General features: G+C 44.0%; 2 protein-coding genes across 2 annotated transcripts; one reads left to right on the forward strand and one right to left on the reverse strand.

Moving 5' to 3' along the window:
• The first annotated feature begins 10,809 nt into the window (after positions 1 to 10,809).
• Positions 10,810 to 54,661, forward strand: C2H12orf75 (chromosome 2 C12orf75 homolog). The gene is made up of 5 exons (XM_066591453.1): positions 10,810 to 10,896; positions 46,608 to 46,632; positions 49,723 to 49,758; positions 50,412 to 50,485; positions 52,921 to 54,661. The coding sequence occupies exons 1-5, from the start codon at positions 10,866 to 10,868 to the stop codon at positions 52,983 to 52,985; spliced, it is 231 nt and encodes a 76-aa protein (XP_066447550.1). The 5' UTR covers positions 10,810 to 10,865; the 3' UTR covers positions 52,986 to 54,661.
• Positions 54,662 to 62,569: 7,908 nt separating this feature from the next.
• LTA4H (leukotriene A4 hydrolase) lies at positions 62,570 to 93,178 on the reverse strand. The gene is made up of 19 exons (XM_066591454.1): positions 92,980 to 93,178; positions 89,753 to 89,883; positions 88,545 to 88,665; positions 86,842 to 86,910; positions 84,993 to 85,097; positions 84,610 to 84,662; positions 80,907 to 80,979; positions 79,832 to 79,972; positions 78,872 to 78,895; positions 74,682 to 74,752; positions 73,801 to 73,912; positions 73,083 to 73,227; positions 71,184 to 71,287; positions 70,955 to 71,025; positions 68,365 to 68,419; positions 67,114 to 67,209; positions 64,396 to 64,478; positions 63,436 to 63,540; positions 62,570 to 62,858 (listed from the first exon to the last, which is right to left on the reverse strand). The coding sequence occupies exons 1-19, from the start codon at positions 93,124 to 93,126 to the stop codon at positions 62,738 to 62,740; spliced, it is 1,827 nt and encodes a 608-aa protein (XP_066447551.1). The 5' UTR covers positions 93,127 to 93,178; the 3' UTR covers positions 62,570 to 62,737.
• Positions 93,179 to 144,179: the final 51,001 nt, after the last annotated feature.

Here is a 144,179-nt window from a genome sequence, read left to right on the forward strand (position 1 = left end):
GATGCGCGGGTGATTTATTGCAAGTGGTTCATCGCCCGTGGACAGGCAGCATTAAGAACAGTGCCTCAGCTTTAGTAAAACCTTTATATAATACAGTCACCCCGTAGTAATCAGATATCAGTTTTGTACCGTGAGAGTGATTACAGTGCAGGTACTCCCACAGAGTCTGTGAGTCCCATAGCTATTGTTGAGCTAACAAAGAAATGTAATATATACGGTAATCGTTGGACATCCTATTGACTCAGTTTTCTATTTACTGCTGTAATCGTTTATGCCAGAACATCCCTTAGTATGCAGTATTTAGTTTGTCAATTATAGAAAAAAATACAAAAACACAGATATTAGTTATGTTGCTTGATTTTTTTTAGCTTTTCACTACCAGCTATTGTAAAAATAACCTAAAAATATGAATATGAAAACCCCTTCAACCCTTTCCTGCTCCAAAGACGTACATTTACATCCTGGAGCATCGGGGTATGTATGCAGAGAGGTCTCGGGGCGGCCTCTCTGCATACAGTGCGGGCATCAGCTGTTTAGTACAGCTGACACCAGCGGGCAATAGCTGCGAATGGCCGTTCGGACGATCGCGGCTATTAACCCTTTAAATGCCACTGTCAATTCTGACAGCGGCATTTAGAGCCCCCGAACGATACGGGGGTCCCGTTCCCCCCCCCCCCCTGCGATGAGATCGGGGGAGCTGTGCAGGTGTCATGGCTGCCAAGGCCTTTCTGAAAGGCCCCAGGGCTGCCTTGAGAGACTGCCTATCAAGCCATCCCCTTGGGGTGGCTTGATAGGCTGCCTGTCAGAATGCAGTATGACGTAATGCTATAACATACTGAAGGAGCAATCAAAGAATCGCATATTGTAGTCCCCCAGGGGGACTTAAAAGTAAAGTTAAAAAAAGAGCAATAAAGTTTTTTTAATTGTAAAAAAAAAAGGAATAAAAGTTTGAATTACCCCCCTTTTGCTATATCTATAATTAAAAAGTCTAAATAATAAAATAAAAATACATATTTGGTATCGCCGCGTCCGTAAAAATCAAATCTATCAAAGAAGCACATTATTTACCCAGCACGGTGAATGTCGTCCGAAAAAAAAATAGAGAACACCAGAAATGCACTTTTTCACTCACCCAGTATCCTAGAAAAAACGCAATAAAACGCGATCAAAAAGTCATACATATTGCGAATTAGTACTAACGGAAACTACAGGACATTCCACAAAAAATGAGCCCTCGCTGAACTACGTCGATGGAAAAAAAAAAGTTATTGCGCGCACAAGATGACCGCAGAAAATAATTGAAAAAAATTAAATGTCTTTGAAAAAAAAAGAGTAGTATAGTAAAAAAAACTACAAGTTTGGTATCCTAGTAATCGTACCGACCCATAGAATAAAGTTATCATGTCGTTTTTGTTGCAGTTTGTGCGTCGCACTGAAAGATGGCGGAATGTAGTTTTTTTCATTTTACTCCACTTAGAATTTTTTAAAAGTTTTTCAGTACATTATATGGTATATTAAATAGCACCAGTGAAAAATACAGCTCATCCTGCAAAAACAAGCCCTCATACAGCTACGTCGATGGATAAATAAAGGAGTTATGATTTTTTTAAGGGGGGGGGGAGGAAAAAACGAAAATGGGGAAAAAAAGGGCCGCGTCATGAAGGGGTTAAAGAAAAAACAGTCTTCCTTTCAAATTTTGTGTTAGCTATAGAAAATATTTCCATTTGTGAGCAGTCCAAGTCGCATTTTAATTTCAACTTTTGCAAGAATTCGCAACTAAATTCTGCATCAAGGACACAGAAATTACAATAATGTCCTTTCATAAAATCTCTTATAGTTGAACTTGAACAAAATTGAAATGTTCCAAAACATAATATGCCTATTGTAGTAAGAATTCTTGTATCAAATGACAGCTGTTTACTCCTCAAACTGTATGTTCATCAGAAATGTGGCACACACAGCTTATCAAGAAGAGTTATACATAATTGTTTGCTATAACAGATACAATGCCATAATGAAGTATTTTTTCCAAGGACGAACATACAAAAGAGGCAATCATGTAGCTGCTATGGAGACCTCAGAGTAAAAAAAAGGGCCTGGCCCTGATCAGTCCCATCCTTTTTGCTACTCGGTAGCCAGAATCTGTGCAAGACCCCCCCCCCTCCAGAGGAACAACATTATTGGCAAACGAGGTGTGGCATTGACCCAAGCATCATTGAAGGGACACAAACAGGGAACAAACTAAGGCCCAATGTCCACGGGCGGATTTGATTTGCGTGGTGACCCGCTGTTCAAACCGCCCATAGAGAAGCATGGGGCATCCGCACTTCATTTAACACCTGCGGATTTGATTTCAAATGATTTGCAGATGCCACGTGCGGGTAATGAATTGCAGCATTCTCCATTTTATCTTTTTTTTCCGGTCCAGAGTGAACATGGCAGCATCTCCAAAGACGTTCAGTGTGGAAGAGCATAGGACCATAATCAAGTTCCTGCTTCTCCAAGGGAAAGGTGTAAAGCAGATCCATCAGGAAATGTCACAAACTTTGGGTGACAGTGCTCCTTCATATGCAACAGTTAAACGTTGGACTGTAAATTTTAAAACTGGCCATATTGGTGTTGAAATTGAGAAACCCAGTGGAAGGCCTGTCTCCGTCTCCTTGCCCGCAAATGTAAAAGCCATCCATGACCTAATCATGGAGGACCACCGAATATCAGCCAGAAGTATTGCTACATATCTGCGGATACCATGTGAGGGAGCCCTCTAAAGGTGTCATCCTGTTGCATGACAATGCCCCGTCACACACTGTAGGTGGCAGTATTGCAAAAATGACCTCCTTAGGCTCTCAACTGATGCCCCATTCAGCCTAATTACCTGACCTGGCTCCGTCTGACTACCATCTGCTCCCCAATCTCAAAAAACACCTAAGGCTGCCTGTCCATGGGCTTTTTTCACTGCCTTCCCTGCGGCGATAATCCGGCCGCCGGGAATGCAGTGCTTGCATTCCATAGTGTTGCTATGGAAAGCACAGCCTCCCTGTCCACAAGCGGAGAATCATAGCGATTCTCTGGTCGCGGGTGGCAAATCACAGCATGCTGCGAATTGCAGCGATTCTCCACAGTGAGTCTATCTGTCAGATAGGCTTTCTGTGGAATTCCGTTAGCTGGCTCCTGCTCCCGGGCATAGGCTGCTGCGGCGAACATCTACCGCGGGATATCGCAATGCCCATGGACAGGCAGCCTTAAGGGACAACGGTTTGGGAGTATTTTTGAGGCAACTAATGCTGCAAATGAGTGGTTTGACCAGCAGTCGGAAGAATTCTATTTGCAGGGACTTAAAAACCTGCAGTAGAGATGTTGCGAGTACATTGATATCCTGGGGGAACATGAATAGTGTTGCAGTTTAACCTTCTAGTTCAATTTTTTCTGGGTAAGGCCGCCTGCAGACGAGCGGGTCGGATCCGGCAGCGAGAATTCTCGCCGCGGGACCCGACCCGAGAGCCTGCAGGGACGAGCGCGTACTCACCCGCGCCTGGCGGCCCCGGCTCTTTCATGTGCCGGCTGCGGCGCAGCCAGCGCATGCGCAGACCGGAGCCGCCGGCCGGGTGAGTGCGTGCCCCGCAAAAAATAGGACATGCCGCGGTTTGTTTGCCGCGCGAGATTTCGCGCGGCCAAACCGAGGCCGTCTGCATAAGAGTGCGTATTGTAATGCACTCCTATGCAAACTTTCAGTGGCGGAAATCCCGCGGGAAATACCGCCGCGGGATTTCCGCCCGTGTGCAGGCGGCCTAAGGCTCAATACTTATCAGCACCCCCTCATACTTATATCTGTCAGGCTCCATGGCCACGTCCCTCCAGATAAGCGATGTCAACTGTTTTAATACTGTTGCGAAGGCCGTAAATGTCAAAAATTCTCAATGCTTGCATCACATTTGTGATCTTTTTACCTTAATTCTCCCATGAAATTCCTCCATATGTGTCTACTATTGGTCAAACAGCGATGCATCAAATACACATAAAGTCCCAAGGTATTACTGTTTGTACTATAAATGAGGATTATTTTTTGCTGTCATCTAAAGATAGCGTTTGATGGCAAATATCATAAATCGATGGAACCATGCTGCTAAAAATTAATTGTCTATGGTGTTGGGACTTGTGTAATGGTGTGAAGAGCAATTTTCCAGCATGGTAACTTCCTTGATTACAGCTACATCACATCTTACTGCTTCTTTATATCTGAGTATTTCTGCTGATCAGGCATATTCCTTTATAGCTATTCAAAGAGGTTATTTCATGAAGATACATTGAAAATGCAATCCTTTTTGCAGGCAGCATGTTAAAGAGCAGAAGGAGCTGAGCAGATTGTATAGCTATCAATCACTGCTAGGACTGACCGCCTAAGCCTAGAAGCAGCAAAGGGTTAAATTAATAAAGTAAAAGTAAGAGGCATACGGGCATTTTTAAAGTTATTCTCTGGCACAACTCGAATTGGACAGTACATGGGTGTCCTGTCCGTTTGCTGTCCGATGTGCTGAACACCTCACATTGACAAGTGATATTCTCGTCTGAAAATTGGACAAGAATGAACCTATTACAATAAATGGGTTTTATTCACTCCATTTTCGTGCAAAACACTGCACACATACGCCCGTTTGACACCAATCTAAGGGCTCCCACCCACTAGCGTTTTTTTTCACTGCGAAATTCGCACGTTTTTTTTTCTACAGGGGGTCTATGGGACTTGAAATGTTAAAATCGCGATCGCGCAAAATCGCGATTTACCGCGAAATCGCGATTTTGCGCAATCGCGATTTTAGCTTTACAACTCCCATAGCCCAAAGACCCCTGCAGAAAAAAAAAAACGCTGCGAATTTCGCAGTAAAAAAACGCTAGTGGGTGGGAGCCCTTAGGCATCTTTCACATAAACGAGAATATCGTGCAAGATTTGTGCATTGCGAGACGCACAAATCTTGAATGAATTTGCACCTTATTCTTTTGAATGCGGTGATATACATGAGCGATTTATTTGCCAACGTGCATTTTCACAGTAATGCAAAGCGTTTTTTTAAGCAAAAAATCTGTAGATTAGTGATCCTCCGTTGCGGCTTTTAGATGTATTAGAGAACAGGCAAATATTTCCCATGCAATGGGAAGCCTTGAATACACTTGTGTGCACATCACACGCTCTGCAATTTTTTCCTGAAACGCGATACGGGAAAACATCGCTCATGTATATGACTTCATTCAAAACAATGGGGTTTATATTCTTGCGAGACTTGTCTGGCCTAAAGATAAAAATTACCACAAAAGTTTTTGTAAAAATCCCTTGGGAGGTTGAAAAGAACACCAGAAAAAAGACTGTCTGAAAGAAGCCAAAAGCCTTGTTCATGCAGACATATGAAGTGTTGATGCAAGTTGGATTCTTGACTTATCAACTAGTATGTTCTGCAATCCAGTTTTCAAAATGAGCTAGAGTGCAGATTTTCATAGCATTCAATAAAATGCCAAAATATTGTGGATTTCACAACGGATTTGTTACGGCACTCTGACCCCCTGAGCGCCAGGTAGGGTGCCCTGAACTTCCCGTACCCCACTGTCCCTGCCTACGTGCCTCAACCTGGCTAAGCCCAGGCGGACAACTGGACGGCGGTCCCTACCCTGGCTAGGGACTTGGCGACTGAAAGGTAGAATCTAACTAGCGGGGGACAGAATGCCGACAGGAAAGGCAGATGGAGTAACCAAACAGAAAATACAAGCACAAGGCAAAATTGGAAGAGGCTGACAGGCAAACTAGAAGCTGACTGAGACAGGCTACAGACAGGACTTACTAGGAGCTGACAGAACCAATAACTGGCAGTGAGCTCAAGTCACTGCCAGCCTTTTAACTGCAAAACTCCGCCCAAGGGCGGAGAGTGAGAGGAGCCCCCCACTTCACAATACAAGAGAGAGGAAGTGGTGTGGGCGGTGCCCTACGGGCGGACCCGCCCACACCGCCGCACACCGGCTGTCCCATGTCGCCGGGAGAGCCCTGACGTCACAGCTCCAGGACGCCGAAGCCGGAGCGGCGCACGCTGACCGCGGGACCCCACGCCGCGCTGCATGGTAACAGGATTTAGCTGCAGAATCCATGGCAAGATTCTGCATCTAAACGAGGCTTTAGGCTTCATTCACACAGGCAAGCGCGGCATCAGGCCCGATATTACGTTTGTCAAAGTGCGTTTTACAAAACAAAAATCACCTTGCATCACTTCAGTGAAATTGCGATTCTTCGGCGCTTGTTTCACACAGGAAACATTGATTTCAATGGGAAACATCACATCGCTCTCGAGTGTGCATCGCACGGCATGCAATCTGTTTGACTGTCCCAATAAAAACAATATGTGTTCCAAGGGCTGTCAAAAAAATTGGACATGTAACAATTTTTAGTTAAAAAAGTTAAATGTTCGCTCATGAATATGACTTCATTCAAATAAATGGAGTTCACAATCATGCGGATCTTGCGCATCTTTCAACACACAACACTTTTGCGAGACCAAAGATTTGGTGCCATGTTAGCCAGTAGAGCAAAATGTGATTGTTCCCAGCAAGAGAAACCACGTAACCTTGTAGATATGATACCTTTTAATGGCTAACAAAAATACATGATGTTACAGCAAGCTTGCGAACCAACGCAGGGTTCTTCTTCAGGCTAAAAATGGATTGGATCTGAAGAGGCATGGATATTTATACACACTTATACATACTTATGACAAGGCACAGATATGGATGTGATTGGTTTGCACTTAAAAGGAATTCTGCAACAGCAAACAAACTTTTTTTGTCTAGGCACTGATAGCGGAGTGAAAGTTTTATGGTCCCTGAATTACTGTTGGGGGGGGTCGTCAAGCCAGGAATGCTACAAGAGTTACACAAACATTTTTAACAAGACACCGATAAGGGATTATAAATTTATGGTCCCTGAATTACTGTTGGTGGGGATTTTCACCAGGCCAGCAGTCTTTTTTAAATTCGTTTTGTTTATTAAATAGTAATAAGCAGTCTATGAGATACATATCAAAGAGGATTTACATGGTACATAGTGATGTAAATAAAATCAGGGTCTTGCATCGGGTTAACATCGTTTTGTTGCTGTATCACTCAGACTGTCTAGGCCAGCAGTCTTATCTGTGCAATAAAGGTCTCACACTTCCCACTCACGCATAAATCCTGGGGAATAATTTAACCCAGTATTCAGCGTGTCAAAGGTTGTTATCAATTTATATTCCCAAATTCTTCTATGGTTTTGTGACTTAAAACCACCCTTCAATATCGAAACTCTCATATCTCCTATGTCATGTCCATGGTTAGAAAAGTGTTCAGCCACAGGTAATTCTGTCTTTCCAGGTTTAATCGTGTGGCGATGAGATCTCATCCTCGCTTTCAGCCTTTGCCCTGTTTCTCTGACATAAAGACCCCCAACAGGACATTTACTGCACATGATCAGGTACACAACATTGGACGTGGAATATGTGAATGTCCCTGGGATTTTATAGTCCTGCTGGGTGTTGGGGATCCGTATCCTATCTGCAGTCAGTACATGTGAGCAGGTCTTACAGCTCCTTACATTACAGGGATACGTTCCTTTTTGTGTGTCAGAGGGTAATGCACTCCTGATTATAAAGTTCTTCAAGTTAGGAGGTTGCCTGTAACACAGAAGGGGAGGGTCTGGGAATATGGTTTTCAGACGGTCATCCTTGTGTAGGGTATGATGGAATTTCTTTGTGGTTTTTCTTAGTACCTCTAGCTGCGGATTGTAGGTCACTACTTGGGGTACACAGCCATTTCCTTCCTTGTCCTTGTATTGGAGTAGTTGATACCTGGGTATCCTGGCGGCTCTGGTGATTTGGTCATCAATTGAGGTGGGATGGTAGCCCTGATTTATAAATGTTCTTTTAAGATGGTACAAATGTTCCTCTCTGTCTGTTGGGTTGGAGCAGATCCGGTTGTATCTGATGGCCTGGCTGTAGACGATGGACTTTTTGATGTGTTTCAGATGGAAACTGTCCCATCTGAGGTATGTGGGCCGATCAATCGGTTTTCGGGATTCGGATGCCTGTATTGATTTATTTGAAATCTTTATGGTGGTGTCAAAAAAGTTGATTTCGGTATACGAGTAGCTTAATGTCAGGTTTATGGTGGGGTGGAATGCATTGAATCTTTCATGGAATTTTATTAATTCTTGTTTGGTGTGGGTCCAGATGATCATGATGTCATCAATGTAGCAGAAGTAGGCCAATGGTTTGCTGGGGCAGGAGGCCAGAAAGTCACTCTCCAGTTTTGCCATAAAAAGGTTGGCATATTGCGGTGCCATTTTACTGCCCATGGCAGTCCCCGTGAGTTGCAGGAATATCTCTTTGCCAAAGGAGAAATAATTGTGTGTGAGGATGAATCTTGTGAGTTGTAGCACTGCATCAGAGGCGACTCCATTGGCCTCAAGGTGTGCCTGGCAGGCAGTCAGTCCATCTTCGTGTGGGATGTTGGAATACAAGGATTCCACATCCATAGTGGCCAGGATGGTGCCATTGGGGAGGGGACCAACGGTTAACAGTTTGTTCAGTAGGTGCGTGGTGTCTTGCAAGTAGCTGGTTGTGTTTCTCACCAGTGGTTTGAGGATGCCTTCCACCCATCCTGAGATTCCTTCAGTGAGGGTTCCCACACCTGAAAACCATAGAAGAATTTGGGAATATAAATTGATAACTTTTGACACGCTGAATACTGGGTTAAATTATTCCCCAGGATTTATGCGTGAATGGGAAGTGTGAGACCTTTATTGCACAGATAAGACTGCTGGCCTGGTGAAAACACCCATCCACAGAATTCATGGATCATAAACTTATAATCCCTTATCAGTGTCTAGTTAAAAATGTCTGTGTCCCTTTTGTAGCATTCCTGGCTTGACGACCCCCCCCCCCCCCCCCCCCAACAGTAATTCAGGGACCATAAAACTTTCACTCCGCTATCAGTGCCTAGACAAAAAAAAGTTTGTTTTCCATTGCAGAATTCCTTTTAAGTGCGAACCAATCACATCCATGTCTGTGCCTTGTCATAAGTATGTATGTTATAAGTATGTATAAATATTCATGCCTCTTCAGATCTAATCCATTTTTAGCCTGAAGAAGAACCCTGCGTTGGTTTGCAAGCTCGCATTACATATACAGCGCTTCTAAGGAAATGTATACTTTTTCTGCAGCTGAGGCTTATTTTTGGGGTAAGGCTTATATTTCAAGCCCCCCCCCCCTAAAAATCCTCGCATGTGGTGCTACAAAGTTGCGTGACTTTGTAGCGCTACAAAATCGCGGTATCACCGCAAGAAAACCGCAGCAATATCACACGGACTAGCGATGCGATATCTCTGCAATTTTCTCACGTCTATGCCATGTCGCCCTGGGTGGGGGTGGGGCTAAGTTTCGCTAATTAGCCCCGCCCCCGCTCTCCCCATTGCAAATAATGCAGAGGGGCGGAGAGGAGGCAGAGAGGGGGCGGGAGCTCAGTTCCTGCTCCTGGCTCTTCTATCCTCCCCCCCCCCCTGCAGATGAGGAAGACGTATATCGGCTCGTCGTGAAAACAGAGCCGATATACGTTCGTGGGAATGCAGCCTAAGGGTGCTCAATGAGGAAAGGCGGGGTGGGGGTGGGGCTAATTCACAGAACTTAGCCCCACCCCCGTCCCACCTCCTGTCATTGCAAATAGTGCAGAGGGGCGGAGAGGAGGCGGGAGTTCAGTACACTGCTCCCGGCTCTTCCAGCCTCCTCCCCCTGCAGAGAGAGACGCTGTATATCGATTGGGCGTGAAAATCGAGCTGATATACGGTCGTCTGAATGCACCCTAAAGCTTAGCACCAAAAACGCAATTGCATTGCGTTGCGTTTTTAACATTAGAAAGTCCCATTGACAATTGCGTAAAAAAAACGCAGCGATATCGCAGCGTAAAAAAAACGCTAGTGGAAAGGCACCTTTATTAGGGCTCCCACACACTTGCGTTTGCGTTTTTTGGTAACGCGATTGTCAATGGGACTTTCTAATGTTAAAAATGCAACGCAATGCACTAAAACACAAGTTGCGTTTTTAACATTGACAGCCCCATTGACAATCGCGTTAACAAAAAACGCAAACGCAAGTGTGTGGGAGCCCTAAGTGAAACTAGCCTGGTATGACATGGGACTATGACTGCTGGAGCTCTGTACTCTGTAACGAGCATACTCGTTAAGGACAAATACTCGAGCGAGTATCGCCCTTTTCGAGTACCTGCTCGCTTGTCCACAAAGATTCGGGTGCAGGCGGGGGTGAGCTGTGGGTTGTGGGAGTGCACAGGGATAAGCAGGGGGGGTGGGGGGCAGAGACAGATCTCCCCCTGCTCTCCCCGGCCACCCCCCACCCGAATCTTTGCAGACAAGCAGGCAGATACTCGAAAAGGATGATACTCGCTGGAGTATTTGTCCTAAACGAGTATGCTCGCTCATCTCTATCTGTAACCATGGAGACACATAGCTGTGCACAGGACCTTCAGACTACTATTTAGAAAGTTGGCAGACTTGGCTGTATAGTCCTCAGCAGCCGCACATGGAAGTGATAGGATAATTGCTCCTTTTGGATTCCCGCCCTTGAGTTTGGGCCAATCCGGGTGATGCACTGGAGAGATCCCGAGCTGTGATTGGACGGCGGGGTGAGACAGGTCATATAGGCTGCAGCGCTGTCCTAGCTCCCGGCTCCTCTCCCATCACTTGTCCGCCCGCTGGTTAGAGGCCCCGCCCCTCTAGTAAAAGCCGTCAGCATCGCTCGCTGCTCTCCAGCTGCATCCGTGACAACGAGTGAGCGTCCGCCGGCGGCATGGGCTGCAGCAACTCGTCGTCAGCGGGAGGTAAGCGGACGTCCGCCGGCAGGGCTTCCTCTGTGTAGTGTCTTCCATTGGGAATAATGCCGGCAGCTGTGGCACAGTGTCTGCCCGCTCTGTGCGGAGTTCCCCCTGTGTGCCCTCTGTGGACTGCAGGGCGCCGTCAGTACAGCGTGGGTACGAGCGTATTCAGTAAGAGAGCCTGCAGGACGTGCCAGCCGTCAAGGGTGCGGGGGGCAGTGACTGCTGCCAGCCCTCAGGGGTGCGTGTTAGGGTAGGGGGCAGTGACTGGTGCCAGCCGTCAGGGAGGCGGAGAGGGGGCAGTCAGGCGGGCGGAGAGGGTGACAGCCGTCAGGGGTGCATGGGGGGAGGGGCAGTGACTGATGCCAGCTGTGGGGGGGGGGGGGGGGGCAGTGACTAGTGCCAGCTGTCAGGAGTGTGAGTGGGGGTGCAGTGACTGGTGCCAGCCGTGAGGGTAAGAGGGCAGTGACTGGCGCCAGCCGTCAGGGGTGCGAGTGTGGAATGGAGGGCAGTGACTGGCGCCAGCCGTCAGGGGTGCGAGTGTGGAATGGAGGGCAGTGACTGGCGCCAGCCGTCAGGGGTGCGAGTGTGGAATGGGGGGCAGTGACTGGCGCCAGCCGTCAGGGGTGCGAGTGTGGAATGGGGGGCAGTGACTGGCGCCAGCCGTCAAGGGTGCATGGGGGGGGGGGGGGTGCAGTGACTGGCGCCAGCCGTCAAGGGTGCATGAGGGGGGGGGCAGTGACTGGTGCCAGCCACCAGGGGTACGAGTGGGGAATGGGGGGCAGGGACTGGTTCCTTGGGGGAGTGACTGGCGTCAGCCATCAGGGATGCAAATTGGGGTGGGTGACTGGTGCCACCTGTCAGGGTTGGGGGGGGGGGGTGACTGGCGCCAGCCGTCAGAGATGCCATTTGGGGGGGGGGATCTGGCGCCATGCGTCAGGGTTGGGGGGGGTGGGGCAGTGACTGGCGCCAGCCATCAGGGATGCCATTTGGGGGGGGGATCTGGCGCCACGCGTCAGGGTTGGGGGGGGGGGGCAGTGACTGGTGCCAGCCATCAGGGATGCCACTTTGGGGGGGGGGGGACTGGCGCCGCGCTTCAGGGTTGGGGGGGTGGGGCAGTGACTGGTGCCAGCTGTCAGGGATGCTATTTGGGGGGGGGGGGTGACTTGGGAATCGTCAGGGTTGGGTGGGGTGGGGCAGTGACTGACAGCTGTTAGGGGTGCCTTGGGGGGCAGTGACTGGTGCTAGCCGTCAGGGGGCTGGGGGGCAGTGACTGGTACCAGCTGTCAGAGGTGAGTGGGGGGGCGCGGTGACTGGTGCCAGCTGTCAGGGGGGCTTTCGGAGGGTGGGGGGAGTGACTGAGTGACTGATGCCAGCCGTCAGGGGTGCGTGGGGAAAGAGGGCAGTGACTGGTGCCAGCTGTCAGGGGTGCGTGGAAAGGCAGTGATTGGTGCCAGTCGTCAGTGGTGTGTGGGTGGGGGAGTGACTGGTGCCATCTCCAGCAGGGTAGCCTGGTGATGGGCTATGTAGTACATGGGACACTATGGTGACTCTTGTGGGGGACTTCCTTTACTACCTATTGGGGTATCCCCCTCTGTGCCCTGTTGGGATGTATGGTGACAACAAAGCAAACCTACCAACACTGGGTCCACAGAGCAATCCTGTTGTACTTGGATGTCCACTGATATTAAAGGCGTTTTCTGAGACATTTAAAAAATTCTATATATTTTTTTAGTTGCTGGCTGAATCCTTTTGGATCCCCTGAAGAATAGTTGCTTGCTGACCTAAAGTAGTCTGGTGTAAGGCTGCTGTTACCCGGTGTAGCCTGTGATGTCTTCAGGCAGGTGATCGTCCTTGGCTCGTTCACCAAGAATCGTTAAGGATCGTTAGGTGTTTCACCTGATGGCTGCAGACTGCAGTGTTGCTCCTCCGCTGTCAGGCACTACACCATCAGCGAATAAACTGAATGAGCCAACAATTGTTATGCCTGCGTAAAATGAATGAGCGAGAAGCGAATGCTTCTCATTCATCGTTCAGACCGAACAATTACTTCTCACTTCCGCTCTTTTGAACGTATGATCATTCCATCTAAAAGCACCATAAAGTCAGTCATTTGCACCAGATCTATTGGCACACACTTGTATACGGATTCTTCCCCCTCCTTACGGGCAATATGCTGGTGAACTAATGAGCAATAAGTGCTTTGTGTAAAAGCCAACTACTGTGCGTACACGTCGGTGACTAAGCAATAGTTGCCCCGTGTAAACGTACCCTTGGGCCTTATTCAATCCCGTGTATATACGCAGCCTTGCTCAAAAGTCACAACCATGTGAAGACATTGGATTCCAATGTATTGATTCAGATGAGTGATTTCTAGGTCTTGCCCTATCTTTTGCCGAGATACACAGGAAGCTCCCATAGACTTCTATAGAAGCGGGAAAAGGTGTGTGTGTGTGTGTGTGTGTGTGTGTGTGTGTGTGTGTGTGTGTGTGTGTGTGTGTGTGTGTGTGTGTGTGTGTGTTACTTAGTGTACAACGCTGGGAAAAGACAGCTGACTCTAAGCATTAGTAGTCATTCCGAGGACTTCTACCGATCGATGGATCTCAGCACCGCAGCAGGGTTTTTTTGCCGGTACATGGCAGCTGCCAGTGTGAATGGCAGAAAATACACGGTTGAAGTTTGGGACTCCATCACGGCAATTCTTCATTTGTGTGATTTTTTTAATTTTTTTTTATTTTTTTTTCTTCTTGCGTACGTGTGAACGGCGGTTGTGTAAGAGCCCTTATACTGTATTTCGGTTCTCTGTAACCTCTCTGGAATGGTTATGTAAAAGTATATGGAGTGTGAATGAGATCTTGAACATTCCTTGATGACACACAGCATCTAGTATGATATTCCTGTGCTGGTGATGGCTGCGTTCTGGTACGATTCGGGATTGTGTGCGGTGGGAAGTCAGTATAGACTTGGACTATACGCTTCCATCTGGAGATGTATACCTGGGAAAGGAATCGAACGAGAAGGTAAGTGCAGAAGATTTGAAGGACGTCTCTGCTAAATTGCCAGAGGGCATCTTGGAACCATGAATAGTAGAAGAACTCCGTGAACCTGTGTGGAAGCATGAACGGCATGCAGTTAATGAAGCACTTCTCTAAGGTTATCATGATTGGTAATTTTGTTCCTAATGAATAAACTCGAAGCCATTCCAGAAGACCATCTCTGAAAAGAACCAGATTTCATGTTAGATTTTCAATTTTACCGTATGTTATAAATATTGTCTGTTGAGATGATCCCCTCCATAGATGCAACTTCAGGTCGTCAAGTTTCTCTGTACTTATAAACCTATTAGAGAATAACAAGTTATCAGAATGAACCTATCTAGATGGGGCGGTCTTGCAGGAGAGCTGCAGCCCCTTCTGGTTCAGTGGACCGCTCTGTTCTTCATACTCAGCCTGTTATCAGGGAGTGGGATACAGCTGAAACAATAGTATCAGCTTTATCCCACTGTGAATCCCTTATAAGGCCGCCTGCAGACGGGCGGGTCGGATCTGGCGGCGAGAATTCTCGTAGCTGGACCCGACCCGAGCGCCTGCAGAGAGCGGCGCCTACTCGTTCGCGGCTCTGGCTGTTTTTTAATTTGCTGGGTAGCCGCTGCATGCGCAGTCCGGAGCCGGCGGCTGGTGAGTGACGTTTCGGTGTGGGGCTCTGCGAGCCCCGCACAGAACTAAGACCTGCCGCGGTTTGTTTGCCGCACAAGATTTCACGCGGCTGTCTGCATAGGATTGCGTTTGTTAACGCAATCCTATGCAGGCTTCCAGCAACGGAAATCCCTCTGCGGAATTTCCGCTTTTGTGCAGGCACCCTAAGGCTCATTGTTGTCTTTCAGCATGCTGAAAGACAGCAATGAGCGACGGGGTAACGAAAACCGCATGATGTCAGTGCAGTTATACACAATTATCGCTCGAAAGATGCCTTTTGAGCGATAATCGTTATCTAAATGTGCCTTTACACGGGCCGATCGCTTAAAATACAGTTTATGCAAAATGATCGCTCAAACTGTATAAGTAGCTACTCAGCTACTTAGTAGCAATTAAGTGTGCAAATGAAGCCTTCACTGACCAGTTAATAGCCCAGGGCTCTTATCTGCATTCAGCTTCTTTGTTCTCAGATGAGCAACAATGCTATCAGCACTCCCTGCGGAGAACTGCTGATAAGGCTGACCGTTTGTTTTGTTTTTTTTTACATTGGACTAAATTTAATCAGCTAGCAGTGCAGGATGAACACGTGTTTAGATTCAACAATAATCGCTTTTTAGCGATTTTTTTTTTTTTGAGCGATCTTCGCTTTGTGTAAATGGGCCTTGGTCAGACCAGTGCTGATCATGTGTAATAAACATGTGGCTATAGAAATTCCGCACACTCCTGATAAAATGCCATGTTTTTGTCATGTTAAATTCAACAAAGATGAATCCTTTTGAAATTATTTCCACCTCCCGTGTGACCCGTTATCTGTACAATTCCACTGAAATACAAACTGGAATCATCTAGGGTGGAGAAAGCGTTTGCATAAATATACACACCCTGAAACTAATGCTTTGTTGATCTAACTTTTGACTTTATGATAGCATTCAGTGTTTTGGGTCGGTGTCTATCAGCATGGCACATCTTGACTGTGAAGTCTTTGCCCACTTTTCTTTGCAAAAGTGCCCCAAATCTGTCAGATTGGGAGGGCATCTTGTGTGCAGCGCCCTCTTCAGGTCAAACCACAGACTATTAATGGGACTCAGGTTTGGGCTCTGGCAGGGCCATTCCAAAACTTTGATTTTTCCGGTGAAGCCATAGTTTTGCTGGTGTAGAGGTCTGCTTTGGGTCGTTGTGCTGACAGGTGAAATTCATCTTCAGCTTTTTATTAGAGGTCTGAAGGTTTTGTGCCAAAATGGCTTGATATTTGGAACTATTCATAATTCCCTCCGCCTTGTCTAAAGCCCCAGTTCCAGTAGTAAAAAAACAGCTCCAAAGCATAATGCTGCCTCCACCATCTTCACTGTGGGGTATGGTGCTCTTTTGGTGATGGCAGTGTTGGCTTTGTGCCACACACAGCTTTACTACATCCATCCTGAGCCCACACATTACGCACACAGCTTTACTACATCCATCCTGAGCCCACACATTACGCACACAGCTTTACTACATCCATCCTGAGCCCACACATTACGCACACAGCTTTACTACATCCATCCTGAGCCCACACATTACGCACACAGCTTTACTACATCCATCCTGAGCCCACACATTACGCACACAGCTTTACTACATCCATCCTGAGCCCACACATTACGCACACAGCTCTACTACATCCATCCTGAGCCCACACATTACGCACACAGCTCTACTACATCCATCCTGAGCCCACACATTACGCACACAGCTCTACTACATCCATCCTGAGCCCACACATTACGCACACAGCTCTACTACATCCATCCTGAGCCCACACATTACGCACACAGCTCTACTACATCCATCCTGAGCCCACACATTACGCACACAGCTCTACTACATCCATCCTGAGCCCACACATTACGCACACAGCTCTACTACATCCATCCTGAGCCCACACATTACGCACACAGCTCTACTACATCCATCCTGAGCCCACACATTACGCACACAGCTCTACTACATCCATCCTGAGCCCACACATTACGCACACAGCTCTACTACATCCATCCTGAGCCCACACATTACGCACACAGCTCTACTACATCCATCCTGAGCCCACACATTACGCACACAGCTCTACTACATCCATCCTGAGCCCACACATTACGCACACAGCTCTACTACATCCATCCTGAGCCCACACATTACGCACACAGCTCTACTACATCCATCCTGAGCCCACACATTACGCACACAGCTCTACTACATCCATCCTGAGCCCACACATTACGCACACAGCTCTACTACATCCATCCTGAGCCCACACATTACGCACACAGCTCTACTACATCCATCCTGAGCCCACACATTACGCACACAGCTCTACTACATCCATCCTGAGCCCACACATTACGCACACAGCTCTACTACATCCATCCTGAGCCCACACATTACGCACACAGCTCTACTACATCCATCCTGAGCCCACACATCACGCACACAGCTCTACTACATCCATCCTGAGCCCACACATCACGCACACAGCTCTACTACATCCATCCTGAGCCCACACATCACGCACAGCTTTGCATCACCTGACTCCTGGATAACGTGACACCCCTGGTCATGTGATTTCTGACTCCACCTCCAACGATCACATAACTGATGTAATCACAGGTCCTGGTAGTAGCTACTGTTGGTTTATCCAGTGCACAGTTCTTTCTACCAAACTGCACAATAGCTCCTCCCAGCAGTGACATCACGGCAGGTCCTTCTGCGCCCCTGTGGTGGCGTTACATTGGTGTCTTCTGTCAGGACCGCTGAGGTGACTTTAACATGCGATGCTTTGATCGCTCCTGCAGTATGACGTAATGCTATAGCATTACGTCATACTGCTTTTTGACAGGCAGTCTATCGAGCCACCCCACAGGGATGGCTTGATAGGCAGTCTGGTAAGGCAGCCCTTTCATTAGGCCCCCGTCTGCCATGGCACCTGCATGGCTCCCTCAATCTCACCGCGGGGGGGGGTGCGTTCGGGGGATTTAAATGGTTAATAGCCTCGATCGCCCATGCCGATCGAGGCTATTGCCCGCGGGTGTCAACTGTTATAAACAGCTGACACCCGCACTGTATGAAGAGAGGTTGCCATGCAACCTCTCTTCATACATACCCCGCCGCTCCATGACGTACCGGTACGTCATGGAGCGGGAAGGTGTTAAGGGGGGATTCAGATGAGGCAGATTTGCTGTGGAATTTCCATGCAGAGGGTCCTCATAGAAATTCTGCAGCATCTACAGTAGCAGGAAAGTGGATGATATTTTGAAAAAGCTACGGTAATCTGCAGAATTCACTTCCGCAGCATGCCAATTTTCAGTTTGCGCTGCGCTCTCCTCAGTCGTAGTTGAATTTTGAACAGAAGCTATAAAAACCCGCTTCCAAATCGCCAAATGGTGCAGGTTTGGTGGTGTGCTTGCTGCGGACGTCCTGCAAATTAGCCCCTGTGTGCACTCTGCCCTAATGACTGGGAAGGGACACACGGACAATACAGCCCCGTGGACATAATTATTCCGTTCTGAGTCTCCCTGACACAAGGGTATGCGGAGAACCCTTTGTTCTTTCTCTATGAAGCCGTATCGATCCCAGACAGAAGAAATGTTGCTGGATTTGGTTACGAATATCACAATGTGGTTGCTTATTAACTCTTTGTGGCTTGTGGATATGGTTTCCAATCAGCACTTGTATTTTTGCTTTAGTTGTCCCATTATTTGAGGAAGGGCTCTTGGCAGGCTGAGCTCTGTGGATCACCACATATGCCGCTGATTGATGCTCAGCTTAGAGCAGTATTTATCCTGTACAAGAGGGAGATCAATGCTAGTTAATAGATGTAATGACAGACGAACAATGCCCTTCTCAACCGAGCAATAACCAATACCCGGGCATTGGGGTCATACCAGGACATCTACAGTAAGTGCAGCTTATTCTCAAGTGTGCTGCATCGTATACAAGCCTAGAGGGCGGTTTATGGAACGCCTAAATGCAACCATTGATAAGGTTTTAAGTGGGATGTTGGAAACAATGCAGTAAGTAGCCCATACTTAAGAGTAATGACAGATTATGTAGGAAATGCTTATAAAGAATAGTAAGTGTAAAACCACATGCAGGGGCGTAACCATAGGAGATGCGGTTGCACCCGGGCCCAGGAGCCTTAGGGGGCCTGTAAGGCCTCTTCTCTCCCTATAGGAAGCCCAGTACTATGAATAAAGCATTATAGATGGGGGGACCTGTTACAGAATTGGCATTAGGGCCCAGAAGCTTGAAGTTACGCCTCTGACTACACGCAACATCCTGGTTTGATCTGTGTGGCTGTACTGCACCAGACACTGCAACACACATGTTTTAGGGATATTACCATGTAGCGGTTGTACTGATGTGTTTGCCTAGCTTTAAAGCGAATTGTTTCACGAGCTTCACATGTGCTGGCTGTGGAACCATGGTGACTTCTATAAAACCATGTGGTGGTCTTGACAAGCCTCTGGGCCACACCGCAAGAACTGCACCATGTGAATGGACCATTATTGCAAATTGCCCCAATGCCCACTGGAAATGATTTTTCTTATTTATTTTTTGCCTGTATAGTTTATGTAGGTAAACTTTCATGTTTCATTAAAAGGATTGTGTGGTTTCAAGCTAAAGAACAGCTGGGCATGAGTTATAAAGCATACTCTCTTGTCTTTGGCTTCCTGGGACATAACTGACCCGTGCCTGCTGCCCTGGCTCTCACTGCAGTTTGTCTGCTGGAAGGGAGGTAACCACTACAGCCAACCAGACCACAATGTTGGCATCATGGTGCCCAGGAGATGAATGGTAATGGAAAGGGTTTGGTAGAGGGTACCGCAGCCTCTGTCAATTGCCTTCTGGTGGTGGGGATGGGGCAGCGGGAGACAGTCAGTTGTGCCCCGGGGAGCCAAAGACTAGGGTTTTTTTTCCCCCGCTCTTAAACCCATGCCCAACTATTAGAAAACTTTTAATCTAAAACCACGCAATCTCTTAAAGAGAACCAGTCACCTCTCAAAAGCACCAACTAAGTTTTGGTGCTGTTAAGGGAGGTGATGGGAAACCAGGTGATGCATTTTATGCTTGCCCGCACTGCCAGCCGGTGAAGTCCATGCGCTGTACAAAAATCTGACTCTTCATATTGCCATGTTCTCTCATAGAAGGCCCATAGCAGTTCGGCAGTGTTGTGTGCAGAATACAACTGTTAATAATCTCAGGCAATTGTCAATCGGGGTTGAGTATCTCACAAGCATGCAGCTGGGATGCCGGAGTTCTGCAAGCTCACAAGCTCAATCACCATCTGCCTTTACCACAACATTAATAGCTGCGCCCTGGGGAGAGATCGCTTTTCACATTGTTTTTTTTTTCCTACCGCTGGTCATCCCTATGAATTCATGATGCATTGTTCTGCAGAATGAGGGGTTAAAGGGGTTGTCCCGCGCCGAAACGGGTTTTTTTTTTTTTGAATAGGCCCCCCCCGTTCGGTGCAAGACAAACCCGATGCAGGGGTAAAAAAACCCAAAATGGATAGTACTTACCCGAATCCCCGCGCTGCGGCGACTTCTTACTTACCTTGCTAAGATGGCCGCCGGGATCTTCACCCACGGTGGACCGCAGGTCTTCTCCCATGGTGTACCGTGGGCTCTGTGCGTTCCATTGCCGATTCCAGCCTCCTGATTGGCTGGAATCCGCACATGTGACGGGGCGGAGCTACGAGGAGTAGCTCTCCGGCACGAGCGGCCCCATTCAGAAGGGAGAAGACCGGACTGCGCAAGCGCGTCTAATCGGGCGATTAGACGCTGAAATTAGACGGATCCATGGCGACGGGGACGCTAGCAACGGAGCAGGTAAGTGAATAACTTCTGTATGGCTCATATTTAATGCACGATGTACATTACAAAGTGCATTAATATGGTCATACAGAAGTGTATACCCCCACTTGCTTTCGCGGGACAACCCCTTTAATTGTCTTCTGCTGGAGGTTGCACAGCTTCTGTTTTCCAGTAAACCATTATGAACATGTAACCAAGTTTTCAAACTTGCACAAATGGTTGTTCGGTATCTGCAATACGGTACTGATGCATGTGATCTGGGTCTCGCATAATGCCAAAAAAGTGGTGTTTTTTTTGTTTGTTTTGCCAATTTAACTGTTGCTCGGCGAAATATCAGTCTGATGCAAACCCTTACAGAACTTAATGGGGATAACAGTATGCAGTATGATGTAGTGTCTTACAGGAAGCCTGCAGGATTTACTCTAGAACACACCAAGTGAAAACCTCTGTCAGGACTGCAGATGGCAACAAAAATGGTAACCATTGCAACCAAAAGTTTTCAGGTGCCACTAGAAGTTTGACTGAACTCCATTAGTAAGCAGTAGGAAGGTGCAACTGTATCTAGTTGTGCAGCTGAATAGTAAGGCTAGGTTCGAACTGGGCGGATTTGCCGTGGAAATTCCATCCGGAATGTTGCCGCAGCAAATCTGCCTGCGGCGGCTAATTGCAGGTTTAGCCAGCCATGTGGACGAGATTTCTCAGAAATCTCGTTGACACGGGACGGTGAAGCTGTCGTGCGGATTCACCGTCCGCAGCATGTTCGTTTCTTTTTCTTCCGCTGCGCTCTTCTCTATGGGTTTTGAAGCAGCAGCTTCCCAGCAGAAAATTTTGTGGTTTTTGGCTGCAGACAAACCACGAGAGCTCCGCCTGGAATCCGCCCAGTGTGAACCCCAGCCTAAGGGCGAGCACCCACTGGCGTTTGCGTTTTCCGCGGGAAAAAAACGCAGCGTTTTCGCCGCGTTTCCCGCGGTTTTTCCGCCCGCTTTCCGCTGCGTTTTTCGCGGCGTTTTCGCGGCGTTTTCGCGGCTTTTCCATTAATTTCCATGGAGAAAAATAAGGACACATATGCAACTGACAGCTCCTATGTTAAAAACGCAAACGCAACGCAAAAAAAACGCCAGTGGACAGGAACACATGTTATCTCTATGCCTGTGCAGGAAAAACGCAAAACGCAAAACGCAAAACGCAGGTAAAAAAACGCCAGTGGGTGCTCGCCCTAATGGTGGCTTTACACACGGCATCTGCTGTGAAAAAAGCTGAAGCTTGCAGCAAGAAAGGAGCAGATTCAAGAGAAATGGGAAATATAAAAAAAGGACTTGTGCTCCTTTCTGGATACACGGTTCGCTTTCACTAAAATCAGTGGTGACCTTTTTTTTTTTTTTTTGGTAATCAAAACCCTTCCTCCAGAGAATTTCTGAGGTCAATAGTAAAATGCCCTACTGTGTTGTAGTGGCACCCACTTCTACTATGTTTTGCAAATCGCAGCATGCTTTGGGTATGTTTTTTCCCACTCATGCTCTGGGTATGGCATGCCTCCAAAGAGGAGAAAAATGCGTTAGTGTGCCTGTAATGTCTAGAGTATGATGGTCTTCGGCCTCGAATCAGTAGTTGTAGATGCAGTAACGTGGGACTCGTGTCCTTTAGGCTGTATTTACACGGCCGATATCAAGTTCTGCCCAACCCATATGCAGTGGGACACTGCACATTGCAAGTCGTATTCCTACATTTGAATTGCACTAAGACTGCAGTTTTTCCAACCCGCACTGTTGGTGCAAGAGGAAAAACGCCTGTGGCGCAGTGTTAAGGCAGCAGTATGCAGTCCTAAGCTCTTGTCCTGAAGGTTGCATGTTCAATCCTCACGTGGTTTAGGTAGCCGGCTCAACGTTGACTCAGCCTTTCATTTCCGAGGTTGGTAAAATGAGTACATGCTTGCTGGGGAGTAACAAATTGCTTGAAAGCACTGCAGAATAAGTTGGTGCTATACAAGTATATATTTTTTTCTTATTTTTAATTAATCCACTGGAAACAATAGGTTAATACATCACATGAGTTCTTACACCAAACACAGAAGTGTGATTTTTCTTAGCCATGTAAATATGGGCTCATATGGAGTTTCAGAACTCATACAATCACAGCCCACAGGGATTGAACAGTAGGTGAAACCGGTCACTTCAACCTCCTGACATTGCTCAAATGGAGAAACCTCTCTGATGCTCCTTGATCCAGTTCCTGGTGGTTGTTGACTACAGATGCCTCAACTAGAGGAGTGGAGTATGCAGTGAGCTGAATTGTACTATAAGTTAACTTCTATATTATGGGAATATATATATTTGGAAACCAGATATCGGATTGGCTGTTATGCCATTATGAGACAGTGATGGACAGAATGGCCAGTTAGACCTACAGCCTTCTGGTAATTAATTATTGCCTATCTTAGACACAGGAGTATATCTATTATTGAATCTGAGCATAGAAGTTAAAGGGGTTGTCCCGCGATAGCAAGTGGGGTTATACACTTCTGTATGGCCATATTAATGCACTTTGTAATATACATCGTGCATTAAATATGTGCCATACAGAAGTTATTCACTTACCTGCTCCGTTGCTGGCGTCCCCGTCGCCATGGTGCCGTCTAATTTCAGCGTCTAATCTCCTGATTAGACGCGCTTGCGCAGAAGGGTCTTTTCCCTTCGGCTCTGTCCGGCAGCAGCGGCGTTCTGGCTCTGCCCCTTCTACGCATCGCGTAGCTCCGCCCCCTCATGTGTGCCGATTTCAGCCTCCTGATTGGCTGAAATCGGCACATGTGAGGGGCGGGGCTACGCGTTGACGTGTAGAAGGGGGCGGAGCCAGAACGCCGCTGCTGCCGGACCGAGCCGAAGGGAAAAGACCCTTCTGCGCAAGAGCGTCTAATCGGGCGATTAGACGCTGAAGTTAGACGGCACCATGGCGATGGGGACACCAGCAACAGAGCAGGTAAGTGAATAACTTCTGTATGGCATATATTTAATGCACGATGTATATTACAAAGTGCATTAATATGGCCATACAGAAGTGTATAACCCCACTTGCTATCGCGGGACAACCCCTTTAAGGCTAGAGGAAACTAACCGGCTCACCAGCAGAATGCACAGACTTGACTCAAATCAATTGCAGAAGACAGCCAGAGAAGGATCCAGCATCTGTAATATCATGGCTATATTGAGGGATATTAAAATCCCAACAAGAACCTACAGTGGCTCGGAAGAGGCTTCTCTGCAGAGCTATGGACTAAGTCCTATACTTTCACACACAAACTGTCCATCTTGAGCAAGGCACAGGAACTAAACTATAAAATAATGACGCAATGGTACAGGACCCCTGACAAGATGCATAGAATCTTCCCATCATCTTCTAGTGAGTGCTGGAGGTGTGGTTCGGGGTTGGGAGACATGTACCATATATGGTGGAGTTGTTCACTAATTACTCCACTATGGAACGACGTAGCCAGGCTGTATGAAGCGGTATGTAGGTCACCTCTGCTCCTTACCCCAGAGGTGGCTCTTCGGTCTATGTTTTCCAGGTCTCATCTCCCATGTAAAAAAGGGGCTCCTAAGACATTTTATAATGGCCATGCGCCACATTATCTCCCTACACTGGAAACTGAGGGGTGAGTTGACTAGGGCCATGTGGACCGAGGCACTAGAACACATCAGGTACATGGAGGAGCTCAGGAGTACTGACATGAAGGGAGACCGGGAGGCAGTCAACTTCTCTGAAACCTGGACGGTGTGGCTAGACTATAAAAGTTCCGATGCCTTTGGTAGTTGGCTTACTGATGGCTCAACATAGGAATCCACAGTGAGCACCTCCCTGGATTTAAGCCGGGACCTTACCACAAATCTCAAGACCCAAAATATTGGGCGTGGGGCCGAGACGGGAGCTAACCTCCACCCTTTCACCCCCACCCCATCTTCTAACTTTCTTGTTCTACTCCAAAACTGTTTTCGTAGGTCGATACAGGTTTGCGGGATATGCGGTGGGCGGACCCCCACACATACACACGTCTCTGACTCATAGCTTATCTCTCCGACCCCCTGGGCACGGGGTTAAAATTCGCAGGTTTCCTGTGAGATCGCACAGACAAATATAAACAGGGTCACCGCAAGACCACAGAACGTTGGGGGCCCGCGGGTCGCATCGTTCGCGCTTTAAGACTACCTCGCTACGTGGAATTATATTACAATGTCTAGTTTTTAAGATCGTAGGAAGTCTAATGTTTAAGGTTTGCACCCTAGGTTGAGAAGTGCCAATACCATATATCCAATGTCCACTATAACCTACCCATAGATTGGTACATGACTGCGATTTGCCATAAGATATGTAATGAGACAGGTCATTGGTTTATTACTCTGTTTGGCGAGTTTCATCTATTGTTCGACTATCTGTACGGATTATGTTTTGTCTAAGGAAAAATCAATAAATACTTTTTGAAAGAAGAACCGACAGTGGTCCAACAAACTGACGCATTTCAAGCTGTCTCTCACGACCCGACTTGAATTGCAGATTCTGGGAGTGTATGATCCTCTGTAATACCCGGATCAATCAAATGCATTGAGTTCTGCAGTCCCAACCACATTAGCTTGTCAAAATTGCGTAATCGGCAAGCAGAAAATAGAACGCAGCATGTTCTATTTTACCACGGATATCCACGACAGAGCCCGTTATTCTCTATGGCCGAGAATATGCCCACAGGAATTACACAGGAAATCTAAACAAAAGTGTACAGCGCACGACCGCCTGCGTGAGGATGCAACTATGAGCAGTACAACTTTGCGCCAGTAGGTAGGGTTACCGCTGGGCTTGCAGGTGGAATCCGTTGCAGATTGCGCATGCGTCCGTGTAAGCCCGGCTTTAATCCTAATATAACATGGCGCACCTACTCAGTTTAACCCTTTGAGGACATGGCCTATTTTGGGCATAAGGACGCAACAATTTGGGGGTGATTTTCATCTCCAGTTTTCAAAAGCCATAACTTTTTTTTTTTTTCCCCCTCGACATGGCTGTATAGGGCTTGTTTTTTTTACGTGGTGAACTGTAGGTTTTACTGGTGCCATTTTTGGGTACATAAGGCTATATTGTAGAACTTCTAGTAATTTTTTTGATAGCAGGGAGAAAACACATCAATTCTGCCATTATTTTTTGTTTTTTACAGCGTTAATTATGCAGCATAAATGATACATGTTTTTCCTGCAGGTCGGTACGATTGCAACGATAAAATAATTTTTTTAGATTTTTCCCCTTTTTCGCAATAAAAACCTCTTTTGTTTTTTCTAAATCTCTGCATTTAAAGTCCCATAACTTTTTAAAACATTTTTTTCCATGGACTGAGCTCTGAGGGCTTATTTTTTGCGAGACGAGTTAGTTTTTATGGGTACCATTTATTGCTTTTTTTTTTTTTTTTTTTGAAAGGCAAAATGAAAAAAATAAGCATTTTGCGTTCTTTTTTTTTTTGGTTTTTTTTCGTTATGCTTTTTGCTGTCCAGGATAAAAAGTGTCTTAATTTGTTGACTTCAATGGAAGCTGTTCGTGCGGGAACCGCACTTAAATAGAGCGTGCTGTGGTTTGACTTCCGCACCCAAAGATCCGCCATTCAAATCCGGATGCTTTAATTACGTTGCGGACACCCATTTTTCCCGGCTTGAACAGCAGATCATTCTGCAATTCCAATCTGCCCGTGGACATTGGACTGTTCAGAGCCATCTCTGCCTGTGTCTTTATGGATGTGAAGTGTGAGAATAGAAGACCAAGTAACAATGTGCAAAAAAATATTAAAATGAACATCCTTTTGCTCTTAGTAAACATGGTGCAAGAATGGGATATTGTAGCCTTGTCAGCAACACATGGCGAGGCAGGAGTTCAGATGTAAACTGCAAATCAGAGGTTGGATGTTGGTAAAAGCTGTTGTAGCGGCGGTAAAGTGCACTCTTGTCCCTCCAGAATATAGGTCATCGCTGACTGTAAATGTTCTAACAGGATGACTCTGCAGACAATATCGCCATTAGACGTAAATCATTTGTTCCATCGGCGCTCTCCTTTGTTGGCTCACTGTGTAATGGACAAGGCAATGTTTGTATAAAAACATACATCTGCTAATTGCTGGGTAATTTCTGTAATTGCATCTCCTGAAAAACTGCTTATACGCTACATTGGTTTTCGCAATGACTACACGAAAAACCTAACATGTTTATGATCTCGGTAACTCCAGAATCTGGAATATATATTGGTCATTGTACCGCAATTGGCACAAACTTAATGTCGCGATAAAAAGCAGGCGCTGTGAGCGGCCTTGGCGTGATGCAGATGCTCTACTGGTCCATATGCTGTAATGCCACGGGGGGGGGGGGGGGGGAGGTGGCGCAATACCTTCCTAATAGACGATGTAAAGTTGGACATATACTATGGGGACACTAGATACCTCGCTGATTTTGGTTGGGGACTGAGTGGTGGGACCCCCACCAATCCTGCAAATGGATTTCAGTAGTACTTCAAGTGAACTGAGCGCAGTCACACATGCACTCTGCATCTCCATTTATTTCAACAGGGCTGCCAGGGATATCAGTGCTTGGCCATCTTTAACAGTCCATTATACAATTAAGTTTGTATTTAGGGTAGAGAAAAGATGGCAACCTAATAACTATGTATAAATGTATCAGTCAATACACAGATCTCTCTATTTAAACAAGGGTGTATCCTGTACATCTACAGTCCTTGGTTATAGTGAAAAGTTTCTACACCAACATAGGATTCTCTACCTCTGTGAAGTCAGCACCCCATCTTTCAAAAAAGTAATTTTTTTTATAAGTTCTGGATGCACCCCAAAGAGTTCTAGAGTTCCCAATTAATTTTTAAAATAGTTCTAGCGAATTAGGCAAAAAAATCAACAACTGTATCTCTGCGGTGCTAACTTCCAAAAATGATATTACTAAATCAGCGAGAACTTTGTAAATATGGGTATTAGAGCTTTGAGCAATAAGTTTTTTTTTCAGAACTCTTGAGGTGCTACCCAGAACTCTTATAAAATCGTGGGATTTCCCCAAAATTTTTTTGCACATAACTGAAATTTTTGGATCCAGCATTTGAAAATCAGCGAGAACTTTGTAAATATTGGTTCTAGAGCTTCGAGCATTAGCCCTTTCCAATCCATTTATTTTTTCTCACCCATTCTCCCCAGCTCCAAATAAATTGGAGCTGGGGAAGATGGGTGAGAAAAAAATACATTTTCCCTGCACCCTCCTGAACTGACAGAGTTCAGAGGGTGCAGGTGCTCACTGCACTGTGGGGGGGGGGGGGGAGGACCTGCTTACCTGTCAGGCGTCTTCCGCATTCTCCTTCTGCCTCCCGGCTTGGCGATCATGTGACCGCTGGGGTCAGGTGGCACATGGTGGTCACATGATCGCCGGGCCGGAAGACAAGGAGAACGGGCAAGACGCCGGTCAGGTAAGCAGGTCCCACAGTGCAGGCTCCCGGCTCGGCGTTCATGTGACCGCCGGGGGTCAGGTAACACCGGCGGTCACATGATCGCCGGCCGGAATCTCTATGCATTGCATAGCGCTAATTGAGCGCTATGTAATGTGTAAAGGAGAAGGCAGAAAGGATTAAAAACCCTTTCTGCCTTCTCCTAGGGGGTCCTCGATGGGGACCAGTGCACAAGTGTATCTGCACCCAATGTGTCTGCCAATCGGCTGCAGATGCACTCCTGCACTGCAGTGTCGGGCCTGCCCCGACATTGGAGCTGTGGAGGAAAATGATGATGTCGGGGCAGGCCCGACATTGGACTGGAAAGGGTTAGGACTTTTCTTCAGAACTCTTGAGGTGCTACCCAGAACTCTTATAAAAATCGCAGGATTTCCCAAAAAATTATTTACACATACTAACTGAAATTTTTGGATCCGGCATCTAAAAATCAGCGAGAACTTTGTAAATATTGGTTCTAGAGCTTCGAGCATTAAGAGTTTTCTTCAGAACTCTTGAGGTGCTACTCAGAACTCTTATAAAATCGTGGGATTTCCCAAAAAAGTTTCTGAAAAAAACTCTTAATGCTCGAAGCTCTAGAACCAATATTTACAAAGTTCTCGCTGATTTTTAGATGCCGGATCCAAAAATTTCACTTATGTGTAAAAAAATTTTTGGGAAATCCCGCGATTTTTTTATAAGAGTTCTGGGTAGCACCTCAAGAGTTCTGAAGAAAACTCTTAATGCTCGAAGCTCTAGAACCAATATTTACAAAGTTCTCGGTGATTTTCAAATGCCAGATCCAAAAATTTCAACGTTATGTGTAAATAATTTTTTGGGAAATCCCGCGATTTTATAAGAGTTCTGGGTAGCACCTCAAGAGTTCTGAAGAAAACTCTTAATGCTCGAAGCTGTAGAACCAATATTTACAAAGTTCTCGCTGATTTTTAGATGCCGGATCAAAAAGTCAGTTATGTGTAAAAAAATTTGGGGAAATCCCGCGATTTTATAAGAGTTCTGGGTAGCACCTCAAGAGATCTGAAGAAAACTCTTATTGCTCAAAGCTCTAATACCCATATTTACAAAGTTCTCGCTGATTTAGTAATATCATTTTTGGAAGTTAGCACCGCAGAGATACATTTGTTGATTTTTTTGCCTAATTCACTAGAACTATTTTTAAAATTAATTGGGAACTCTAGAACTCTTTGGGGTGCATCCAGAACTTATAAAAAAATTTACTTTTTTGAAAGATGGGGTGCTGACTTCACAGAGGTCTAACCTCTACTGTAAGAGCAGTGGGACTGTAGAACTGAAGATGTGGTGATGAAATCTCTAAAAGAGATCAAAAGGGGCCTGGGCCCATTTCTTGAGTAGAATTATGTTATGGTCGTTAACTTTAGAAGGGTTGTTGATCCAAGGAGTTCTTACTGCGAGATTTGGAGTCGGAAGGAATATTTTTAACAATTCTGGTTTAGTCACTGACTGCATTTTGCATGGGATGATTATCGTTTGTGTAAAAGGGCCATTGGGCACTACAATATTCTTGGGGAATCTGTATCTCTAGTGTCTAAATATGGGAGCTTTGGCAGCATTTAACAAATAAGGTACTGTATTGAGGGGGTTGGATTATATGCGAGGTGTCCAGGTTGAACATGGTTCTGGGTGATTTCTGTTTCCTGCAGATTATTCCACATTTTTTACTTTATAACAATAATTTTCTTGAAAATAGGGGTAACTTGTACAACCTAAGGGTATGCCCAGGTTTGCCGTTAATGCTGTACGAGACTGTTGTGTTTTTTTTTTCTTCTTAGCCATACACTGGAATGAATAGAAAAGAGGAACACCTATAGCAAAAACTAACTTTCCTTATTAATTTATAGTTTTGACTCACTATATAATCTACTTGTTTCCAGCCATGGAAAAGCCACCACAAGAAATGCTTTTTGTAGTGCGCTTAATATTTTTCTAGAGCGATAAATGAAACCTTTGACAACACAATACTGAATAAAAGCCACAAATTACAGCATTTTCCAAAATGCTGTGCAGCACAAACTAACAATAGTTGAGCCCAATACAGTTGCAAGATAAGGGGAAGCCTTTGATAACATCAGATCATGTATGTAATCAATGCAGAAATCCAAGTTAAAGCCTATTTACACGGGAAGATGATCACTCAAAAGGCAGTTGAGTGACCGTTTTGAGCGATCACTTTGCATAAGCTCTTAAGTAGCTAGTTAGCTACTTAAGAGTTTATTAGCGTGTAAATTAAGGCGGCTGCTGTATGCGGGAGCGCTGGCATCTGCATACAGCTGCTTTGTTCTGAGCTATCAGTTGGTATCCCGCTGAGCTGATGGTTCCAAGAACAGCAGGAGCACTGACAGCTGCTTTGTTCTCGGAGCTGTCACTGAGAGCTCAGAGTGGGATACCAGCTGAAAGACTGGTATCAGCAGTATCCTGCTGAGAACTCTGCGTGCGGTGCTGATAAGTTATCGCTGACCTGTAGCTTGCTAAGTCAGCATAAACAAATAGTGCACGCTGGCCGCGCATTTAGACACTATTATTGCTCAAAAGATGGCTTTTGAGCGATAATCGTTGTCTAAATGGGCCTTTATTTAAAAGTCAAAATCATACAGAAATGCAAACTATAATACACGCAGTCGTACCATTCTTGTCTTTATTGAGAAAACCTCCACAGTGCATAGAGAAGCCTTGAATTTAATAATTTTTAGATCCCTTTAGCGTCAATCTCTTCCACTTATCTGTGGCTGCAAATAAGACTTGTATAACTTTGAGAAACATTTTAGACCATTCCTTCCTGCAAGTGTTTCAATTCATCAATATTTCTGTGATGCCTTGTATGCACAGCCCTCTTCAGGTCCTGTCAAAGGGGTTCTCCACTCCTATAATGACACTATTCTCAGAATTGCTCATCAATACTAGATCAGTGGATGCTAGTCACCTGGCACCTAGAATGGTGCTACAGCGCTCACATCGACTTCCTAGTGGAACCTTTTAGCATAAATGTGTAACTGTTTTGGAGGAAAAAGAACATTGCTCATCAACATCCATATCTTATCCCAGCTGTGAAACTTAGTTGAGGAAACCTCATGGTTTAGCTTGCGATCACTGAGTTATGATACATTTTAAGATATAAGGAGGCAGCAGTCCATAACATCAAGCTGAATGGGTGTTGGGTGATGCAACAAGACAATGGCACAGGCTCTATTCACATCTGCGTTGCAGGCTCCGCTCAGCCTCTGGCACAGATTCATTTGGTAAAGCAGACATGACAGGAGCTAGCGAACCTCATTAGTCAGTAGGGTTCATCTGGCACCGTGAGGTCTATCATAGAAATGGAAGAAAGCTGGATCTGTCCTATGACACAAGTAAAGAACAAAGTAAAATGGTAATCGAAGCATGGCCTAAACTGGCTGAATAGTTTAAAAAGAGGAAGATTTGCTTGAATGGCCAAGTCGCTCCTCATCTTAAGGGGGTTGTCTCACGCCGAAACGGGTTTTTTTTTTTTTATTCAATAGGCCCCCCGTTCGGCGCGAGACAAACCCAAGGGATGGGTTAAAAAAAAAAAAGTTTATTACTTACCCGAATCCCCGCGCTGCGGCGACTTCTTTCTTCCTTTACCAAGATGGCCGACGGGATCTTCACCCACGATGCACCGCAGGTCTTCTCCCATGGTGCACCGTGGGCTCTGTGCGGTCCATTGCCGATTCCAGCCTCCTGATTGGCTGGAATCGGCACACGTGACGGGGCGGAGCTACGAGGACCAGCTCTCCGGCACGAGCGGCCCCATTCACCACGGAGAAGACCGGACTGCGCAAGCGCGTCTAAAAACGCCAGAAGACAGTGAATTTAGACGGATCCATGGCGACGGGGACGCTAGCAACGGAGCAGGTAAGTGAATAACTTCTGTATGGCTCATAATTAATGCACGATGTATATTACAAAGTGCATTAATATGGCCATACAGAAGTGCTGAACCCCACTTGATTTCACGAGACAACCCCTTTAAGGCTGCCTGCAGACGGCCGGGTCGGACCCGGCAGCAAGAATTCTCGCCGCAGGACACAACCCGAGCGCCTACAGAGAGCACCGCGGACTCGCCTGCTCCCCACAGCTCCGGATCTTTCATGTGCTGGCTGCCGGGCAGCCGGCGCTTGCGCAGACCGGAGCCGGCGGCGGGTGAGTGACATTTCTGTGCGGGGCTCTGCATAGGATTGCGTATGTTAACGCAAACCTATGCAGGCTTTCAGTGGCGGAAATCCCGCCGCGGAATTACCGCCCGTCTGCAGGCGGCCTAACTGTCAAGATGCTGTGGTATAGCTGGAAATGGGCTAGTCATAGATATTTTACATCCTTGCTAGATAGAGCCAGCCATAAACTGAATATACCCTTTAGGCTAAAGCTACACTGACTTTGGCCACCCCCAAGGAACACACTATGGCCCTGCTGCATCACATCCCAATGTAAGTGAATGCAGCCACATTATAACAAAGCTGCCGCAATCCAACAATCCCAATTAATCCAAAACTTATTGCAATTGTCACGTTGCAATCTGAGAAGGTAACTCCATCAGATTGTTGGGTTGCGGCATCTTGAGTCACAATGTAACCTTATTCAGTTACATTGGGCTGTCATGTAGCAGGGCCATAATGTGATCTTTGCCTGGGTGACACGTCATAGCCAGTCACCATCTAGCCCTTGGCTTGCATCCCAAATTGCAAATGATGCAATAAAAATACATGCTTTTTGTATATACTGGATGGTTACATAGTCCCTATGTTTTATTGCATGTCTTGAAAGGTTTCTTTAAAATGCCTTTACAATTCTCATGCTTAACATTTTCAAAGTGATTGTAAAAGCATTGATGTACGGGACCTGGAAATGCCAAGCAATTTCCATGTATTGTGTATGCTTTTACAGTTAATAATCTATCCATTAGGATGGCAACATCTGTGGGGAGTATGTAATCGTGTATGTCCTGAAGGAAATGGTGGATTAATTGGGGCTTCCTTTATGGAAAACGCACTACTCGGAGACGAGTCTAGAAGCTCATTATGTCGTGTGCTGAACAATCATTGGGGCGCTACTTGTAGCTTTCAAAAGACCACTAACTAGTTGCCAAACTAACCACAGAATATTACTGTATTAGGCCTCATGCACGCAGGCACGTACAGATCCCGCAGCGGAATCCTCCCATGCCCACAGGCATGCGCATAAGACAGGTTCTTACCTCTCCGAATCTAGCGTGGGTCTCCTCCATCACAGCTGGATTCTCTTTCTTCAGCACGGCAGATGCGTCTGGGCTTGCCGGCCAATGCGCCCAACACGTTCGCAGTGCTGTTTTTTTTTGTTTTTTTTTAAATCTCCTGCTTTCCTTTGGATCTGCAGCTGCAGGAGGGACTGCTTCCATTGACTTCAATGGAAGCTGTCCCTACGGGATCCATAGGAAAATAAAGCATGCTGCGATTTCTTCTCGTGCATGCGATCCACACGCTGGGAAAAGAATCGCATTTGCATGCTTTTAGCTGCTCTATGGATGGCTTGATTTTTGGATCTCCCGTGCGGGTACCGCAAATCAAATCCGCCTGTGTGCATGAGGCCTTACAGACTGAAATATCCAAGAAGTCCAAACACCCCTGTTAAAATGACAAAGATGAATCCTTTCAGATTTATTTCTACCCATTATTTGTCTAATTCCACTGCAAAACAAACTGAAATATTTTAGGGTGGGGAAAAAAAACTTAAATGTAGTTGCATTAATATACACACCCTAAATCTTTGTCCACTCCTTTGCAAAAGCACTCGAATTCTGTCAGATTATGAGGGCATCTTGCAGGGACATAATTAGCTCAGGCCAAAGTGCAAAAGTTCAGCTCAGTAAACACCGCCAACTACCACACCCGTACCCATACCTAAACTGCTCTGCATACAGCTGCAAAACAAATTTACATACATGTTCTAGCCCCTTGGCATAAGCTTTGCAAACATGAATGACTTCCTGGACAACGTGAAAATATGTTGGTAGCCACTTAGGCTGTGTTCATGGGGTTTTTTTTTTTTGTCTTGCATTTTTCAACCCTAATTTAAGGCTGGATTCACACGAACGTATATCGGCTGTGTTTTCACGCACAGCCGGTATACGTCGTCCTCATCTGCAGGGAGGAGGGTGGAAGAGCCAGGAGCAGGAACGGAGCTCCCGCCCCCTCTCTGCCTCCTCTCTGCCCCTCTGCACTATTTGCAATGCGGAGATGGGGGAGGGGCTAATTCTCTGAACTTAGCCCCGCCCTGTCCCGCCTCCTTTCATTGTAAATAGTGGAGAGGGGGCTGGAGCTCAGTTCCTGCTTCTGGCTCTTTCATCCCCCTTCCCCCGCAGATGAGGACGACTTATATCGGCTCGGTGTGAAAACCGAGCCGATATACGTTCATGTGAATCCAGCCTAACACTCACAAAAACTGCATGCGGTGTTCAAAAACTACATGCGTTTTTGAAACTGCATATACTATTAAAAACAGCATGTGGCTTTAAACAATGCATACAGTTTGGAATTATGGCTAAAAAATTCAATCTTGGTCTCATCAGACCATAGCATGTTCTCCCAAATACTTTTTGCAGTCTTGAATTAAGTTTTGACAAAACATAGCCAGGCTTGGATATTTTTCTTAGTAAAGGCTCCCATCTTGCCCCCCACCTTACCCCCACAGCCCAGAGATATGAAGAATACTGGAGATGGTTATTACATGCACTACACAACCAGTAGTTGCCTGAAAATCCTACAGCTCCTCTAATGTTGCTGTAGGCCTCCTGTCAGTCTCACAGACCAATTTTCTTCTGGTCATCAATTTCTGAGGGACGTCCAGTTCTTGGGTTAATGTCACTGTTGTGCCAAACTTGCTCCTCTACTTGATGACCGTGTTTTCCATGGTATGTGTTCCCTTGGAAAACTTTCTTTTTTTGGTCTCCTTGTCCTGACTGCTGTAAGCTCTTTACGGCTTTTGCTGAAATACTAAGAAAATGTCAGGAAAATGCTACTAGAAGAGCTAAACTTTATATGGGGAAAATCCGAATCTCTGTAAATCATGGCAGCGGAGTGCTGGCTACTAGTTAACATGAGTTTAAATGTGATTAGTTAATTCTGGACATAACCACATCCCCAAATATAAGCGGGTGTTCACAATTGCGCAACCACATTATTTTAGTTTTTATTTATTTTATTTTCCACCCCAAAAGATTTCAGTTTGTTTTTCTGTAGAATTGCACAGATAACGGGTCCTCTTAAAGGTGAAAATAGATCTATCTAGAATGATTCATCTTTGTTGGATTTTAGCATGACCTTTTAACAGGGGTGTTTGGACTTCTTATATGCATTGTACAGCTGAAAGGAGATTGTAGAATGGTCTAAGAGCAGATTTCGATTGCTGAAGCGCCAACCCCCACTGAGTAAGTGCGCTCTTTACATACCAGTTGTTTGCCTCGTGAAGGCAAGATGTTCCTCTTGTAGACAATGAGATTTTTTTATAGCCAGCATTCATCTCCTCATGTGTTTGCATCTCTTCATTCGGGCAATCCATATGTTTTTCTAATCTTGGGTCAAGTTTAGTTGAACGAGGTCTTGTTTCTTCAGGGATTAGTTCTATGTAATCTTGCGATATTTGGGTTGATTTTTAGTAATGTTTAATAGTATAACAGCGTAAAAACATTAAATTGTTTTTATGTAAAAAGGAAACTTAACTTACGGCTACATTTACACCAGTGATTTTTTTTTTTGACCAGTTTTATTGCACAGAAGTCAGAAGGCATCGGTAAGCTTTCAGCTTTCATCCATTTAAAATGTGGTTGTACCTCTACAATGAATGTGGCTCAGTGGTTAGCACTGTCGCCTAGCTATGATGCGGTCCTAGGTTCAAACCTCATCAAAGGCAACATCACCTTAAACCTCCATGAAGCTTGGTTAGATTTTAACCTATACCTCCAGCACTGCTTAAGGGCGATAACTGTATGGAGTTGTTCAAAGTCTATGTTGCCCTGGATGAGATTTGAACCTAGGACCCCCACATTGCAAATCAACAGTGCTAACCATGAAGCCACATTCTGGAAATCAAAAACACATTGCCCCAACATTTTCTTTGAAGACTGAAAGGTGTTCTTTCCATTTTGCTGTTTCCACAACGGAACAGCAAAACGAAAATGAAAACGTGGGTGTGAACTAGCCCCAAGTCAGCCAAACAAACCACACTTTAATTACAAAAATAACAATGTAATATAAGTAAAATAATAGTATCATTGTCCGCAAGAAATCAGATCTCTCAATAGCAAGGGTCTCTTTGGTGAAATGTAAGGAACTTTTTTGAATTTGCACAAACCTGGCAAGCTTCTGGCTCGTATGATCTGGAAGCAATAGCCAGGTACATTTGTTCCTTACATCCTCTAGCTCTAGTACCCCCAAACCAGACTGCAGAAAAATTTGGAGACTAGTAGAGATCCTTATACAATCTTCACAAGCCCTTATACAATCTTCACAAGGATTCTGAAAGAACAATTGCTAAGGAAAAGCTTTATAATCTAACATCTGGAATGGGCCACTTTTCTGGAGTCTTGATCAGTACTTGAATTGCCCATCAATGATGATGCCTTTGTAGTATTATAAAAATTTATAATATTCCATGCAAACACGCTTTGTTGGCATTTAACTCTGATCTCTGGAGGTTCTATACCTTTTTTTTTTCCAACCCCTCCCCCCCCCCCCCCCCCCCACCTTAAAAAAATAAATAAATAAAAATAAATCGTAACTCCTTTATTTATCCATTGACATCGCTGTATGAAGGTTTGTTTTTCGTGGGACAAGTTCTATTTTTTAATGGTGATATTTAATGTACCATATAATGTACTGAAAAACTTTTTAAAAATTCTAGCTTTTACTGGGGCAAGAATAGTCCAAAATGAATTTGTAGAACCTCGTCACTGTTTTGGACCTTAAAACATAACTTAATAATCTAACATGAATACGAAAACTAACATAGTACAGAAACTTAAAGGGGTTGTCCCGCGAAAGCAAGTGGGGGTATACACTTCTGTATGGCCATATTAATGCACTTTGTAATATACATCGTGCATTAAATATGAGCCAAACAGAAGTTATTCACTTACCTGCTCCGTTGCTAGCGTCCCCGTCGCCATGGTGCCGTCTAATTTTCAGCGTCTAATCGCCGGATTAGACGCGCTTGCGCAGTCCGGTCTTCTTCTTTTCTGAATGGGGCCGCTCATGCCGGAGAGCGGCTCCTCGTAGCTCCGCCCCGTCACGTGCCGATTCCAGCCAATCAGGAGGCTGGAATCGGCAATGGACCGCACAGAAGCCCTGCGGTCCACTGAGGGTGAAGATCCCGGCGGCCATCTTCACCAGGTAAGTAAGAAGTCACCGGAGTGCGGGGATTCAGGTAAGCACTACCCGGTTTTATTTTTTAACCCCTGCATCGGGTTTGTCTCGTGCCGAACGGGGGGGGCTATTGAAAAAAAAAAATAGGGTCATTTGTGGGGGTATCTATCACCTATGAGCCTTTGTAATCTTGGCTTGGTGCCGGAAAATAAAGTGTTCCTTAAAATGCTGAAAATCAATGTTAAATTTGCACGTCTCTTAAATGGTTAAAAAACCTGAACTTTTTCTAATGTGCACCCAGAATAAAGTAAACAGATGGAAATATATATCTTATCAAGAATTTGTACAGTATGTTTGCACATATTTGAGATATTGCAGTTGAAAATGTGAAAAAATGCAATTTTTTTCAACATTTTCCCAATTTTGGCGCTTTTAATAAATATACACAAATTCTATCGACTATTTTCACCACCTAAATGAAGTACAATATGTGGCGAAAAAACAATGTCAGAATCACTTGGATATGCAAAGCTTTACGGAGTTATGCTATGTCAAAGTGACACATGTCAGATTTCCAAAATTTGGTCTCGTCATTAAGGCGCAAACAGGCTTGGTCACTAAGGGGTTAAATATCCTCTATCTGTTCAGCTCAATAGCTATAGCCCCATTGTATGTATTTTTGGGGGGATATTTACTGAGGCCCCTCACTGACAGACTGCTCGATTCTGAGCACTGCCTACGTGTGAAAATTTAAATATTCTTTCAGATAACTGCTCTTTTTAAGTTTCAATCTCAATAGTAGAGCTGTCAAGATGGTCAATCTACTAACTTCCCACACATGATGGGGCATTAGCAGCAAGACCAATATAATAAATAAAATTGATAGAGAGGAGCAACAGACCAACAGCCTTGATGGTAGGCTAATGGTATCCCCCCAAAAAATTCTAAGTGGAGTAAAATTTAAAAATGACATTCCGCCATCTTTCAGTGTGTCTTGTTTCTATCGCGCACAAACTGCAACAAAAACATAACTTTATTATATGGGTCAGTACGACTGCTAAGATACAAAACTTGTTGTTTTAGACATTTAATTTTTCAAAATTTTCTGCTTATCTTCTGCGCGCAATGACTTTCATTTGTCCTTCAACGTAGTCGGGATGTCGTGTAGTTTACGTTGGTACCAATTCGGAATACATGTGACTTTTTGATCGCTTTTTATTGCATTTTTTTCTGGGAGACGATAACTAAAAGTGCATTTCTGGCATTCTTTATTTACTTTATTTTGGGGGTAAATAATGCACGACTTTGATAGCTCGGACTTTTACCAATGCGGCGATACCAGATATTTTTCTCTTAGGATTTAGATTTTTTTTATTAGAATTATGGCAAGAGGGGTGATTTATACTTTTTTTTACAATTAATAAAACAAGTTATTAATCATTTACACTTATTTTCACTTTTCTTTTATGCCCCCCTGAGGACTACAACATGCGCTCCTGCAGTATGACGTAATGCTACAGCATTACATCATACTGTGATTTGACAGGCAGTCTATCAAGCCACCCCAAGAGGATGGCTTGATAGGCAGTCTCCTAAGTCAGCCCTGGGGCCTTTCAGAAGGTCCCCGGTTGCGATGACATCTGAAAGGGACCCCCGAACATCGTGTGGTCGATTGCAGCTATTGCCCATGGGTGTCGGCTGTAATACACAGCTGGCACCTGTGCTGTATGAAAAGGTCGCCCCACGACCTCTCTTCATACATGCCCCGACGCTCCAGGATGTAAATATACATCCTGGAGCAGGAAGGGGTTAAAGAACAGAAAGACCTATCATTGTGTCAAAAGTTCCGTCCCATATCCCTGTTGAATGTGGGTCTTAAACGTGTTTGAAAAAGTATTGGCTGAGATGATCCCCTTATCTTAATGAGGACATAAATGGAGATCAGGTAGGATTCATGCGTGTGGTAATACTACCAGAGCTACCAGCTTAATTTACCAAACATTTACCGAATGCCCACGGGCAGATTTGATTCGCTATAGAATTACGTCATACTGCATTCTGACAGGCAGTCTATCAAGCCACCCCAAGGGGACAGCTTGATGGGCAGTCTGCTAAGGCAGCCCTGGGGCCTTTCTAAAGGCCCCCGGCTGCCATGACACCTGCACAGCTCCCCCGATCTCACCGCGGGGGGGATTTAAATGGTTAATAGCCGCGATCGGCTGAACGGCTGATCGCGGCTATTGCCCGCGGGTGTCGGCTGTATTAAACAGCTGACGCCCACGCTGCATGCAGAGAGGTCGTCCCGTGACCTCACTGCATGCATACGCTGCTGCTCCATGACATACCTATACGTCATGGAGTGGGAAGGGGTTAATGTGGGCAGGAAAAACTGACATCATTTGGACATGATTGTGGTTTTTTTTTTTTTGGTGCACAATTAAAATACCTAGTGCGTGCGCAAAAAAATCATCTAAAACTCAAGCTCAGATTGCAAACCTCTTGTGTGTAAATGTGGTTACGCCAGTGATAACAAGGCCTTATGCTCACCTCCCCCAGTATTACTGCTGAAAGACGTCGCTCATGGCCGATATTGTCCTGCAAGTAATGTCTGTGCCCAAGACGGCGCTTGCACAGAAAACCATTTATTTGAATGGGTTCATTCACACTAGTGATTTTTCACTCAGACTAATGGTGTGAGTTTGAAAAATTTTTGCATGTCCTATTTTTGTGTGAGTCTCACGTGAGAATGGGACATGTAACAACATATGGCCTTACTGGGGAATATTTTAATTAGATGAGCAAAGATAGAAAAGCCTGTGGAGCCTTTTAAAAAATTCTGCCGGTGTCTATAAATGTAGGCCAGTGGGGCAACACACAAAGGGACCTCCATGTTGCTTTGTCCTCAGTATTTCGTGGAGTCAGAATATCTGACGCCTTTACAACTGTTCCAAATTCCACTGAATCACTTTCCTAGAGTATAGATGTAATTACTTCCTTCACTCAGAAGTCAGGCCATCTACCACTAGGCTCTGCCAGTGATGGATGGCAACCTTCATGTTGGCACCTGCTGAGGTGCCCATAACCTTTAATTTATCATAGGATAACAGTCTGCACTGAACCATCTAAGTTATTAACCCCTTGGTGACTGCCGATATGCCTTTTGACAGTCTGTATTGGCGGTCTATGTATGAAGAAAGATGGTGCAGCGAGATGAGATCACAGTGAGCTGTGCAGGTGCCATGGCAGAATGCCTATCAAGCCATGCCCGTGGGGTGGCTTGATAGAATGTCTGCCTGATAGCAGTATGATGTAATGCTATGGCATTACATCATACTGTAGAAGCGATCAAAGCATTGCAAGTTGTCCCCTGGGGGGGGGGGGCTAAAAAAAAAGGTGAAAGATCAAAGGTTTTACTAACTATTAAACATAAGTTGAAGAAAAACTTTTTGCCATATTTATAATAAATCTAAATAATAAAATAAATACATACTTGGTATCGCTGCGCCCATAAAAGAATGCACTTTTTAAATGTCTCCTAGAAAAAATGCAATAAAAAGCGATCAGTCATATTTCAAAATGGTACCAATGCAAAGTACAGGACGTCCCTTTAAAAAATGAGCCCTTGCAGAACTATGTTGATGTAAAAGTAAAGCTATTGCACGAAGATGGTAACAGAAAATGATTTTAAAAAAATTAAATATCTTTGAAAAAAAAAAAACTAGTACAGAAAAAAAGCTAGATGTTTGGTATCGTAGTAATCTTACTGACCCGTAGAATAAAGTTGTAATTTTGTTGCAGTTTTTGCGCCGTAGAAAGAAAGTTGGAATTACCTTTTCTTTTCCATTTTCTCCACTTAAAATTTTTAAAAACGTTTTCAGTACATTATATGGTACATTAAATGGCACCATTGAAAAATACAACTCGTCCTGCAAAAAACAAGCCCTCATACAGCGACGTACATGGATAAATAAAGGAGTTACAAAGCCTTTTTTTTCTTTAACCAAAATGGTTGATGCAAGATTTGTGTAAAATCCCATAACTTACAGCTGAAGGTCAGCACTTTGACCCTCTGATCCTGGACAAACAGATGGCTGCACCACTTCTCTAACTACCTGATGTACATTTTACATGGCGATCTGACTGGCCAGCACTGCTGACGTGGGCAGAATTGGTTAATCGAAAACGATGCAATAGTTTACTTCGCTCGGGCAGTCGGTTTAAATGCAAAAAAATAACCACAATTTAGCAGGATCATTCCAGTGAATGAAAACCACCGAACAATTAGTGAATAAGGCAGCTATGATTTTCCTGTTTGCATGAAATAAATTAAAGTGAGCAAAGCATTGTTTAGTCACGGTATTATTGTATCTTGACGCCACCAGGAAGTCCTGGTGGAGTCAAGATTGACAGGGAGGGGAGGGGGGCACGTTGACACCCCCTGTACCTGATTCAGGTTTGGGAAGTCCACAAAACATCTTTTGAAAAGGCATACAGCAGTGGCGGCTTGCACCCCACAAGGAGGAAGCGCAGTCATTGAAGCGCAGGGCTGCGTCGGCACCAGGGACTGCAAAAGGGCATAAAGCGGAGTGCAAAGCTGCCCTTCTACTTTAATAGCCGCAGCTTTCAGAGCTGTGAGCGGTGGTGCGGCGCCGCCACTAACCCTACAGCACCTAAGCATGGCCGGGACGGAGCCTCTAGATGCAGCGGGGGAGCTGTGGTCACACATCACTGAGGTGGCGCCCAGCACTGACCTGAAACCATAGAGGCAGCGGCTGGAACACGGCCTCCACATTGAATGGCAGTGGGGGACTGGCAGTCAGGGATTACAGAGCCGGCGGCTGCCACCTACATCACAGTACAGACAGCAGCCGTGACCGAGCCTTGACCTCCATGGGGGAATGGGTGGTGTGATCACACTCGGCAATGCAGCGTGTCTATTGCTTTTGGCAGCCCCTGTATGCTTCGGGTGAGGCTAAGCTTGCTTCTTAGCCTTACATTATTGCATGTAAATGCAGCCATGTTACAGGGCTGACATGGCAGCATTTGCAGCTAATCATGTAAGCTCCTAGGTTTAAGGCACTAAGGTCCTATCGGGAGCAAGGGGTGTGAGGGGGGCATTCCTATTGTCAAACCCCTAGCTTCCGGTGGCATCAAGGTACAATAATACCTTGACCATGTTTACCCTGAGTGACCGTTCTGTGGGGGGGGGGGTTGTAAAACCACTGATGCATATTAACTATGAACGCACAATGTGCATAAGGTAATGAAGTAGTGTCCACAACAGGGGCGGTCGCTTTAAATGACATATTGATGGCTTTGGTTCAGATCATTGTGGTGTACAGAGGCTGAATTTATGAAAACTCTTATTCAACTACCTAACCAACTGTATTATGGCGGAGGCAGTAGTAAGACTCTACTGCAGTAGTATGTAGACTTCCCGTCATTTTCTGCAGTAAGATGACTTTGCCTGACTATTTTGCCTAACCTTCCTTCACCAGGCACTGCACTCTTTGCATAGATTTTGAAGTTTACAAAAGACCACCAACTGACCACAATGTCTGCTGTATTGGTTTAGTTTTCGACTTTTCTGTTTTATTTAGGATCCGTTTAATGTTGGTTCTCCCGATAGCCCTACTTATTTTCTGTACCTTAGTTTGAGGAGTTGCTTCAGTGCATTGTAAACCTGCTGCCTTGCACTCTGCTCCCTTTCGGAGTTCACTGGGGTTCATGGACACATCTAGCAGCTGCTATCCCGTCGTGCCGATCTGTATGAAAAGGGAGCCCAGATATTTTTCTTTTGAGTTTTCCCCTTTTTGTAAGTGCTTCAGCAGCTGTAGTTTTATGCAGTTCTGTGCTCCAGTTTCTACAAAACATGATATCGTAAGGACTGCAGTCCTTTGTCTTGAAGAGTAAAAATGATTAATATCTGTTAATTGTGGACAGAAATTCCTTGCTCTTTAAAGTGCTATGGCAGCTGAAGTGGTTATGTAGAATATACCCTATCAGAAAATTGGGAGTTCAGACCTCTTGTGTTAAAAAAAGAAAAAAAAAGCACCTGTGCTTTTCTACGGTAACAGAACAGTTTTCGGCCACTACTTATATAGTATGTGACACCCCTATTTATGTAGTTCAGCCACATCCAGTGCATAAACCTATACTCGGCCATGCAGTCTCCATAGATACACTGGTAGCATAGGTTATATTGAATATCTAAATGAGCGCTCTTATGCCTGCGACGACCTGATCGGCGGTCCCCCCTCCGGTTAGTACTTCATCTTCCCACATCGCCATAGAATTCTATGGGCAGCTTGAGACAATGACCCCTTCCTGTAATGCTTTGGTGTGTTACTCGAGATGGACAAAATGTGATTGTTCTCAGTAAGAGAAAGCAAGTAATCTTGTACATGTGATACCTTTTTAATGGCTAACTAAAATATGATATAGCGAGCTTTCAAATCTCCTCGCCTGAGGAAGAACCCTAAGTAGGTTCAAAAGCTCGCTATAACATGTATTTTTGTTAGCCATTAAAAGGTATAGCTCTCTATAGCGTTCCCCCCCCCCCCCCCTTGTCCACAAGCGGAGAATCATTGTGATTCTCCGCTTACGGCAAGAAAATCTCAACATGCTGCAATTTGCCGCGATTCTCCACGGTTGGCTGACCGGCGGAGATCCGTCTGCTGGCTCCTGCTCCCGGGCGGCAGCTCCCGTGGCAGATCTCCGCAACGTCTGTTAAACCCCTTAAAGGGGTTGTCCCGCGAAAGCAAGTGGGGTTAAGCACTTCTGTATGGCCATATTAATGCACTTTGTAATATACATCGTGCATTAAATATGAGCCATACAGAAGTTATTCACTTACCTTCCCTGCGCTGGCGTCCTTGTCTCCATGGCTCCGTCTAACTTCAGCGTCTAATCGCCCGATTAGACGCGCTTGCACAGAAGGGTCTTCTCCCTTCTCTTGGCTCCCTCCTGATTGGCTGGAATCGGCACACGTGACGGGGCGGAGCTACGCGATGACGCGTAGAAGGGGACGGAGCCAGAACGCCGCTGCTGCCGAACCGAGCTGAAGGCAGAAGACCCTTCTGCGCAAGCGCATCTAATCGGGCGATTAGACGCTGAAGTTAGATGGAGCCATGGAGACGGGGACGCCAGCGCAGGGAAGGTAAGTGAATAACTTCTGTATGGCTCATATTTAATGCACGATGTACATTACAAAGAGCATTAATATCGCCATACAGAACTGCTTAACCCCACTTGCTTTCGCGAGACAACCCCTTTAATACTACAGAACGTACAGTTACAATATGCACTTTTAGGGTATGTATGGAAGGGGTTCGCAGGGAGATCTTACAGCTGACACCCACCTGCAACAGTTCCAATAAGCCGTGTCACTCATCGGAGCTGTTAACCCTTTAACCATTTAAATCCACTGACCCGTATGCCCGAAGTGTCATGGCAGCCAGGGGCCTTCTGAAAGGCCCCAGGGCTGTCATAGCTGAATGCCTATCAAGCCATCCCCGTGGGGTGGCTAGATAGAATGCCTGTTAGATCGTAGTATAATGTAACGTTATGGCATGAAATCATACTGCAGGAGCGATCAAAGCATCCTATATTCTTTCCTCTGGAGAGTAAAAAACAAAATAAAAAGTATAAAGGTTCATTAGAAAAAAAGGTGAAATTAAAAAAAACACATTTTGCCACATTTATAATATCTAGATGATAAAACAAAAATACATATTTGGTATTGCTGCGCCCGTAAAAGTCTGATCTGTCAAAGTAACACATAATTTACCACGGACGGTGAATGTCGTAAAAAAAATCAATAAAGAACCCCAGAAATGCACTTTTAAAAAAAAATATTTTTTGGTTATCCAGTCTTCAAGAAAAAATGTAATAAACAATCAGTCGTATGTATTCAAAAACCAACGCAAACTACAGGACGTCCAGCACAAAATGATCCCTCGAATAACTAGGTCGACTGAAAAATGGTTATTGCTTTCAGAAAATGGCGACAGAAAAAAAATCCTTGAAAAATAGTACAGCATAAAAAAAGTTTATTGCAGTAATCGTTCTGACCCGCAGGATAAAGTTATGTAAGTTTTGTTGCAGTGTACACATGTAGAAACACGACTCACTCAAAGATGGCGGAATTTTGTTTTTTTCCATTTCATTCCACTTACATTTTTAAAAAAGTTTTCAGTACATTATATGGTACATTAGTTAGTACCATTCAAAAATGAAACTCGTCCAGCAAAAAACAAGCCCTCAAACAGCGACGGCGATGGATAAAGAAGTTATAATTTTTTTAAAAGGGGGGAGGGGGGGATAAAAAACCGAAAATAGAAAAAATAAAAGGCCATGTCCTCAAGGGGTTCAAGCACAAGAATCTTTTTTTAAATAAAGTGACTTTGTATGTTGCTAGTTATCAAATTTGCTGTCCCATAAGCCCAAGTTCAGGGACAACTTTAAGTAACACTGTCATAGAATGTCCCTTTTGTTACAAGTCAGAATTGCCCAAGGCAGAGGAGCTTGCTTAATGCTAATATTGTGAGGTGGAAGAGTCTAGGAGTAACGGCTCAGCCATGAAGTGATACAAACGCAGAGGGGCAGCCTGAAACCCCCTGTCGTCTGTTGCTATACTTGCTCAGGAGTAAGGCTCCTCGTACGTAGCCGTTAATGCAGTAGTAGAATGTCTTGGGACTAGTTTTTAAATGTGCATTCCCTAAGGCCTCATGTCTACGGGCAGATCAGATTCCGCACGCGGGAACCTGCAGCAGAATTCGACCCTGCCCGCAGCCGAGGAGCCTGCGGGTCTTCTACTTGTCCAGGTCTTCCTTTTCTTCCCTGTGGAAGCGCCAGTCGCTGTACATGCTCAGTGAAGTTTGTTTTTTTTTTTTCGTTTTTTTTTAAACTCCTGCTTTCCAGCAAAATCTGTAACCTATCCGTGATTGAATTGCGGAAGGGCCACTGATCGGACAGCTTCTATTGACCTCAATGGAATCCGTCCGTGTGGGATCCGCACTGAGAGCATGCTGCGATCTTATTTATTTTTAAAGTTTCCCCTTTCTCCCCCCCCCCCCCCCCCCCCCTTCCCACCCGGATCAAATCTGCATGTTTTATTTCCCTTGCGGACACCCATGTATCCCTATGGGCGGCTTGCTTTGCCGATCTTCCACGTAGATTCCGAAAATCAGATCTACCCGTGGACTTTGGGGATAACAAAGTAGCAAAAATGACTGATAACTTATGCCAATAGTGATAACACAAAGCAACTAACATATTCCTTTCCCCTCTAGGTCCCAAGAGTCCCAGTAAAGCCACGTGAGTATATAATATGCATATATTATAAGGGCACTGGTTGGGCTTCACATACTGTTCTAAATGAATTTCCTATTCAGATTCTAGATTTTTCAATCACCCACAATGATTTGTAACATTTGGGGATACTTGATTCTTAAGGTAATTTCACATGGGTGAATGCGATATTGGGCTGTGAAACGCTGCCCAATATCGTGCTCGCTAACATGCGATACCCCCGCGGTTGCAAGGAGTTGTGTTTAGAAATATCTCGCAACACTTCAGGGAAGTAGTGAAGGTTTGCTGGCCCCATTGAAAACAATGGGCAATGCGAGGCATTCTGAGGGAAAGCCCAAAAATAGGACATGCTGCAGATTTTGCCGCGCTGTGGGGAAAAAAGGCTCGTGTGTGACTCTATTCAAAAAAATTGGGTTCATATTTGTGAGATTTGTTCCCAGCCCACCCCCCTTCCTCCATGGGGCGATTATTACATGAATTGCTTAAAACCGCAAACTTGGGCCACAGTCATCCCGTGTACAGGAGTCCGCTGACAGGGCACAGAGCGTGGAATCACTCATTTTGTCTGAGTCTCTCGGTTTTTAGCTCGCCTAAAAACCAAGCAACTGTCAGCCTGTGAAAAGTAAAGCCACTCAGTCTTTGCCTGTTTGCTGTGAATTAAAGGCAGGCATGGAAGACCTCTCCAACGTGCTCCATCTCCATTCACTGCATAGCTATCGCTACTGTGTAAAAGCACAGGAGCAACAGTTTGTGTAAAGGGACTTTTAGACTTATTTCCCACAACTCTTTTCAGTATACTGTAATGCAAAAAGAAAAAAACTTTTCTATTCACTGCGCTACACTCCCAACCCAAAAACGTCCTGTGGGAATAAGCTACTATGAATACGTCAATAGTAAACTATACTTTTATTCCCCATATTACACATAACAGATATATTAAAAGCAACGCGTTTCTGCGTCCACTGACGCCTTTATCAAGCTAAAAACAAATCTGTACTGACACTCATATAAATACATACAATAAATACCTTAATCACATGTGTAGATATCCATCTGTTTCCTTCTCGTCGCTCCATGCTGAACGCCGATCCGGCGTGTGCAGATAGAGGGAGGAGTTCCCCAACTCACCGGTCTGCGTCATACGGAGTATCAATGAAGGCTAGACAACAGAAGCGAGACAAGCTTCTGCATACCACGATCCTCATTAGTGAGGACGTGAGACGCAGCGCACAGGGTGGAACGCATGCCGTCCGGACCTGCTGTCAGATGACGCAGACCGGTGAGTTGGGGAACTCCTCCCTCTATCTGCACACGCCGGATCGGCGTTCAGCATGGAGCGACGAGAAGGAAACAGATGAAGGATATCTACACATGTGATTAAGGTATTTATTGTATGTATTTATATGTGTCAGTACAGATTTGTTTTTAGCTTGATAAAGGCGTCAGTGGACGCAGAAACGCGTTGCTTTTAATATATCTGTTATGTGTAATATGGGGAATAAAAGTATAGTTTACTATTGACGTATTCATAGTAGCTTATTCCCACAGGACGTTTTTGGGTTGGGAGTGTAGCGCAGTGAATAGAAAAGTTTTTTTCTTTTTGCATTATTGTTCATTTCCCAATCTGTTCATTGAAACTTTTTGGGGTACTTTTCGGGCTGCTGCTCTCTGGATCAGCTGAGGAGAACTATTGGATTCTTTAGTTTTAGCTGTTCTGGATAATACTCCACCCATCGGCAAAGAAACCCTCTAAAGGTGAACTGGGATTCCCGGTGCAGGTGGGACACAAACTTATGTTTGTTGCCCCGCCTGACACCCGGTAAGTAGAATCCAATTTAGTGCTTATTTTTTCATTTTTGTGATGGCGCTCTCCCTAACTTTTGTTTCAGTATACTGTGGGATTCTGTCTCTGGGTTTTGTCACCGATGCTGAAAACTGCATTGAAACAACCTCTGAACAGAAGCCTTCACTGTCATTAGACATCAGTCCGATGTCCATTGGATGACGGTACTTTTAGTTTCCACTATATTTGTACTACAAAATGGTGTAGAAAAAACTTCTATATGCCAAATGTGGCAAAATGAATGAACCCTTGTAGCCACACATGTAGTTAAGTGATCATTTGCTTAGATTTCCATTACTGATGATCTGATGGAACATTCTGTTCAGCACTAAAGGGGTTTGAACCCTCAATAGTCCAGGAAATTGGTGGTTCGAGATTAGAATCCACCAATGTGATCTTGCATGTATCTATGACATAATTTTGACTAGCTATCCCCATTATGTTAAAGCATACCTGTACTTTCAGGTGACTTCAGAATAAGGCAGTGATGTTCCTAATGGGTACATAATATCTGGCCATTACACGACTTGTATCCTGCATTTATCAGCAGGTCTCTCTTGTAGGCTATAGTTCTAATGGCCAGTTTTCTCTGCTCTCTACTCCAGAGTGGATGGAAACTACAGTGCCTGCCATGATGTCTTCCATACACTGCACACACAAGGAGATCCTGCTCCTTATCTTGCATATCAAGAAATACCACAGAGGGCATAAGACAGTAATGAGATGTGCTGGTGAGAGTACAGTAATAGCAGTCTCTCTGTACTCATCACTATCTGAAGCTGCATCGTCCTCCTCTCCCTGCATTCCCCATGGATTTCTATGGGCAGCAGCTGTAAACTGATCTCTCAGTAAAGGTGAAAATTCTTCACTCTCAACTCCTAAAAGAGCCTTGTGTGGCGCAGAGTGTTAAGGCAGAAGAATGCTCTTGTTCATGACCTAAAAAGTTCAATCCCCGCGTGGTTCAGGAAGCCAGCTCAAGGTTGACTCAGCCGTCCATCCTTCTGAGGTCTGTAAAATGAGTACCCAGCTTGGTGGGTAATAAAAAAATTAAAAAAATTACCTAAAAGTGCTGTGGAAGAAGTGAGATTAGTGCCAGGGTAAAATATGTTGGCTGAAAAGTGGAGAAAGAAGCATTTTTCTCAATTATAGTACATTGTTTCTTCTCTTCACTTGTCTTATTGATTTATGCAGAGTTTGGCAAAGTGACACTTTTAATGCTGTGTGAAAATTGCTGTAATCCTCTTGCTTTACAGGTCGGATGACGCCACGTCTCAAGATGACAAACACAGGTATTTGATCTAGTCATTTTAAGCTTTCCAATTCTGTTTACATAGTAATGGCAAATATGGCATAATGAACCATTCTAGTAAGGTCTCATGCCCATGGGGAAATTATATTGAATCCGCACAGTTCTCTCGCGCGTGAAATCCGCATCCCATAGGAAAGCATTGACCATTCGCAAGTAATTAAACAGCAGCAGATGGCATTTTAAGTGATTTGCAGAATTCACGCGTGGGGAAAAAAACATGGCATGCTCCTTTTTATGCAGATCTCGTGCAGGTGAGCTCAAATGTCCTCTATCTCAATGGATCTCAAAGACAAAGTGCATCCGCAGCAGAAATCCACGCGGGCCATATTTGTCCCGTGGACATGAGGCCTTACTGTGTATGTACTAAAGTTACCTTGAAAACTTAAAACCGGTAGAAGGGGGAAAAAAGTATAACAATTGACCATAAGCAACCAACCAGGTCAATTTTCAAAGAAGCAATCTGGTTACTATAACCAACAAAAGCAGTTTTTGTGTTAACCAAGGCCATAGAAATGAGTTTATCTTCTGTGAAATGCATTACATAAAGCTGCTCAGCTATGGTATAGTGTATATAATAAAGCATGGTGATATTCTGCTCTCAGTATTAAGTATGTTCCATGTATTTTCTTTGAGGAATTATGGAGGCGTATATGTTGGCCTCCCAACAGAAGCCTTTACTAAATTCAGAGATTCAAAAGGAGCAGCAGGTATGTATCTGAATATTTTTGTTTTATGGTCTCATCAATCTGACAAACACCAACTTGTATAGTATCTGTCTGCTAATATACTATTGAACTCCCATTTTTAAAGTGGTTTTCTGGAACTTTGATATTGATATAATCTAGTTATAACCTATCCTTAGGGTAGGTCTTCAATAGCAGATAAGTGGCATATATTTTATATTCCACAACACTTCCGCTCGATTCGCAACCTGATTGGTTGTTTGGGTTGGCTGATTCACAAACCTGATTGGTTGTTTGGGTTGGCTGATTCACAAACCTCATTGGTTGTTTGGGTTGGCTGATTCACAAACCTGATTGGTTGTTTGGGTTCGGTCAAGCAGAAGTGTTTTGGGATCTAAACATATGCGGAGAGCTGACGCACAGTACCCCCACCGATCAGCTGTTTGAAGAGGTCGTGCTACAGCCTCATCATTGGATACCAGGTGCGGCACCATATATTTGGTGGCAGTGGTGCCTTCACTTGAAGGGAGTTCTGCTGCTTGAAGGCCACGTGATGTCAGACTGAAGAGCCCACCGCACGTGATCCTTCAAACAGTTGATTTGCATGATGGCAGAGAGTTGGACCCCCACTGATTTGATATGGATGACCTATTCTTAGGATAGATCATTGCTATTTTAAGTCTTAGAAAACCCCTTTCATGATAAACTCACAATGGCCTACGATCTGGTCTAGTATATAGATTATTCTCCCACGTTGTCTTCAAATAATTCTCCAGAGAATGGAGCAACTGTCCACAGTATCTTCAGACTAGATTATATCAGGCACTTCTGCAATTTAGCCTTCAAAGCTAACTTTTAACCCCCCAGCAGTTTTGGACAAGCTCTATGTATCCCACTGAAAATTAAAGTAGGACTGTCTGTTTGTCGTAAACTTTAAACTGCTGTAGCTCCGGTTCTATCATGCTTTTCTTCAATATGCTAGGATTCTGGGTTTTAAAATGATACCAAAGGCATATTTGTACTTTGCTGTATCTGTAGCTGAAATACTCATTACTAAACTAGTGAATAATTTGGTTAGTATTACCATACTCTATTCAGTATTACTAAAGTATTGCAGCAATTTATCAGACAAATGCAAATTCCCTTTTAGGGTCTTTAAAATAAAAACTTAAGTGAAAAAGAAAAAAATGGTTTGTAAAATTCCAAAGTATTAAAAATGTTGCCACATATATTATATACAGTCAACGGCATAAAAAAATCTGTAATGCCAGATTGGTCACCCTGCCACTCAAAATAAATAAGTGATCAAATAGTGGTGAGTATCCCATAGCGCCATAATTGGACCAACAAAGCCTACAGCTTGCTTTGCCAAAAAAAAGCCGTCAGACAGAAAAAATAGTAATGGGGTCAGAATGTGGTCACAAAGAGCAAAAGTTTTACAGCTCTTTGGAGCATGCCAACGAAAAGAATGAAACACTGAAAAATCGACTTTAAAGGGGTTTATCTGTATGTGATAGGAGTTTGTTTTATTTTTATAAACTGCATCTCAATTTGATAGACGAAGTGATGCCTACCTCCCTTAACCCCTAGTGGTCCAGCACTACAGTCCTTTGGTTATTTTGAAATTGCTACCACCTGACCACTGCAGCCAATCAAAGATCATGGCAGTCAGGTGCCATTTTCCTGGCAGCATGGCTCCAAGCATTTAAAAATGGTGCGGTTGATAGCAGTTGCAAAACAGATCAGGATGCAGCTTAACTCCCTTTAGAGTTGTCCAGCTGTGATAATTTTTAAAGGCTATGGACACCCTTTTGATGCATATTTTTTCCCTTCTGCATGTAACTTGGGTGGTATCATTTTACAATAGTGTTTCATTGGGTTTTGCACCGCTTGGCTTCTGCATAGCACTGTAAGCTGAATTTCAATCGTTTTGTCAGTGCAGCTGGACTTGAGGTCCATTTACACGCAAAGATCACTCAAAATGTGTTAAACTGACAGTTTTGAGCGATCATTTTGCATTGGGTACTAATGGGCTAATCAGCACATTAGTAGCTAGCTTCATTTCTATGTATTTAGAGAACAGCCGGTGGTCTGCTCTCTAAATACATCTTTTGTTCTTCGCAGGCAGCAGGCTACATCTAATGCTATCAGTGCTGCCCTTGGAGAACACAGCATGCTGGTCCCTCTTATCAGGGACAAAGTCAGCAATGAATGAAAAGTGGACAATGGGGCACACATTTACACGCAACGTCTATCATTCAAAAGCAGTCGTTTAGACAAATTTTGAGCGACAATCGTTGCGTGTAAATCTGCCTTTAGTTTTTCTTTCCTAATTTATCACAACAAAATATGCCCCAAAGGTGTCCTTAGCCTCTAAGGATGGTCAAAAAACTGCTGTGGCATTAATAAATTTTTATTCCCTCTTGTGCACTATGTAACTAACCTCTTAATGGTTACAGCTCCCAGCCAATCAAGAGCATTGAATGAAACGCCTGGATCCCCTTTACCGGAGAATGTCTGCTAGCTCAATGCTGAAATAAGAACTCTTTGAAGGCATGTTCACACAGAGCAGAATATTCCTTGTCAAGTTCTGCAGTATTTCTGCAAGAATCAGTCTGTGCCACCGTTGTGGATTTTTACTGTTTCAGATCTGGAAATGCTGCAGAATTTGCCTTGGAATTTTCTGCATCATGTCTGCCCTGTGTGTACATGCCCTAATACTAAATACGGGTAACTGAGTCCACAATCCTGATGTGACGTCTCATGGATGATCCATCCTGGAGAGGACCTTCAGTCACGTCTCCACTGCCGTCCATGCTCTTTACTGAGCCAACATCACAAGCTATGTTCAAGAGAGCCTGGAAGAAAAGCATCGTGTAATCAAAGTTTTTTTTTTTTGTTTTTTTTTAGTAGATAATTACACTTTGCAGTAATGAACCGATTTGCCTGTTTGTGTGAAGATATGCTGGTTGTGGAAATGCTTGTAACTAAGGAATATACTTTCTAGGTTAAAGTACCTATCACTATAAAGGGGTTATCGAGTTTATGTAAATCTTTGTATAATAGTTTTTTGCAAATGTCTGATACACTTTCCCTGCCACCCCTGGGGTTTTCCGGTTAGGATAGGTCATCAATACCCTGTTTCCCTGAAAATAAGACCTAGCATGATTTTTTAAATTGTGTCCAGGCAGCTATACATGTAAAAAAAAAATATTTGGGAGCAAAAATTAATATAAGACCCTGTCTCATTTTCAGGGAAACACAGGGTAGTTAATTGCCCAGGATCCCAAGTGGCAGACCGCCACCAGTCAGATGAACGGGTGCCAGCTGTCAGTACCACAAATATACAGGGATTGGAGTGAAAGCCTCTGCTGCGGTGCTTGTAACTGCAGGTGTATTTCCCATTGATTTTAATGAGCTGTCCTGCAATTACAAGCATCGGCCACTACACCGGTCGGAGCAGTGGGGCTGGACTTTAGGGATATTTTAAAAGGAGAGTGGACTTTGTTGTTTCCATGGCTGAAAAATCTAGTATTTTGACAGATCTGCAGAAGACTTCACCACTTCAATTGAAAGGGTGAAATGTGCTGCGAATATACTCAAATACACTGTAAATGTGCTCTAATAGGATAGCAAAAACTATACTCCTTGTTATGTGAACAGCCCCACGCCTTTGGTCCCCTTCATCCGGCACTGCCAGTTAGTAATAAAGCCCAGTGGATGTGCTCTTTACAGACCCTAAAATAAAAAGAAAAGCTGTACTCTCCGTGCCTCTGCTCCTCCATTAACTTTCGGGTAGTGTGAATGTTACCTTCAACTCTGACGCCAGGGACTGGCCATAGTGATCATGTAATGTCATCTGTCTGCCGGGAGGCAAGCTGGGGACCAGTGGAGGCTGGGAGTGGGAGGAGAAGGGGTGGAGTACAGCTTTATTTTCTTCAGTGCACTTCCACTAGTAGTGGGTGCAGCTTGGATAGCTGAGGCCCCCTGAAACCTTGGGCCCGGGGCAGCTGCTCCTTTTTATAATTCACCATTGATTCCTACAGTCTTGAACAAGAGTATAATGACTTGTGTATTGGTGGAAGGCTTACTGCAACAAAAATCACTGGCTGTTATGAACACTATGCTTTTTGTTTTTTATATGTACACACTAAAACAACATGAATTTAATATATTTTGAATAAAGATTTCTTTTCTGTATTTGTGTGGTTCAGTGGGGGTCTCTGCAGTAAACCAGATCAGTGGTTTTTGTTTTTTTTTTCTTTCTAGCTGTGATCAAAATGAGTTGAGCAAATTAAAACATGGTGTTAAACAAGTCTTGCTCGACGTTCAAGATCAATAGGGATCTGGCCATTCTGATGGGAATCGGGACTACTTGAGCGTACACTAACTTTCACACTTTAGGCTCAACCTGTTTGGATCCTCTATTTTTAATGCACATATATTACAAGATTGTTTACCACTGAAAATCCAGTTTGAAGTTGCTGCCACTAGGGCGGGGGGGTGGGGGGTGGGGGGGCTCCGTTGCAGTACCTATCACTAGCAGTTTGGTTTTTCTGGTAATGGGTCCATTGGGACACTACTAGTTACTACATGCAATAAAAGGGTAGGCATTCAGATGCTGCCTCGCAGCTGATTGGAGCAGGGCAATAGAAGGCTTCATGGGAAGTGTGGCAGAGGAAGTCCTAGCCAGTCCAGTACTGGCAGAATGGCTGCTTGGGGCATTTCCCAGCTGTATATTAGCTTTTTACACCCCACCTCCACACCATTTGCAACCTGATTTGGTTGTTTGGATTTACTCATTCACGGTGACTGGTTGCCCGGGTTGGCTGATTCACGGTGACTGGTTGCCCGGGTTGGCTGATTCACGGTGACTGGTTGCCCGGGTTGGCTGATTCACGGTGACTGGTTGCCCGGGTTGGCTGATTCACGGTGACTGGTTGCCCGGGTTGGCTGATTCACGGTGACTGGTTGCCCGGGTTGGCTGATTCACGGTGACTGGTTGCCCGGGTTGGCTGATTCACGGTGACTGGTTGCCCGGGTTGGCTGATTCACGGTGACTGGTTGCCCGGGTTGGCTGATTCACGGTGACTGGTTGCCCGGGTTGGCTGATTCACGGTGACTGGTTGCCCGGGTTGGCTGATTCACGGTGACTGGTTGCCCGGGTTGGCTGATTCACGGTGACTGCTTGCCCGGGTTGGCTGATTCACGGTGACTGCTTGCCCGGGTTGGCTGATTCACGGTGACTGCTTGCCCGGGTTGGCTGATTCACGGTGACTGCTTGCCCGGGTTGGCTGATTCACGGTGACTGGTTGCCCGGGTTGGCTGATTCACGGTGACTGCTTGCCCGGGTTGGCTGATTCACGGTGACTGCTTGCCCGGGTTGGCTGATTCACGGTGACTGCTTGCCCGGGTTGGCTGATTCACGGTGACTGCTTGCCCGGGTTGGCTGATTCACGGTGACTGCTTGCCCGGGTTGGCTGATTCACGGTGACTGCTTGCCCGGGTTGGCTGATTCACGGTGACTGCTTGCCCGGGTTGGCTGATTCACGGTGACTGCTTGCCCGGGTTGGCTGATTCACGGTGACTGCTTGCCCGGGTTGGCTGATTCACGGTGACTGCTTGCCCGGGTTGGCTGATTCACGGTGACTGCTTGCCCGGGTTGGCTGATTCACGGTGACTGCTTGCCCGGGTTGGCTGATTCACGGTGACTGCTTGCCCGGGTTGGCTGATTCACGGTGACTGCTTGCCCGGGTTGGCTGATTCACGGTGACTGCTTGCCCGGGTTGGCTGATTCACGGTGACTGGTTGCCCGGGTTGGCTGATTCACGGTGACTGCTTGCCCGGGTTGGCTGATTCACGGTGACTGCTTGCCCGGGTTGGCTGATTCACGGTGACTGCTTGCCCGGGTTGGCTGACTCACGGTGACTGCTTGCCCGGGTTGGCTGATTCACGGTGACTGCTTGCCCGGGTTGGCTGATTCACGGTGACTGCTTGCCCGGGTTGGCTGATTCACGGTGACTGCTTGCCCGGGTTGGCTGATTCACGGTGACTGGTTGCCCGGGTTGGCTGATTCACGGTGACTGGTTGCCCGGGTTGGCTGATTCACGGTGACTGGTTGCCCGGGTTGGCTGATTCACGGTGACTGGTTGCCCGGGTTGGCTGATTCACGGTGACTGCTTGCCCGGGTTGGCTGATTCACGGTGACTGCTTGCCCGGGTTGGCTGATTCACGGTGACTGCTTGCCCGGGTTGGCTGATTCACGGTGACTGCTTGCCCGGGTTGGCTGATTCACGGTGACTGCTTGCCCGGGTTGGCTGATTCACGGTGACTGCTTGCCCGGGTTGGCTTGAGTAGAGGTGGTGTTGAATAGGGATATATGCTCCCCAGCTACCTGCCACTTTTTATAGCATTTACTAGTGTAGTTGAGATGCTCTTGGTATTCTGATGATTACTATAAAGTTGCTGTCATCATAGTTTTATTCAACTTTTCCACAACAAACTTACAATTTATTTTATTTGCATTGCCACATTCGAAGACCTGAAAGATTTCTGCCACAGTGCTCATTTTTTTTTTTTTTTTGTAGATTAATGTGGGATGAGGTAACAATACCATTTTAGTGTGCATATACCTTTTTGGCCTGCTTTTTCATTGTTTTATTTAAAGGCTCACTCAAAAGGTGTCCTATTGCTATGAGGATTGCAGAATATAAGGGTTAACATGCAGTGCCTAGATTAATCCCTTGTGACCCGGTACTGACCATCCTGTTAATGTACAAGATCAGGACACCACCCCTCTACGTCTCATCTTTTAGTCCTTCCTCCTGCCAGCTCCAGCCATTTGAGTCAGTGGACACCCACTAGCGATATTTTCTTTCTTGCACTGCGAGAGCACGCAAGATGCCGAAATAGAACCAGCATATCACTACTGCTTTTAATGGGGCCAGCGGCAGCAGCGCTACCTCCATTGAAAACATAGGGAGAATACCACAGACGTCTGCCACAGCTGTGGCAGGAGTTTCCTTCATCCCTGTGGGGACGAAAGAATCCCCTGCCACAGCTGTGGCTGAAGTGCAGAATATCCCATTGTTTTCAATGGGATTGGCACTGCTGCCAATCCCCTTGAAACCAGTGCTTTCTTGCAAGCCCCGCAGTATGATTATTGGGGAAGGGCTTGAAATATAAGCCCTTCCCTGAAAAGCATCAATAAGTGTTAAAGAAATTAAAAAAAAAAAAAATTTACTCACCTCTCCGCCACTCAGACGTGTCCTGCGTCTTGCTCCCCTGAGGGCTCAGCCAATAGCAGCTAGTGCTTAGCTATTGGGTGAGGACTCACCCAATTACAGACAATCCTTAGCTAGTCATTCATGAATAGCACTAAGGACTATCTGTAATTGGCTGAGCGCTCAGCCAATAGCTAAGCACTAGCTGCTATTGGCTGAGCCCTCAGCCAATCGGCATAGCCCTTTTTTGGAGGTGGGGATTTTTAAATTTTTAAATCCCCACCTGCTGAAAGTGCTTGACAGCAGTGCAGGGGAGCCAGCATCTGAGCAGCAGAGGGATGAGTAAAAAAAATTTAACACTTGATGATTTTCAGGGAAGGGCTTATATTTCAAGCCCTTCCCTGATAATCCTAGTGCAGGGCTTGCAAGAAGGCACTGCTTTCAAGGAGATCGGCAGCAGTGGGATAGCATGTCGTGGACTTCTGCCACAGCTGTGACAGATTCCTTCATCCCTGCGGGGATGAAGGAAACTCCTGCCACAGCTGTGGCAGAAGTCTGCGGCATTCTCAATTTCTTTTCAATGGGGCTAGCACTGCTGCCGCTGGCCCTATTGGAAAGACTGGCGATAGCCTAGCGTGATGCAGGTTTTTTCCTCGCACTGCAGGACTTTTCCTTTACTCTCGCAGCGCAGTGGAGAAAAAAACACCAGTGAGTGTCCACCCTCAGTGTGATATCCTTGGAGGTAGCTGTAGCGTAATGTCATTAGAGACTAGTCAGCTGGGAAGCCGAGTTGTGCTCCAAGCTGGACCTAGCTGCACAGACCCTGGAACAGGTGTGTCAAACACCTTTTCAGAAAAGGCCACCTTATGGGTGCCTTCAAAGATACAATTGTAAGACTAGTAATAGTGCCCCCTACTGGTGGGTCCAGTAACAATGGAGCTTTTGAATTCCCTTGAATAGTAAATGGAGGAATAGGCTAAACTTGATTCGTGCTCTCAAAATACAGGACTTCCACCTTAGTTTTGCCAACATTGTGGAAGATAAAAGTAAACTGACTCGGTATGTAGTTACATGAGATTAGGACAGTTTGGGTCAGTATGGCAGGATTTTTGCAGATAACTTGTGATCTTCCTCACTTATGACTTTTCTTCTTCTTAGATTGTACTGTACATTGCTGTGGAATTTAGGCTCACATTCTGTTAACTTGCTCTAAGTGAATGGGGAAGAATAAAAATGCTGTGTATTGCCACTTGGAGCATGCTGTTTTAGAAATGGATTTATTAGACTTCATTCACTGCAGTGTTGATTTTGCTGTAGAATTGGGGTAATCCCCACTCATAGGAGTGGAACTAGGAAATTAATGAGGCGGTGCTGGATTAAGCATACATAAGGTACTAATGGTGTCCAGCAGAACCTACCGACTATGCCTTGTATGGTAGGTTTTATTTTTCCGCTAACTTGTAGATTAATAGTTCTGAACATAACTGCACATGTAACCAACCCCTTAGCAACAGCCCTATTTTTACATCCTGCTGTTGCAGGATGTGTATAGAGGGGGATTGTGTGGCTAGCTCCCCCCATCCACTGTAGGCGCTGGCTGTTTGTTACAGCTGACACCAGCAGGCAACAGCTCTGACTAGACTCACTGCTCATTGGGGCTGTTAACACTTTAAATGCCTGTCAGTGGCATTTAAATCCCCTGACTGATGTTGGGGAGTCCTTTTACAGCCACCTGGGCGGTCATTGCAGATTGCCTATCAAGCCATCAGCATGGGGTGGCTTGATAGACTAGCATTACTGCAATCGGACAGCTATAGAATTACATCATGCTGTAGGAGCAATCCAAGCATTGCTGGTTGTGGTCCCCTAGGACAAAGTAGTATAAGTATTGCAGAAGGCATTTTTTTTAATTTTAAGTACAGCAGATACATATTTGGTATTGCTGTTTCCATAAAAAAAAGCAAGAACACATTTCTGGCTTTTTTCCTTTAAGAAAAAAAATGCAATAGAAAGTGATCAAAAAGTGCCCATACACTCAACCTGATAAATGGATAGGCTTAAGCCCAACTTAAAACGCAACGATTATCGCACACAATTTGCTCAGTGTCTTTTGAGTGATAATAGTTGTGTGTAAACAGGGCTTAAACTCTACTCAAAATTATAGTTTAGACGATAAGCACAGAGTATCACTTAAAATTTAATTAAAAGATAGGATGAGTAACAGTTTAGGCAATCATTTTGCATAAGCTTCTAATTGGCACTAATGCCAATTAGCTTAGCTTCATTTGCATGTAAAATGAGCCTCTGCTGTATCAGCTGCCCAGACGACTGACTGATTTTAAACTCCACTAAAAATTATTGTTCGGAAGAAAAGCAAAACGCTGGTAGCATTTACATGCAACGATTATTGCTCAAAAGACATTGAGCAAATTTTGAACGATGAGTGTTGCGTGTAAATGGGGCTTAAAAATCCATTGGGTGGCCAGGTAGCTAATAGGGACCTCAGTGTTTCCCCACTGGAGTGCTGATAATGTAGTATTCAGCTGCTGTCCCATGGCAGAACAAAGGGGCTTTATGCAGATAGCAGACCACCTGCTGTTTTCTTCAAAAAGGAAAGGATGCGTATTTCCAACTCAGTGGTGTTCCAAATAATATTTTCTTGGCAAAAGGCTGTTTTGCATGCAGTAAAATAACTACTTCCATATACTTCTCTCCACACCTATGCTGCCACTTGGTCCCCCATTACTCTATTTACAGGTTGCAGTCCCAGGGATGTCACAGCTGCTGTAGCCAACAGAGCTTATTGATCGTAAAGCTCTGTTGGCTGCAGCAGCCGAGATCGTAAAATAGCTGGAGAAGCCTAGAACCTTGCTGTCAAGGGGGCCAACACTGCAAGAGGTGAGCATATGCTGGTTTGTTTTACAGCATGGGGAAGAGACTACTTTAAAGGGTAGTCAGTTTTTTTTATGTGTTGCACTGTGATGGAACAATATAATTAATTCTGGAGGAAGTAATACAGAACACTTATGGTCATTTTACACAGGCAATGAGCATGTTTGTAAGTGCTCATTATCTGTATGTGAGCAGATCTGCTCTATGGAAACAATAGGGTTAATACTACCACTCATCCCACATACAACTGTTGACTGGCTGAGCATCTACTATTTTTTGCCTGACAAGCTGCGAGAAGGGTCCACTGATCAGCCGATGAGCAAGTAAACAAGCATTCAAAATAATGGGTAAACATCTTGTGAAAAAGGACGGTTGGTTAGTCAGTCTCCACTGTTAGCGGTCGAGTGACTGAGGGAGCCTGTAGGTGGTTTTAATACATTAATGTAGCGTTCTGCTTATTTTATGTATTGGGACCCTGCCTAGCACCACTATATACACTGAAACATCACTGCTTTAGGAACCGCTGGTACATGACATTGTGCCTCCACCATCACATGGTACCACATAACTGATCACAATCTGCTTTCAGATCTGACCTCTTCTCTACACAATAGAAGGCAACATTTGGCAGTCATGTGTAAATGTAGTGACTTTGACCACAGGCAGATTGTTGGTTCCCAGAAGTGTAGTGCCAGTATTTGAGACAGTAGCACTTGTTGACTGTTCCCATATTATGGTATCCAGAGTGTTCCAAGACTGGTTGAACCATGGCCAGAAAAATCACAGAAGCAGAACCACATGAATTTGATCGTACAGGCAAACAGCAGGTGGCATGTTGTATCTAGGCAACAATGTAGCCTAATATTTAGGCCTCATGTCCACTGGATAAAAATCGATTTAGGAAATCCGTGCGGGTGATCTGCGCCCATAGAGATACACTCGACACCTGCAGGTAAGTAAATACCTGCAGATGTCAGTTTTCCCTGCCGCACGGATCGCACGTGCAGGAAAACACCCACAGCATGCTCCATTTTAGTGCAGGTCTCTCGCAGGGACGGCTCCTGCAGGCTTCCATAGAAGCCGTCTGGATCCGCGGTACACCTGCAGCTGAATTTCTGCTCTTCGGCGCAGGAGTTTAAAAAAAAAAAAAAAAAAGTGCACAGCGCATGCCGGGCAGAAGCAAAGAAGATCCAGCTGCAATGGATGGGAATCTGCAGCGTCCGGACAGGTGAGTTAATTTCAATTTTCAGGCCTCATGTCCCCGGGAAAGGAGACACGCCACGCTGTGGGATTCTGCATGGAGAATCCGCACAGGCCCGAATTTCCGAGTAGACATGAGGCCTTACCGCTACAATCATTTGTGCATGGAACTTTAAGAACTGACCAAAAGCCAAGTTATCGAATGATCCATTCCATTGTCAATTTGCTAATTATTATGATCTGCTTTGATTATTCTTTGCCTACTTATTTTACTTTGTTAGTATTTATGTATTCATGCTTAGATTTATCTTTATGCTATATTGACTAAATTCACATTTTACACAGTGAATTCATAGACTAATGAATAAAAAAAAATGGCAAACTATTACAAATGTTTGACATCTAAAAAACAGTGATCGCCTAAAAAGGGGGACCAACCAGTTATTGAGTACAGGTGTTTACAAAGCAGTTAATTGTAGCATAGTTATCTATATTGTAACTGCCTTACAGCAGAAGCCCCAATATAGCCACATTCTTTTTAGCTTCTGTGTAGTAATGACAATGTACCAGACACTGGCCTTGTGTTTGATCACCCCATAGGGCCATAATTAAGAGCGAGCAATTATGTAAGTAGTTCTGTGGCTAAAATCCTGCCATTGAACTTTGAGGCAAGGGTTGCTACAACCATGGCAACTTCATTTGTTCAAGGGCAGTGTGATGTCAGTGTTACACAACGTCTGGTCACACAAACTACTTAGGAGAAGAAAAAGCATAAGAAAAAGATTCAGAAAAATCTGGCCATCCTGATTTATTATAGTATGGAGTATACAAATAGTTAGAAGCAAGTTTAAAGTATTTGTCATTGGGTATAACCCACGATTAAGGCAGTAATTCCTAAACGTTTTAAACTTCAGTAAAACTCTCAAACTGTGCAAAGACTTGAATGTGAATGCTAGATACATTAGCCATTCACATGTAGGTCTTTGGCCACCAGCATTTCAGTCACTGGATGCATGAAGGATCTGTTCTTGAGGAAAGTGCTGACTGCTTGATCCCGAGCTTTGTCAAAGTTGTACAGGTCCCTAAAAAGCATACAAAAAGTTAGGGGGAAGAAAAAAAGTTACATAGACTTAAAAACTTTTTCCATCTTTTTTAAACTTCATAGATTTCAATTGTACAATGTACAAAACACATGTCCTCACAGAAAAGGGGCTGTAAAATCTCAGTGACATTGAGATTTGTTTAACATTGGCTTTTTCATTACGCAGATTTTAGAGTTAAATTGAGCCTCAACCTTTTACTATATTTTTAGATACAAAAAAAACTCTGCACCATTTTTATATACAGAGCTCAAACCTTCTGATTAACCAATAGAAATAAAACTGGCTGCCTGCACACCACTAGAGGGCACTTTACTAGCATACTGCATACTTCTGTGTTAATGTATAACATTATGTAATACACAGTGGTATATTAGCTGGTAGCTGCTGGCAGCAATGATTTTATCCCTGCAATGCCTGGGATTTGGAGCCCTGGAACAGGAAAAACGGAGCTCCAGCCATTATAATAAATAGTAACAGCATCTAAAGCTTTCCTCATCTACTCTACCAATGCAGAACAAGCAGTGTTTATTACAAAAATCAATCTTTCGTAGCTTACCGATACAAGGGGCGAGTAAATTTCATCCGGCCCTGTTCTGTTGCCATTTTTAAAGCCAAAGGAATAACCTCTTCCCACTTAGCAAGTATGCAAAGTCTTAACCACCTATATGACAAAGGAAAAATCAAATCAAAACCCTTTAAAAGGGGATGTGCCGTCAGAAAATTAACCTAGAAATTTGATTTGAATAATGGGTAAACATGTACAATTTTTGTGCTTATTTTCTAATACAGTTCCTACCATTGAAAAGATGACACTGACCACCACAAGCCTCATAACCAACAAACTATCTTATGTAAGGTAAACCTTTCAGTGGTCTTTTCTATTATCACAGGAATAATGAAAAGTGATAACAGAGAACAGGAGCGGCCATTCACAATAGGTTTTAAAACAGCTCACCTCCTCCCTCACCCTGCACATGTAACATAATACTTAGAACAGTCTCCAATAGAAGTCAGTGGGTCCCCTTCTGTGCCTTATGTGAATAGCATGTCAAAAGTATATACATATATACCTTCCTGCTTTACACCATTGGAGCGCCGCTTTCTTTGACTACTGTCTTTTCACGTCTGCTCTAAATCATCTCTAAATACTGTTAACTGCAGCTCTGCCAGGATAGCAGCCCATAGTCATGTACAGACAATAGTAAATGGGAAAAAAAAAATGAAACATATGTTTCACTTTCTAGTTTTAAAATTTAATGTGCGTGCGAGATTCACTTTTAGTTTTTACTACTATATTGCAGAGAGGGGGAAAAGTTTGACTATGTAAGTCCAGCTAGTAGTCATAGGATATTTGTGAGATTGTCCAGGCAGATGACAGGTAAAGCTAAAGGGCAAAGGCCCATTTTCTCACCGCTGTCAGTTTATTTTTTTGAGTTGCATTTGCACACTAAACTTCATGAAGACTTTATGAACTGTAATAAAGTAGTGCCAGTCAGTAAGAAGTCTTATTACATACCTAAAGAGAATTTCAGCGTTCTTGACATCATTGAAGTTGTAGATCTCTTGCATACGCTTCACATGAGACACAGGCAATGGATCCTGCACAGAATGAAAATGAAATCAGTCCTGTCCTCACACACAAACATTGGTATACATTACCGGCTATGGCACAACTCTGAATTCTGTTACTCTTGACACAGATGTATAACATCTGTTATTTGACTCACATCCATACTACCTCTCACTCTACTTTCCAAAAGGGTCTAGAAAAAGCGTGCTGCTTGGCCAGGATTTGGAGCCATTTAGGACATGAGACTTTAAAAAGTGGCAACATTTGTTTTAATCTTACTCTAGTAGCGAGGTGACATACAAAGTGACTTCACATCTCTAGATCTATTTGAAAGATGCAACAATTTTTATTACAATTTTATTAAAAGGGAATGGGTCATCAGAAAATGAGCTCTTTTCTAAGACATTTTTGTGTTCAACACACAAAGAATGTTGATTTTTGTCACAATCTATAAAAAAAAACAAAAAAACAAAAACCTAAAATCCTGCATTTTTCACACTGACAAACTCCAATGGGCTGATACTTCTTGATCTGTAAAGAAAGCTTTGCAGAAGTAATCGCGCCAAGGGCCCTTTTACACAGGCCATTAAATTGTCCATTCAGATTCCTGCTGGATGCAGGAATTTCAACGATCATTTAGTGTAAATGCATGCCTCCACTGAATGAACAGGAACGTTTGCTTCTCATTCGTCATTCAGTTTCTGCATCTAAACAGGAAGTCGTTCACTTATGAAGATTGCCCGTTTATTGTGAATGGAGGCGAGCAGGCAGGCATGATCCATTCACTAGCAGTCATTTCTGTGTAAAAGCACAGAACCGATCCTGCTGAGACGACTTGTCTGGCATCTGCACCGACAGATCATCCCATATAAAAGGGCCCTAATATCAAGGACAGAATTCTGACAGGTAAACACCTATTTGTAGATAACACATGACCCACTATTCACAGTAAAGGATTGCTGTGGCCATCTACTCCCCCTCCTGCACAGGTGACAGAGCCTGTCTACAATAGTCTCCCATGCAAGTCAACGGGTCAGCTCCTGTTCATTGTGTGAATGGCCCATGAGATTGCTGTTAAGCACATCTTTCTAAATGCTGTTAAAAGTTACCTCAGGCAAGATGGCTACCCCCATAGTTCCATACAGACAACAGAATTAAAAAAAAAAAAAAAAAAGATTTTATAATAAATTTATATATTTTATATAATCTGAAAAGTTTTGAAAAATGGAACAGGTTTCTCAGTTTTTAATTAAAAAGAAAAAAAAATACTGGCGAAATAGTCCCTTTGACAGAATTTATCAAAGTTTTCTGGGAAAAGTGGCATTTAAAAGTAAAAAAAAAATAAATTTGTATTTGCTGAATTATTTTCATCAGGGCTGGGATTTCAGACACATCCTTTGCTAATCAATGCAGAAAATAAAATACATTCTTGGGGCTTATTCAGACGACTGTATATCGGTCGCATTTTCACGCCTGGCCGATCTACACTGCCCCTCTCTGCAAGGGTAGGAGGAGGGACGGGTTGGGAGCTAGTGCACTGAGCTCCTGCCCCCTCTCAACTGCAATTGGAGGGGTGAAATGGGGCGGAGCCAAGTTCCGCCCCACTGCAAACTGTAGTGAGGGGCAGAAGCTCCATGCACTAGCTCCCGACCCGTCCTGCCTCCTCCCCTTAGAGAGAGGCAGCATATATCGGCCGGGCGTGAAACCCGACCGATATATGCCCGTCTGTGGGGATGTTTTATTAAGGGCTTATTCAATGGGTTGTAATGAAGACAGAAAGAAAAAAATGCCTAGGTTTGTACATCCTGGCTCTAACGTCTGACTTCCTGCAGTACTGAAGGCTGCCTGACTAAATGTACACCAGATCTGGGTGGCAAAAACCATCTTCCCAGCCATCAACTTAAAAATAGCCCCCAGTTTAACGTCTCCTACTCCTCCTGATCCAGCAGCTGGTGTCCCCTGGCTCCGAATCATTGGCTGTAACACGTAGGGAGAGAAACATAACGCTATACCCCAAATGTCAAGTATTTCCTGTCTTCTTTAGTATAGCGGATATACTTTTGGAAAATCTAAAAGGTTCTAAAAACATAAAATGTATAGATTTTATGCCTCTTAGAAGTGTGAGTAAGCCTTCAGAAACCTTTTGACAAATCAGGTTTGATGGGTCTGTGTACAGAGACCCCACTGATCGCTAAACCAAAAGGGGCAGGAGCGCTAAGCTGAATATTGTGCCCCATCGGCTCAAAGAAAGTGAGTTGGTACATTGCTCGTGACCACAATCCATGGAGGACCTGCTCAGCTAAGTGGTTGATTCAATGATTCCATAACATTTTTCCAGTACTAAATCTAGAAAAATAGGACAATTAAAATAACCAACTCATTTTTTAAGGTACCATTAAGGAAACCAGAATATTCAGCTATTAAAATTGCTTTGTGTCATATCTGTGATTTGTGCTAAAAAGTAGAAGGCAGAGTTAACATCCTTTTAATTAAAAACACAAAACACATGATTAAACAGTCTGTTAATAGATTTCAGTCCTTAGATACTGGTTTGGCCTACAGTGTGCTCTCTTAACATGGAAACTTCTTTAATAGCAAAATGGAAACAGAGAACACTTTGCATAATAGCCTGACATTACCGCACAGCAAAACCAGAACAATTACCTTAAGAAGCAAGAGAGCCAGGAACTCAATTTGCTGATGGGATGATAATTCTTTCACATCTGCTGCAGTGAATGAGCTTAAATCATTCTCCTTGGCCTAAACAAATGACAAAAATGCAAATAAATTAAAATATGTGTTCATTCATAATAGCGGTGCTTAAAAAATATATATGTTAAAGGGGTTGTGCCAAGAGTTTTGCTTCCCATCCCCATCTACAAGAAAAGGGGTAGCTTTGAGTCCAACTGCTGGGACCACAACTGATCCAGAGAACATCTTTCCCAAAAGGTCCCTGCATTAATGCAGTCGCATTGGCAACCTCTGGCCATCCCATAGATATGAGTGGAACAGCAGAGGGCATGCCTTGCCACCACTCCATTCAGGGTATAACTTTCTATCCATATTTGCACTGGTTGTGTGTTCTATAAAAACACTGCATGTCCTATTCTTGTCTATTTGTACAGATGAGAATAGAACGTACAATACATCATAAATAGGAGGTTAGTGGTCCTCAATGCAATACTTTTGCCTGCGGGGTAGACAGTTTATATAGAATTACTTTCTATATTAGCTACAGACCAGGGGCGTAGCTAAAGCCTCATGGGCCTGGGTGCAAAACTTTATCTTGGGGCCCCCCCAACCCAGAGGTGTAACTTCAAGCTCCTGGGCCCCAATGCATAACCTGTAAAACAGCCCCCCCCCCCTCAACTATAATGCTTCATGCATAGCACTGGGCTCCCTATATGGAGAAGAGAGGCCTTATGGGCCCCTTAAGGCTCCTTGGCCAGGGTGCAACCACATCCCCTATAGTTATGCCAGTGCTACAGACTATAAGTATACAGTCTGGAAGCTGAGCTGTGATCTCCTCTATTATAACTGTGCAACTGGAGCTGTGAGATCATAATCAGTAACTGTTACAGGAGAGTCTGTGTTTCCCTCTAAACAGTTTCTGTAGTAGGGTACATGTAATAGCATCCCACAGACTGAGAAACTTAGAGATTTAACACATAAAACCTAAGTAAAATCAGAGCTGGTCAGAACTGAGATCACATGACCACCTGAGAAGACAGGCAAGAAGAAGTTTCAGATAGAAAAGGACTAACCAAGGTAAAACTAGGCTAGCTAGCGATATACATCTATTACATATACACACACACACACACACTAACTACTTAATGAAAAAGAAAAAAAAAAGAAAGTTCCATGTGAGTGCCCATTTAAATAAAAAGGCAAGAACAGTGTTGCACCTCTTACCTCAGTCCATTTGTTGCTAAGTTTAATGCATGCATTGGCAAGAGTCATATCGTACCTGCAAAAGATACAGGATTTGAAAAACACACAAAAACCATTTGAGCTGAACTGCATCTAGATTCTCAGAGGCTCAAGTGATAGGCAACAAAGTAGGAGTAAAAAATTTCTAAGCAGTACTGAAGGGGTGTACAATGGTCTAGGGTCATTCTATTCTAACAAAAAAAGAAACAAAAACCACACACAATCTTCTCACGTGCATCTATGACCTATCAAGAGATCTAGTTGACTAATTTTATCCTATTACAACACACAAAGCAGCCAAGTGGGGCCGTGCTACACTGTATCCGTTACTCCTATAATATCCTGTTACTAGGAGATAACATGTTTAATATAATGTACATTTTATCATTAGTTTTAATGCTAGACATATAGTTAATACATAATTTAAAGGACTGCAGTGAGCAGGTAACTACCTCTGAATACAATTAAGAAAAACAGTAGGCAGATTTATCAGTTTCAAAACCAACACTAAGCAGATGCTGAAAGCAGTTATAGGTGGCCTGACATTTTTAGTGGAGTCTTGGGCCGCCTGTAGATGGCCAGGTCGGATATGGTTGTGAGAATTCTCGCAGCAGGACCCGTCCCACGCCCCTGCAGGGACCAGGGCGTACTCACCTACTTCCATGGCTCCGGCTGTTTGATGTGTCGGCAGCCGGCGAATGCGCAGACTGGAGACGGCAGCCGGGGAGTGAGATTTCTGTGTGGGGCTCTGCGAGACCTGCACAGAAATAGAGCATGCTGCGATTTGTTTGCCACGCGGACAAATAGCGGCCGTCTGCCTAGGATTGCGTTTGCTAACGTAATCCAATGGCAGCTCCCACGGACGGAAATTCTGCAGAAAAACCCGCCGCGGAATTTCCACCTGTGTGGTGAGACCGCCAACTACAATTTGGACCTTTTAAATATCAGAGTGGCAGAGGTGTGACTTTTTGCTCATCGCTTGAGAAAACGCTCATCAGTATCTAAAAACAAAAATTTGTCATACAAATGGAGAACTTGTGGAGATTGTGCCCATTTCGGAATACTTCTTTGTACCAGGAGAAATGCATCATGAGCCAAGTGACAGTTTAAAAATATTGCAGACATTAATCAAACTAATGACAATACACACAGTGCCAAAACCTGTCTTCAAGACATTATTAATAGAGCTAGCCACTGTGTATTCAGGATTATTAGGGATACTGGGTCATACTTTTAAATGATAGATTAAAAAAAAAAAAAAAAAAAAACCCACAAAGACAAATAAATATTTGTATCTATAGCGGATATAAAAAGTCTGCACACTCCTGTTAAAAAAAAGCCATGTATTTGTCACATTAAAATAATCCGACAAAAATGAATCATTTCAGACTTATTTCCTCCTTCAATGTGACCCGTTATCTGTGCAATCCCACTGAAAAAAGTAAAGTTTAGAGTGGAAAAAAAAAACAAAAAAAAATAAATAATGTGGTTGCACATGTGTGAACACCCCCTTATATTTGGGGATGTGATTGTGTTCAGGATTAGCCAATCACATTTAAATTCATGATAAATGGTAGTCAGTGAACAGATGACCAGAAGAAAACTGGTCCAGGAGACTGCCAAGAGGCTCACAGCAACATTACAGGAGCAGCAGGAATTTCTGGCAAGTACTGGTTGTGTAGTGCATGTGACAACCATATCCGGTATTCTTCGTTATGTCTGGGCTGTGGGGTAGGGGAGCAAGGTGGACGCTTTTTCTAACAAAGATAAACATCCAAGCCTGGCTATGTTTTGCCAAAGCTTACATCAAGTCTGCCTAAAGTACGCTTAAGAACGTGTTAAGGTCCAATAAGACCAAAGGTTGAACTTTTTGACCACAATTCCAAAAAGGTATGTTTGGCGTAAAGCCAACAGAGCACCATACCCACAGTGAGGATGGTGGAGGCAGCATTATGCTTGGGGTTGTTCTGCTGCTGGATCTGGGGCTTTAGTCAGTCAAGGTGGAAAGGATTATGCCCAGTACCAAATATCAGTCCATCTTGGCACAAAACCCTCAGGCGTCAAATTTTTTTATTATTTTAACTTGACACAAATGTGGCATTTATTGAGGTGGGTAGACTTCTTATATCGTTCGTTCGCATGAATGAATGGAATGAATGAATGAATGAATGGATTCACGTTAAGTTTTTTGTTACACACTTGTAATTGCAAAAATCGGTCAAGCGTAGCAGGTTGTTAGAGCTAGTGGTACCTCATGAATAAAGTGAACTTTACCTTTAGCCCAAGCATTTGTCTACAAGCTGGGGTGCACCAACTTTTTTTGGCTTGAGAGCTACACTGTCAAATAGCACAACTTTAAGAGATAGATAGATCAGAACACAGACAAGACCTCAGCTCTGTTAGCGCCCCAGTGGTGGCCAGGACACCTACTGTGTTTATTTCACAATTGCTTCACATTCTTCAAATGGTGTACAAGAGTAGCAGAGCGGCTGTATTGTACCCGATAAGAAGAAAGTCCAAAAGGAAAACATTATGTAGCCAGGATAAAAAAAAAAAAAAAAAGGAACCTTACTTTGGTTGCACTGGTGGCATGCCAGGTGTGTGCATCCACCCTTTCCAGTCAACTTTATCAAGCAGCTCTACCTAAATAAGAATATACAAAAAAGTCAATGTCTCTTATATGTGCATTGACTAAAGTACCATATAAATACTGCAGACAATATACACTTACAGTCATGTCAAACTATGAAAATAAAATCAGGGAAAAAAACACAATAAAGAAATAAGGATTCTACTTGTACCTTGTCTTTGAAATACGAATACAGGAACGCTTTCCACTCCTCTGTAGTTACGCTCTTATAAGCAAACCTCTGAATGTACGTTTTCAAAAACCCAAGAAATACATCTAGAGAAGAAAAATATTTACAATGAAAAAAAATAAATCCAAATAAGTTGGATGAGAAATTATGTGTGACTGATACCATCACTTTACCTGTCGGAGGTACCATGTGCACACTGAAAATAAGACCCACCCTGACAATAAGACCTACTGTTTTTTCACAATTTTCAGGAAGGCTTGAAATATAGGCCCTACCTCAAAATAAGCCCAAGCTAGACAAAAGGGGAAAAAAAAACAAAAAACCATTACCTAGAAGGCGCAATCCGGGTCACTCCTGCTGCTCTCTGTAGCTCCGCTGCGCTTCTTGCGCTCCTTGGCTGCTGACAAAATAACTTTCTAGTCGCTGCATTTATAAATCCTGCCTCCTGGAAGCGATGGCTCCGATTGGCTGAGTAGCACTCACTGAACCAACATAACTGGCTGCGATTGGTTCTTCAACCAGTGCTCAGCCAATCACAGCTGCGATTGGCTGAGCACCTGTCAAAGAGCCAATCGCAGCCGTCATGTTTGTTCAGCTGAGCTACACTCGCTGAACCAATCGAAGCCATCGCTTCCTGGAGATGGGATTTACGAATGCCACAACTAGGAAGTGATCTTCTGCCGGTGGCCGAGGAGTGCAAGCAGTGCGGCGGGAGGGTCTCGGATCGCACCAGCATCCATAGCAAACATCTGAGGAGCTGGAGGAGCCCAGGATGGCATGCTGGTGTGGCACACTTTGTTAATACAGGGCAATCCACTGCTTTGTCAATGTGGGTTGTACTCCTGTGTGGTGTGGGGTACTTCTCTATAGTGGTCATCCTGATATCCGTTCATACTGTGCAGATTTTGTTTATTAGCACTCACCCCTCCACCACCTTGGATTGAGTTGAGTGGCTGATCATTAGTCGCCACACGAACACTTTTACTACTCTATATTACAATCTGGTTTGCCGCGTGCTATTAGGGCACATGGCGATTGAGCCTTCCCTGTAGTATATAATGTGTATCTGCCTTGTTTTTCTGTGAGTTGTCAATATCCCCCCCCCCCCCCCCCCTCACCGCTGCTCTTTTGGGCCACAATTAATATAAGACAGACTTATTTTCATAGAAACACTGTATATGATGGGACATCCTTCCGCCATATAACTGCAAGAAACAGCATAAAAGTACTCAAAAGTGTGTGGCTTTAATTTAGAGTTTCTAGATTGGAGTGCTTCTGAAACACTATATTATACCATAAATGTACAGCCGAAAACCCCTTTCTATCTGCAGCTTCCTTATACAATCCAGAGGAAGTGATTCTACAAGGAGAAAGCAAGAATGAACATTTCTACCCTACTGTTAAACTAAAATACTGCATCATTCTAATGAACACATCAACCAAGTGTATCCAACAAGAGCACGATGCTAGTAAAGCTATTAGGAGAAGCCTGACAAGTAGTTCTAAATAAAGGGTTCTTTGAATTTCTGCTAACTAGGAAAGCTGAGTGTTTTGTGGTTTTTCGACAAAGTCTTTTGTTCAATAGACCTGTTGACACCATGGCAACTTCCAATAAGTAAACCCTGAGGCTGCAAGATGGATTTATAGAAGCAATCACAGGAGAAGGATTCTTCTTCACGAGGAAGCCTATTTTCTGTGAGATTGAAGCACCACGATAAGGCTGCTATACAGATTCTGGTCTGTAGATAGAATCTTTGGATGTTTTAGCACCAGAAATAAAAAAAGATATTGAGCTTTTATGTTACTCATGTGAGATAAAGTTTGTCCCGCTTGCACAAAATCTTAATTCTCAAATCTGACTTAAATACAATAGTTACAGACCTGGTCCTCCAAGCAGCTGCTCCAAGTAGAACAAAAGAGCAAATCCTTTCTCATATGGTACAGAGGAGAATGCCACATCCACATCCACTTCATGTAGATTGGGGACCAGGTTTGTGAGTGGATTAGTGGCGCCAAAGGTGTTAACCTGCATCAGAGAGAAAATGTACATCGCATCAAACAACTCAATGAGCAAGTTTCACCATGATAAGGATTAAAGAAGTTAGTGAAAATATACCAAATCGCACTTAAAGATTGGAAGACTTCACTGTCTATTTATAAAATGAAAGGCCTGAAAACAACAACATTTAATAACTTATAACAGCACAGTTATTACCATTTCTGAGGGGGAAGGAAGAAGTCAATGGAAGCAGTCTGTCCCGCGATACTTCCACTGCAAGTACTGCGGAAGTACCACTAGAAACCGTGTCACCGCCCGGCGCGTCATGCTTTGCATTGCGTATGCACATCAGTTTACCGAGCAAGACACTTGCGGCGGATCCAGACAGGCAAGTATAGGATCTCTGGGGGAGGCGCCAGGTCGGATCCGGCTGCAATATTTTGTAGGTGGACTCCGACCAGGCCGTGGGCATGAGGCCTTGGAAGCCATTTATAGAGATGCCAGACTAAACAAATTAAATAACTGATTGTAGCAATTTAATGATGCAATTACCAATATACACACCTATATAGAAAAAAGATAAAGACATTTCCTATATACCGCATTTTGAAGCTCTTTCCATCCCCCCAGTGCCTTGAACTGTCGAAACTGCTCCCCGTGAAGAAGTCCATCAATTCTCCTTTCCAAGTACATGGTGTGACCTTCATTTAACCTGCAACAAAAAGCTGCAACTAAAATACGGTATATGCTTGAAGCAGTTCCAGGTCTTGCCCAATTGCCATATCTGGTATTGCAGCTCAGCCACTTTGACTTCAATGAGATGCAATAATGGACACTGCCCACAGACATATATGGTGCAGTATAAGGGGGGGGGGGGGGGGCACTTCTTCTAACCCTGGGTAGCGCCTTAAAAAAATAAGGCATCACAATAGTTCCCCTATATTTTAAATGTATCACCTTAAAATGTTATGGCCAGATAATTACTTACAACATGCTTCGCTATGTAGAATTGTCCAGCTTAAGGGCGCTGTCCGAGATCAAAGTTTTTTTTCCCAAACTACATTGCTTAGCTCTGTTAAAGTTGAATACACAGGCTGCTGCAGCCTGTAAATAATATGTGATAGGGAAGGCCCAGAACCATCAGCAACTTATTTGGCTGCCATGAGGGGGACCAGTTTTTAGAAAACCATTTTATCTTGGACAACCCCTTTTAAGTCAAAAATGCATTATTCGTGACCCACAGTGGAAGAGTAATGGAAAAAGCCTGGACAAATGTGTTTTGGGGACAGACATTTAATTTTATGAACAATTCACAATCCCAGTTTAGTTTACTACCTATAAAAACTGACCCAATACAACAGTGAAACGCAAGGTAACGTGGATTTGTTATACTTTGTCATCGCAGGGAAAATATTTTCTTCTTTTTGCTGATGAGGAGACAACCATGTAAGGAGATACATGAATCAGGGAAATGAACATACCAGAAGTTTTCCCAGGTTCTGTTTGTAACCAAGTTTCCTGTCCAGCTGTGTGAAATTTCATGTGCAATGACCTACAAATTAGATCAGCAAGACTTACATTTCTGACATCCAATGGAATAGGCATTTGAAAATATTACTGCATGAACAGAATAGTTACTCGATAAAACTTCAGTACACTGGAAAGAGTTATGTTCTGGAGGAATGGAACTATAAAAAAGTGGGAAGTGCACTTGCTCACTGCAATACATCATAATGCGTTTAAAGCAAAAAACAGTATAGTATATTTAGAAGACTTTCCTTTTTTTTTTTTTTTTATTAATGGTTGCAACAGATTATGGACGGCTTCACATGGACATATTTACATGCATATGTGCGCTTGCAATATGCAGCGAGTAGAACCTATTGATTTCAGATGGTGATGGGTTTTCATCAGTGCGAGATTCTCCATTGGTTTGATAGGATTTGGCATTGACGTAAACATGCATTGCACAATTGTGTCTTATGACTTTAAGGCCTCATGTCCACTTGAAAAATACAATCCACGCAGAATCTGCTGCGGATTTGCTTTAAATGTTTTTTTTTTTTTTTTACATGCAGATATCCGCACACATTGCTATCAATGTGATAGCAATGTTGCCGATCCGCGGCAGAATGGAGCATGCCGCGTTTTTTCTCCCGCGTGTGAAAAACGCAATTCTTTTTTGCACCCGCGGATGGCATTTTAAATCAATTTAATGGACCGCGGATGGCCAATGATTCCCTATGGGCAAAATCCGCTGCGGATTCCGCAATTCCATTTAGCTAGTGGACATTAGGCCTAAGGCTGGGTTCTCACTGGGCGGATTCCCAACGGAAATCCTGCGGTTCAGCCGCAGCCAAAAAAGACGCGGGAATTTCCGCTGGGAGAACCGCTGCTTTAAAACCCGTGGCAGTTTTCAAGCGGCCTGGCCGCTTGCTCTTCCGCTGCGGCTGGCGCTCCCATAGAGGAGAGTGCGGCCGCAGCGGAAAATAAAAAACAAACGAACATGCTGCGGTCAGCAAATTCGCGCTGCAGCGGCGGCTTCTACCGGCTTAGCCGCAGAGGATTTGCCGTCCCGTGTGGACGAGATTTCTGAGAAATCTCGTCCACATAGCTGGCTAATCTCGGGATTAGCGGCCAAATGCGGATTTGCTGCGGTGGAATTAAGCACGGAATTTCCGCGGCAAATCCGCCCCGTGTGAACCCAGCCTAAAAGTTATATTTTGCAGCTTTGACCAAAAAAAAAAATAAAAAAATGCTCAAATGACAGTTTGAGTGATCATCTTTGCATAAACTTTTAAGTAGCTAATTTGCTACTTAAGTGCAGGCGGAGCGGGACACCGCTGACGGCTCCGAGGACAGCAGCTGCATTGTTCTCGGAGCTGTCAGCTGGTATCCCGCTAAGCTCAGAGGCGAGAACAGCAGGATCTGCTTTGTTCTCAGAGCCATTGCTGAGAGCCATGCCATCAGCTGGTAAGAATGCCATCAGCTGGCATCCCGCTGAGAACTCAGCGTGCGGCGCTGATAAGGCTCATTGCTGACTTTTAGCTTGCTAAAAGTCAACAATGAATGAATAGTGCACGAACAGTGCATGATGGCCGACCATTTAGACAACGATTATCGCACAATAGATGGCTATAGACCGAATTTTGAGCAATAATCGTTGTGTCTAAATGGAATTGGCCGCATTACAAAAAACTGAAATAAAAGGATTATAAGAGGAGTTTGAGTTGCATGTTCATTGCTCGCGGGACAACAGAGGAACAAGCACAAGCTTGCATATGGAAGACAGACAAGAAAACTGAAGCACAGACCATTCACACCCACATCCGCATGCCCTCAGCACATCCCAGCCCAGGAATCAATCCAGAGGAATCAGTAGAGACAGGAGTACTAAAACCAGTCAACCAAGGTTTTTGCAAATTGCTGTGGGCATTTCTGATTCGAGTCCAGGAACTTGTAGCAGGCATGTAGGAATTAACGAGCTTAAAGGATACTTGCACTTTAACTTCTGAAAGTTCCTACTTCATTTTCACTTATATAGAGCCGTCTCGAGCTGCCAGAAGCAGCCAAAAATGGCCAACGGAGCAGGAGCTTTTCAAACTGACAGTGCAGGTACTCGTTAACAGGGAAGAGGGAAGGTCTGTAGATTCCCAAGACATGATGATGATTTTCCAAGCACAAGACTGAATGCCAAAAACAGCATTTCAAACCCAAAAGACATACCTTTTGTGACAAAACTTTGGGAAAGTCAAAATAAGTGTTCATGAAAAGGAGAACTGCCAACCAGTAGGGTGACACCATGTCACACACCCATACCACTTGTTCAGGTTGGAAGCAAAATCTTTTGACTCATTTAATAAAATTTAATTTAAGGGTCACAGACTTTTTTTCCCCCCTCAATCCTAAGGGTTCAGTCACACGAGCGAATTTCACACATGTACAGGCGCATCTTCGATTTGTATCTATTAGAACCAATGCTTTCCAATTAAAGCGGTCACATGTCCGTTTCTTAGAAGCATTTAAAATTCGCACCTGCAAAAGATAGGACATGAGTGCGAATGCACCCAGTAACGGGATTTTTCTACACTCACGCAAATTTTCTCACGTGCCTCTACATGCGTGCAAAATTCGCTCGCCGGACTGAGCCCTAAGAGGGCGATTTTTTAAATTTGGGTATTGAACTATAATGTATTGCCATACATCTATATGCTAGTACATTAGGCTGTGTAATACTACTACACAATCACAAACCTTAAGTATTCCCCAACAGCAAGCAATATGGTCATACAAGCCTGGGTTCCTACAACAGACCCCATCACACAGTTCCTCCCCTCCTGAATCTCTGCCCTTGTATACCCAATTGGAGGCAATTCTGGCAGATATAGGCTTAAACTATGGAGATCAGATCACTGCTGTCACAGTAGGACTGTAGTTATGCATTACCAACTAGTTTGTCAAGTACGCTCATCAAGATGTACTGCCTGCTTCTAGTGATGTGCATACTCATCATATGATGCCAAGGTGTTAAAATGACAGTGTTATATATGTTTAGGACATCTTTCAAAAGGAGGGACATTACAAAACATGGCAGGATAATTGAACAATACATATACATAATGGGGCACATTTATTAAGTTTGGCGTTTCAGGTGCCAGTCTTAACCCCTTAGGGACCAGGCTGGTTTGTACCTTTAGGACTAGGCACATTTTAAGGATTTTACCCATGTGGTGGTTTTACTGCCCCGTTTCTCTCTCCTCTCCTCCTCCCCCCCTCCCCCTCCCCCTCCATGTCTCCCATGAGGTCATAAAACCTCTCAGGGACATTCACATTTTTTTTTTTTTAAATTACATACGTTTTCACTGTAGCTGGGGCATCCATAACAGCAGCATCCATAGGAGCCCCAGTTACATGGAAAACATCCCCTTGTAGTGACATCAGTCACCAGCAGAGCTGATCAGGGTCTGCTAGCTCGCATAGTGGAAGAAACATTTCCACTTTCACTTTAGTACATAGCGCTCATTGAGTGCTATTGTACCTGGGAAAGGAGAAGGCAGAAGCACTAAAACAAAAAAAACCAAAACAAAAACCACTCCTCCCTTCTCCTCCGGGTTCTCAGCTGTGACCAACAGCCTACAACCCACCCTGCTTTCTCTTTCTGCCATTGTACAATGGCGCCATCTGCTGGCTAGAACCAGTACTACAATATGTGACATGTCGGGAGAGGCCCCAACAGAGTGGCCAGTAAAATACAGTAATACCACCCTGCGGGACGTCTTCTGACATCAGAGCTGTACAGGTTTCAATGAAAATGTTGGAAGATGTCAGACAGTGGATTGAAAGGGGTTAATCCCACGTTATATTTCTGCTATCGCTGGGGGTTAAAGCCCAGGAACAAGGGCCATAAATTTACAGAGCTTGGTCCTTAAGGATTTAAACAGTGTGCTGGAAGATGCTGTACTTTACTAAGAGAAGTGTGCTCTTAATAAATTAAGCCCATCTTTGTGACTGATTATGTGACACAAACTGAGTTCTACACCCGCTGCGAGCTAGCACAGATTTCCACTTTAATATACACAAATTTTAGTGAAGAGGCACGAGCCAAACATTTGTGCCCTGTTGTGCAAATTTAAACAGTTGATAATCCATTCAATAATATTAGGTTACTTACACCTGCTAGAGATCGGTCACCAGCCTGAAATATAGAAACAAACCATAAAAACAGGAATCACAAAAATGTCAGCTACCCAGAATAGTACCGAAATACGTCTAATGACCACTGCATATACCTTTATAGGACATTAGAAAAACGCTTTGCTTCTCTACCCCCAAACCTAGTATTACACCATGACTGTAATCAAGAGAATGGATTTAAGATGCAATATCTGACAGTTCATGGGCAAAAGCGGCATGGTTTGTGGAAGGGGAAAAAAAACCCAACAAAAACAAAAAAAAAAAAACACTAACAACTGATCACGATAATGTAGATATAGTGATCACTGGGTCAATTTATTCCTTGCTTTATCTACTACGAACATTTATAAAAAATTTAAGAAAAGTCAACCAAAAACTTTAAATAAGAGATAATAAAATGAAGATTTTAAAGAATGTTATTTTTCATGAACATTACCTAAACGCCAACAGCCAGATGCCCATTTTTGTGTGTGAAGTCATTTTCATATTTTAAAAGAAAATCAGGTTAGACAGTTTTGGGGAAATATTTACCATCCCAAAGTATTTTAATTACTATCAATTTCATAGAGCAGTATATCTTAAAGCACCCCCAAATTAACTGACTTTCCAGTCAGGAGCTCAAAAATGATATACAAGTCAGTTCATACAGAGGATGAAGTTACATTTTCTCAGTTTAGGTGGCTTTTTTGGCTCAGCTCCAAAAAAGGCCAAGCTGTGATCTGGGACTACAGTGAATAGAAAGTAGTCTGCAGAATTCAACCGGGTCGTGTGCAGCCGGCATTAATTGCCATACATAACCCAAGGGAAATACAGGTTAGTAAGGGGAAGCCTAGTCACTGGCACATCATAAAAAGTTTATGTAATATAAGTGGTGTCAATAATCACAACATTGTACATACATGTTACCACAAGAAATATCAGGTGTACAGACACTTACCAGCACTGTTGGAGTTACATAGGTAATGCAGGGGTTCTCCATTCCACCGTATGGGAATGATGGAGGCAAAATGAGCAAGTCATATTTCCCCCAGATATAAGGGCCTACCAGAGACTCCGCACAGGTCAGCATTTTTTCAGTCTACAAAAATATATGTAGAGAAAAAAGTTAAAAAAAAAATTTTTATAGAATTTTTATATGCAATAAGCTGAAGATTTGGAATGAGCGTTCAGCTAAACGGTATCTTACATGTATGGCCAGCCTTAGACTAAACTTTTACTTGCGTCTATCATTAACTCATTTCCACCTTACAAATAGCAAGTTGTTGCGGCAAGTTAGTTTCCATGAAGCGCTGTAATTGTATGGCAGCAGCTCAGGAGCTGTACATGCACCATCCCTTGCAGGAGCCAGCTGTATTAGTAGCTCACACAAAAGGAGGTAGCTCTCCGAGAGCTCATTGGTCACCTGCAATGAGAGGAGGACCTCATGGATTGGCATAGCAGCTGGAGGCCTACCAGTAGCATTCATGCCCATGGAAGTATAGCAGTGTATCATACCCGAGGTGAGATGATCACACGTTCAAATTCATTACTGGGACATCAAAAGTAATACTACATACATGATTGATATCATAGTATCCATAATGGCTCATACAATGAAATGAATGCATTTATCCTAAATAGGGATTAAAAAAACGCCATGAAGAAACTTTTTTGGGGGGGGAGGAGGGGAGGAGGTAGGCCGTTGAGGGGAAATGTATCATTTATATACAATATAAAATATCATTTTGAGACTATTGTAATCAAAACAACCTGCATAATGAAAGTTAAATGCGCCATTTTCTCCCTGTGCACACAATGGCAGAATTCATGTGCTTTTTCACCCATTGCATACCTCCTTCTGCAAATATAAAAATTCACAGCTCTGCTTGCAAAAAACAAGGCCCTCAAAATGACAAGATAAGCAGAAAAACAGTGTTATGGCTTTTGAAGACTGGAGATGTCCCTAGTGGTGTTAACTTTCATATGACTGAGCTTTAACCCCCATTTTTAAAAATAACTTGTAAAAGACCCACCTCAGCAAACTCATAGGCTGAGGCTTCCAGTAGTTCCTTCTCAGTCCATATTGTGGTCCTGGGACCAATCTTCCTGAAAATGAAACATTAGATTATATTAGGAATGTACAATTTGGATGTTTACATGCTTGCAAAAACACAGAATGGAGTCAGGAAGGATTTTTTTCCCTTAAAACAGAACCATAAAAAAATAAATAATCACTGCAAGTCCCATCTTTTGAGGTATTGTCGAAACACGCGGCTGATTAGAGCTGTTGCCGCCAGGTGTCAGAAACAGCCGGCACCAGCATTCTTTGAAGAGATTAGACAAGTGGGCCATTTCCTTAGATAGAAGGGACACATTCAATGCCTCCTTGCTTAAGTTTACTTTAAAGTTGCACAGGTGGTCAAGCCTTGAAAACTCTCGTATCACCGGTTAAGACACTCGAGGCTGGGATACATACATCAAAAAGTCATCAGCATATAAGACCATTTTGCAGAGTCTTAAGCCAATCTGTATACCATGCACATCGGGGCTCCCCTGGAGGGCCACCGCCAGATGCTTAGTCACTATGGCATACAACAGCAAAGACAAACGGACACCTCTGTTGAGTGCAATGTCGAATAGGAATCATCCTGGAGAGGAGACCATTCATGCATATTTGTGCAGATGGGTCGTTATAGGAGGGCCACGATTCTATTCAAGAACCTGGTACCAAATCCAAGTTGTTCCAGGGAAGACTGAAGGAAGCCCCAATGCATACGTTAAAAGCCTTCTCAGACTCAACAGAAAGAAGGCAGAACTTGTTATTTAGGATCTTAGCTTTGTCTATCATGAGGAGGGTTTTGTTGGTGTTGTCCCTCGCCTCTCTTCCCTATATGAAGCCCACCTGGTCATTATGGATGATAGAGGGTAAAAATGGGACTTTACTTTAACATCCACGTTGATAATATTCATAAAATGTCTCGGATATTAGGCTCAGGTTACTTACTTTGCGCTCAGATTTGTCATTGACATGCAGGATAAAAGGTATGTCTTTTGATATGCAAATAGCGAGCACCCACAGTTATTGGTGTGTTCACAGGAGTAGCATTTTAATGTATTGCGGAAGCAGAAATATTTTTGGTTTAAAAGGCCTCGTAACTCCTGCTTGGTGTTGACTAGTTCAAGATTGATTGTGAGCCAGAGTTCTTGTGTGATGTCTCAAGGGCCATGATGGTAGATAGTTTATTTTAAGTGTCTTTAAGCCACATCCCATTTTTGATGAGGACCCCTCTCAATACGCATTTCATTGCCTCCCATTGAACTGGTAGAGGGTTCTGGTCTGAGTAAGGGTGTACAAGAAAGTCGCATATTGTGTTGCGCAGGTTGGTATAGCAGGCAGGGTCTGTCAGAAGGTTATCATTTAAACGCCAAGTATACGGTCTTGTCAGCGTGTTAGGGATGGTTAGCGTTAAGAAAACTAGGGCGTGATCCGACCAAATTACATTTCCAAGTGAGGCCTTTGGGAACCATGTCAGCGCGTGGTGACTCAAAAGAAAAAGGACGAGTCGACTGTACGACTGGCGAGCAGGGGAGAAATAGGTATAGTCTCTGTCTCTGGGATGTAACATCGTCCATATGTTTACCAACTGAGGTCATTGGAAGGACTTGGTAAAAGATCATAATTGCGTAGAAGGGCGATTTCCATGAAATGTGGAACAGCTCACTGTTGGATCCAAAGGAAAGTTAAAGTCACCTCCTAGTACTACCACGCCTTCCACAAGGTCTAACAAGCAAGTCAAAATAGATTCTCCCCCCTCCTCCCCCCCCCCCCCCCCGAATGAAAAACGCCTCACATCTGCATGTAAGACACACGTATCAAACGCGATATCAGGTCGCGCTCGCCCATGTGAATTAAGCTTTAAAGGGCAAGTGCTTTAAAGGCTGAAAGAATATCAACTCTGGGTACACCCTCATCAACATCAAATGGGACCCTTAGCCATGTCTTTCTTAATGAAGGAAGCACTTCTTGGAGGCTACGATGACAGCACTCTGTGCAGATGATGCTGAATAGCAACTTCTCCGGATACAATCTGCCCACCGGTCCATTGGATCTTTCAGGCTTGATCCCTCTTCTACTGAGACCAACATACGATGCAATAGCTCCACAATTGCCATGTAGACTTTTGGAGGAGCGAGGGAGGGGCTAGCTGTTAATTTGCTCCTCCTTTTGGGAACAAGCCATCTTAAAAAGGATTAGACCCTTCTTCAGGTGCTTCCATTCGAAAAGCACTGCTTTATTTAAAGTAACGTCCACTTTGAAGACCCTATGTCTCCTAAAGATAGACTTCAAGGTTTCCCCCAAATAAACACTTTGGTCCCTTGACCGGATGCATCTTAGAAGTTTGTGGATATATTTTCCACTGGAAAAATATAAATTTTCCCTCAACACCCTCATCTTCCAAGGATGAAGAAGAATGCGCTTTATCCAGAGTCTAACTCCTCACATGAGGTCTAAGCAAAGGTCTTGCATCCTGGATGTTTGGAATGCTGAGTAAAGGAGTACTGGAGCTCATGCATTGATTTAAAATCCTTAACTCAGATAACCACATCTTGGATTGTGGGTTCTCCAGTTGGTTTCCGTGGGAGACACCTTCTGCATAAGCGTCTGGCAGGGGTATATCACATTGTCTGCAGCTAGAGTGTCTTTTCTGCGAGACTGCCTTTCTACCCACAGATTGACTGTCTCTAGAGCCCCCAGCCAACATATCACAGACTGTGCAAACAAAGTTGTGTCAAATCCTGTTCACAACAACTCGTCCAAGCGAGCAGAAGGTGCCTCAAGCAAGATAGCGCTGCACATACAGATGCCGGAACCTTGCCTCCTGCTATCCGAAGCGGTTAGTGAACAGAAGTTAGAAAGAAAAAAAAACACAACACTAAAGGGTTACTGCTTCTAAATAGGGGAGTGGAAGGCAGGGTCTTTCTATTAGCTCTATGTATGTCATTAAAAATTCCATCTGCCTGTCAGCTCACAGAGGCAGAATACCCCGTCATTGTTCTGCTAAGGGATGTTAGGGAAATTTATAGCCTCTCAGTGCCCTGGAAACAGACAGCCACGGGATTTTAAAGGGAACCTGTCACGCCCCCACAGCACTATAAACTAAGTTATGGCGCTGTTAGGGAATGCAATGGAGCCAGGTGATTATTTTTTATTTTCACCTGCTCCCATGATCCAGCGCTGTTTTGCTACGATTGCACAACACTGGAAAGCCTGACTCTCTTTAAAGTTGTCCATAGACTTGTATAGGAGGAGAAGCACGTGCACAGGACTCTTTAAGAGTCTGATCCTCTAGCGCAACGTGATCTTCGGAGGGAGACAATGCAGGATTGGGCAAAAATGCAAAAAAATAAATCACAATAACTTTATTGTGCTGTGGGGACAAGACAAGTTCCCCTTAAGTGGGCTTGTGTTGCCATTGTGCTTTGGCTGAGGAGATAGTCCATGAGTTGGCAGTTATGGCCAATTTATGTTAAGTTAGAGCCAGACAAGCAGATTATTGATGTTACTGTTTGAAGCAGCTGAAGGCTGTAAAGCCACACCAATTTGAAGAGAAATAAATGTCACTTGGAAGACGCATGATACCCCACAGCATGAGCTGCAGTACACATTTGCTGGTAACGAGACTGATATACATTCAACAAATAAATGCCAACAGGCTTGACCAGGGTTACACTTACCTCCCCTCCAAAACGGCAACCACTAGAGCAATTAAATAGCTTGGTATTGGGACCTAGTATTAAAAACACAAAAAAAATTGAAGTTACTCCAAAAGTGGGTTTCATGTAGGGTGAAATCAACACATTTAAATTGATCATAGCAAGTAGCTACTTTTTCCACATATGATAAAGTTATTTCTTCCATTTGGACTTTTTCTAGTATGTTTAGCCACGCAGAACATCATCTTGCAGAATTGATTATTTTATGGTTGCAGAACAGAAGACATGTCTACCTACAAAAGGAATCACTAAACTAACTCACAAAAACAATAGGTTTGATGGTAAGAGGTTTAAAATAAATAAAATAAATAAAATAAAAATGTATATATAAATGAATAACCTACATTTTGCTTGAAGCGATAGATCTTCCTACTGCAGTCTTCTGGATCAATAAAATCTCCATCACTTAGAGCGCTCATTAATGCCATCAGCTCCTTTGGAACAGACACCTAATGGGATAAATAAGATATTTCTCATGCAAAAAAAACTCAATTTTCTCTATAAATTTGTAGATCAACAATAAAAGCCGAAACCGCATATATTTTTTTTTATATTACATTTTCTAAAACTCCCTCATATCCAAAAGATTCAGTCACTAATACAATGCCGGATTTGCAATTTGATTGTCATAGCAAAATGCTTCAGGAGTAATATCACTCCATAGAAGCATAGCCTACATAAGCCTTTTTTACAGCTAAATTGTCTAAAAATGTCACACTTGTTGCAAAATCACTGCAAATTTATGGCATTTTGACACAGTTTTATGGTAGTTGCAGCCAAAAGGGAAGAGTCAAGGAATCTCCCCCACATGCTGTAGACATAAATCCAGTACAAAAATTGACCTGGAGAAAAGAAAAGAAACACAGCATGTCCTATTTAGGTGTGTATTATGCACCAATATGGGCTACGGGGTTTTAATATGCACAGAGATAGAATTGGCATGCTGCAGGTATAAATTCTGCACCACATGTCAATTTCCATATGGGTTTTGTGCAGATTTTGTCTGCAGGGCATGGACGAGAGTTTGAAAATCTCCTACTCTCTGCTGATACTGAATGCAGTGGACTTTGCGTGTGAAGGGAACGAAAGAAAATATGTGGAAAATCCACCCCGTGTGAACAGGGCCTAACAGTTTAAGGGCATTTTACAGATAACAGAGCTATTATAATGGCACTTTAATGAGAGGACAGAATGCAGTTGCAAATGGTTCTGGATAAGTTGGGGGATTGAGTAGAAGAGTGGTTTAACATAGATAAGTGGGGTTTAACACTGATAAATATAAGGTTCTGCACATGGGCAGAGGAAATACATGTCACCATTACACACTAAATGGGAAACACTGACATGGAAAAGGACTTGGGGATTTTAGTTAACTGTAAGTTTAACTGGAGCAACCGGTGTCAGACAGCTGCTGCCAAGGCAAATAGGAACATGGGGTGCATCAAAAGAGGTCTAGGGACACATGAGAGCATTGTTCTTCCTCTTCACAAGTCACTGGTCAGACCACACATGGAATATTGTGGACAGTTTTGGGCATCAGTACTCAAGGACAGATCAGAGCGTGTACAAAGGAGGGCAACGAAAGTGATAAATGGAATGGGCAGACTACAATACCCAGAGAGGTTATCCACTTTAGAAAAAAATAGCTATGTATAGATAGATCAGGGGACAATACAGAGATCTCTCCCATCATCTATTTATACCCAGGACTGACTGTAACAAGGGAGCATTCTCTACAGTTAGAGGAAAGAAGGTTTCTAGACCGACATAGAAGGGGGTAAGATGAGCGAGACTGCATAGGGACGTGGTGGGCAAATTCAAAAGAAGAGTTTAGGAGGGGCCTTATAGTCCCTGGTTATTTCAGAAAGACTTAATCCAGGAATGATTCTGGTTGCCAGGCTTCAAATTTGGAAGGAAATTTTTCCCTTAAAATGAGGAAAATAGTTTACCTCATTGGATTTTTTTTCCTTGCCTCTGGATCCACATTGGTGCGAGCTAGATGGAAATGTATTTTTTTTTTCTGCCTACCATACTATGTTACTGCGATGTAAACAGTGAAATTTTAAGTTTACAAGATACGAGCTCTAATTTCATCTAAGTAGCTCTTAAACAGAACCAGTGATGCCAATGCATTGGTTCAGGCTGGTTGGGATAAGCCCAGCTTCTACTGTATACATTCTTTTGGTAACAAACCTGACAGTAATAGGTGAATTTCACTCCTGGAGTATCTTGACAAGGAATTATAGTCCTGCAATGTGTGGCCTGGAAAACAAAATACAATTGGATATTGGTGCTCATGGTTCTTACTGTAAAACCTGCAAGTGTTAATTGATAAACTCCTAAAAAAACACCACAGCCATTTGAACAGTGCCATTTTCAGCCCCAAGGTGCATAGTCTGGTGCTAAAGTAACATCCAACACCAATAAAACATGGAGCTGAAGAGGAGAGGCACCTATGACTACTCCGCACAGCATCCACATGTATGGTGTAGACGTGAAGCCGTGCTACAAGCTCACAAGGAGCAGATCTCTTCTGTGAAGGTCTGCATGTATTCATGCAGATTTATGTTTAAACTGTTTTATTGGTATTAGGTAACCTAGTCATACAACATATGGTGCAAAGAGTTATATCGCTACACACGAATACAACGCCGAATATATTGTACACAGCACATCGGGTATCCATATATGATGAAATATCAGTCAAATAATTGTGAGCCATTTAGGACTGAAAAACTTAGGGAAGAAGCCCTTAAAGGCCCTATTAGACACAATAATTACCACTCAAAATTCGCTCAAAAGTCATCTTTTGAGCGATAATCGTTATGTGTCAAGGTGTCCATCTTTGACTTTTCTGCCGAAGGATGAATTTCAGTTCGGCATGAAATCCATCGTTCAGCAGAACAGCTGATAAGACGGAGCGCACGCTGTGTTCTGCCTGAGGAGCACCCATTACATTGTCTCAGCAGTTGGCCCCATAGCAGAACAAAGGGAGTTTATTCAGAGAACAGCAGGTGGTCTGTTCTCAGACTACAGCTCTCGAGGTCTCACACGCTACTAAGTAGTACTAATAAGCATTAGTACCAAGTAGCAGTTTATGCAAAAATGATTCCTCAAAAGGCCATCTTTTGAGCAATCATCTTTGTGTGTAAATGCACCTTAAAGGGGTTCTGTCAGCAAAAGCCCTTTTTAGCTGTGCCCTGCATCCCTGTACATTCTAACCTGTAGAAAGAAAACTGTTAAAAACAAACAAAAAACACTCACCTAATCCCATTGTATTTATTCCCTCCTTTGTTTACCTGGCGCATAAGGGGTCATCTCATTGGCACCTGCGCGCTGACCCTTCTTTCCTTATCAACCTGTCCGGGACTGCCCTGTTATATGAAGCAGAGTTGACAGCGAGTGCGCAAGCGTGCCAGGAAATAGGACACATGCCTACTTGCCGTCGACTCTGAGGATGTCACAGGTTAGACGCGGCCAGGCTAGGAGTGATGCATCATGTGTGACGCGTCGCCCACTGACCCGGGCGGCAGTACTTGCTGTGGACGTCCGCAGCTTGCTCACAAGTCCATGTGGATTTTTTCCTCTACACATAGTAGGCTTTCTGAACCCCAACCCCATTTTCAGATATTGTACTGTAATGCAAAATCCACAAGTGAATGTGACCTTCATGGAACACAGAGGATATAACTATAGTACTGGAATACACAACTACAATGGGCCTCAAACTAGTGAAAAAGAGCAGATCCCAGCTATGTAGCTGCTCTGAGCAACACAGACACCTTATTAAAACTGTTATTCTGTAGGAGTGCCAATATCATCCCAAGACGTTAGAGCATGTCATCAAATATAGCCATTTGCTGACAGAGTTGAATATAACACGTTTGTTCCATCACCTGGCACTGGCTGAACAGATAAGGATGAGTCTTCCCTGCCGTCTGCTCAGGTTTAAGCCACTGAAGTGCTGATGATTTTGGGGAGGTTTCAGAAGAGATTTCCAAAATGGCTTCTTGTCCCCTATGAAAATAAGACAAAATACACAAGGATCTTACAAATATTAGAGATTTTGCAGAGTTAATGCCTGCATATTATGCAAGCATCACCATAATGGTTTTTTAAGTACTCACACAAAATTTATAGCTAATTTCCCAAAGCTAAAAACCCCTTATTAACGATATAATACATTGTGACGAATCCCCTGCTCAGGTTTTTCTTCTATTAACCAGATTGATTAGCAACTGTCGCCAAATAGTGCAGGTTGAACACAGGGCTTTTAGCCACAATCAAGGTTTCTTAATCTGGCTTTTTCACTGTAGACAGTCATTCTTCAGTTTATTTGCAACTGCTAGTTTTGGGGGGGGTGGGGGTGTTTCTTGCATTGTTATCTATATGTTTCATAGCATTTAAAAGGACATATTGTTAAAGGGTACCGGTTACGTCCCCACAGCGCTATAAACAAAGTTATGGTGCTGATAGGGGATATGACAGGGGGACGGGCGATGTGTTTTTCATCCCCACCTGCTCCTGTGGTGTTCCCCTCTGAAGTCAGCGTGCAGCCCGAAAATCTGACTCTTCATCTTTTCAGAGGGGGACACCGCTGCATAACGAATGGGGGTAAATATATATACATATTACAGCCCCAGCCTTATATGTGTTGACGAGATCAGAGGTTACTATGAATGCATTGAACTTTGTTGCAACTACTAAGGTCCAATAATGAGAAGCACAAGTGTAAGATGAGAATCTGCCAAGCAAGCAGTGCCAGGTCCTAAATCAAGAAAGTAAACTTTGCTCAGTCATTATGTACTCGCTCCAGTCAACTACGATATGACAAGTAATAAAATAAGTAATAAAACTGGTCAAAGACTTCACAAAATGCACAAAGTTGCAAAATCTAATCATAGTTTTAAAGGCATAGTGTGAAATATCTATAAGGATTATCTGAACCCAAGCTGCTATCAGGATGTACTACTGTGCACAAAATCATTAACTAGATGCCAAGACTCAGCCATAAAATAACTTAGATTAAAGTAAATTGCAAGTTCCACGATTCCCACCACACAAAAAAAACTTCAGAATGGAGCAGGTAATAAGGCAGCTGTACCTGGTCAGGGGGAAAGGAAGAGTGATCTCCACTGGCGTGCCTTTAAAACTGTGAGCCGCACCAAGGGAAAATTTTGCATCTTGTCCATTTACAGAAACTTTCTTGATGGTCAGGTCTTTGCTGTCCAAAGTCTATGGAGAATCGAAAAGGAAGAAAGTCAGATTTTCAGCAATATAGTTGCTTTTGTGCCACCCTTTAAAAAGATTACAACTAGATATAGATTTTGCTCAATATGTGATAAGGACTTTGCTGATACTACATATTATAAAAGTTACTCAAGGATAAGCCATCTATCCTTTCCCAATCTGACACTTCACAAGGACAACATAACTTTTGTGCTCCAATGAATAGACAACACAACTAGAACGAAACAAAAATGCTAGAGTTACTTACAAGGTATTGAATTACAGAATGGTAAATTAATACAGGAGAAGACTGCTACTATTACAAAAGCCTCCGCATGAGGCCGCAATAAGAATACAGAACTCCCCAACAGTGATAACGATAACAGATTGCATAAAGTAACTGTACACTACTAACAGTCCACCACAGGTTTGTGGCACACTAAAAGGGTGTATTCACAGGGGGCAGTTTGGATGTGGGCAGAACCGCAGAGGACAAATTCTGTATTGTCATTTTTGATATTCTAGTCACCCACAAAGACTGCAAAAGGTCTTGGGGCTCACTTACATGGGCATATGTCACCCACGTATTATGTGTGTATTTTCCATATGCGTAATACATGGTGCTAAAGACACTGATTTCTATTGGACCACTCACACCTACATATTTTTTTTTTTTAGCACTTGCATTAAAAAACAAAAAAAAAAACGAACCATGTCCTACTTTGATGCAACAAAATAGGCTATGGAAATTTAACATCCGCAACAAATATACAGGCACATGCATATTTACACACACACACACAAAAAAAAATATATATATATATATATATATATATATATATATATATATATATATATATATATATATATAAAATAATTTATTTTTTTTTCCGCCCGGAATACATGGGACAGATACACCCGTATGAGTGAGCCCTCTCCATTGTATCACAGAACTTAGGAGTCCATGGTATGCATCACCACTGCACAGACCCTTTACAGGCTTCCTATAGGTAGAAAGCTAGAAATGACATGTTCTGAATCTGCATCTTTTGGGCTATCCCACTATTACAGCAGTTCAGGGGAATTTTTCATGATGGAAACTTCCCATTAGAGCAGCGGCAGAAATTCCACAGCATTTACATTAAAAGTTCCGTGGAGATTTCTAAGAGCTCCTGCACATGGAGTGCAAAGTTTCTGCAACGATTCGGCAGCGATATTTGTAAACACCGTGGATGCTAAATTCCTAATTATTTACAAACTTTAGGCTCTGGATAGCAACACTTGATACAAACACCGTGACCATATCCCTATCGCCACCATCTAGGTGCAGATTTCCAGTGCACTTGTTACAGAACTCCCACAACAAATATACTATGTATCAGAGCACTCCTCATCTTCAGCTGTGTAACTCTGTATTAGTTCTACAGACCAAAAGGGTCAAAGCACAGTTAGCCCATGAAAATGTTAGTATGTAAATAATCTTCAAAAAAAAAAATCAATAACTGTAGATGCCGTCTAAGAGAGCATTCAGTGGTAGTAATTCGGTCAGTACTTGTGAGTTAAAACCCAAGAATGGAACCCATTTTTTGGGTTGGGCTTATGAGAAATAAGGCAAAAAAATACTGATGAGCATACTATTGTGTGGAAGTGTCTGAAGGAAGATATATTTATAGGCAGGGTGTGAGCTGGCACAACTCATGCCACATACCGGACCTTGTGCCAAGACAAACAAACAGTCTGGAGAAACAGAAAGTATGTATGGTAACTTATCAAAGTATCTGGTTCTAGGTGCGATAACTTTCCCAATGGCTTAAAAATAGTCCAAAGAAGAGAAATTCTGTGACTCTTAAACAACAGTCTCACTACCTTGATGTAACCCAGCAAGAAGACTATACCCGCCAGAAAGACGATCCAGAGAGACCATTGTTGGCAGAATCTGCCCCCTATTTCCCCAATATTCCAGAACTTCTGCAATCTAATGTTATGGAATATATGTAGAATCTTCAGTGTAACTAAGATCCTCTGAGCCCAAATAAAACTCCATCAGTTGCTCCTTATAAACATATACATTGTTTCTGAGACAATCACTGACCAAATGATATAGTTACAAAGCAGCAAGACCCCAGCGCACCGACATCTCTAATCCAACCACTGGAGCAAACGGCCAGAACCAAGCAAAAACAGGCAAATTAACAAATGACCAGGATTAAGAATTGTAGTTTCCAGTTGTGTGGCTAACAATTGCCCACATATGTATGCGGGGCTTTAGGCTTCATTCATACGGGGCAGTTCGGTTGCAATGAAAACCACACCAAAAAGTGCATTTGCAAAACAGCATGCGTTTTGTTTTTTTCAGCCACATTTTACTACAAACATAGTAGAAACACGCATTTTCATCAATGCACTTTTTGGTGCATTTTTTATTGCAACTGAATTGCACCGTGTGAATGGAGCCATACAGTGCAATCACAGGGGTGCATGCATATTTTGGTCCCCGAATATGCAGCGTATTTACTCTGTTGCCTTGCGTTTTTTTGCCTATTGCAGAGATTCGCAGGCTATATGCAAACACTGTATTTACGCACGCCCATTGATTTCAATGCATAGTACACACAATGGGAAATACAAAGCAGAGAATGAACCCCTTGAAGTCAGACAAACGTGTTTGCGCATGGTTGAGTGCATGAAACTCACGCCTGCAAAACGTGATTGAGCGCGTTTCCTACGCATGAAAAAAGTTAAGACTTGCTCTCTTTTTCTACGTGTTATGCAGAAAGCTGCCATAGAAGTCTATGGCAGGTAAAAAAAATTAAAAAAAAATCAGGGCAGAAGGTTGTAACCCTGCAGACTACCCTTGTACGTGCACAAATATGCCCCATGGCAGCAAGTGTATTTGCACATGTGTTCGTAAGACGCTGCGCCTTTACACTCATGTGAATGAGCCTCAGCAGTCACCATACTGAGCTACCACCTGTGCAAGAACAGGTGTGCCAGGAGGACGCTCAGGTGTCCTAGAGGAAGCCTCTGGCTATAGACGTGCTGTCAGCTATGTAGTGCATGCTAGTAGGGGATTATACGCGGCCGCGGGGTGTGCACAGGTACCAGGCTGCCCAGGGAGTCCCGCAGGCTCTGCACAGTCAACGCGCTGGAGGCGGAGATGACGCGGGCACAGAAGTCCACTCTCAGCCGCAGATTCACATGGCGGGTGATGAACTGCTCCGGGTCACAGAACGAGCTGGGGTCACTCATGATGATGCCGCTCCGCGCACACTGACTGGAATGTGACGGCTCACCCACACAAGAGGCAGTGAAATGGCCAATCCCTGCATGCACCGGGGCCACGTGACCGCGAAAGCCCTGATGGGAGATGTAGTTTTAGTGTGTGCGCTCTGGGCAGTGCACGTGCTCTACACTTGTAGCATATGGAGAATGTACCACAGCCTGGCGGTGAAGGAGTGCTAGTCATGCATGTGCTCACTGCTTTACACACAATATATCAGGAATATTTTGAACTGTGAGACAGAGTCAAAGGGCATCTCCATCCGTCCCAGGACGTGACTAATAGAAAATGCATGGTTCTGTAATAAAAAAATAATAATAATTCTATATATTCACCTATTCCTCCCCAGGCAGTCTTCTTATCAGATCTTCCTCTTCCCAATCTTCTCCTGGCTCCTCCAGTCCCCTAGATCCTCTGCCTCCTGTGATGAAGCGTACATCCCTGGCATTCTGCTTCCGGCAGGGCAGTGCACCCAGTCACTAGTAATGTAGCGTTTATTGCCTAGCAGGGAATGCTGAATCCTCGGCAGCCTGCTTTAGCGCAATGGCACATGCACGATGCCCCGCCGCTAGTGTTTCATATACTACATGAAACACTAGCAGCGAGATATCGCACATGCATGCTAAAGCCTGGGGAGGAATAGGTAGGTATTCGGTTTTTCTTTTTTCTGCTAACGACAAAACCCTTTTAAGGGCTCATGTCTACGCGCAGGGCGGATTCCACATACGGAATCACACAGCGGAATCCGACCCTGCTGGCAGCGGTGCTCGCACATACCGGTCATGTTCTTTCATTTTCTGTACACCGGATGGTCCACATGGCTCGCCATCGGACATGCGCAGTACAGATTTTATTTGATTTTTTTAATCCTGTTTTTCCTGCGGAAGCCGCCAGTGCGGACCATCTCTTGCTCTTCAATGGAAGCCGTCTGTAAAATAGAGCATGCTGCGATTTTTTTTATTTGCGAGCGGAAACCGCAATTGGTTTCTGCTCATGGACATGAAGAATCGTTTTACCATAGCTATGGAGGGTTATTGTTATGGAATCCAGAGCAGAACGCCCACTTCGGATTCCGCAGCAAAAATCCGCCCCGTGGACATTGGGCCTAAGGGCAGAGTTCTAGTCCCAGTCCAATAGAGCCGCTCTCCACCAGTCTAAACAATTAGATGTCTAGTCCTCTTCTACTGACCCATATCTAATATAAAAAAGCCCACAGGTTTTTCTTGCACCACACTTTGACCCCTTTGCGTGATCTTTGGTGGATGATTTTGGTGTGATTAGATTTGTGACATTCTCACCACCACCGTAAAATCATAAAATGTGAGTTTCATACATTGAGTTACCTGTCAGGTCAAAGTTGTTACTTTAAGTAGCGGCGCTGCTGTGCTTCAGCCGACAGCGCCACTAGGGAGAGTCAGGGCTTCTGCACACTGGCCAGGGGGATATCAGGCAGTGAATCACACCCCAATATCACCCTCGCAATCCATGTGGAAATCCCTGGGTCTGAGGCATTTTCACATGAAGACAGCCTCGCATCCCTGCGGGGCTAAAGGAATCACCTGTCACAGCCGCGACAGGGGATCACAGAGTTCTCCCATTGTTTTCAATGGGGCTGGCACTGCTGGACCAGGACACACTAAGGTGTATATATTTATATATATATATATATATACACAGTAGAACCTCAACTAACGTCATTAATCCATCCAGTAGCAATGACTTTAATAGAAATCAATGTTAGTTGAGGACATTATTTCCATAGGAATTAATGGAAATCCAATTAATTGGTTCTAGGCATTCCTGTAAGGAAAATTTATGTGTTTATCAAAAAAAAGATGATCCCAGATCTTGTGCAGAAGTCTGGACCCAGGAGAAATACAAATCACACCAGCCTGTGTGGTATCAGATGATTTCTAATTTATTCTAAGGTGTATGTGGTTTATATACCATAAATTACATCACAGAAAAAGTACATACATACCTCCAAGATTAATAATAATACATGATAGGCTGAAACCAAAATGATTAACATAAGTTACACCTTTTGAGGTGTTACTATAACATACAATGAAACCGTTATGAATTCAGTGAAAAGGAATGCAAGAGAGGCAGTCTGGAGACTCTTATCTTGTCTGTCTACCGTGTAATGGTATAGAAAAGGTTTCGTTTAACCCCTTCACTACTTATACTAGCATCATGCCATATCCTTCTAGTCTACAATCCAATAAAAGAACAATTAACTGATACATTCATCTACAATTTTCTTAACAGTTCCAAAAAACACACCAAACCCCATTTAATAGAGAATAACTCTGGTCTTTAATACCAAAAACAATAACAATACTGAATGAATATAAAACACAACTGTAAAGAATAAATTAACATTGCAGGGACATAATTATAGCAGTACATATCACTGTGTTATCCGTGGTTTGACATAGGACTGCAGGGACATCATTAGCAGTACGTATCACTGTGTTATCTGTGCTTTGACATAGGACTGTAGTATTTATTTGCAAACGTTTCTTTACTGTACTGTACTCATCTGTACAATGCTTACATTTTGCAGTACAGTGGGGATTCAGGAGGCAGGCAGCGTTCAGCCGGCACTTTGGGGATTCAGCTGCTGTACTGTGTCAGGAGGCAGGCAGACACAGCAACGTTCAGCCGGCGCTGTGCACTGTGGAGAGGGGAGGAGTAGGCGCGCGCTGATGCAGGAGGAGCAGTAAGTGACCAGCATCAGCTGCACGCCAGCTCACTGAGCGGCGCCCAGGATCATGGAGCCGTAGGCGCCCTTATCTGAGCAATGCAACTTTATTTGAGAGACCGCCGCTGCTCTGACACATCGACTTTAGTTGAAAACAGCTTTACTTAAGAGCATTGCTACTCAAGAGTTTACTATATATATATATATATATATATATATATATATATATATATATATATATATATATATATATATATAATTAGAGGAGGCAAGATGCCCAGGTTAGGGCCGCCTTACCCAATTCCCTACACTACCAGTGTCAATTAAAAGAAGAATAATACTTGTCTCTCTCACTGTCCACTTCAGTGACTATCACTCAGGTCCTGGTAGAGGTTAGAATGAATGATCTTCTGGGAGGTGAGGGCATCACATGACCACTTTCAAGATTTCTCATGCCCGTATGGTAGGTGATCGGCACAGGTGTAAGTCACAGCAGAGCAGCAGTGGTAAAGTTGGAGGCCCTCAAGCAACCAGCCAGCATCTCTGTGCGCCCACAACACTGCAAGATGGTAAGTGAGCTGTACTTGTCTGGCCTGGTAGTGTTGGGGTCACAAGTTAATGTGTGGGATATATGGGGGGTACACAGGATAGTGATGGGGATTTTATTTTGTGGTTGGTACTGAGGATGGGGTATTTCTTGTGTCTGTACGGAGGATCGAGGCATGTTAACTCGCCCGGATTTCCTGGGTTTCACACGGTTTTCCTGCGCCTTCTCACATTCACCTCTCTTTTATACCCGCTCCCATACAGCGGCAACCAGCTTAGTGGCACCATTTTTTGTGCTGGCCGTTTTACTTTATTTTCACCGACTGCTGTGTTGGCGCCCGGATCATGTATGCAGTCAGTGAAAGCAGCGGCTGAGCTCCTCCTCAGCGAGCAGTACAGGCAGCCGCAGAGAGAGCACTGCCAGGGATAGAGCAAAGCAATGCCGCTCCCTCCCATGCCCCTCCCATGCCGCTCCTAGCACGTTAGCGCAATGAAGTGCTACAGGTATATTCTTCTGTTCCAGGTTCAAAAGGAGTTAAGATCAAACTGCTCGAAGAATCATAGACTTAGGGCTTCTGCTCACAGAAAGATATTTGCTGCGGAATCCGCGATTGACGTCCACACCGCGAATCTGCAGCAAATACTGCCCATTATTTCCTATGGAGATATGCTGCTTCCTCCACAAGAGCGGAAATCAATTGCGATCAATGCAGCATGCTCCATTTTTGTGCGGATTCCACACAGATGGCTTCCATTGAAGTCAATGGAAGCCGACTGACCCGCAGCCCGTCCGCAATAAACATTGCACATAGGTTGCGGGTTCCACGTGGTCGTCTAGTGACAGCACGGGGTAAAACATTTTTGAAAAAAAATCTGTACTGCGCATGTGCGATGGTGAGCCGTGGGGTCCATCCACAGTACAGATTCTCCGGCAACAGAGCAGGTATGCGCGGACGCCGCTGCTGGCAGAGCTGGATTCTGCATGCGTAATCTGGCTCTGCAGTGTGCAGAAGGCCATGCTTGTTCACACAGCATTTTATATATTCAACAGATTCTCTCTTTTATTAGAAAAAAACTGAAATATTTATACGGTTTTTAGACAAATACATTGAAAACGAAACTTAAGTGACGCTTTACTAATAAATATGTATAGCTTATTACAATTCATTTATTATCATTGGTTATTAAAACCAATGATTATAAAGAAATATATATATGAGTGCATTCACCCCAATGTATATATGGAGATACATCCACACAAACATATATAGAGTTTCACGTATCAAATAGAAGATACTATGTATTATCTGTACAAGCCAATTATGCAAACATATCTTTTTCTCAAAACAAAATCCAACATTTAATTATGTTTTATTCCTCCCAGTTCCCTTCTGCCTATACAGTGAATTTAGACCTGAGTTAATTGGGTTCTACAGGCAAAATGACTTTGTACTCCTCTAATTGCTCTATACCTGAGCCAACCCACCTGCGTACACATTTTAGCAGAGAGAAAGAACTAAAAGAAACTTTTACATAGAACCAAGGCAAGAATGGCGTATGAAAGAACTGTATGGCTTCTCTCACATACACAACACTGGAACTTATATTATTATAACTTATATCTGTGGGCACAGTGTATTATTTATTACTGGGGACACACTATAATATTCCAGGGGGCACAGTGATTAGCACTATTTTTAGGAGACTCATCATACGGCATTGTTTTCAAAGGAGCCAACAAGAGCTTAGGCTTCACTCACATGGCATTATCTGCATTGGAAAAAGAGCTATGTTATCGTTTTTAAGGACTACATTGTTGAAACCTTGTCCTTATACCAGTGGGCAATGAACACCCTGGAGTTGACAGAACAACTGTATAAACTCCATGTCAAAGAAGGAATTAAAGTGGGCTGCATGTTTGTCACAGTTGGTGGGTCACTACTAAAGCACCGAGATGTCAGCCCAGCCCCGAATGCTGGAAGTTTGTTGAGAACGCAAAGTCGCTTATTTTCAGTCTTCTTAGGCCGCTTTCACACAGCTGAGAAAGATTTGTGCGATGTTAGACACACGAATATTAACCCCATTCTATTAAATGGGGTCATATATTTGAGTGGTTTATTTTTTTTGCCGTATTGGCATGTCCTATCTTTGGACGTTCCCTCGGAACGCCTCACGCATTGTTTTCAATTAGGCCCCCTGCAAACGGGCGGAAATTCTGCAGCGGGATTTCCCGCAGAATTTCCGCCTCTGCCCGCCTGCGTTGAAAAATGCAATCCTACGCACGCAGCTGCAATTATCCGCGTGAAAACACACGTGGAAAACAAATTGCGGCATGTGCTATTTCTGTGCGGGTCTCCCGGGGCGCCGACTCCGCTCTGCACATGCGCCGGCTGGGCGGCAGCTGGCACATCAGAGAGCCGGAGCCGCAGGAGCAGGTGAGAGCCGCACTGGTCCCTGCAGGGACGCGGGTTGGATCCCGCAGCGGGATCCAACCCGGCTGTCTGCAGACGGCCATAGGCCAGAAAAATCGCTACTTCCCTGAAGTGATGGGAGGTGTTTTTGACACAAAAACGCTTCGCATTCGCGGGGATATTGCACATTCACGAGTGTGATGTTGGAATGAATTTCACGGCCTGATACTGCGCATGCTCGTGTGAAATTAGCCTATGGTCAGCTCATCCTATGGGCCATATGTGTTTCCTCCTCCCATACAACTAATAGCTCAGAAAATTATTCAGTGGCCCCCACCATTACCTCCCCTGTTACCAACAGTGCCGGCACCACTACCTGCTGCTGCAACATTGCCAAAGCCAGAAAGAGAGCAGCTAGTCTGGAGAGAGATGCCTTATCTACCCCAATGCCAGGACAAGGGGATTTGGTGCCCTAGGCAGATCAGGAAAATTGTGCTGCCCCCTAATCAATGCAAAATTTTCCAATGTACTAGGTCAATTTCACGTTAGTGTATTGCAAGTGCATTCGTAGTATGCTCTTGTGAAAGGGGCCTAAAGATGCAGGCAAGGCTGAATAAATAATAATTTACTCCAGTATCTTACAGGCCACATCATCTCGGAAGTCATTCACTTTTTCCTTTTCTCCCAAAGATTGCAGAGTTTGTTACTGGGACATCTTTTGCCAGGGGACCATTTTCTTCTTCATGCCTTCAGACCTTCATGACTTATTCAGCTAATTCTTACCTCGCGGAGTTTGCCACCCAGACATCTTTGGCTCTTCCTCTTCGCCTGTCATATACAGCAACCTGTAGTACCAGCACGGACTGCGGGAAGTACGCGCTCAGGAAGGCGAGGACAGTGAGCTATACGTTTGCCTAATGGGAGAAGATAGGTCACGCTGATGACATCATTTTCCTGTGCAACATTGAATTCAGCAGTGCACAAGAAGATGATTTGCTCTCCTGCACAGCATAGAAGAAGCAAAATCCTTAGCAAATAGAACATGCCCCCTGCCCCCCAGGCCTAATGCATCCCTTGCCAGGAGCAGTGAGCGTTTCTACCACTATTGGAAGCACTCATTGTCTAGGAAGACAAGCCATGCAAGAGTTATTTTTGCTTAATAAAATCACATCCCCTGCTTTGATGTAGTAAGGTGCCGCAGGCGGGCACATATCGTCTCCAACCCCTTGTCCCAGCCCTTACCTACATGGGAAGAGTCAGGAGCAGAGAAGTTAATGCAAGGTGTGCCGATTGTATGTTAGTGGACTACTACTTCCATGTTTATGCAACTGTGTTCATGCCAGGGACTACGTACCCGGAGTCTTGTTCTTTATTAGTAAATGGGCTGGAGGTTGTCCATAGTAGCCTTTTTTCCTGCCCTCTGTGGCCTGGAGGCCTGCCTACACTGACTTGACATGCCTTTTACAGTAGTTTGTTGTTATTTTGTTCCCGTGGTCAGAAGATCAGTGTTAAGTTACTGCAGTTGCTGAGGATGGCAACAGCTAAATTGTGGGGTAAACATAAGAAGCGGAGGAACCCTCATTGGTTAAAGAGTAACTGAACTTTTTATAAACTTTTGACATATCTGAGCAACATGTCTGACAGTGAGGGTGATCAATGAGTGGAACAGGTTACCATGGGAGGTGCTGAGTTCTCACTCAATGGAAGTCTTCAAACAAAGGCTGGACAGACATCTGTCTGGGATGATTTAGTGATCCTGCGCTGAGCAGGGGGTTGGACCCGATCACCCTGGGGGTCCCTTCCAACTCTACCATTCTATGATTCTATTTCAAGTATTTTGATTAGTGGTGGTCTAGGTGCTGAGACCCCTGCTGATCACTGAAATGAAGAGACTGCGCATGTGCCCCTTCAGCTGTCTCCACCACCTATCAATTGTTTTTGATATCTGAAGACAGACGCATTGATGTCTATAAAAGTTTGTGCTGCTGAGAGGAGCCAAAAGGCAACAATCACATCCAAAAGGACACAGAACTCGGGTGAGCACTGCAGACCCTTCATTTCAGCGTAGATCTCTGTAACCAGACCCCCACTGATCAAAACCTTTGACATGTCGACCTGACGTGTCAAAAGTTTTTTAAGAAGTGAATGTACTCGTCAGCTGACTGTGATTAGGTTGTGTTGCCATATTTGTCATGGTTTCTTTTGTGTATGCTTTTCCCTATGCAATGAGGCTGTCAAATATTTCTGAGAGCATCCTCAATTGTTATATGCTGTATATTCACAAGATATAATATTAATTTAAGATTTCCATTGAGATACAGAAGGCGATCTATCTCCTGTTCTTCAGATAACTATTGATTTCCTTCCCAAAAAAGACAGTTTCACAGAGAAACATTTAATATGATGTGACAATTCTTCTAGAATTTCAAGCAGACATATCATGGGGAAACAGGAAGCAAAGCTGGCCATACGCACTAGATAGAAGTAGGTTTTCATTGGACAAACAATACAATTTTTTAGTCTATATACTGGCTGTTGCAGTAATTGAAACCGACCATACATATTCAATGACACCAGGGTTTGAACAAATGATCTTTCTGGGAATGTGTTAAGAAAATTGTAGATCAATGTATCAGTTAATTGTTCTTTTATTGGATTGTAGACTAGAAAGATACAGTATAGCATGATGCTAGTATAAGTAGGGAAGGGGTTAAACGAAAGCTTTCTATAGCGAATGGTACTGGGACAGACAGGAGATAAGACAGTCTCCCAGACTCCCCCTGCATTCCTTTTCACTGAACTCATAACAGTCTCATTGTATGTTATAGTAACACCTCAAAAGGTGTAACTTATGTTAATCATTTTAGTTTCAGCCTATTTTGTATTATTATTGATCTTGGAGGTATGTATGTACTTTTTCTGTGATGTCATTTATAGTATAAAAACCAAATACACCTTAGAATAAATTAGAAATCATCTGATACCACACAGGCTGGTGTGATTTGTATTTCTCCTGGGCCCAGACTTCTGCACAAGATCTGGGATCATCTTCTTTTTGATAAACACATAAATTCTCCTTACAGAATGTTATTTGAATAAAAGATTAATGTTCATGGGCTACAATTAGTTTGTAAGAGATTTTTAGTCTATTGGGAAAAAATAGGATAGGACCAGGGTGATCAGGTATTGAGGGGGGCTTAGCAAAATTGAGGAGAGGGGAATCAAGGTAAAGCTTTTGTTTTTAATTACATTTTGTTTGTATTTGCTATAAGATCTTACATAGTGCAATTCAAAATGGATAGAATGTTACTGCGTGAACTGCCTGAATCATGCATTAAAGTGAATGTCTTTAGCCACCAGCACTTTGGACACTGGATACATGGAGGATCTGTACATGAGGAATGTGTGGACTGCTTGATCCTGAGCTTTGTCAAAGTTATACAGATTATTGAAAAGCAGTGCAGAAATTATTCAAAGAGGAAGTCATATTATTGCGAAATAGTGTTGCATAATAGTGTACTTTGTGAAATTTTCATGTAATATGAAATATATGAGGCAAGTGGGAAAGACATTAAATTGCGAAACACCATTTCTGGTTTGTATAAAGAGGAAGTGTTAGGCTTTAGAAAAAAGTTTACAGATTGAATATAAAAGACATGGGATCTTATGCTTTATTAAAACCTTGCCAAACCCTTATAAATAACCGACACAGACACCAATATTGGATAAAGAAGGCCGCGGTGTTTATTAACAGGGTTACAAACATTGGGGAGGAATGTAACCAATAATAACCATAACGCTTCCTGTAAACTCTGTTTTACAGACCCAAGTTTATTAACCAATCAGTAACCATAACAGTTCATATAAACTCTGTCTTACAGACACGCGTTTACCACCACCAAACTCTCCCCAAGTTTACCTGCCCACCCGCCTAATGCGGGCGACAATCCCCCATTAACTACACCGCGACAAACCTAAGGGAGGGAGGGCAGGATGCTGCTTCCTTTCCAGATGATGATGGCTCCACATCTCTGCACCTCCATATCTCACTGCTGCTCCTCTCAGCTTGTTCCTCTGGACCAATCACCAGCCTCTGCCAGGCCACCAGTTTCTGCCTGACTACCACAGGCATTTCCCATCATTTTTCTTCAGCCAATCATTTGCTGCTGCCAACCAGTCCATTACTGGGCAGAACTCACTCTCTACCATCCCATCTGACCCAGTAATTACCTTTGTAACATATCATAGTTAACCAGAAAACCTCCTCCATAGAAGGTGACATATCATCCTTCCATCATGTACATAAAGCTCCCAGATCCCATGAGGCTTTCCCTCCTAATTGTCCCTCAAGCCTTACAATAGGTTTTAGAAATACTTCGAAATGAAAATGTCTAAAGAATAACCTACACATTTATAATTTAATAGAAATATTCCTGGATGCCCCTTTTGATATATCTCAGATATGACGTCCGATATGTGTTTTTAAACTGCAAGGTGTGCAGCCAATATATTGAAGTTTACATGGGACACAAGTCAAATACACTACATAAGAAGTGTTATAATTAATGTATTGTTTAATATCGAATGAATTTCCAGTGAATAAAATAAATGAAATATTTTTTTTTAAACTCTGCATTACCGAACACTAAACACATCTGGAATGTCCACATATAAATGACCAAGGATGCATGAGCCAGGTAAGAGAAGGATCAACATAGTCAGAAAACAGACTGGGTGATAATAATTGACGCAAAGTTGGGGCTTTCTGTGACCATTATAAAGAATAGATCTGAAGATAGGATCAATATGCAATACGGATATATTTATTAACTATCTAGCATATTTCTTGAAATTCACAACCAAATGCAGGGGAAAATAGTACTGCGGGATGACTGGATTTTTTCTTACAGATGGAATTGTATGTAAAGGCCCATTTAGACATAACGATTATCGCTCAAAATTCGCTCAAGGGCCATCTTTTGAGCCATAATCGTTGTGTCTAAATGTGCCCATCGTTCAGTTTTCTGCCGAATGATTGTTTTCAGTTCTGCTTAAAAACCATCCTTCGGCAGAACAGCTGATAAGCAGGACCGCATGCTGTGTCTGCTGTCCATGGTGCTGAATTCTCAATGGGGAGCTAGAGATTACATAGTTTTCTTTTAGCAGTCCCTAGCTGAACAATGGAGCTAATTACAGAGCTCCTACTGAGTTCTGCAACAGCTCCCAGAAGCTCATTTGCATGCAAATGAAGCTGATAAAGTACTAATAGCTATTAGTGCCTACTAGTACTTTACGCAAAACGATCGCTGATCTTTCAATCTTTTAAAAGATCATCTGTATGTGTAAATGAACCTTAAGAAATTGGATCGATCCCTATTGTTTACAATGATTTTGGCTTTGTTTAACATCCATGATGAATATTTGCATTCTTTCAAGCTATGAATAGTTTTATCAATCTCACTAATTGATTAGCAATAGAACAATTATGTTTTATGTGAAGCACCTCCTCCACTGGAGCACTCTTGATAGTGTGAGTGGGGTGATCCGATGAAGCATGCAACACAATGTTGCCAGCAGTTTTTTTTTTCGGTATGTCGGCATATTTACTTATTTGTGATCAAGGTCAGCGCCTAACTCAGAAATGAGCCCTAACTCAGGTGTAAAAGTAGCCTCAGACCATCTACAGTATATCTCCAGAGTACTCAGATTTTTTTTATAAACAAACCAGGGACACAAACTCTCACCCTTCTCCATTTAGTCCCATCTCAAGCTGTCAAGTGTGCACAGGTGCTCTAAAACACCACATGTGCATATATGTTTCTGCAGTGTCCACTGTCAAACCAAGGATCAATTGAGAAAGATCAATATTTCTGGGATGCATTGCGTGCACAGTCCTTTAGGAGTCATGTCACAGCATCTTAAGAGGGTTAAGGTCAGGATTTTGACTTGGCTATTCCAAAACACAAGTTATCTTCTTCAACCATTCTTTTGTTGATTTATTTGTGTGATTTTGGTTTGTCTTGTTCATAGAATGGTAAAGTTGCAAGGGATCTCCAGGCTCATCAGTCCACACCCTGCTCAATGCAGGATTCACTAAATCATCCCAGACAGATGTCTGTCCAGCCTCTGTTTGAAGACTTCCATTGAAGGAGAACCTATCAACTCCCGTGGCAACCTGTTCCACTCATTGATCACCCTCACTGTCAGAAAGTTTTTTTCTAATATCTAATCTGTCTCCTCCCTTTCAGTTTCATCCCATTGCTTCTAGTCTTTCCTTGTGCAAATGAGAATAGAGCTGATCCCTCTGCACTGTGAGAGCTCTTCAGATATTTGTAAACCGCTATTGTCTCCTCTCAGCCTTTTTTGCAAGCTAAACATTCCCAGATCCTTTAACCGTTCCTCATAGGACATGACTTGCAGACTGCTCACCATCCTGGTTGCTCTTCTCTGAACTTACTCCAGTTTGTCTATGTCTTTTTTAAATTGTGGTGTCAGGACCAGCGGCTCCCGGGGCCTGTGTGCCCGCACCGCTGGTCCTGTCACCCGGGTGAGTGAGGTGTGGCGCAGGGGAGCACCGATGCTGGTGACCTCCCCTGTCCGCCGGGATCCTGGACACCAGCTCCGGGCGCTTGCTCCCATGCTCAGAGGGCGGCACCTAGGTAATCGGGTTGCTGGGGATGCGGCAGATTCCGTCCCCATTGCCATGACATCATGAGGAGTTCTGTCAGCATTTAAACGTCTCAGTTTCCTCCTAACACTACCAGTGTATGTTTGTCTCCAGGCTACACCCGCGTTATTCTGATCTCGTATTGTGACTCTCTGCTTTTGGACCCGACTTTGACCTTGCCTGATCCCTGGTACCAGGTATTCTCCCGTTGCTGACCCAGACTTCCTGACTTGCCTCTGTGTTTGTTTGTCTCTGTATCTGTTTGTAAGTCTGACCCCTTGCCCCACTTCCCTAGAGAGTATAGGGACCATCGCCCAGTTGTCGCCCTGGGGCCTAGCCCGAGTGGGCAAGTAGGTAGGGAAAGGGGTTGCGGGCAGCTTTTAGGGACTACCAGTACCCGGACCCCAGTTCCCTGACATGTGGTGCTCAGAACTGGACACAGTATTCCAGATGAGGTCTGACTAAGGAAAAGTAGAGGGGGATAATTATCTCATGTGATCTAGACTCTATGCTTCTCCTAATACATACCAGAATTGTGTTTGCTTTTTTGCTACTGCATCACACTGTTGACTCATGTTCCGTCTATGATCTATTAGTATACCTAAGTCTTTTTCACATGTGCTGCTATTTAGTCCAATTCCTTCTATTCTGTATGTGCTTCTTTCATCTTTCTTGCCCAGATGTAGGACTTTGCATTTCTCTTTGTTAAATACCATTCTGTTAGTCACCGTCCAATGTTTAAGCTTTTCTAGATCTTTTTGAATCCCCTCTCTCTCTCTTTTCTAGTGTTAGCTATCCCTCCTAGCTTTGTGTCTTTGGCAAATTTTTTATCAGTTTCCCCTCATGTTTCACACTAGTCATTCTTTCTGGAGAAGAATGGACGTGTCAGTAACCAGGTTTTGTGAGCCTTTATTTAATGGTTAAAACACCTGTGAAGTCCACACTTCTAATCTCATCTCCATAACTAAAACACTTGACTAGTGTAAGGTGAGTCAGGGAAGTTATATTTGGCCCAAACACCGCCATCCAACCAAACCACCTGCCCCAACTCCTTTCCGTTACAATTCTCTGAGACAAAAAAATGCCACGCTAGTAATGGATTTCATAGCCACAGCAATTGTTTGTTACAGGAAATAGAAACATGGTATTTACAAATATTCTTGAAGTAATATCAACCAACAATCTTTTTAGATGCAACCCCAAATACACAATTCCATACTCAACCACATAAAAGACCCATATTAGATTGAATAAAAGACTGTAAAAAGCAAGGGGAAGTCCTTAGAGCTACAAAGTAGTGATAAACTGCACAAACAGAACTTATCCCCAACCGTAATCCAGATCAGAGGCACCAAAAGAGCCCACTTGCAGCAGCCACAAAATCCAATGAAGTGACCCCTAAGGGATAACACCCTAAGGAGATGCAGCATCCAGCCAGATAATGTAGATCATCCCCAAATATCTTGAGGGGATGCAAGCCCAGGATGCATCCCCTCACCAAATCAGATCACCCAGTCCAAGTACTGCCGGGCCAACATGCACTGACCTTAAACACCCCGTAAGCCTATGTGTTATGTCCATCGGCCAAGGTCCATTCCATGCTATCTTGGAGAGCAAAACACCACACATCTATCTCTACATAATGAGACAGGCAAAGTTTACCTTACCTGTCAGAGGCTGCAAGTCCCTGAAGGTAATCTTTTAAAAATGGCACTACCACGCCACCTAATGCTTAACTACTCTTCTGGAAGTCTGTATTCCATAGCAAGAGCGGGAGCCTCAGTTTTCTCAGGAGCAAGAGGAATGCCAAAATCTGATACAACCCGCTTTACAGTATGCTACAAATTTGCACACACCAAACATTTATACACAGAAAATCATTATATCCTGAACCACCAACTCCGAAAGGAAGGAAACACGCTATAGGCCAGCAATGATTGAAGTGAAAGCACCTGTCTCAAAAACAACCCAACTGGTGGTGACTGTCTGGGTGCACCAGAAGGAAGTGCCATCAATGTGCCCTGTCCATAAGACCGAACTTGTGCCACCACCGCACCAAGCAATGTATAAAGAACCAAATAAAGTTCAGTGCCTATCCTGTCATTAACCGACGATGCTCTTGGATAAGAAAGTGGTAGATAAGATAAATATGGGAATTATGTCCTACCATTAATTCGGTTTCCACGAGTTCCATCATGACAGCATGAGTGGAGGATGCCCTTTGGCCTCAGTAGGGACAGAAAGACTAAGAGTTTAAAGGCCCCTTCCACTTATCTTAAGTGTCTTTCAATAACTACAATGGATATAGACATACCCATTTATTAAACAATAATATACTATACCATTATATCACAAGTATAGGCATCTAATATTTAAGGATAAGAACTAAAGGGTGCTGGCTGGAGATGAGCGAGCACCAAAATGCTCGGGTGCTCGTTACTCGGGACGAAATTATCGCGATGCTCGAGGGTTCGTTTCGCGTAACGAACCCCATTGAAGTCAATGGGCGACCCAAGCATTTTTGTATATCGCGGATGCTCGCTATGGTTTTCATTTGTGAAAATCTGGGCAATTCAAGAAAGTGATGGGAACGACACAGCAACGGATAGGGCAGGCGAGGGGCTACATGTTGGGCTGCATCTCAAGTTCCCAGGTCCCACTATTAAGCCACAATAGCGGCAAGAGTGGGCCCCCCCTCTCCCAACAACGTTTACTTCTGAAAAGCCCTCATTAGCAATGCATACCTTAGCTAAGCACCACACTACCTCAAACAAAGCACAATCACTGCCTGCATGACACTCTGCTGCCACTTCTCCTGTGTTACATGCTGCCCAACCCCTCCCCCCCCGCACGACGCAGTGTCCACAGCACACACCAAAGTGTCCCTGCGCAGCCTTCAGCTGCACTCATGCCACACCACCCTCATGTCTATTTATAAGTGCGTCTGCCATGAGGAGGAACCGCAGGCACACACTGCAGAGGGTTGGCACAGCTAGGCAGCGACCCTCTTTAAAAGGGGCGGGGGGATAGCCCACAATGCTGTACAGAAGCAATGAGAAATAGAATCCTGTGCCACCGCCATCAGGAGCTGCACACGTGGGCATAGCAATGGGGAACCTATGTGCCACACACTATTCATTCTGTCAAGGTGTCTGCATGCCCCAGTCAGACCGCAGTTTTTTATAAATAGTCACAGGCAGGTATAACTCCGCAATGGGAATTCTGTGTGCACCCATAGCATGGGTGGCTCCCTGGAACCCACCGGCTGTACATAAATGTATCCCATTGCAGTGCCCTGGACAGCAGAGCTAACGTCAGATTAAATGCAGGTGGGCTTCGGCCCACACTGCATGCCCCAACCTGACCGGGGTTTTTAATTCATAGACACAGGCAGGTACAACTCCGTGTGGACCCACAGCATGGGTGGGTGCCAGGAAGCCACCGGCGGTACATAAATATAGCCCATTGCATTGCCCATCACAGCTGAGGTAATGTCATGTTTAATGCAGGTGGGCTTCGGCCCACACTGCATGCCCCAGTCAGACTGGGGTTCTTTAGAAGTAGACACATGCAGTTACAACTCCCTGTGGACCCACAGCATGGGTGGCTCCCTGGAACCCACCGGCGGTACATAAATATATCCCATTGCAGTGCCCAGCACAGCTGATGTAACGTCAGCTTTAATGCAGGTGGGCAAAAAATTAATTGGATTACACTGTAGGCGAGGGCCCCAAAAAATTGGTGTACCAACGGTACTAATGTACGTCAGAAAAATTGCCCATGCCCAACCAAGAGGGCAGGTGAAACCCATTAATCGCTTTGGTTAATGTGGCTTAATTTGTAACTAGGCCTGAAGGCAGCCCAGTTAAAATAAAAATTGGTTCAGGTGAAAGTTTCAACGCTTTAATGAGCATTGAAACGTATAAAAATTGTTTACAAAAATTATATGACTGAGCCTTGTGGGCCTAAGAAAAATTGCCCGTTCGGCGTGATTACGTGAGGTTTCAGGAGGAGGAGCAGGAGGAGGAGGATGAATAGAATACACAGATTGATGAAGCAAAAAGGTCCCCGTTTTTGATGGTGATAGAGAACGATGCTTCCATCCACGGGTGCAGCCTACGTATTGCTTAGGTATCGCTGCTGTCCGCTGGTGGAGAAGAGAAGTCTGGGGAAATCCAGGCTTTGTTCATCTTGATGAGTGTAAGCCTGTCGGCACTGTCGGTTGACAGGCGAGTACGCTTATCTGTGATGATTCCCCCAGCCGCACTAAACACCCTCTCTGACAAGACGCTAGCCGCAGGACAAGCAAGCACCTCCAGGGCATACAGCGCGAGTTCAGGCCACGTGTCCAGCTTCGACACCCAGTAGTTGTAGGGGGCAGAGGCGTCACCGAGGACGGTCGTGCGATCGGCTACGTACTCCCTCACCATCCTTTTACAGTGCTCCTGCCAACTCAGCCTTGACTGGGGAGCGGTGACACAGTCTTGCTGGGGAGCCATAAAGCTGGCAAAGGCCTTGGAGAATGTTCCCCTGCCTGCGCTGTACATGCTGCCTGATCTCTGCGCCTCCCCTGCTACCTGGCCCTCGGAACTGCACCTTCTGCCACTTGCGCTGTCGGATGGGAATGTTACCATCAGTTTGTCCGCCAGGGTCCTGTGGTATAGCATCACTCTCGAACCCCTTTCCTCTTCGGGTATGAGAGTGGAAAGGTTCTCCTTATACCGTGGGTCGAGCAGTGTGTACACCCAGTAATCCGTAGTGGCCAGAATGCGTGTGACACGAGGGTCTCGAGAAAGGCATCCTAACATGAAGTCAGCCATGTGTGCCAGGGTACCTGTACGCAACACATGGCTGTCTTCACTAGGAAGATCACTTTCAGGATCCTCCTCCTCCTCCTCCTCCTCCTCCGGCCATACACGCTGAAAGGATGACAGGCAAGCAGCATGGGTACCCTCAGCAGTGGGCCAAGCTGTCTCTTCCCCCTCCTCCTCATGCTCCTCCCCCTCCTCCTCAATGCGCTGAGATATAGACATGAGGGTGCTCTGACTATCCAGCGACATACTGTCTTCCCCCGCCTCCGTTTCCAAGCGCAAAGCATCTGCCTTTATGCTTTGCAGGGAACTTCTCAAGAGGCATAGCAGAGGAATGGTGACGCTAATGATTGCAGTATCACCGCTCACCATCTGGGTAGACTCCTCAAAGTTTCCAAGGACCTGGCAGATGGCTGCCAACCAGGCCCACTCTTCTGTAAAAAATTGAGGAGGCTGACTCCCACTACGCCGCCCATGTTGGAGTTGGTATTCCACTATAGCTCTACGCTGCCCATAGAGTCTGGCCAACATGTGGAGCGTAGAGTTCCACTGTGTGGGCACGTCGCACAGCAGTCGGTGCACTGGCAGATTAAACCGATGTTGCAGGGTCCGCAGGGTGGCAGCGTCCGTGTGGGACTTGCGGAAATGTGCGCTGACCCGGCGCACCTTTCCGAGCAGGTATGACAAGTGTGGGTAGATTTTCAGAAAGTGCTGAACCACCAAATTAAAGACATGGGCCAGGCATGGCACGTGCATGAGGCTGCCGAGCTGCAGAGCCGCCACCAGGTTACGGCCGTTGTCACACACGACCATGCCCGGTTGGAGGCTCAGCGGCGAAAGCCAGCGGTCGGTCTGTTCTGTCAGACCCTGCAGCAGTTCGTGGGCCATGTGCCTCTTCTCTCCTAAGCTGAGTAGTTTCAGCACGGCCTGCTGACGCTTGCCCACCGCTGTGCTGCCACGCCACGCGACACCGACTGCTGGCGACGTGCTGCTGCTGCTGACACATCTTGATTGCGAGACAGAGGTTGCGTTGGAGGAGGAGGAGGGTGGTTTAGTGGAGGAAGCATACACCGCCGCAGATACCAGCACCGAGCTGGGGCCCGCAATTCTGGGGGTGGGTAGGACGTGAGCGGTCCCAGGCTCTGACTCTGTCCCAGCCTCCACTAAATTCACCCAATGTGCCGTCAGGGAGATATAGTGGCCCTGCCCGCCTGTGCTTGTCCACGTGTCCGTTGTTAAGTGGACCTTGGCAGTAACCGCGTTGGTGAGGGCGCGTACAATGTTGCGGGAGACGTGGTCGTGCAGGGCTGGGACGGCACATCGGGAAAAGTAGTGGCGACTGGGAACCGAGTAGCGCGGGGCCGCCGCCGCCATCATGCTTTTGAAAGCCTCCGTTTCCACAAGCCTATACGGCAGCATCTCCAGGCTGATCAATTTGGCTATGTGCACGTTTAACGCTTGAGCGTGCGGGTGCGTGCTTGCGCTTGCGCTCAAACAGTTGCGCTAGCGACGTCTGGACGCTGCGCTGAGAGACATTGCTGGATGGGGCCGAGGACAGCGGAGGTGAGGGTGTGGGTGCAGGCCGGTAGGCACTCGTGCCTGTGTCCTCAGAGGGGGGTTGGATCTCAGTGGCAGGTTGGGGCACAGAGGGAGAGGCAGTGGTGCACACCGGAGGCGGTGAACGGCCTTCGTCCCACCTTGTGGGGTGCTTGGCCATCATATGCCTGCGCATGCTGGTGGTGGTGGCTCCCCAGCTGATCTTGGCGTGACAAAGGTTGCACACCACTGTTCGTCGGTCGTCAGGCGTCTCTGTGAAAAACTGACACACCTTAGAGCACCTTGGCCTCTGCAGGGTGGCATGGCACGAGGGGGCGCTTTGGGAAACAGTTGGTGGATTATTCGGTCTGGCCCTGCTTCTACCCCTGGCCACCGCACTGGCTCGGCCTGTGCCCACACCCTGACTTGGGCCTCCGCGTCCTCGCCCGCGTCCTCTAGGCCTACCCCTACCCCTCAGCATGCTGTATTACCAGTAGTGCAGAAACAGAACGCTGTAATTAAATGTGCCGCTTATTGGCCTGTGGTTGGAGGCTGACTTCGCTTACGGAACGCACAGCAGAGCCAGGAAAGAATTTTGCGCAAGCCTGCTGTAACACTTAGCTGGCTGCGTATGAATTAGGACAACTACCCCCAGCAGAGACCCAGTACACTTGTGGACAGGAATACAGCGGTGATGTAAGAGGCAACACAGAAGCAGGAAAGAATTTTGCGCAAGCCTGCTGTAACACTTAGCTGGCTGCGTATGAATTAGAACAACTACCCCCAGCAGAGACCCAGTACACTGAGGACGGTCACAGGCAGCCCAAATGGATTTTTTTCCCCAAATGTTTTTGGAAAGGCCCACTGCCTATATACACTAAATATGTCTTCTGTCCCTGCCTCACCACTACTGGCCCTGGACAATGTAAAATTACTGCAGGACGCAATGCTCTGCACGGCCGATATACAAAAAAAAAAAAATGTGCAACACTGCAAAAAGCAGCCTCCACACTACTGCACACGGTTAGATGTGGCCCTAAGAAGGACCGTTGGGGTTCTTGAAGCCTAAAATAACTCCTAACGCTCTCCCTATAGCAGCTCCGGCATCAGCAGCACTGTCCCTGATCTCTGTCAGAATGCATCTGTGGCGAGCCACGGGAGGGGCCGATTTATATACTCAGGTGACACCTGATCTCGCCAGCCACTCACTGCAGGGGGGTGCTATAGGGCTTGAACGTCGCAGGGGGAAGTTGTAATGCCTTCCCTGTCTTTCTATTGGCAAGAAAAGCGCGCTAACGTCTCAGAGATGAAAGTGAAAGTAACTCGAACATCGCGTGGTACTTGTCACGAGTAACGAGCATCTCGAACACGCTAATATTCGAATGAGTATCAAGCTCGGACGAGTACGTTCGCTCATCTCTAGTGCTGGCATGATGGATTCGTGGAAACCAAATTAATGGTAAGACATCATTTCCATATTCCACATCGTCCAGTCATGACAGTACGACTGCAGCAGTACTAGATTATAACTTTTTAGGGACAGCTACCACCTGAAGGACCTTATGTCCAAAAGCTAAATCTTTACTGGTTAACTAGTTCAGCAAAACCTCCACACTAAAATCTAAATTGATGAAGTAACCGTTCTACATCTTCCATTAAGAGTAGTCATTACCTTGCTGGACCCAGAGTTAGAGACTTTTCCCTTATTGGTAGAAGAATGGGAAAGCGATTAGAATTGTAAATGCAGATGTGAAAGCAGCCTTAGGCCCAATGCACAAGGGGGTATTTGCATTGCGGAATCTGGAGCGGGCATCCACCTCCGGATTCTACACTAAATACTGCACATAGACATGCTATGCAAAAACGCTTTTCCATGTCCATGAGTGGAAATCAATAGCGAGTTTCCACTCGCGAAGGGAAAATCGCAGCATTTCCTATTTTAGCGAGATTTCCACATGGACAGCTTCCATCCTCGTCATCGCCTAGCGACAGAGCAGCGTCATCTGTACTGCGCATGTGGCAGCCTGCACATCCGCATCACAGATGAAGACACTGCTGACAGGTACGCAGGGAGTCCTCAGGGGTCACCGGGTCGGAGTTCACTACGGGATCCCACATGCGGAATCCAACCCAACCGTGTGCAGTCGGCCTTAATCAGAAAGCTCCTTAGATATGCATAAACATGTTTTATTCATGACGATATTGTACTTTTTCAGATTTGCTAAAGTGGCAATATAAGTGCAATCATATTGGTTGTCCCTAGAGTTTTAAAAACAGGAACAAGTCCTTGTTGTGGCTTGTAGGAGAACAGATCTTTCCCTGTAATATAGTGCGCTTACACAGGTAGCATCATCTGTTGACAGATCTACTTTAAAGGGGTTCTGACATGATTAATGTTTTTATGCTTTAACAGCCATTGTTCCCTGGTCTGCCTAATGGACACAGGGAACCCACGATTTAATGGCTGTTAAAGCATAAAAACATAATACTTACCTTGCCTCCTGTTGTTGTTGTCATAAGTGGGGTCATCTCCCAGCAGGCGCTGTTCTTCCTCTTCTTCCTCCACGAGCTGCACCGATCTGGGATTGCGCGCATGCGCAGTGGAGAGGTGCCCTCTGACAGGAGTCAGGACGGTCCGTGTCTCCACTGCGCACGCGCAGAATCTCGGAGTTCAGCCAGGACGGACGGGCCGCCCACAGCAAGCACTGCTTGTGATGTGCTTGCTGTGGGCGGCCCGTCCGTTCACCTCGGAAGTGGCTGACGGATGGAGCAGAGCAGGAAGCGGTCATTTTGACTGCTCCTGCTCTGCTTCTACAAGCCACAGAAGAAGATGCCGGCTGGAGGGGACATGCCTGGCAATCGGTCCTGGCCAGGCAAGGTGAGTACATTTTTTTTTTTTTTAATGTCAGAGCCCCTTTAATCTAAAACTAAACTTTACTTGTAGTAATCTGTCAGAAAACTAAAGCTATCCAATGATAAATCAGTGATTTGTGCAGAATACTTTTTCTCCTTTCTGTGCTTGCCCACTATTCTGCAGTGAATCACGATTAATAAACGGCAAATAGACACAGAGAAAGTTCAAGGAAAACGTATGGCCAGAGGCAACTTCATTGGCCTGTGTCTCAAAAATGTTTAATTTTTCATGAAAGGTTCACTTTAACATGTGCCCTAAAAACAGCTCTTCACTCAAATCATGTGAGGGCCATTTAGTTTACATAGACTCTGCCTGTTATATTTCAGACGAATTACGAAACCTTTTCTATAAGAGGAAGTTCTTTTGCTGACAAATTGTTTTTAAGGGATCCTTAAAATTATTGGCAGAAATTCATGTACAAAACCTTTATATTTATAGCAAGACTGGAACTATTCTCTAACTACGGTACATTCTGCTGCACTTGTCATTAGACAGTTTTAAGAAGCTACATTTTGCCATACGTGTGGGTGCAAAAGAGAGTCCCACCAGCAACAATACAATTAAAGACTCATTCACATGGCCATAATATGATACTGGACAAGTGTAATACCATGACAAAAGATGAAAATAAAATGATCTGTTCTGAGTTAAGTTCATTAGAACAAAAACAGTTTTGGACTTGAGCCATCCTACATACACTGACACACGGCCTCATTACCGCCATAAGAAACCTAAAGTGTACCAGTTAGTCCAGGTGACTTTTCAGAATATACTGCAATTTGTGTACATGAGAAATAACACTATTAGTCATTATTTGATTTGTACTGTATTTCCCTCTGCAGGCTCCATACCTAATTGTCATTTTTCTCTGAGCTGGTGTTGGAGACTAGCTGTTGTAATGTCTCCCATACACTGCACACATAGAGGAGAGGAGATTCGGGTCCCCTATTTTTCTGTAGCACATCTTCAGAAGCAGTAACGACACAAAGCACATTATACAGAAGTAGGGTGAAATAAAACATTGGAACTTACAGTGGCAGTTTTTCTGTGTGTCTCTCTGCCTTTCACTTGGCAGTTGCCCCCTATTCTCCCTCACTACTCTATAGGCAGCATGTAACCAGAGTCCTCAGTGAGCTAATCCATCTTGACATTTCAGGGTAAATGATCAGTACAGAAGGTAAGGTGAGGAGAAGAGATAGTTCAAATGGCGAAAGATATTTTTGCAGTGTGTGTGTGTATATTAAATATATAATATACTACAAAGCTTATATTCGCTTGTACTATTGTTTTATGCAAAGTTTGCTGAAATGACAGTGTCTATTTAACTAACAGCTGTACAGGCAGAAGAGGGGAATGCTGATCTCTATAACATCAAATATAGTCAAAATTATCTTCAACAATATATTAGCTTATGGCTGAAAATGTAACCCAACACTGAACAAGGTGTATTACAGCACTCTATTAATCCCTTCCCACTCCAGGATGTACATTTACATCCTGGAGCATCGGGGTATGTATGAAGAGAGGTCGCGGGGCGACCTTTCTTCATACAGCGCGGGCGTCAGCTGTTTATTACACCCTGTCTCCCAGAAAAAACACAATAAAAAGCGATCAAAAAGTCGTATGTATACCAAATTAGTAATAACGGAAACTTCAAGACATCCCGCAAAAGATGAACCCTCGCTCAACTACGTTGACGGAAAAATGAAAAAGTTATTGCACGCACAGGATGACGGTAGAAAATAATTGAAAAAAAAAAAAAGAGTAGCATAGTAAAAAAAACTATACAAATTTGGTATCGTAGCAATCTTACTGACCCATAGAATAAAGTTATCATGTCGTTTTTGTTGCAGTTTGTGCGCCGTAGAAACAAGACGCACTGAAAGATGGCGGAATTTCGGGGTTTTTTTCATTTTACTCCACTTAGAATTTTTTTTAAGTTTTTCAGTACATTATATGGTACTTTAAATAGCACCATTAAAAAACTACAACTCGTCCTGCAAAAAACAAGCCCTCAAACAGCGACGTCGATGGATAAATAAAGGAGTAAAAAGCGAAAATGGGGAAAAAAGGGGGGTGCGTCATGAAGGGGTTAAATGTACCATAGGCTAACCGCTTTCTGCAATCACCAAAGGTGTTTAGTAAACATTTCCGTTTGCAGTTTTGACATACTGTATTTTGCAATTTCTCACTTAAAGCTTCAAGGTTTCTAAATTGTTTACCAAGAAGGAGAACATCAATCCTGTGCCCTTCATTTTACTCACTAAAAAAAATGAAAGCGCAGATTTTCTACTGAAAATCCAGCAGTTTTCTGGAACAGATTAAACCAGAAAATTGTGTTTGGCCCCATTCACATCTGCGTTTGGACTCGGCTAGAGCTAGCTGTTACTGTTCCATTTTTGGAACAATAAGTCTGCCTTAAAATCTTTAAATATTCTGACAGTGTCATAATATTGTGACAAAGTGACATAAAATGCAAAGTCCTACATCTGGGCAAGAAAAATGAAAAAAGCACATACAGAATGGGAGGAATTGAGCTAAGCAGCAACATGTGAAAAAGACGAGTATACTAATAGATCATAGACTGAACATGAGTCAACAATGTGATGCAGCAGCCAAAAAGGCAAACACAATTCTGGGATGTATTAATAGAAGCATAGAGTCTAGATCACGTGAGGTCATTATCCCCCTCTACCCGTCCTTAGTCAGACCTCATTTGGAATACTGTGTTCAGTTCTGGGCACCCCACTTTAAAAAAAGACATGGACAAACTGGAGCAAGTTCAGAGAAGAGTTACCAAGATGGTCAGCGATCTGCAAATCATGTTCTATCAGGAACAGTTAAAGGATCTGGGAATGTTTAGCTTACAAAAAAGAAGGCTGAGAGGGGACTTAATAGCGGTCTACAAATATCTGAAGGGCTGTCACAGTACAGAGGGATCAGCCCTATTCTCATTTGCACTAGGAAAGACTAGAAGCAATGGGATGAAACTGAAAGAGAGGAGACACAAATTAGATATTAGCAAAAACTTTCTGACCGTGAGGGTGATCAATGAGTGGAACAGGTTACCACGGGAGGTGGTGAGTTCTCCTTCAATGGAAGTGTTCAAACAAAGGCTGGACAAATATCTGTCTGGGATGATTTAGTAAGTCCCGCATTGAGCAGGGGGTTAGACCAGATGACCCTGGAGGTCCCTTCCAACTCTACCATTCTATGATTCTATGAAAAGTGAGGTAATGGATAGTAAAGCTAATCAAAACTAAAAGAACAAACTAATTTTTCTATAATATGAGTATATTAACCCCTTAAAGGGGTTGTCCCACGAAAGCAAGCGGGGTTAAGCACTTCTGTATGGCCATATTAATGCACTTTGTAATATACATCGTGCATTAAATATTGGCCATACAGAAGTTATACACTTACCCCCTCCGGTGTTGGCGTCCCCGTCTCCATGGCGCCGACCGAAGCCTTCTTCTCCCTCGATTAGACGCACTTGTGCAGTCTGCTCTTCTGTTCTGTTGAATGGGGCCGCTCCGGCATGCTCGAGCACGGCCCCATTCAACAGAACAGAAGAGCAGACTGTGCAAGCGCGTCTAATCGAGGGAGAAGAAGGCTTCGGTCGGCGCCATGGAGACGGGGACGCCAACACCGGAGGGGGTAAGTGTATAACTTCTGTATGGCCAATATTTAATGCACGATGTACATTACAAAGTGCATTAATATGGCCATACAGAAGTGCTGAACCCCACTTGCTTTCGCGGGACAACCCCTTTAAGGACAAACCCTTTTTTTCTTTGTTTCTACTACTCACCTTCAAAAAAATCATAGCTGTCTTATTTTTCCATCTATGTAGCTGTCTGAGGGCTTGTTTTTGTGGGATAAATTGTATTGCTCAATGGCACTTTTTAAGGGACAATATAATGTACTGAAAAATTGTCACCATAGCAGTGAAATCCTTTTCAACTTTACTGAAACTTGTCACCGAAAGGACCAAAAATAATAAAACTTAGCTTTTATTGATTTTTAAATAATAAAAAGGCGTCCTTATATTTTCTCATATGTGCTGAAAGTCACACAATAATTAAAAGCAGTGGGGCTTATGCTCTGTCCCAACGATCTATCTACCACTTTTGTATTCCCTGATGTCTTTTTATATCCAGGGTTGCTCAGATATCTATTTGTCAATGACTTACACCACCAGATGTTTGTTAGAATGTGGTGAAGCTCTCACTGTCAGTGACCTTGAACACTTTTAATTCTCTATCATAAAATAGACCTGATGCCCTCTGATTAGTCACGGTACAGTGATGTCTGTTTGTTTACAGTCAGTGATCCGTTGTCTTTAATATTGTACCTGACACACACATTTGTTTGTACTGTCGTCCCATTTATAACAATTGCTCATTGATATTGCTCAGGTCGTATCTGTTCTTTTTATTTTTAGAACAATATCGCGGTGATTGATTTATACAGAAGTCACCTCGATATGTCACCATTAGGTGTTAGGTCCGGGATGTATTTTTTATATCTCAGACCCAAGCTTATGTTAGCTTGATACTCTATGATATTCCCTTATGCCTGTAACTGATCGCATGAGCCATTCATTTCTTATGGCTCATGTGATTGTATACCAAAGTTAAATGTAACCAGACGACAGTTTCAGTGATTATCAAGGATAGAGATAAGTTGTTCCAAATAATAATGTCTTAAGACAGTGGCTGCATTAAATGGAACAGCTGCAGTATTCATCTATAAGCTACTCATCCTTCAGGATTTAAGTAACTGCAATAAAATGCACATAGATAGTTTGGTGGTAGCCCAGAATGAATTATAGGCTATCACCTCTATCCAATGCCCCTTCAGATAAATCTCTGTCTCTGTATATGCAGTCTGTTATGATACACCAACAGCTGCTAACCAGAGTGATGATGATAGACTCTGTCTGTTATAGTTGTATATGTCTACGCAGGTTGCATTATGATGAGCATACAACCCCCATATAGATTAGTTCTTGTGGAGAGAATCGGCCCATGGAACCTATCCCTCCCTCTCCATCTACGCGTTTCCACAACCTTGGAGATGGTTGCTTCCTCAGGATGGAGCTAACCTAACATGACCAGCCTCTCAGGCTGTCAGGATGTAAAATGAGCAGAGATGGTAAGTATTGCTATCCCATGGGTTCTTATACCCAAGGCTCCGCCTACTTCAGGGCGGGGCTTGTATTGTAGGAGCGAATCAGGCTGCAGTCCAATATGTCGCACAATTCCCTTGCGCTCATTTGTATGTGCTTATACGAGTATTACACTTGGCTCCTCCCCGCAACGTGATCACGTAATCCAGTGACATGTCATGGACCGCAGCATAAGCTGCTCCGTTTGACTGTCCGATCACGTGATGCCATGACGTGCGGGGGGCGTGTTAGACCGAAGGTCCGATCATACACGTTTCCCTTGCGCTCATCTATCTGCGCTTCTAAGGGTGTTGCCTCCCCGCAGCGTGATCAGTAATCAAGGGACATGTCATAGAACGCAGCGTAAGCTGCTCCGTTCTGACTGTCCGATCACATGATGCCATGACGTGCGGGGGGCGTGTCAGACCGAAGGCACGATCATGTGATGCCGTGACGTGCGGGGGGCGTGTCAGACCGAAGGCACGATCATGTGATGCCGTGACGTGCGGGGGGTGTGTCCGCTGGCCTGGCACTCCGATCACGTGACATCATGACGTTCGGAGCGTCTATTGGCCTGATCGTCCGGTCCCCTGCTCCTGTAAGTTACAGATGGTATTAAATATTCAACCAGCTGTCTCACAGGAGACTCTTAGGGATCGCAGCGCACATTATAATCGTTCATTCACCTAAACCTGTGACACATAGTTGGACATATTCACCAGACTGGTAGTCACCCAGTCGTATGATGTACAGAAGATTCATATGTTTACCACACTTAGTGGTTCTCTCACCCAAACTGTGTGTCACTCGGATCGCACAACTCAAGTGATGTATCCGTTATCATAGTAATTAGCATATTCTATACTGCAGCATAATTATTCATGAACACTACAAAACTTTAGTAATCCACCGCCTGATTATATATGTGGCAAAAACATTTTCTCTGTTTTTTGATATTATTTCTGAATCTCGCATTATGTGACCAGACAGATAATTCTCTCTCTAGATCAGAGTGTTTGCTTCATCCATAGGGAGTAGTAATGAGGATCAATGTCTCATATATGCAAGGACACATGCCTTGTAAACAATAAGGTTTATTCTATTGTCAGTATCATCAGTTTTGCGTGAGACCATCAAATTAGACTTCATATCAGTTTTTTTGGGGACATTAGTTTCCTTTTAACTCATAAACGAGTCATACCAGATATATTACTCATCATTCAGGGATTTCGGAGGAATTCCACTATATTGTCTCGCCAATCTTCGAACATCCCCTCTTCGCTGTGGCTTCGTTTTAGTTCCATAGTATCGTATTTTCAGACAAATGATGCAAAGGAAAGGCATTCATTTAAACCTTTAGGATGGATGGTTTCAAGTCTATATATCCATCCGCACTCTTTTTGTAAAAGCTTCCGGTCCAGATTTCCTCTCCGTCCATTTGGCTTAATCATTTCAATTCCTCGGAAGGTAAGTACATCCGGATTGTTTCCGTGCTTGTCCCTAATATGGTTTGCCACACTAGTTTGTTCCCCCCGATTTATGTTCCCTATATGCGCTAGTACCCTCCTGCGCAGTTGTTGAGTTGTTTTCCCTACATAATCGAGGGGGCAGGGACACGATGCTACGTAGACCACACCACTGGTTTTGCAGTTGATGTAATCACGTATTTGATATACTTTTCTGGTCGCAGAGCTTACAAAAGATGATCCCCTTTGCATATATTTGCATGCCTTACAGCCTGCACATCTGAAGAAGCCTCTTGGTGGATTACCTGTTACCCAAGTTTGAAGTGTGTTTGATGTTGATAGATGGCTCCTGACTAGTCGATCACTTAAATTCCTGCCCCTTTTGAAGGTTATCAGGGGTCTCTCAGGTAGGTATTGTGTTAGATCTTTGTCTTTCAAAAGGATTCCCCAATGTTTGTTTAGAATCTGTCTTACTTCAGCGGAATGATCGTCGTAAGTACCGATTACCCTTATTTTACCATCTCCCTCTTTGCTACTTTTATGTTGTAATAAGGTTTCCCTGTCCAGATTTCTTACGTGATCACTCACTATTGTGATCACTTCTTCTGGGTAGCCTCTCACTTCAAAACGATGTGCCATTTGCTTCATCTTTTCCTGAAAATCTTCCTCCCGGGAACAATTCCTTCGCATTCTAATCATTTGCCCCTTCGGAATCCCCTTCTTCAGGGGTATTGGATGGTGGCTGTTGTAATGAAGCAAAGCATTCGTTGCAGTGGACTTACGAAAGATTGTTGTTTCCAAAGTTCCTCTTTCGGTTTTTTCAATACATAGATCCAAGAAATTGATGGATATTGAGTTAATCTCTGCCGTAAAGAACAGGTTCAAGCTATTCCTGTTCAGGCGTTGGACAAACTCCAAAAATTTTTCTTCGGATCCGGTCCACAATATGAGGACGTCATCTATGAACCTAATCCATAGGTCCACAGATGACGTCCACTCCTCATTCTCCTCGCTGAAGACAGTTGTTTCCTCCCACCAGCCCAGGTACAGATTTGCATAGCTGGGGGCACAAGGGCTCCCCATAGCTGTGCCCCTGAGCTGGTGGAAGTGTCTTCCTTCGAAGAGGAAGAAATTTCTTTGCAATACGAATGAGAGGAGTTGAAGTAGCAGATGGTTATGAGGTCGGTATTGTATCCCTCTCTGGTCGAGATAGTATTTGGTAGCGTAGAGGCCCCCCTCATGGGGTATCGAACTATAGAGTGCCTCTACGTCCAAGCTGGCTAGTTTGGTTTCAGATGATAAGGACAACCCTTGTAATTTTCTGAGGACATCAGTTGTGTCTTGAATATATGTGGGTAAGGCCTCAACAAATGGTTTCAGTATCCTATCTAGGTATTTACTTACTCCCTGTGTGAGGCTATCAATACCCGACACAATCGGTCTACCTTTTAACGGTGATAAGCCCTTGTGCACCTTGGGTAGACTATAGAAGGTAGCCGTTTGAGGGTTTTGAGGAAAAAGGGCATGGAACTCTTTCTCTCCTAGCAATCCTTCTTCCTTTGCTGATACTAAGATGTCCTTCAGTTCGCTTTGGAATCTATCTGTTGGGTCCCTTGGTAACATCTCATAATTCTTTCTGTCCTTTAGAATGTCCATGCACATTTTCTTATATTTTTCCAGGTCCATTATGACGATATTGCCCCCCTTATCGGAGGGCTTTATGATAGAGTGCCTTTACAACCTGGACTGTCACTACCACTAAAATCTACACATAATGTACTATCTTTATCAACCGAGATAGCAACTAACATGGGGACCACTAGAGGAACATCACTTAATGGTCCAAATGGCAATACCACTTCCCACACAGAAGTAGCAGCATCCTCAGGGGAAGAAGAACTACAAATAATGAATCTGTCATCGAGAGAACTATTGGATGATGAAAAATCTGTTCTGAGAAAGGGCTTAACGTTTATTCCAACGAATAAATATGACGCATTCAGCTGGACACGCGATATATCCTTATTCCTACGCAAATTGCGTTGGAGAAAGTATTTCTCACTACAAGATAGAAAAAAGTGTCAAGAACTAGGGTTAAATCTCAGTGATTTGGAAGCCCTTAGGACTTTGGAATCTCTTGAAAATGAAAACACAAGAATCCCTGGTAATGGACCCTTCACGGATTTAAAACCTAAAAACAGCAACCCAGCACCAATAGGTGAGACCCCCTTTATTGACCTATTTGAGGGGATGGTCAATGAAGAGTTGGCTAGACTGGGCAAGGAGAAGGTGTATAAATATCAGAATCTGACTACCGGTGAAAAAAAGGCCCTGGTGTCACTTGAAAGCGACACAAAAATTATCATGCTGCGGTCCTATAATTCATTCTGGGCTACCACCAAACTATCTATGTGCATTTTATTGCAGTTACTTAAATCCTGAAGGATGAGTAGCTTATAGATGAATACTGCAGCTGTTCCATTTAATGCAGTCACTGTCTTAAGACATTATTATTTGGAACAACTTATCTCTATCCTTGATAATCACTGAAACTGTCGTCTGGTTACATTTAACTTTGGTATACAATCACATGAGCCATAAGAAATGAATGGCTCATGCGATCAGTTACAGGCATAAGGGAATATCATAGAGTATCAAGCTAACATAAGCTTGGGTCTGAGATATAAAAAATACATCCCGGACCTAACACCTAATGGTGACATATCGAGGTGACTTCTGTATAAATCAATCACCGCGATATTGTTCTAAAAATAAAAAGAACAGATACGACCTGAGCAATATCAATGAGCAATTGTTATAAATGGGACGACAGTACAAACAAATGTGTGTGTCAGGTACAATATTAAAGACAACGGATCACTGACTGTAAACAAACAGACATCACTGTACCGTGACTAATCAGAGGGCATCAGGTCTATTTTATGATAGAGAATTAAAAGTGTTCAAGGTCACTGACAGTGAGAGCTTCACCACATTCTAACAAACATCTGGTGGTATAAGTCATTGACAAATAGAAATCTGAGTAACCCTGGATATAAAAAGACATCAGGGAATACAAAAGTGGTAGATAGATCGTTGGGACAGAGCATAAGCCCCACTGCTTTTAATTATTGTGTGACTTTCAGCACATATGAGAAAATATAAGGACGCCTTTTTATTATTTAAAAATCAATAAAAGCTAAGTTTTATTATTTTTGGTCCTTTCGGTGACAATGTACTGAAAAACTTTCAAAAGTGAAATGAAAAAGAAAAAAATGCAATTTCACCATTCTTTAGGGGTGTGTTATTCTCAATGGCGTACACACTGTGGCATAAATAACGTGATGACTTTATTCTGTGGCTCATTATGATTAGAATGATACCACACTTATTTATTTTTTATTTTTTGCTGTACTACTTTTAAAAAATAAAATCTTAAAAAGATAAATTATTTTCTGTCACTATCTTCTGCCCACCACAATTTTATTTTTATTTTTCTGTTGTTGGGGTTGTGCTATGGAGTACTATTTTGGAGTATATTTGGCTTTTTGATTGCATTTTATTAATTCTTTTCCTGGAGACTGGGTGACCAAAAAAAGTGCAATTTTGGCATAAATTTTTTTTTAATGACATTCAGGGCTCAGTCACACTGGCGGCGATCCGCGCGGAAAAACTCCCGCACCGCGTGCAGACGAAAATCTGCATGACCAGCTCTATTGCCACCCATATGTTCTTTTGTTGACAGGTGCGGACGTCTGTGGTGCGGATGTTTTTCCACGTGGAAATACGCGCGGATCGCCGCTGATACGTGCGACCTCCGCTCGTGTGACTGAGCCCTCACTGTGCTAGATAATGTGTTATTTTGATAAATTGGACTTTCATAGATGTTTTTTTTTGTTTTGTTATACGTATGGGAAAGGGTTTTTCTTGTTAAAAGTTTTAATATCCCTCTATTTTTACAATAATAAACTTTCTTTTTAATAATTTTTACTCCTCATAAGAGACAGAAACTTGCAATCATTTGATCACTGATACCATATACTGCAATACTTCAGTATTGCAGTATATGGTATTTCTGCCGGCATTGTATTAAGACAGGCCACAGGTCCGTCTTAAAAGGCAGAAATACATGGCAGCCCTGGCTGCCATGATAACTGAAAGGCACCTTGCAATCTTATCGAGGGGGGAATTGTTCAGTGCCCTGTACTCTGATTTGGGCATTTAAAGGGCCAACAGCCACAATCAGTGTGATTGCTGATCACTGTTGTTGCGGGTCGGTTCCCAGGCTCGCTCCATACAAAACACCACCACTGGAGGGTGTACACATATAGAAGAACACCTTTAATTACTTAATAATTTAAACTTAGTCTTTTTAAACTTTAATGTTTTTTTTTTTCACAATACTTAAATGGATTGTTCAGTTTTATAGAAAACAAATGAGACAGCCCTTTAAAGGCCTTCTTACACTGGCCAATTCTCAGTGATAATTGTCTGGAGTGATTAAGATCAACAAGAAACGATAAAACCATCATTCATTGCTGATCTTGTGCTATCATAAACATGATAATTTGGGTCTCAACGGTCAAAGCCATAAACTTTTAGATATGTGGGTTCCATGGCTTTATGTAAGTAACGTTTATATATATATATATATATATATATATATATATATATATAGACGAAAGCCCTCACTGACTCACTGACTGGCCACTAATTCTCCAACTTCCCGATGAAATTTAGCACAAGCATTTATTATGTCCAAAATAGGAAAAGCTAATGGGTCCCAACTCGATTATTCAATTCTAGCGCAAAAGAATTAGCATCAAAATTTTACGTACGGAATCTAATTCTCTTACTTTCCGATGTCATAGAAACTTGAAATTTAGCACGAGCATTGATTATGTCTAAAATAGGAGAAGTTAATGGGTCCCAAATCGATTATTCAATTCTAAGTGCAAAAGAATTAGCGTCCAAATTTTACGTAGTAATCTAATTCTCTCACTTCCTGATGTCATTTTATATAAAGGAAACGTTGCATGGTTACCTCCACATGGTGTTTCCTGGGTAACGCAAAGAACCATGCAAAATGGTGAACATATTTGTTTTCCTCGGTCTCTCTAAAGTAACCACGACGTCATAAGATTTTCTATGTGAACACCAGATAAACACCAGTACCAAATTAACTCGGGCAAAGCTGGGTATATCAGTTAGTTTACCATATAATGCAAACTTATACAACTTTCTGATTTGATGACCTTATATGGGTGATTTTATGTGCATATTGAAAGGTCCTGTGTAGTTGTACTATGTTGGTATCGGATGATGCTATTATTTGTATATAATATTATAAAAGAAAACATGCAGTACAATGTAGCACATATATGAACAGGGGTTGACTGGCAAATTTTAGGATAGCGGGAAGCACAGAGCACTGGCTTATGACAAGTAGCTCATCCCTAACCTGTTACCGACACCTTCCAAGTGAGGCAGCATAATGGTTGATAACTGATACGACAGGCACAACATCATAATGAACAGTGTCAGTAAAATTGCGTGACATGACCTCTAAAGGGTCCAAGATGTTATAGTGGGTGCCAACCCCATATTGTGAAGGCTGAGAACCACAGTCACATGGCTATGGTGGGGCTGCATTGAGGTAACACATGCCTGAGATTTGGTAAATCCTGTAGTGAGGTGTTCAGAGGGGATTGTGGGAAGTTACATGTCATAAGGGGTACGGGTTCTATAATTTGAGCAGAGGGATCTGTAGCAGTACATGCTGTTGGTTATAAGCATCTGATTGTGGATGTAACCAGCAGCATAGTGGTACACAATTTAGATGTGGTGTGTCCACCTTAGGATATTTTCACACGGGCAAGCGCAATATTGGGCCGTAAAACTCATTCCGATATCACACTGAGGAACGTGCGATTTCCTTGCGGATGCGAGACGTTTTTGTGTCGAAAATGCCTCAAATCACTCCAGGGAAGTAACGATCCTCCAGCGTGGCAAGTGTTTCCCATTGTTTTCAATAGGAAATCTCGCATTGCACTTCGTGCACCTCACACACCATACAATCTTTTTGCTGTCCTCATTGAAAACAATGACCAAAGGAATGCCCAAACATGGGACATACCGCTCATGTATATGACCCTATTCAATAGAATGGGGTTCACATTCGTGCAAGATTTGTGCATCTCACAACACACAAATCTTGCACATTTTTTTCAGCCGTGTGAATGCGGCCCTAAAGTTACTTTTCAGGTAATCATGTTGCAGGTTTGGGATTAACCCCTTAGTGACCAAGCCTGTTTACGCCTTAATGACCAGGCCAAATTTTGCAAATCTGACACGTGTCACTTTAGCATGGAAAAAGACCAGAAAGGTTTTGCATATCCAAGCGATTCTGACATTGTTTTATCGCCACATGTTGTACTTCATTTAGGTGGAAAAAAAAGACCGATAGAATTTGTGTTTATTTATTAAAAGCGCCAAAATTGGGAAAATTTTGAAAAAATCGTCATTTTTTCACATTTCCAACTGCAATATCTCAAATATGTGCAAACATAATATAAAAATTTTTGCTAAGATTTATATTTCCATCCGTTTACTTTATTTTGGGCGCACATTGGAAAAACTTTCGTTTTTTTTTTAACCATTTAGGAGACGTACAAATGTAACATTACTTTTCAGCATTTTGAGGAACACTTTGTTTTCCTACACCAATCCAAGATTGGAAAGGCTCATAGGAGTCAAAATGATAGATACCCCCACAAGCGACCCCATTTTAAAAACTACACCCTTTAACGTATTCACTGAGGGGTGTCATGAGTATTTTAACCCCACAGTTTTTTTTCAGGAGTCAATGCAATTTAGAAGAGAAAAACAAAAATTTCATATTTTTGCAAATATGTCATTTTAAAGACAGGACTTTTTTCTATAGTACACATGAAAATTAGGATTTGCACCCCAGAATGGATACCCCTGTTTGTCCCGTGCTCAGAAACATACCCATTGTGGCCCTAATCTTACGTTTGGATGCACAATGGGGCCCAAAATGAAAGGAGCAATCATGGCTTTCGGAACAGAAATTTTGCTTGAAGGAGATTTAGTCCCCATTGCCCACTTGTAGAGCCATTAAGTGACCAAAACGATGGAGAACCCCCACAAGTGACCCCATTTTGAAAAGTAGACCCCCTAACGAATTTATCTAGGGGTATGATGACTTTTTTGACTTCACAGTTTTTGAATGAATCTAAGCCAAGCAGAAGGAAAAAATTACGATTTTCATTTTTTTGGCAATTGTGTCAATTTAAAAACTGTTTTTTTTGGAAAGTGTACATAGGAATGAAGACTTTCGCCCCAAAATGGATACCCCTATTTGTCCCGTGTTCAGAAACATACCCATTGTGGCCCTAATCTACTTAAAGGAAACATAGCTAGGCCTATAATGGAAGGAGCACCCCTTGGATTTCAGGGTACAAGGGAATAAATTCCAGTCCCCATTGCCCACATGTAGAGCCATTGAGCGTCCAAAACGATAGAGAACCCCCACAAATGACCCCATTTTAAAAACTAGACCCCTTAACAAATTCATCTAGGGGTGTACTGCATATTTTGACCCCAAAGTGTTTGAATGAATCTAAGCAAAGCAAAAGGAAAAAATTACGATTTTCATTTGTTTGGCAATTTTGTCAATTTAAAAACTGTTTTTTTTGTACAGTGTACATAGGAATGAAGACTTTCACCCCAAAATGGATACCCCTGTTTGTCCCCTGTTCAGAAACATACCCATTGTGGCCCTAATCTACTTACAGGACACATGGCTAGGCCCATAATGGAGGGAATGCCCGCTGGATTTCAGGGCAGAACTGAATAAATTCCAGGCCCCATTGCCCACTTATACAGAAAAAAATTTGACTTCCTAAAAATAATCCCCCGCCATCCCCATTTTTTGGCATTCCCTAAATATTAGATAAAGGTAATAATATAAACTGCGTTTTATGTCCGAAGACAGGGGTAATTACGGAGGCTGGTTGGGTTGGGCACATGGGGCAAGAAAACCGGGTATCCCCCCCCCTCCTCTCATGTATTTTGGGGGGTATTTCGTAACCTCAGCGGCGGGGATTGGGTGTAGAAAGTGGTGCTGTGAGGCTTTGTAATCTTGCTGCGGTGCAGCGGTCTCACAGAGAAGGCGCTCAACAAGCTGCTCCTGGAACTGCAGGAAGGCGAGCGTTCCCGGGGCTTCTTGTAAATTACGGATTACTGGTAGCGGTCTGAATAACGCCGTGCTCACGTAGCCGTAGGCGGAATCCGCTTGCCGAGGCCTGCAGCGAATTCCAGCTGTGAGCCCGGCTGTGACCCTGCGTACGGTTGCGTAATGTACTGCGCATAACTGCCTACTCACACAGGCGGTTTTTTGTTTGCATTTCCCGCGCCGTCGCTTAGAGATGACTCGGGTACCCACAGCCCATACACAATGTGTTTGCATATGGGCTGCGGGTATATCAGCGGTCATAGAGCACAATGGGCTCTAGGTCGCAGATATTCGTGGTAAAATATAGCATGCTGTGTTCTGTTTCTGCGAGTGGATTACGTAATTCCGACCCGCTAATTGGGGGGAATTGTGTAATCCAATGCATGCGATTGATCCGTGGATTACCGCTGATCATGCGCATGCAGAACCCGTAATTCCTCTCCGGTCATGTGTGACCGGCCTAATGTTAGTTCGCTACTTTATCACGTGACCAGGGACCGCTCAACGAGGCCGCCGGTCACTGCTCCAAGCACTCAGCAACCGTTGGTCGCTGGGAGCAAGGAGATTTAAAATTTCCTGGGCTTCCTGGCTCCTGCGAATGTGTCCGGCATTTTGCCGGCGGGTGCATGCGCAGCAGCCGGAAGCGTCCATGGAGGATAATCGCATCTGGATTCAAATGCAGAAGCCTCCGAGAAGATGTTTCATCTCCCCCAACCGATCGCATCGGTGAGGGGAGATGAAACTGCCACTTTTTAAAGAACTTTTACGTGATCGCCATTATGCATTGGATAACGGCGATCACGTGACCAGTAACCGCATACCGTGGCTCCCCGTGACATCTCCAGGCTCTTGGCTACCTTTTGTAGCCAGCAGCAGGGAGATTTTATATTTCTTGGGCAATCTTTCACTTTTGCGCATGCGTCCGCCATCATGCTGACGGGCGCATGTGCCGAAGCTGAGATAAGATCCGCGGATCAACATCCCACCAGGGAACAAATCCGGGACCTTGGGTACGTAATTTCATCCCCCCTTACGGATACGATCCATAAGGGGAGATGAAAGTTTAAGTTTTTAAACTTTTTTTACTTTTACCTTTTTTTTTTTTTTTTTTACTTTTTAACTTTATATGATCACCGTTATCTGATGGATAACGGTGATCATATGACTGGAAACCGCATACAGCGGTCCCCAGTCATATCTCCCTGCACTCGGCTATCTGTGACAGCCGGGTGCAGGGAGATTTTGAATTTGCCGGGCTCGCCGGCTTCTGCGCATGCGTGCCGCATCGGCACATTGCAGAAGCCAGCAGGGGGTCCCGACACCGGCCGGAGGACATCGGCGGACCTGAGGTGAGTATTTTCACCTCCCCTCATGGATCCGATCCATGAGGGGAGGTGAAACTTTTCTTTTTTTACACTTTTTTTCACTTTTCCGCGATCGTCGTTATCCGTTGTATAACGGCGATCGCGGTACCGGGGACCGCTCACCGCAGTCCCCGCTGACATCTCCTGCCTCCCGGCTATCTACAGGAGCCGGGAGCCAGGAGATTTTAAGTCTCCCGCGCCGCCGGGCCTTCTGCGCATGCGGCTGACGTAATGCTGCCTGGCGTGCATGCGCAGAAGGACGGCTACGGCGCCCGGAGCATCGGGACAGCTGGGAGTCGTGCGGCGGACATCGGTGAGTAATTTCAGCTGCTCCGATGGATCCGATCCATCAGAGCAGCTGAATCTTTAACTTTTATTGCACTTTTATTTACTTTTTTGCGATCGGTGCTATCCATTGCATAGCGCCGATCGCAATGCCGGGGGGGGGCTCCGAACAGCCCGGGATGACAGCTCCATGCTGTCAGCTACCTGCGGACACCAACAGCATGGAGCTGTCACGTCCACAGCCCGAGGGGCATTATTCTCTGCAGGAAGCATGTTTTTACGTCCTCAGAGAATAAAGCCCACTTCGGGAGGACGTAAAAACACTATGGGCTGGTCGATAAGGGGTTAAGGGATGATAATGAGACGACTACTGAAAGATTTTCTCTACAGAACGGAAATCTCAGTCTGCTATTAGGCTTACTTTTTAGAGTGAAAACTGCAAAATATTAGGATTTTTTGATAGACATAGTGACATGGTGAATTAAATGAAATCCCCAGAAATAAGAAAAAAATATGGGTAACATAAAAATGTGTTCTAAATAAATGATCATTTTCTGATGACATACTATCTTTAAAGAAATGCAGTATGGGTTATCATTTGATACTTGGATTATCAAGTACAATTATAGCAAACTTGGGGTTAAAACATGACAAGATTTGAATTAGATGTTATCACCTGTCACTAACTGAAGAGATGAGGATGAGTCTTCTTAGCTGTCTGTTCAAGATTAAACTTTTGAAGATCTGATGATTACAGAAGACATTTCCAAAATGACTTCCACTCCTGTATGTAAAAACAAAGCGTGTGAATAAGGGAGAAGTTGATAAAACTATTACTGCAGCCACTATGGGCTTCCTGATCTGGCACTGGGTTTTTTTGTTTTTTTTTATACACGAGCAAACTTGGGATCATCTCTGTGATCATCACCCACATTCTTCTTGCATCACGTCTGGCAACTGCCAGTTACACCTTCACTACAGGCCCTTTTAGACACAATGATTATCGCTCGAAATTCGCTCTAAAGCCATCGGTTAAGCGATAATCATTGTGTCCATCTCGCGGCCGTCGTGCAGTTTTCGTTAAAGATTCTCTCATCGTTCGTCTTTCAGTCCGCTTAAAATCCATCATTCGACTGTTTGCGCTTCGTTTGGTCAAAATGACATTCGTTCAGTCATTCAGCGATTTTAGGGGAGTTTTCAATGCAGACATTACACAACGATAATACAACGACTGGAAAGACCGACACTTTCCAGCGATTTTCATTAGGTAAGAAACGTCTGTTTTTAAAAGCAAAACCATAGCTCACTTTTATCGTTATAACGAATTTCGAGCGATTATCTATGTGTCTAAATGGGGCTTTACTGAAGTCATTAATTCAATCACATTCCCATGCCATCTAAAAAAATTATACCCTCGTAGATACGTTTCAAAGGATTCTACCTTCTCCTGCTGGGCGCCTTGGATAGAATACCTCTTTATGAACTATTCCTGTTTATATTGTTCCAGAAGGGGGAATGCTTTTCACTTTTATCTTATAACTGTCTGGATTTGCAGGCCACATGGTTTGAGATGGAGTAGCATTAACCCCTTAATGACGCAGCCCCCCTTTTTTTCCCATTTTTGTTTTTTCCTCCTCCTTTAAAAAAATCGTAACTACTTCATTTATCCATCAACGTTGGTGTATGAAGGCTTGTTTTTTGCGGGACGAGTTGTAGTTTTCAATTGTGCTATTTAAAGTACCATATAACGTACTGAAAAACTTGTAAAGAATTCTAAGTGGAGTAAAATGAAAAAAAAAACGACATTCCACTATCTTTCAGTGCATCTTGTTTCTACAGCGCACAAACTGCAACAAAAGCGACATGATGCCTTTATTCTATGGGTCAGTACAATTGCTATGATATCAAACTTGTATAGTTTTTTTTCTACTGTACTACTCTGTTTTTTTCAAATACATTTAATTTTTTTCAATTATTTTCTGCGGTCATCTTCTGCACGCAATAACTTTTTTATCTTTCCATCGACGTAGTTGAGCAAGGGCTAATTTTTTTTGGGATGTCTTGTAGTTTCCGTCAGTACCAATTTGGAATAGATACAACCTTTTGATCACTTTTTATTGCATTTTATCTGGAGAGACGAGATAGTGTAACTGAAAAAGGGCATTTCTGGCGTTCTTATTTTTTTTTTTCAGATGTCATTCACCGTGTGGGGTAAATAATGCACTACTTTGATAGATTGGACTTTTACAGACGTGGCGATACCAAATATGTATTTTTATTTTATTATTTAGATTTTTTTAAATTATAGATATTGCAAAAGGGGGGTGATTTCAACTTTTATTACTTTTTTTTTCATTGCAATAAAAAAAAACTTTTATTGATCTTTTTTTAACATTACTTTTAACTCCCCCTGGGGTACTACAACCAGCGATGCTTTGATCGCTCCTGCAGTATGACGTAATGCTACAGCATTGCGTCATACTGCAATTTGACAGGCAGCCTATCAAGTCACCCCACGGGGTTGGCTTGATAGGCAGTCTGCTAAGGCAGCCCTGGGGCCTTTCAGAAGGTCCCCGGCTGCCATGACACCTGCACGGCTTCCCCGATCTCACTGCGGGAGGGCCGTGCAGGACTCCTGAACAGCGTTCGGAGGATTTAAATGCTTCTGTCAGAATTGACAGCGGCATTTAAAGGGTTAAAAGCCGCGATCGTCCGATTGCGGCTATTGCCGCGGGTGTCAGCTGTAATAAACAGCTGACGTACGCACTGTATGAAGAGAGGTCGCCCCACGACCTCTCTTCATACATACCCGACGCTCCAGAACGTAAATGTACGTCCTGGAGCGGGAAGGGGTTAAAAGGGTTCTGCCATTAAAAAATAAAAATTTCTTTACAGACCCTTTTTTTCCCAGGCAGTCTACTTACCTCATTTTCTTCCCGCTGATCTTCTCCTGTCTCTTGCACTCCGTGGGGGGATACCTTACCTCCAGCTGGCTGATTCTTCTGCTCCCTGTGATGTTACATATATTCACAGGCAGTCTTCTTCCTGCAATGTACATCGTGCTGAGCTATTGCATAGACTGATCATGCCCGCTGTCTCTGCAATAGATCAGCATTCCTTCCTAGCCAGTGAACGCTACGTCACAGGGATGTGACCTTCACTGACATGCAGGAAGGAGAATGCTGGGAATGCTGGCTTTATAAGAAGCCAGCCGTCTGGAGGTGAGGAAACCTGGGGGAATGGACAAGATTGGTGAAGAGAAGAAGCCTAAAACTGGGTTCACACGGGGTGGAATTGCTGCGGAATTTCCGTGTGGAAAGTCCACATGGCCATTCTGCCTGCAGCTCCTCGTTTTGAGATTAGTCAGCAGAGTGGACAAGATTTTGCAAAAATCTCATTCACGTGCTGTGGCCAATCTGTTGTGGCCAAGAACGCGAAAACTGGCATGCAGCGCGGAATTCAATTCTGCAGCATGTCAATTCTTTTGTCTTTTCCTGCAGCGGCCTTTCTCTTCTCTCTGGGGAGGGATTGCCGCAGCGGAATCCCAACCGCGAAACTGCTCCAAAAGCTGTGCTTTTCCAGCTGAATTCTCACGACTTTTTGATGCGAAATTCGCTGAAATTCTGTCCCGTGTGACCTCCAGCCTTAAGGAATTTTTTTTTTTTTGGGGGGGGGGGGGAGATTTTCACTTCCACTTTTCAAAAGCAATAACTTTTGTATTGTTCCATCGACATGGCCATATAAGGGCTTGCTTTTTGCAAGGCAAACTATAGTTTTTATTGATACCATTTTTGGGTACGTATAATGTATTGTAAAACTTTTTTTTTTTTTTTTTAAAGCAGGGAGCGAAAACACATCAATTCTGCCATTTTTTTCAGTGTTAACCATGCAATATAAATGACACAATACATTTTTTCTGAGAGCTGGTACGATTACAACAATACCAAAATGATCATTTTTTAAAGATTTTTTTCTCTTTTGCTAAATGAAAAAACCCTTTTTTTTGGGGGGGGGGGAATGTTTTCTACATTGTTGCATTCAAAATGCTTTAACTTTTTATTTTCCCAAGGGCTTGTTTTTTTGTATGATGAGTTGTAGTTTGCATTGGTATCATTGGTACATACAGCTTTTTTAATCACATTTTTTGCATTTTCTGGGAGGTAAAATAAACAAAATAAGCAGTTCACCTCTGATTTTAGTATTGTGGGGTTGTTTTTGTTTTGTTTTTTTACAGTTTTTGCCCTGCAGGGTAAATAGTATGTTAAATTTATTGTACAGCTTATTATAGATACTATGATACCAAACATGTGTGATTTAAAAAAATTATTTTTTGTACAAAGTGGAGAAATTACACAAAAAAGGTTTTTTTAAATTTTTTTGCATGTTTTTTTTTACACTACTTTTTCATTTTATTTATTCTTCTATATTTTTTTTATGTGCCTGCAGGGGACTTGAACCATAACAAGTTTGATTGCTATGATAATGCATTGCAGGACTTCTTTACTGCAATGCCTTATCGCTTACAATAGCAATCATAGGCAATGGTAAGCAGGGGGCCCCTGTGTCTGGCATCCGGTTGCCATGGTAACCCATCAACCCTCCCATGACGTCACAGAGGGAGCGTGCTCCCTCTGTGAACCCTTTACATGCTGTGATCTACATAGATTATTGCATATAGGAGGTTAACAGAGGGTATCGCTGTTGTTCTGTATCCCCACTGTTGCAGTAACAGCCAAATCCTGCTGCAGAATGGCGCAGACTCTGCTTTTGATCCTGTGACATCCACAGGATTGAGGTTTACATTCTGGTGCATTAAGTACCACCCTGCCAGGACGTAAACTTACATCATATAGTGTTAAGGGGTTAAAACATAATTTTTCCTTTTAGCAACTTTAAAACTATAGAAATGAGGAATTCTATGGATTTCTCTGGGACTACCAATGACACCTTATCCTTAGGATAGGCTACAGATGCATTTTTATATAGCTTGACTCTGAAGTTCCCTTTATATGGGGCATAAGTGCCCAAAAGTTGTCCCACAGACTACCGCCCGACTATTGCTTCTGTGCTTTATGCAAGAGCGATAGTCGTTCAATGAATAGAGGCGGAGCAGACTGGGATCATTCCAGCCCAACTGCCTACATTGTAAGTAACCAAATTTAAAAAAGCGTCCCCTGTTTACATGGCCCGACAGTTTTTTGGTCTGCTAATAACCAAGCGAATCCGACAAATGAGAGATTTTTTCCTCAGTGCCCGCTTGGCGGCCGCATGCACAAGCAATGATTATCACCTAAATTTGCTTTTTCCGGAAGGATTTTGGGTGAAAATCGCCCCCTATAAAGATACATTTAATGTAACGGGATAACAGGTGTGCTGTGCTATTAGGATGGTTTATTTACACTTTGAATTACTTTACAATAGGTTTTGTTAAGATAAGAGAACAATAGCTTTTTAATGGGTTAGGATAGCTTTTTGCACTGTGCTATTACAAGGTACAATTTGTCGCACCTGTACCAATGTGTGATCAGTGAGGTCTGTTCCTTAAACCATTCTATATAGATAGATGTACACTACCAGTCAAACGTTTTAGAACACCTCACGTTTTCCAGTTTTTAGTGATATTCACTCTGTTTAATGTCTCAAAGGTACTTTGAAATTAAAGAAGAGAACAAAAAAGTTAAGATGAATAAAAACAATGGATTAACTGTGTTTCACCAAAATAAAAATCTAGACTCTTCAAAGTAGCCACCTCTAGCTGAGATAACAGCTTTACAGAATTGAGGCATTCTTTCTACAATTGTATTCAGAAATTATTCAGAAATGTTTACCCAACATTATTTCAGAAGCTCCCACAAATGTGCTGCACTTGTAGTTTGCTTTGCTTTCACCCTTCTGTTCAGATCATTTCAAACATGCTCAACGGGGTTTAAGTGTGGAGACTATGCAGGCCATTCCATTCTTTGAAGCATACTGTTTTTTTCTTGTCGTCTTAAGTAGTTTTGACATAACCTAGAAGTAGTTTTTGGATCAATGACTTACATAGTAACATAGTAACATAGTTCGTAAGGCTGAATGAAGACAATGTCCATCTAGTCCAGCCTGTTTAGCCTCCTGTTTTGTTGATCCAGAGGAAGGCGAAAAACCCCAAGAGCACAAGCCAATTAGCCCTTTTGGGGAAAAAATTCCTTCCCGACTCCCTAATGGCAATCAGACTGTTCCCTGGATCAACCCCTAATAGTTCCTACCTGCCTGTATACCCGGATTAACAAATAACCTTAGATTTATAGCCTATAATATCCTTCCTCTCAAGAAAGACATCAAGTCCTCTTTTAAACTCCTCTAAGGATTTTGCCATCACCACGTCCTCAGGCAGAGAGTTCCACAGTCTAACTGCTCTAACAGTAAAGAACCCTTTTCTATGTTGGTGATGAAACCTGCATTGTTCTAAGCATAGCGGATGCCCTCTTGTTACCGTCGTAGTCCTGGGTATAAACAGATCCTGGGAGAGATCATTGTATTGTCCCCTCATGTACTTATACATGGTTATTTGGTCGCCTCGTAACCTTCTTTTATCTAGAGTAAATAGTCCCAATTTTGATAGCCTCTCTGGGTATTCTAGTCCCGTCATTCCATGTACTAGCTTAGTCGCTCTTCTTGAACCCACTCCAATACCGTAACATCTTTCCTGAGCACCGGTGACCAGAACTGTACACAGTATTCCATGTGGGGCCTGACAAGTGCCTTATATGATGGAAGGATAATGTTCTCGTCCTTCGCCCCTATATCTCATTTAATGCATCCCAAAACTTTATTTGCCTTTGCAGCAGCTGATTGGCATTGGTTACTCCAGTTTAGTCTACAATCCACTAGTACCCCCAGGTCTTTTTCCATATCACTTTTCCCTAGCAGTGCCCCATTAAGTGTATATTGGTAACATCCATTTTTGCTGCCCATGTGCATAACCTTACATTTATCAACATTGAACTTCATTTGCCATTTTTCTGCCCAAGCCCCCAGGTTATCTAGGTCCGTTTGTAGCCGAACATTGTCCTCCATTGCATTAATTATATTGTATAATTTTGTGTCATCTGCAAATATTGAAATTTTGCTGTGCAGCCCCTCTATCAGGTCGCTGATAAATATATTGAACAGAATGGGGCCCAATACTGAACCCTGTGGCACCCCACTAGTGACTGTGGCCCAATCAGAGTATGAGCCATTTATTACCACCCTCTGCTTTCTTGGTATAATATGAACCCCTAACCAGCTAGGCGTACACCAGTGGGTATTATATGGTGGATCAAAATGCTGTGGTAGCCCTTTTTGGCCAGTGACCCTGTGTAAGTTACCAAATTTGGGTCCAGCAAAAAAGCCTTAGACCATCATGCGTCCTTTTCCATGTAGACAGTTGGCATCACACACCCAGGAAGTATCATTTCACCTACTAGACAACATACTAAAACCCTGTAAGATTTTCTAAAGGTGTCAAATATTGATTCATCAGTTCATAGGACCTTCTTTCACTCTTCAGTAATTCACTTGATGTGCTGCATGGCTCAGCCAAGTCTTTTTTTGTATTTTGCAATCTTAGCAATTCCTTTTTTGCTGAAAAAAATGGTCAAACCTGCAGATAGAAGTCTTCTCTTCACAGTTGAAGTGGAAACTAGAGGAAACTGACAGGAAGAGGTCTGGAAGACCAACTACTGATCAGATGACAAAGTTTTTGAGAGTCAACAGTTTGCGTGATAATATAGGAAACTATACTAACTGCCAGCTGGGTTTTCTTGTCATTTTTTGTAGGACAGACTATACTTCTAAGGGTTATAATTGTCTGTCTTCTTTGGTAAATTGCCTTGTATGCCATTACGATAGCAATGTGCCCTGTCCTGAAGAGCAAAATTATCCAAATCTTGTCCTATAGGGTGTTGTAATGCAGTCTGTTCCAACACTGGTTATATATTGTAGAATTAAAGGGTTTGAATCTACAAAAGTTGAGACATCTGTACGAATAGCTTGCTTCCAATTTTAAACCATAATTTGCATCCTGTGCTGCAGAGTATTTGTTCTTGACTAGAGATGAGCGAGCATACTCGCTAAGGTAAACTACTCGAGCGAGTAGTGCCTTATGCGAGTACCTGCCCGCTCGTCTCTAAAGATTCGGCTGCCGGCACGGGTCAGAGGTGAGTTGCGGGAGTGAGCAGGTGGGGGGCGGGGGGGAGAGAGTGAGAGAGAGATCTCCCCTCCATTCCTCACCGCTCTCCCCTGCAGCTCCCCGCCCCCCGCCGGCAGCCGAATTTTTAGAGACGAGCAGGCAGGTACTCGAATAAGGTACTACTCGCTCGAGTAGTTTGCCTTAGCGAGTATGCTCGCTCATCTCTATTCTTGACGAGTTCTTCCAAAAAAAAACTTTGGTTAAAATCATAAATTCATACTACATATTTTTGCGTTACAAGTTAAAATTTCATACTATCTCTGTTTTTAACTTGCCTTTGAATGTTATTTGCTGGACTTGAGGAGGGTACCCAAACTCACCATCATTCCCTACTATTTATGCAAATCAGAAAGATGGAAAAATACCTCTACAGCTCCATCTATTGGATGGCAGCATTCCTTCAATTCAAAGTGACCTTATAACAAGTCCTCAATGATTGGGAATATTAAAGGGGTTGTCCCGAGGCAGCAAGTGGGTCTATACACTTCTGCATGGCCATAATAATGCACTTTGTAATGTACATTGTGCATTAATTATGAGCCATACAGAAGTTATAAAAAGTTTTATACTTACCTGCTCCGTTGCTGGCGTCCTCGTCTCCATGGTGCCGACTAATTTTCGCCCTCCGATGGCCAAATTAGCCGCGCTTGCGCAGTCCGGGTCTTCTCCTCTTCTCTATGGGGCTCCGTGTAGCTCCGCCCCGTCACGTGCCGATTCCAGCCAATCAGGAGGCTGGAATCGGCAATGGACCGCACAGAAGCCCTGCGGTCCATGAAGACAGAGGATCCCGGCGGCCATCTTCAGCAGGTGAGTATGAAGACGCCGGACCGCCGGGATTCAGGTAAGCGCTGTGCGGGTGGGTTTTTTAACCCCTGCATCGGGGTTGTCTCGCGCCGAACGGGGGGGGGGTTTAAAAAAAAAAAAAACCCGTTTCGGCGCGGGACATCTCCTTTAAACCAAGCAGTGCTGGGTGCTCTCCTTGGGGAGAGACTATACCATCCCCTGATCTATTCACCCCCCCCCCCCCTAGGTGTCCCCACAAACTTTTTGGGTGCTCTCCGTAAGGAGACACAATACAGCTTCTGCCCCTACTATTTAGCACACCCTATATAACAAAAGCATGATTACTACCCTGACGAAGACCACTTTGAATAAAAGTCCCTAGACAGGAGACCCTAAGATGCCTAGCCTCATGATGGCTCCTATCTTGAAAATTGCTGGTATATGAAAATACAATTGAAACTTTGTCCCTTTGCAATGCCTGTAACAGGGCAGCGTTTAATATGGAGCCCCGGTCTGCATAGAGTGGAGGATTTGAAATAAAAAAAGGCATGTGCAGTATCTATCGCAGCCCTTACACGGTCTCTGCCGGTAGAACCTAAAAGCTGTGATGAGTACAACACTGCGAGACTTGTAGCGTTGTACTGAACGGCCATGTGAACGAGCCCTAAGGCTGCCTGTCCACAGGCAAAAGTTCATTGCGTTACCCACGGTCGTGGTTAACGCAGTGAAACGCAGCCCCGACATCCACGAGCAGAGAATCATAGCGATCCTCCACTTGCGGGATTCAAATCACGGCATGCCGCGGTGAGCCTATCTGTCGGATAGGCTCACCACAGAGACCTGACAGCTCGCCCCCTTCCACCCCCGTGGCGGAATATTGCTAGTGATATTTCATCACAGCCGTGGACAGGGGGCCTAAGGCTGCCTGTTCACAGGCGTTTTTGCATTGTGTTCCCCGTGGCGATAATTCGGCTGCGGGGAACGAAGTGAACGTTTACCATAGTGCAGCCCCCCTGTCCACGAGAGGAGAATCATAGCAATATTCTGTTTGCGCCTGGCAAATCGCAGCATTCTGCGAATTGCCACGATTCTCCATGGTGAGCCTATCTGTCTGCTGGCTTCTGCTCCCCAGCGGCGGCTCCCGCTGCAGATCTACCGCAACGCCTGTGGACAGGCAGCCTAAGGGCTTCTTCCCAAGGATGGATTTCCGACACATATTAGGTTCTATTGAACCTAATAGCACAATGCTTACGGGGCGGAATTCCACCGCGGAATTCCGCACTGTAAAATCTCCCGTCCTCACCCGCAGCATGCTCTATTTGCCGCGGGTGTACGCGCGGACGCCTTCCATTGCAGTCAATGGAAGCTGTCCGTCACGCTATCTTCCGCTGTAGCACACTGGAAGATAGCGTGAAACCGCTTCCCCGCCTACCGCCAGCCTCGTCATATGACGCGGCCGGCGCGTCATGTGACGCTGTGGGCATGTCATTTGACGCGGCCGACGCAGACGTGCGTCACGCGACACTGCAGCGCTTCAAGCGCTCTATTGCACATGCGCGCCGAAGCGTCGTGCGGGATGAAGGACGCCGGATCCGGAGGTAAGTATTGGGGTCTCTGGGGGGCGCCGTGACGGGCTCTGCCGCGGAATTCTGCGGCGGAGCCCGTCACGGCCGCGTGAAGCCGGCCTAAGGCTGTACTGATATTAGCAAAGTATTGTTGACACTTTTCATAAGGCTTAGGCCTCAGTCAGACGGGCGTTTTTTCGCCCGATTTGCGCATGCGCATGCGTCCGGCGATTTTTTAAAACCATTGCTTTGCCATGGTATCGGACACATGAGCGCTTTTTATGCGCTCGTCCGATAAATTATAAAACAGAAATCGCAGATCGCACCTATCTGCGATCTGCGATTCCTGTTCTCTTCTCTATATGCGCTCAATGGGGCCGGCGGCAGCAGTGCCGACCCCATTGAGAACATATAGAAGACAAATCATTCTTCTCTGCCACAGCTGTAACAGCTGTGGCAGAGAAGAACGATGTTTGCCCATTGAATTCAATGGAGCCGGCAATACAGCCGGCTCCATTGAAAGCAATGGGCTGCCGGCGTGCGCGGGATGAATTGTCGGGAAGGGCTTAAATATATAAGCCCTTCCCTGCAATTCATCCAGAAAAGTGTTAAAATAAAAAATATATATATACTCACCTGCTCCCGTCAGCCGGAGTTCCCCGCGGCCGGCCTGCAGTGGGTGTGAAGGGGGTGTGAGTCAGACCTGCCCCCTGATTGGCTCAGCGCTGAGCCAATCAGAGGCAGGTCTGACTGACACCCATTCAAACATGAATTCATGAATGGGTGTGAGTCAGACCTGCCTCTGATTGGCTCAGCGCTGAGCCAATCAGGGGGCAGGTCTGACTCACACCCCCTTCACACCCACTGCAGGCCGGCCGCGCGGAACTCCGGCTGCCGTGAGCAGGTGAGTATATATATTTTTTTTATTTTAACACTTTTCTGGATGAATTGCAGGGAATGGCTTATATATTTAAGCCCTTCCCAACAATTCATCCCACACTCGCCCGCAGCACATTGCTTTCAATGGAGCCGTCTGTATTGCCGGCTCCATTGAATGCAATGCGCTGGACAGCTCCGGCCCGTTTCTAATGAAACGCGGCTAGGAGCAGATTTTCGTGCGATTTTCGGGCACTGGTCACGCGATTTGCGGATGCACATCCGTCATGCGATCCGCAAATCGTGCGAAAAAACGCCCGTCTAACTAAGGCCTTAGTATGTTATCACTAATTGTGTATAGTGTTTGCTTTTTATCTTTTCGTGTTTAATTAACACTTTACTCTCAGTTTACCCCATCTGCTGCATCTTATCTTGGTACTTCTGTGACAACATCAGGAGCTGCTAGCATACTGTGCAAGTAGCTTAACAGCCATTTGTGGGTTAATTAGACTAAAGGAAACTATAAAAAACTTGGTCGCAAAGGGCACAACTCCTATAAGCAATAGAGTATTCCAACGAGTAATTATCACAGTTCTTCTTTATTAGATAATTAAAAAAATTGCCAAAATTGAACGTCTTTTAAAGATGCAGCCTCTTTTTCAGAAACTCCTGTGACAACCGCTATGTACAGTAATAATAGTTGATAATAGGTAAAGTATAATGTAATAGTAAAAGGAGAAGGGAAAGAAACATACAGAAAAACAGATATAGGAATACATAAAAACCAAAACATTTATATTTAACATTGTGTGTGTATTGAACACATTGCTGGATGGTAGGGTGTGTTCAGATATTTGAAGGGGGAAAAAGGGTAATTTTGTAATACATTAAAAAATATTGCTGGAGGGATCAGTCAGATGAGCATTTTTTTTCACATATGTTAGATGAGTTTGCGATTCGCATCTATAAGAAACAATGCTTTCCAATTAAAGCAGGCACATGTCCGTTTTTTACATGCAAAGAAATTTTGCACCTATGTAAAAAATAGGACAATGATACGCAAACACACCTAAAATTCGCACATATAGTGAGGACCCATTGAAAGCAATGGAAGCAGATCGCTATCCCCTGCTGCGGCTGTGACAGCTGCAGCAGGAGATTCTTTGGATGTAAAACCCCTGGATGCTGTCACATCCAGGGGTTTCACCTTGTGGTCAATGGGGCCGATGGCACCATTGAAAACATACAGAGAAGATCGCGATCCTCTTCCACAGCTGTGGCAGAGGAATTCTTCATCTCTGCGGGGAGTCCCCTCATCACTGAACACTGTGATAGCACTGTCACAGTGTTCAGTGACAAGGGGACTCCCCGCAGGGATGAAGAATTCCCCTGCCACAGCTGTCACAGCTGTGGCACAGGAGCGCAATGTTCTCCCATTGTTTTCAAGCCCTG

This window comes from Eleutherodactylus coqui, chromosome 2 (assembly GCF_035609145.1).
Source record: "Eleutherodactylus coqui strain aEleCoq1 chromosome 2, aEleCoq1.hap1, whole genome shotgun sequence".
Classification (NCBI taxonomy): Eukaryota; Metazoa; Chordata; class Amphibia; order Anura; family Eleutherodactylidae; genus Eleutherodactylus; species Eleutherodactylus coqui.

Bases quoted from the DNA above. Each gene is read 5' to 3' on its own strand.
- C2H12orf75 (XM_066591453.1), top strand. From the start codon at position 10,866: ATGGGCTGCAGCAACTCGTCGTCAGCGGGAG. The intron at 46,633-49,722 runs GTGAGTATATAA...CTTGCTTTACAG, and splicing joins AAGAGTCCCAGTAAAGCCAC to GTCGGATGACGCCACGTCTC. The intron at 50,486-52,920 runs GTATGTATCTGA...TAATGGTTACAG, and splicing joins AGATTCAAAAGGAGCAGCAG to CTCCCAGCCAATCAAGAGCA.
- LTA4H (XM_066591454.1), bottom strand. From the start codon at position 93,126: ATGAGTGACCCCAGCTCGTTCTGTGACCCGGAGCAGTTCATCACCCGC. The intron at 84,663-84,992 runs GTAGGTTATTCA...TTTTAATACTAG, and splicing joins TCTATCGCTTCAAGCAAAAT to GTCCCAATACCAAGCTATTT. The intron at 67,210-68,364 runs GTAAGAGGTGCA...TCATTTGTTTAG, and splicing joins TTAGCAACAAATGGACTGAG to GCCAAGGAGAATGATTTAAG.